The sequence below is a fragment of the Hyperoodon ampullatus genome (assembly GCF_949752795.1).
Source record: "Hyperoodon ampullatus genome assembly, chromosome: 14".
NCBI lineage: Eukaryota > Metazoa > Chordata > Mammalia > Artiodactyla > Ziphiidae > Hyperoodon > Hyperoodon ampullatus.
The window spans coordinates 43,658,352-43,797,401 of NC_136927.1; the positions used below are offsets into that span (position 1 = coordinate 43,658,352).

At 50.9% G+C, this 139,050-nt stretch overlaps 10 protein-coding genes and 1 pseudogene across 25 annotated transcripts; 3 read left to right on the top strand and 8 right to left on the bottom strand.

The window, feature by feature from the left end:
• Nucleotides 1–1,156: 1,156 nt before the first annotated feature.
• KCTD13 (potassium channel tetramerization domain containing 13) lies at nt 1,157–13,665 on the top strand (the record flags this gene model as incomplete). Its single annotated transcript, XM_079720035.1, has 6 exons — nt 1,157–1,641; nt 3,060–3,229; nt 10,493–10,582; nt 10,672–10,724; nt 11,403–11,598; nt 13,429–13,665. The coding sequence occupies exons 1-6, from the start codon at nt 1,398–1,400 to the stop codon at nt 13,663–13,665; spliced, it is 990 nt and encodes a 329-aa protein (XP_079576161.1). The 5' UTR covers nt 1,157–1,397.
• A 774-nt stretch (nt 13,666–14,439) lies between these two features.
• Nucleotides 14,440–17,864, bottom strand: ASPHD1 (aspartate beta-hydroxylase domain containing 1; the record flags this gene model as incomplete). The annotated part of the gene is given in 4 exon segments (XM_079720034.1): nt 14,440–14,627; nt 15,385–15,498; nt 16,912–17,794; nt 17,796–17,864. Coding segments are annotated over 4 exon segments (1,176 nt in total). The 3' UTR covers nt 14,440–14,517.
• Nucleotides 17,865–19,870: 2,006 nt separating this feature from the next.
• Nucleotides 19,871–37,700, top strand: SEZ6L2 (seizure related 6 homolog like 2; the record flags this gene model as incomplete). 10 transcript variants are annotated; one of them, XM_079720136.1, is made up of 18 exons in its annotated part: nt 19,871–19,949; nt 20,866–20,997; nt 21,673–21,972; nt 22,317–22,456; nt 22,740–22,941; nt 27,346–27,531; nt 28,332–28,500; nt 29,142–29,305; nt 31,030–31,230; nt 31,690–31,828; nt 32,666–32,862; nt 32,982–33,176; nt 35,513–35,704; nt 35,789–35,980; nt 36,463–36,501; nt 36,684–36,801; nt 36,928–37,024; nt 37,496–37,700. In XM_079720136.1, 18 exons carry the CDS (start codon nt 19,871–19,873, stop codon nt 37,523–37,525), a joined length of 2,772 nt encoding a protein of 923 aa, XP_079576262.1. In that variant the 3' UTR covers nt 37,526–37,700. The 10 variants fall into 10 exon arrangements, with proteins under 10 accessions (XP_079576262.1, XP_079576266.1, XP_079576269.1 ...); XM_079720140.1 differs by having other exon boundaries at nt 21,844–21,972; XM_079720143.1 differs by having other exon boundaries at nt 21,883–21,972.
• A 6,234-nt stretch (nt 37,701–43,934) lies between these two features.
• On the top strand, nt 43,935–46,557 carry CDIPT (CDP-diacylglycerol--inositol 3-phosphatidyltransferase; the record flags this gene model as incomplete). 2 transcript variants are annotated; one of them, XM_079718378.1, is made up of 6 exons in its annotated part: nt 43,935–43,977; nt 44,077–44,211; nt 44,951–45,104; nt 45,543–45,624; nt 46,211–46,292; nt 46,412–46,557. In XM_079718378.1, the coding sequence occupies 6 exons, from the start codon at nt 43,935–43,937 to the stop codon at nt 46,555–46,557; spliced, it is 642 nt and encodes a 213-aa protein (XP_079574504.1). The 2 variants fall into 2 exon arrangements, with proteins under 2 accessions (XP_079574504.1, XP_079574505.1); XM_079718379.1 differs by lacking the exon at nt 44,077–44,211.
• Nucleotides 46,558–54,067: 7,510 nt separating this feature from the next.
• Nucleotides 54,068–69,652, bottom strand: MVP (major vault protein; the record flags this gene model as incomplete). Of its 3 annotated transcripts, none has more annotated exons than XM_079719183.1 (14): nt 54,068–54,315; nt 55,014–55,067; nt 55,774–55,855; nt 56,038–56,154; nt 56,922–57,308; nt 58,280–58,477; nt 58,577–58,821; nt 59,678–59,959; nt 61,903–62,139; nt 62,382–62,476; nt 63,379–63,510; nt 63,617–63,740; nt 69,136–69,331; nt 69,528–69,652. In XM_079719183.1, 14 exons carry the CDS (start codon nt 69,650–69,652, stop codon nt 54,097–54,099), a joined length of 2,493 nt encoding a protein of 830 aa, XP_079575309.1. In that variant the 3' UTR covers nt 54,068–54,096. The 3 variants fall into 3 exon arrangements, with proteins under 3 accessions (XP_079575309.1, XP_079575307.1, XP_079575308.1); XM_079719181.1 differs by having other exon boundaries at nt 55,014–55,202; nt 55,729–55,855; XM_079719182.1 differs by lacking the exon at nt 58,280–58,477 and having other exon boundaries at nt 55,014–55,202; nt 55,729–55,855.
• Nucleotides 69,653–71,860: 2,208 nt separating this feature from the next.
• Nucleotides 71,861–74,395, bottom strand: LOC307063054 (cytochrome c oxidase subunit 5A, mitochondrial-like; annotated as a pseudogene). Its single transcript has 2 exons — nt 74,371–74,395; nt 71,861–72,343 (listed from the first exon to the last, which is right to left on the bottom strand). The product of its transcript is annotated as a cytochrome c oxidase subunit 5A, mitochondrial-like (transcript).
• Nucleotides 74,396–78,125: 3,730 nt separating this feature from the next.
• PAGR1 (PAXIP1 associated glutamate rich protein 1) lies at nt 78,126–80,458 on the bottom strand (the record flags this gene model as incomplete). The annotated part of the gene is made up of 3 exons (XM_079719798.1): nt 78,126–78,325; nt 79,694–79,776; nt 79,977–80,458. The coding sequence occupies 3 exons, from the start codon at nt 80,456–80,458 to the stop codon at nt 78,126–78,128; spliced, it is 765 nt and encodes a 254-aa protein (XP_079575924.1).
• A 1,935-nt stretch (nt 80,459–82,393) lies between these two features.
• PRRT2 (proline rich transmembrane protein 2) lies at nt 82,394–83,853 on the bottom strand (the record flags this gene model as incomplete). Its single annotated transcript, XM_079719922.1, has 2 exons — nt 82,394–82,588; nt 82,945–83,853. 2 exons carry the CDS (start codon nt 83,851–83,853, stop codon nt 82,394–82,396), a joined length of 1,104 nt encoding a protein of 367 aa, XP_079576048.1.
• A 1,569-nt stretch (nt 83,854–85,422) lies between these two features.
• MAZ (MYC associated zinc finger protein) lies at nt 85,423–90,326 on the bottom strand (the record flags this gene model as incomplete). 3 transcript variants are annotated; one of them, XM_079720037.1, is made up of 6 exons in its annotated part: nt 85,423–85,523; nt 86,808–86,946; nt 88,275–88,446; nt 88,722–88,785; nt 89,195–90,051; nt 90,135–90,326. In XM_079720037.1, coding segments are annotated over 6 exons (1,425 nt in total). In that variant the 3' UTR covers nt 85,423–85,522. The 3 variants fall into 3 exon arrangements, with proteins under 3 accessions (XP_079576163.1, XP_079576162.1, XP_079576164.1); XM_079720036.1 differs by lacking the exon at nt 85,423–85,523 and having other exon boundaries at nt 85,862–86,946; XM_079720038.1 differs by lacking the exons at nt 85,423–85,523; nt 86,808–86,946 and adding an exon at nt 87,265–87,476.
• A 1,338-nt stretch (nt 90,327–91,664) lies between these two features.
• KIF22 (kinesin family member 22) lies at nt 91,665–106,452 on the bottom strand. Its single transcript, XM_079720146.1, has 14 exons — nt 106,376–106,452; nt 99,315–99,510; nt 97,867–97,994; nt 97,622–97,776; nt 97,186–97,395; nt 96,875–97,105; nt 96,591–96,744; nt 96,329–96,464; nt 94,192–94,360; nt 93,507–93,675; nt 93,055–93,122; nt 92,046–92,258; nt 91,893–91,952; nt 91,665–91,802 (listed from the first exon to the last, which is right to left on the bottom strand). The coding sequence occupies exons 1-14, from the start codon at nt 106,428–106,430 to the stop codon at nt 91,755–91,757; spliced, it is 1,992 nt and encodes a 663-aa protein (XP_079576272.1). The 5' UTR covers nt 106,431–106,452; the 3' UTR covers nt 91,665–91,754.
• A 9,316-nt stretch (nt 106,453–115,768) lies between these two features.
• On the bottom strand, nt 115,769–117,165 carry ZG16 (zymogen granule protein 16; the record flags this gene model as incomplete). The annotated part of the gene is made up of 3 exons (XM_079720260.1): nt 115,769–116,087; nt 116,795–116,927; nt 117,111–117,165. The coding sequence occupies 3 exons, from the start codon at nt 117,163–117,165 to the stop codon at nt 115,769–115,771; spliced, it is 507 nt and encodes a 168-aa protein (XP_079576386.1).
• Nucleotides 117,166–139,050: the final 21,885 nt, after the last annotated feature.

Below are 139,050 nucleotides of genomic sequence, written 5' to 3' on the forward strand. Positions count from 1 at the left end.
GTGTTCTGTAAAATTGTTTATGCTCAACAAGGCAACACCACAGCCTAGCTAATAGTGCCAGGCCCCCTACTGGCAACACTGAGGCTTCTGAAGGAAGAGTGCAAACTAGCTCCCAGTTGTCATGAGCTGCTTTTCTCTTTTTCACCAGCTACATTTGAAAAATCAGAATTGGCAATCCTTTTGGTAAAACATGGGCTCTTCCAGTCACCACAGGACTCATGACTCCCCAGTACCTTGTAACTGGTCTGCCCCACTCATTTACACTCCTGCCTTGTCTCCTGGCATTTAAATTTGCACCCCTCACTAGCAGAAAAGGAACCAAGCAAGCCCAGAGAGAAGTGACTTGCCTGATCATCCAGTGAACTGATGGCAAGGCGGAAACTACAACTTTGTGTTTAGTTTTCCCTCCAGAGGATCCATCTGCTAGACATTCAGGTCGATTGTTAAATCTCTGAGGTATCAGCCTCTCAACTGAATGTGGATGGGATCGGATAAAAACACTTCTCACCACACTTTATCAACAACGTGTTCCCAGCTTACTTCTCCTTTCTTTAGGGATTGGGTGTCTCACGACATCGGCTGGGATTCTAAGGCCTTTGCTCAGCTGCTCCAGCCACCCCTGACCTTCTTTCTGCTTCTCAAATATGCCAAGTGTGTTCCGGCCTGAGGGTCTTTGTATTTGCCCTTGGCTCTGCCAGTAACTCTCCACCCTCACACCTCCACGGGGCCGCTTCTTCTGAGCTTCAGCTCAGTATCACCTCCTCAGGGAAGCCTTCCATGACGACCTTACCTGCTCACACCCTGCATGCCCTAGCACTACCGCCATCTCCTCTGCGAGGCCACATCCCTCTAGCCTCCTTTAAGTGCGTCCCTTGGTGCTTCGTTCGCAGCTCCCCTCAGTCTGTCAAATGCGCGGGGATGGGAGGCGGGAAACTGTGCCCAATCCCCTGCTTCTCTGGGCCAGTTTTCCCTTTACGCCCACGAAGCGCTCTGAGAGCAGAGACACGCGGCGGAGACACCGGTTTCCACAACAGGCTGGTGGCCAAGCGCCTACTACATCGGCTCTCCAGGACTGGCGCCTGGACCGCACTTCCCGCGGCGCCCTGCCCCGCGGCAGCCGGCGCTCAGCCCCTCCACCAGCCCAAGGCCACTACGCATGCTCCGCACTTCCGGCCCCGCGAGGTCGGGGGCGGGAGCTTGACGCGCCTGCGCAGCTGCTCACCCGGCTTCCGGGCGGTGGAGGCGCTATGGGTTTGAGGGCTAGTGTCTTCGCGTAGCGGCGGTGTAGAGGCGTGCGGGCCCAGAGGTCCGGCCCGAGGGCTCAGGACCGGGGTCTTTGGGAGAGGCCGGGGGTCGCAGAGAGAACCTAGGATCGCTGCCCACCGCCACCACCAGGCATGTCGGCCGAGGCCTCGGGCCCGGAGGCGGCCGAGGCCCCGTCCCTGGAAGTCCCTAAGCCCTCAGGTCTCGAGCCTGGCTCCGCCGCCTACGGTCTCAAGCCACTGACCACGAACAGCAAGTACGTGAAGCTGAACGTGGGCGGCTCGCTGCACTACACGACGCTGCGCACCCTCACGGGACAGGACACCATGCTCAAGGCCATGTTCAGCGGCCGCGCGGAGGTGCTCACTGACGCCGGAGGTACGCGAACTGCCCTTGCTTACTGTCCTGCGTCCTCCAGATCCACGTCTCCCTTTCCCGTGGTCTTTCCTAGCCCAGTCTCCTCATGCCTGTTCTCTGCCACCGTCCAGTCAATTCATTCTCACCCCCTCCAGCCCCCACATCCCGTCTCATCTCGCCTGGCTCGGTCATGATCGCCCTCCTCCCCCGGTCTTTACCCCCAGCAGTAGTAACCAACATTCATGGACATCCCTCCCCCCGCACCATCCCCCCGCCCCTCCAGCTACTCTGCCGGGCGCTGTGGTAAGTGATTCAACATGTCAGCTCCCAGTTTTCATGACTGCTTCCCACTGACTCTCCCACCCTTCACGCCTCAGCTCAAAAGACTTGGGAACCAGCCCAGCTGCCAACATCCTTCCAGGCACCCTTCATCAGTTTCTTCCACCTGCCCAGCCTTTTGTTCCCCTCTCTACCTCAGCGCTGCCAACAGCCATCCCCGAGAGTTGGAGGATCTTGTCGGTCTCCGTTCCCCTAACGCAGGTTCCTGTACACTCTAGGACTCCATCTGTAAATACAGACTGTAGAAGGAGAGGGCAGCTTTGGGTTTGCCAGGGACGCCAGAGCGGAGAGTGGACAGTTCTGTTTGGCAGGCGAGCCCCTTACCTTCCCGAAGTGTTGCATTCAGGTCTGGGCCCCATATGCCCAAGTGGAACCTTAAAGTTTGGTGGCAAGGTTGAGGGTGGTGGAGGTGGAGTGGATTCAGAAGGGGTTAACGAGGGTTGTGAGAGCAGGAAAGTAAAATTTGGGGAGGTAGAGCTCAGCCTTCAAATACCTGAAGGTGAAGAATTTATTTATTCAATAAGTATTTGTAAAATGCCAGTGCGGGAGATAGTTTGGTACACAAATCTGATAAGCTAAGCCTTATGGAGTTTTCTTTTTTTGTGGGGGCAGGGGGAGAATAAGCAAGTAAACATGCTAAAACAAAAGCGAAATATGTAATTTCAGATAGCAGTAAGTATATTATGAAGAATAGAAGGAAGAATATATATCTTTATATTCTATGAAGAATATAAAGGTTAAAATGGTAGTAAACTGGACGGTGGGGTGGACATTCTAATTAAATAGGATGGTCAGAATTAGCACAAGAGGTTAGAGGTTTATTGATAAGGTAATCTGTACGAACTCTCTGATGGTGAGAACCTTCTCAGTGTAGCACAGACTTGGGAGGGAATTAATTCTCTGTGGCTGGCTGTGTTAAAAAGGGGCTTATGGGAGAACTCACTGGAGATGTTTTAAAGGGATTTTCTTAGCTATGGCACAGGCTTGAGACAGATCAGTATTAAGACTTGTGGCTTTTGAATCCTTCTTTCATAAAAATTCAGTAGCTCCACAGCCTTTAGCAAAGCCATCCTTCCTCCTGCCTCTCCCCACTGCACCAGGTTGGGTGCTGATTGACCGGAGCGGCCGCCACTTTGGTACAATCCTCAACTACCTGCGGGACGGGTCCGTGCCACTTCCTGAGAGTACCAGAGAACTGGGGGAGCTTCTGGGCGAAGCACGCTACTACCTGGTACAGGGATTGATTGAGGACTGCCAGCTGGCACTGCAGGTGAGGGTCCCTTCCCCCCCTCCTGAGTCCCACCCCTATGCTCATGTCCCTGGGAGAGCTGCCCAAGCAGTTAGCTATTAAGATATTAAAGAAAAACAAAAGGAAGTCTGGGGCACTGCCTGGAGGAGTTGCCGACACCAGAGAATTTGGGGGTACTGTCCTCTGCATTTCTGCTGTCTCAGGCAGGGCCCCCCTTACCACCTCATGCCAAGACTACTGCAGTGGTTAAATGACTACTGTGTCTGTTTCTTGCTGTTTCTACCCAGCCAATCCAGCTGTTACACTAGCACCTGAATAATGATCCTTAAACACAGTCCCAATTTATTCTCTCCCTTGCTCAGAAATCCCAAATAATGCCCTTGTCCCACTAAGGGAAAAAAAAAAAAAATCTGAATTTAAATTGGAATATAATGACCTCCATGATCAGGTCCTATCCTGGGAGGCAGCATTCCATCCCTCCCAGGGCTTTAAATAATTCTTTTTTTTCTAGCAGTGAAATACTATAGAAGCAGTCACACCCAATAAAACAGGGTTGGGGGTTCCAGGGCCCCACCTGCTGGGCTTCTTTTCTGGGGCTCTCTTAGGATTCTGAGGAGAAGAGTTTGGAAAGCACAGCCAGGAGATATGGGTTAAGTGTCACCTCCACCACAGCTGACTGAGTGACCTTGAGTGAGTCAGTTCCTACCTCTGACATTCTGTTCTCATGTTCCAAAAGATAGGGAACTGAGAAAAATATGTGCAGTGTAGTGAGTTTCACATAAAGCCTTTTATTCTGTTCTATTTTTACAATGTTAAAAGTGTCCTTTTATGATACAATATTAATAGGAGATTGTAAGAATTTCTTTTTTGATGCCCTTTATATTCAATATATTAAAAAGTGGCAACTATGAACAATTTTCTGTTATCTTGGGGAATACTTATTGGACCTTGAAATCCAAAAGTATAGAATTCCTTTGGGCAATATCCATGTTTTTCAAGCTTTTTGACTGCATCTCATAGAGAAAAATGCATTTTATACTTGCATATGTATGACTGAAATAAGTTTTATAAAATGATACTTTCAGTGAAATACACTCTTGAGATATTCTGTTTTCTTTCTTTCTAATGCCGTTTGGGACCCATTAAATTTATTTCATGACCCATTAGTGGGTTACCACTTGCAGTTTAAAAAACATCAAACTAGATGATTTTGGAGGTGCATTCCTGTTCTGTAACTTTACATTTATCTAATGTTATCTCACATCCACTGTGTGTTAGGATTGGTTCTGTTACCTTCTTGTACCCCTGTTTGACATAAAAAGAAACATGAGGGAAGCTGGGGATATATTCAAGGTGAAAGAGCCGGTAAGCAGCAAAGCTCAGAGTCAGCCCCAGGTGCCTGACTCCCAAGTGCAGTGCTTTTTCTTCTGTGCTCAGCTGCCTCCTTCCCAAGCTTCCCCGAGACCATTCTCATTCCCCACTCCACTCAGCTAGAATATGCTTGTTTGTTTGGAGGTTTTGGGTTTGGAGGTTTTTGTTTGCTTGTTTCTTTCTTTCTTTTTGGCCGCCCCGCGTACCATGCGGGATCTTAGTTCCCCGACCAGGGATTGAACCCGTGCCCCCTGCAGTGGAAGCTGGGAGTCTTAACCAGTGGACCACCAGGGAAATCCCGTTGTTTTTTAAGATTCTGGTACAGAGAATTGAGTTCACCATACTTCTCAGTGTGTGGCACTTAAACATCATTAGTCTATGCAGATCTTTTCTCTTTTTATTTTTTCCTTCACTCCCAGTCCCCTGCCCACTTCCCTTTTCCCCATAGGTACCCTTCCAGTTCTAATGTTTTAATACATTTCCTTGGATTATGTTTGTACCGTTAAAAAACTAAAACATTGTTTTGTATACATATGTATTTTAAATTTCCATAAATGTCATTGAGCTATGGATTGTGTGTTCTGTTTCTTAATTCAACACTTTTTCCAAGTTCTATTCATGCTGCTGTATGTACATTTAGTTCTTTGCTTCTGACCGCTGCACAGGAATCTATGGTGTGCATTCAACCATATTTTATTTATACATTCCCCTGAGGTTGGAAACCTAGATTGCCTCCCGCTTCCTGCCCCCACAAACGATGCCACCATGAGCATCTTTGTACGTGTGCCCTTGTGGGTCCTGGGTCAGTGTTTCTCATGATTGTAGCTGGGAGTGGAATTGCTGGGCCGCAGGACACATGCAAACGAATTTCAGCAAGTATCATCAGATTACTCTCCCAAATGGCTGTAGCACCTTGTACTCTTGATGAGCAGTGCATAAGGAATCCTGTTTCTGCATATCCTCAGCAACTCATGGCATCACCCAGCATTCTAATTTTGCCAATCTGATGGTATAGAGTGACTTCATTTTAATTTGCATGCTTCTGATTACTAATTAGATTGAGCATTTTTTCACATACTCACTAGCTTTTTTGGTTTCCCCTTCAGTGAATTGCCAATTCATATTCTTTACCAAATTTTCTACTGAGTTTCCTATCTTTTTCTTGTTGTTTTGCAGGAGATTCTTACATATTTTAGCTTAGTTCCTAGGGAGAATTAAGCCCTATTACTCTAAGGCATGTATTTTACATAATAAATTAACTTCTCCTGTGCATCTAGAATGGTACTATTTATCTGACATTCTCAGAAGAGTTGAGAAAATAGTTACTCAAATTATTCGCTGGGTTTTGATACTCAGTGAGGGAGCCCAGTTGAGAAAGTCTGTTTTAGATAATAATTTCTAGTCAGTTTTAGATGTTGCCAATAATTTCTCTTAGAATGTCACCTGTCTGTGGCATCTGTTGTTGAATAGAAATTATTTTTTTAAATTATAAATAAATGTTTATTATTTTTAAAGCAGTCTATAAGTATTGTGGAAATTTAGAAACCACAGATCGTCAAAAAAATAAAAGCACCAAATATCCTTCCAGGTCTTTTCCTGTGTGTGTGTTTGCCAAAATATGATTATGCTGTATGTGCTGTTTTGTAGTATGCTTTTTTTTTGTTTGTTAATAATTGCCATCTTTCCATGTCAGTGAAATTTTATGTAACATCAGGGGCATATACCAATTTCTCCATTTGTTCCAGAAATGTCTTTTATAGACGGTTCATCTAAACCAGGACCCGATCTAGATCCTTGCATTGCATCTGGTTTTATGTTCTTTTTCCAACCCAAGCAGTCCCTTTTTTCTCAAGATACTGACTTTCTCATAATACTGACCATCAGTTGTCCTTCACAGTGACCTACTTTCCAAATTCGCCTGATGTGGTTTGTTACCCTACCCTATCCTGAGTTTTCTCTAAATCAGATGGTAGATTTTAAAGCTTGATATTAAACATTTTGGTTGGAAAACATGTTAAGTAATGTCACATATATCATACTGTGTTATATCGAGACCTACAGTGTTGTTAATATGACCCATCATTAGTGATGCTCAGTATTGGCCCCTAGATTCAGATGATGATGGTTTGATCCCTCCATTGTGGTTACATTTCCTTGTTGCTAACTATAAAGTAATTTAGGCATTTTATGAATGGCAGTTACCTATCAACCACACATCCATTTATAATTCTCACCTGAATCAATAATTTCATTAGGGTTATAGAATAATTATAATTCCTTCAACATTATTACATGAAATTATTTATAAAGTCATGCTTTTCAGTGTCAACTGGAGAGATTCTTGATTTTAATAGAGTCACATTCCTCTTTTTTTTTTTCTAATGGTGTATCCTCTTAGGATCTTGTTTAAGAAGTTTATTCTACATTTTTTATTAGCTTTATAGTTTTACCTTTTGTATATGGAATTCACTGTTGTAAATGCGAATTATGAAGAGATTCAACTGTTTTTTGTCCTCTGTGGAGTGAGCTAGTTTTCTCAATGCCATCTACTGCACAATCTGTGGTAGCCAGCATCCAAGATGGCCACCGGCAATTCTTGCCTCTTGCTTATTCAGGCTCTTGCTTAGTCCCCTCCCACACTGAATAGGGCTGACCTATGTAACCAGTAGGAGATTGCAGAGATGATAGTGTGTGACTTCTAAAGCTAGGTCATAAAAGACCAATAGCAGTTTCTGCCTCTCTTGGATCACTCACTCTGGGGAAGCCAGCTGCCATGTGAGCATATTCAAGCAGCCCTAAGGGAGAGGTCCACTTGGTGAGGAACTGAAGCCTCCTGCCAACGGCCAGCACAGACTTCCAGCCAAATTGGTGAACTATCCCAGAATTGGATCCTCTAGGCCCAATCAAGTCTTCAGATAACTACAGCCCTGGTCAACATTTGGACTCCAACTTCATGAGAGACCCTCGGCCAGGACCACCTAACTAAGCCAGTCTCAAGCTCCCAACCCACAGAAACTGTGTGAGATAATAAATGTTTATTGTTGTTTTAAGCTGCTAAGTTTGTACTAATTTGTTACCCAGTAACGGATAACAGATTTTGGTATCTGGAGTGGGGTTCTGCCATAACAAAAACCTAAAATGTGGGAGCGGCTTTAGAACTGGGAAGAGGGCAGAAGCTGGAAGCACTTGAGAACAGTGTTAATAAAAGCCTATAGAGCTTTAAAGAGTATTCATAGAAGTCTGATGACCTTTGAGGAGGCTGCAGTGTGGAACATGTTTACTGGAAGGGGGTGGAAAGGGGATCCTTGTTATATAGTGGCAGAAGTAGCAACACTGTCTCCTACAGTAATGTAGAAAGTAGAAAACATACTAATGATCTGGGTGATCTAGCTAAAGAGATTTCCAGATAGAATGTTGAAGTGCCACAGGTTTCTTGTTGCTTATAGTGAAACAGAAGAGGAGAGGGTAAGCTAAAGGAAAAATAATTGAACAAAAAGGAGCCAGGAATTTTGGGGGCTTGAAAATTCCCAGTCTTTCAGATAACAACTGATGTTAAAATTAGCAAATGGCTTCCAGGCAAAGATCAAACACAGGGCATTCTCAGTAAAACATGGTCTAAAGATGAAGCTGAGGATGTGATTGTAAAATCCTTTAAGACCTCAGAAATATCCAAGAAGATGCCTCAGAGAACCATTCAATCAAATACTAGCACTTCTAAGAAGCTTAAGGCTACTGTCAGGCAGCAGTCTCAGCATAAGCCTAAAGTAGAGAAGAGCTTATCTCACAAAGATGTGTGGGTGAGGCTTTTGTCTAAATGAACTGAACCCCAGGACTCACAAGACACCCATTAAGTTTTTAAGAGAATTATATTGGCAGAAACACTGCCAGCTTAGACTGGAAGGGACAGAGACAGTACAAGAGGAGAAGAAGCCTTTGGACCCTCGAAGTTCTACAGGCAGAAAGCAGGCTAAGGAAACTATGGAGCTGCAAACACGGACTGTCTTTCATGGAAATGGAAGGATGACTCAGGTCAGAGCCAAGAGCCATAGAGAATCATTCCTGGACAGGAGTAGACATCAGAGAGCTCCCAATATTTGTCCAACTGGATTACAGAATTTCTGTGAAGCAGTGACTTCTCTGTGCCTCCTGCACCCCTCCTCACCTTTTGAACAAGAGTGTTTATCCTAATGCCTGTTGCACATGTTGCATGTGGAGTGTGTGGAAGAGATAACTAGTCTCTAGTTCACAGGTCATCAGATCCAGAGAAAATGTACCTAAGGAGCTATAGTTAAGGAACACCTCCCAAGGAGCATTGTCCCCACCTGAACCTGATTTAGATGACCAGATTCTGTACTTCAGTGCTGTAATAGGATGGGACTTTGGGGGATCTTGGGAGGGGGTGAGTGTGTTTTGTGTATGGGAGGGATTTGAATCAATGGGAGCCAGATGGTGGACTGTGGAGCCAGCCTCCAAGGCAGTCCCCAATGATTCTTGTTCCCTAGTACTCATTGCCTTGCGTTGTTCCCTCCCACACTGAATAGGGCTAACAAAACTAGGTCATAAAAGACAGTGAGGCCTCCACCTTGCTCTCTCTTGGATTATTTGCTCTGGAGAAGCCAGCTGCCATATTGTGAGGACACTCAAGCAACCCAACGGAGAGGTCTAAATGACAGGGATCAGATATTTCCTGCCAATAGCCAGCCTGAACTTGCCAGCCATTTGAATAAGCCTTCTCAGAGACAAATCTTCCAAACCCAGACATGCCTTCAGATTACTGCAGCCCCAGCTGACTTGACTATCACCTTGTGAGAGACCCCATGCCAAAAACATTCAGCTAAGCCACTCCTGAATTCCTGAATATCCATTCTGACCCACAGAAATGGGTAATAAGTATTTGTTGTTGGTTTAAGCTGTTCAGTTTGGGGACAGTTTGTTATATAGCGATAACTAATACACACTTGCCCCACTGATTTGTGATGTTCTCTCTATAAATATCAGTTCTCCTATATACACCAGTCTGTTTCCAAGTTCTCTATTGTGTTTCATTGTTTTTGTTTGTTTCTGCAGCAGAACTACATTGTTTTCATTATTATGGCTTTGTAAGATATTTTAATATCTGGGAGGGTCAATCTCTTCTCTTGCTTGACTCTTTTCAAAAATTGACCTAAGTAATAGTAGACTTATTCTTCCAAATTAATTTTAGAAAAAGTCTTAGGAGTTTCTCAAAAAAAAAAATCTTCTGGAATTTGTATTAGAATTGCACATCTAGTTTTTAGGTTGGGAGAGGTGAGAGGGGTTTTGGCATGAAGATTCTAGAAAGCAGAGAAGAGGAAAGAAACCTATGTGTCTGGTTCTGATTCTCCCTCCAACCTTCCACCTAGCCCAGTTCATTCGTTCACCAGATATTTATTGAGCATCTACTGTAAATTGGTACTTATTGTCTAGGAAGAGACCATGAGCAAATATACCAAAAAATGAGAAAATGTGAGGAACTGAGTGCCATGAAGAAAGTGAACTGATAGTGTGAAAAGGAAGAAGTAGAGGAGGCTGCTTAGCCAGGGAGCTTAGGGTGGAGGACCAGCACCCTCCTAGGGGCACTGTTTGGGTTGAGATCTGAATGGCATGAAGGGGCCAGCCATGCAACCGAGTGCAGGCTGTTGCCGGCAGTAGCAGCTGCAAAGGGCCTGGTGGGCACGAGCTGGATGCGCGAAGGAACAGGTGGGGCTGAAGTCCAGCAGGCAGGGGAGAGTGGTAGAGACGAGATCAGAGAGTTTGCGTCCTGCAGAGTCTTGTGTGGACTACTAAGGAGTCTGGATTTTTTCCCCAAAGGCAACAGCAGTTTTTGAAGGCTTTTAGGTTGGGGAGTGAGTGACCTCTGGTTGTGCTGTTAATCACCTTCCGCTTCTTCTCCAGCAAAAAAGGGAGAACCTGTCCCCGCTGTGCCTCATCCCCACGGTGACATCTCCCCGGGAGGAGCAGCAGCTCCTGGCCAGCACCTCCAAGGTGAGGCCCCTGAGCCCTGTAGGGTGGAGGCTGGGGGCCTATCCCGGCAGCCTGACCCCCACCCTTCTCCATCCTTTCTCCCCCAACAGCCCGTGGTGAAGCTCCTGCACAACCGCAGTAACAACAAGTACTCCTACACCAGGTGACCCCCTCAGGGGCGGGGAGGTGCAGTGGGTGGAATCCTGGGCTCAAGCACAGCTCTGCTCCTGGCCCAAGGGGAGGATTATGGCCGCATGGGGGTGGGTGGGGTGGGGGGGCAAAAAGAATCCTGCCTGGATGCAAATTCTAGCTCTGCCACTTACCCACTGGGTACTTTGGACAGGTCATTTTCACTTCTGAGCTTCAGTTTTATCATCAGTAAACTGGGGTCCAGGTGAGGATTAGATGATAATTACTAGCATTTCTTATAAGAGGCATGGCTCTAAGTGCTTTACATATATTTACTCACATAATCTTCACAATTGTTTGAAGTAGGTATTGTTGTGATCTCCAGTTTACAGATGAGGCAACTGAGGCACCGAGAGGTGAAGTAACTTGCTTAGTGTCACTCAGTTAAAAAGTGGTGGAGCTAGGATGCCAGGTGAGGTAGCTTGGCTCCAGAACCTGCATGGGGTAGCCACTCTGCTGTGCTGGGATTTGCTGAGCAAATGCTGCTTCCATTCTGAGGCCTCCTTAGCCTGGCCCCAGGGGTGGAGGAAGCTCCATTCTGGGCACCAAACTCCTAGGTAGGACTAGAGTGCTAGATATCTGGGCCCCCAAGCTTGGGGGAACAGAGGGAGGAATCCAGTTGTGCTGAGCCTCTTGGCCCCCTGGTCCTCAGCACTTCAGACGACAACCTACTTAAGAACATCGAGCTGTTTGACAAACTGGCCCTGCGCTTCCATGGGCGGCTGCTTTTCCTCAAGGATGTTCTGGGGGATGAGATCTGCTGCTGGTCTTTCTACGGGCAGGGCCGCAAAATCGCCGAGGTGTGCTGCACCTCCATTGTCTATGCCACGGAGAAGAAGCAGACCAAGGTCAGAAGGGGTTCAGGGCCTGGTCAGGGAGGGCTGTGGTGGTGGGCAGGACGAGCACCCTGGACAAAGGCAGCTCAGCAGATCAGGCAGGGGAAATCCATCACCGGAGTTCTAAGTTCTGGGGTCTTAGTTCTGTAACCTTGGGCAAGTCATCTGGCTTCTGTGGGTCTCTGCTTCTCTACCTGTGAAAGGAGGGTGTTGGATTAGAGTGGGGTTCTTAATCTAGGCCAGTTGGGTTTCAAGGCTATCTTGAAAGAGTGTGCAGTTTGGGGAGTGGGTATGCATTTTTCTATATAGAAGAACCATAGTTGTCATTAGAATTTCAGAAGGCTCCATGACCCAGAGTAGGTTCTTAAAAGTTCAGGTGCTTAGAACACACTGAGATTGTAGGGCCTGAGTCATTAACATGGCAATCATCAGCAGATACTTCCTGAGCACTGCAAGAGGCTTGAAATCAAGGTGAATAAGATGCTGAGTAAAGTACAAGCCCTCTGTCATGACGTCTGGCCCCTGAAGATCTTATCAGCCTGGTCCCTTCTGACCTTGACGTGAAGGATGTGCCTCAGATACAGTGGAGATCTTGAAAGTCTCTAAGCACCCAGTGCTATTCCACACCCCCCTACCTTTGCACACACTATTCCCTCTTCTTAGAATTATTTTTCCTCATTCCTGTCTGCCTAATGGACTTGTGCTTAATCTTTAAGACCTAAGCCAAGCATCACTTTCTTTGGGACACCACTCATGAACTTTCAACCCAACAACCCCAGACAAAGTTGGTCATACCCCCCTGTCAGCTAAACACAATGTTGATTGTAGTCTGCTGGGGATGGGGGAGTAGGAGTGTTTACTTCAGCAGCAAGGAGTTAGCTTCTTGAGAGTAGAGCTGAATCTTTTTTTTTTTTCCCATCTCTGTAGCACTAGCCAGGCCTTTATCACGCCGCAGAAGCTAGGAAACATTTATTGAAGGCATGAATGAGTGAATAATCCAGTTTCCAAGTAGCTTCCTCTGTAATTGGGAAGACAGGAAGATAAACCAGTAATGGGAATGCAGCTTGTTAAAGTTTTTTTGTTTATATTCCTCCAAGCCACACAAGGGGAACCCCTAACTACCTCTTCATCCCTTACTACTCTCCTTCACTCTGCCTTGTTGCTTTGGCCTTGCGCTGATCTTCAAATACACTAAGCGAATTCCTGACCCCAGAGCTGTTCCCTTCCCAGACTGATCTTTCTCTAGTTCTCCATCTGGTTCCTTCCCTCCTTTCCTTTGGCTATTGGTCGGATGTCACCTTCTCAGTGAGGCCTTCTCTGAGCTCCCTCTTTAAAGTTGTAACATTCCTGGCCCTGGCTATCCCCACACCCTTTTCCTGCTATAATTCTTCTGTAACATTTATCGTCATCTGGCACTTTGTATCTTATTACATGTATGTCTGGGTCCTCGCCCTAGAATGTAAACTTCCTGCGGACAGGAACTTTGCCTGTCTTGTTCACTGCTATATTCCCAATGCCCAGAACAACACCTGGTACAGTGCAGTCACTCAGTAAATATTTGTCAAATGAAAAGATATACCAAGAGACTTGGCAACAAAGGACAGAAAACAAATAACTCTCTGCCTGACTTCAGAGCTGGACCTTGAAGTATAAGTGTGACTTAGCTGAGCAAAGAAGTTGCAAAGAGGACAGTCCAGGCTAAAGGAAACTGTGACTGCAGAGGCTAGGAGGCTGCAGAGGCTGTAAGAGTGGAGAGACAGTGCAGGAGCAGCCTGGGGGAGGGGATGGCTGCGTAGTAGTCAAGCCAGAGGGAGGGAGCTGGGGGTTGCTGGCCTTTTGCAGGTGGAATTCCCAGAGGCCCGGATCTTTGAGGAGACCCTGAACATCCTGATCTACGAGACTCCCCGAGGCCCAGATCCAGCCCTCCTGGAGGCCACAGGGGGTGCAGCTGGAGGTGGCGGGGCAGGCCGAGGGGAGGACGAGGAGAACCGAGAGCACCGTGTCCGCAGAATCCATGTCCGGCGCCACATCACCCACGACGAGCGTCCTCACGGCCAACAGATTGTCTTCAAGGACTGAGCTTTGCCCCGAGTCTTCCTCTGGCCGCTGGGACCCAGTCCTTCTCTCTCTTCCTCCCCTTCCCAGACCTTTGCCCCGGCTTTGCTGGCCAAGTCGTGGGTCCTTCTTCCATCCCTTCATTGCATGGTACAGTCCACTTTGGCCCTTTTCCATCCATTCCCACCTCATTGCTAACCACAGAGTACATTCCAGCCCCTCCCCTCAGAGGCCTTCAGAAGGCCTACATTGGTTCCCTCCTCCCCATCCTTGTCCTGCCCTCTTCCCTCACCAGCTGGTTTAGAAGGATTTAGAATTCCCTTTGTCTTTTTTTAGTACATTGTACACACCAAAGTGTCAAGCCAGCCCTTAAGAACACCCACCACATTCTGAGCCACCTCCTCACCATTGTGCAGGGCAGTTTGCCTCCCTTCTGCTTCCCCACCATCCTCCCTACCTCCTTAACTTTGTACTAGGTGGGCCTGGGCCTGCACCAGGTCAGCATCTTTTCAATTTTTTTCATATTATTTATTATTATAATTTTCTATTAAATTATTGAAATAAAGTTGAGTTGAGGGTCTGGTGCTGGCTCCCAGGGAGAGGGCCAGGTATATGGCTTGTTAGGGAGGTACCTGGCTAGTTGGATGGGAGAAGACACAGACCCCTGCCCCAGCCTTTCCCTGGGCTGGTAGCTGGGAAGAAAGTAGTCAGGAGTTAGGAGAGGATTTAAAAATCTGTATTTCGGTGTTCACTGGCCGGTTCCCACCCTCAGCCCCACCCCACCCCCTGCAATGGAGAGGTGGTCCTGGCTACCACTCAGGCCATCCCCAAGTGCAGCATCTCTCCAGCCCAGATGTCTGAAGGGAACACCTTCCTTCAAGGGTCTGGTGCGAAGACAAAGTCGAGGGCCTGGCGTTCGGCCCCAGCCACGTTGGGATGCCAAAGGTCCACGATGAAGACCACTCGAGGCCCATCTTCGGGAGAGCCTAGGGCACATGCGGATGGAGACAGCAGAGCAGCTGACATTAAGTACTTACATGCCAGAGCGCTCACCAAATACTCATAAATGCAAACACTTTGTAAATAAGTGCCAGACAGTGTTCTAATCCTTTACGTGTATTAACTCTTAATCATCAAAACAAACTGTGAGGTAATACCATAAGTATTCTCATTTTATGCAAAGTAACTGAGGCACAAAGAGGTTAAATAACTTGCCCAAGGTCACCCTGCTAATGCCAGAGGTAGGACAGGAACCCAGGTGGTCCAGGCCCAGGGTCTTGTGCTATGAACCACTGTGCTGTGCACTTACATTAACTTATTTAATCCTTGCAGTCACTTGGTAAAAGAAGGCGATTGCCCTATTTCATGGGTGATTGGAGAAATCATGTGACTTGTTCAAGGTCATGCAATTAGAAAATGGTGGTGTAGGACAGGAAGCCAGTTGGGCCCGATTCTGCAGCCTCTAGTCTATTCCCCTTCACTCTTTTTTTTTTTTTTGCGGTACACGGGCCTCTCACTGTTGTAGCCTCTCCCGTTGCGGAGCACAGGCTCCGGACGCGCAGGCTCAGCGGCCATGGCTCACGGGCCCAGCCGCTCGGCGGCATGTGGGATCTTCCCGGACCGGGGCACGAACCCGTGTCCCCTGCATCGGCAGGCAGACTCTCAACCACTGCGCCACCAGGGAAGCCCTCCCCTTCACTCTTTAGTCACTCATCCCTCCTAGCAGAATGGGAGCCCCATTACCATTATGAGCCATGGTATGCAGGAAGGAGTCATCCACCAGTAGACAGTGTCCCTCAGCCCAGCACTGGGGCTCACCGCCGACCACCAGCTCACAGCCAGGGGGGATCTTCAGGCCTGTAAGAGATCCGGGCCTCCAACATTCCTGCCTCCATCGAAGGGGCCCACCCCATTCAGTCAAAAAGCAGATCTGAGAGTCTTAAATGCCAGGTTCTATGGTGGTCCCTCCTCGTTCTCTGGAAGGTGACCCACGTAAAATTACAATACAGTACTGGATGAAAGAAATGCTAGGAGACAGAAAATGCAGTGCAAAGCACAATCTGTTCTGTTTCAGAGAAGAGGGAAAGCTTCCTAAAGGAAGCAGCATCTCCTCTTGGGCTTCTGACAGTTTAACTCAAGAACCTACTGTGTTAGGCCCTCTCTCCCCAAAAGGTATAAAACATGGCTCCATCCTGCCAAGGACCACACAGTGGGGTACAGAAAACTGAGGAGCCAACTTAAATGATGGGGAAGAGGAAGACATTCCAGAGGAGGTGAGGCATTTGAAAGTGTGAGTCCTGAAGGCTACGTAGGAGTTTTCCATGAGGTGATAAGGGGGAAAGACATTCTAGGTTAAGAGCGTGTGTGTGGCATCTGCCAGGATCAGCCAGAAGGCATTCATGATTTAGGGCATGGTGGGAGGGAAGGGGAAGAAGGGAACAGGTTGGAGATAAGGAGAAAAGATCTGGCCTTGCTCCAGATCTCTTCAAAGCCAGGGTGCTTTGAAGTGTAGAACACATTCAACTGGTAGCACAAGAGATGATTGTAGGCAAAACAAAGTCATGGCATTAAACAACAATCAGAAAACAAGTCTTTTTCTCTCCCCATTTTCTTTCAATCTCTAAAACATTGAAAAGAAAATCTCAGTTTGTTGCTACCATAACTTTAACATCCCCCCTAACATTGCCCTTTTTATGTTTATTTTTTCTTTGGGGCCACGCCCTGCGGCTTGTGGGATCTTAGTTCCCCCACCAGGGATCGAACCCAGGCCCTCAGCAGGGAAAGCACAGAGTCCTAACCACTGGACCACCAGGCAATTCCCAACATTGCTCCTTTTTAAAGGAGGAGAGTGGAGGCTTCAGCCTCAGACTAGGATACTTTGCTAGAATTTTTAAAGCTTTCTTTTTTTAAGTTTAAACTTATTTTTATGAATAATTCCTATTTAGTAGTCCCCGGACAGCAGTATTCCAAGTAATACTGATTGTCATTTTTCTATAAAGATTCCTTTTAAATAAGTAAAACAAAACATTGGGGGGAGTCAATATGAAGAAACAGTACAGGTGGTAAATGACTATGGAAAAGCTTATGAAGATGGTTTGCAGATCATTGAAGCTCAGGAAATGCTGCTGTGGGCGACAGGGAGTCAAGGAAGATTTCCGAGAAGAAAGGCATGATCAGAGTCACAGTGTAGAAAGCTATGATGGCAGAGAAGAGAGTCTGGAGGGGGAATTGTGGAGGCGAGGAAGCTGTCTGTAAGCAGCATGCACTTACCCAGGTGGCATCTGACTCGGGCATTGGTGGGCCCACAGCGGCCCTCGAGCCGGGCCCCAGGCAGGAGGACGGAAAAGCCAGCATTGCCGAAGGTGTTGGCACTCATAAAGCTTCGCAGCCCCCTCAGTGCCCGATAGGCCCCCGGGCACCGGCGGCAGTTGCTGGGTTGGCACCGGCCTGCTTGGTATAGCAGGAGCTGGTAGCACCCAGGGGCCAGTGGTGGGGACCAGCCCCGAGGCAGAGGGGTAGTCCCTGAGAAGTCCCAGCTCACAGCCCCAAAGTCCCTCAAAATGGCAGGGAAGCTGCTCTCCAGGAGCTCCACATCATGCCGCTGGGCATCCCGTGGCACGAAGGGGGCTGAGGGCAGGTCTGGCAGGAAAAGCAGGCCTGGGCGCTGAATGCCCAGGACCCCTGGCCCTCCCCCAGGGCCTGGGCTACCCTGAGCCGCCCGCCTCACCCTACCCATCCCTGCCCAAGAGTAGCGCCTGGCGTAGGCCCGAAGGCGACGGCTCACTACGCCTTCTGTCCTAGGTCCTTCCACAGACTCCCCAGAGCTCCGTGGGCTTGGTCTGCCAGCCTCAGAGCACCCTCCAGGCCTACCACTGACAGCCCCAGCCCGACTCCCAGCCCCTAGGGCCTGCATATCTTGGGAGCCCAGGCGGTAGCAGTACCAGAGGAAGAGGGAAGTGAGAGCTCCAAGGAGCAGGGTAAGGGCAGATGAGGCCAGAGGCAATGGCCATGCAGGCATGATGGGCAGGGAGGCCCTGGCCAAGAGGCCTGGGGCATCTTCCAGACCCCAGTTCCCTTGTCCCCCCAGTTCTCCACTGGTTCCTTCCATGGCTGCTCCCTGGTTACACCCTGGGCTGTTTCCCTTCCACATTCCTACTCTTGGTTCTCTCTCCTTCTGAGGTCCTCTCTCCACCTTGTACCTCCTGCTTTCTCGCTTCCTTCATGCACCTCTAACTCTCCTTTCCTTCCTCTCCTTCTGCCTCTCTCTCCTCTCTCCTCTACTTCTTCTTTCTCCTTCCAACTCTCTCCTCCTCCTCTTTCGCCTCTTTCCTCCTCTTCTTTCTCCTTAGAGCAATTTCCTCTCTCTCCAGTTTCCTGCCTCTCCCGTCAGTCTCTCCTTTCCCCACCCTCTGTCTCCCCGTCTCCTTTCTTCTCTCCTCCCTCCACCACCGCACCCCCCCTCCCCTCTTTTCGCTCTCTCTTTCCCTCCCCGCTCTGCCTTTCCTTCTAGCTTCCCCGGACAGCAGTTCCTACCCCACCTGGACCCGCAGCCCTGGGAACCGCAACCAGCAGTCCTCTGCAGCGACTTCTCTCTTCTTCCTCCCCCTCTCTCCTTCCTGCCCTCGCTTCTCTCTCGACCCGACCCACGGGTTCTCTCTCTCTCTCTCTCCCCCTTCCCCCACTCGCTCCTTCCTTGTCCCCCACTCACCCTGACGTCACCCTCCCCACAGTCCTCTCAGCTTAGCTACCCCCGCCCTCGCCCAGTGGCCACCGCAACTCAGCCGGGTTGGGGGTGTCGTCTCCGGATTTGCCTCCCCCGGCCCCGACGGGGCGCCACGTGGGGCTCAGGGGGCACAGCGCCAACTTCCAGCGCCCCGCAATGCGAAAAGAAAGGGCGGGGCCTGAGAGGGGCGTGGCAAGTAAGGGGCGGGGCGAGCGCGCGAACTGATGGACAAGACCGGCGCTCGCAGACTGCGGACAGGGACGCTGCGGCCTGTCCGTGGGTCAGCCGATCCTTCGACCAGTCGACCTGTGACTCCACCTCCCCCTTCGCCTTCACAAGAGCCAACCCCCGGCGGGAGCCCGATTGATAATGAAGGCGGCTTCAGCCAATCGCCTGCAGCGCCGCGGGCCGGGCCATCTCAGGCGGGGCCGAGAAGAGCTGTCCTTTCTGGTGGTGCTGAAAAGGGTTCTCCAGCGGTCTTGCGAGATGAGGCCAGGAGAAAAAAAATCAAAGTTGAAGCCGCCAGGCAGCTGGCTGGGGTCATGTTGTACGTAAGAGGAGGGATCTCCCCTCCCCAGATCCTGGCCTGTCACCCCTTAGACTTCTCACAAACATAGGAACGTGTCATTCTTCTGGAGGAGGAGGTAGCGCATTCCACATGAGCTTCTCTGAAAGGGTCTGGAAGAGGGCCGGGGGCATATTGGGGGCGCTGAGCAAGCGCAAACCCAGCTATGCTGCCCCTCAACACCCTGGGAAGAGAACATTCAGTTTCCAAATGTTCTGGAATGGTTGCGGGAGGGGGCATAATTACTGCTAGGACCAGAGTTGCCTTCGTTTCCCCTAGGGGCCGTGGGAGTGAGGATTACGACCCTGGCTCATGTGGTCCCTCCTTCCTCCATCTGCACTTCCTCCTCCTCCCTCCCCCCACAGCCCCCAAATAAATCCCAAGCCCCTCCCTTCGCCCGTCCCCAGGATCTGACGTGGGCTCGACACCTTTCTCAGCTCTCCCTCCCGCAGCTCCAGTGCCCGAGCCTCGGCTCTCCAGGTTCTGCAATCCCCTCCTCTCCCCGCCAAGCCCCACTAGAGCACAGTAGGGACCCTCCCTATCCTCGACCCCACCCTAGGTCCCCGGAAGCTGTTTTGCCTCTACCCACTCCCCCAGCTTAGAATCCAGCCAGCCTGGCGGACCCTGGTGCCTGAACCAGAGGGTAACCCAGGCGACCCAGCTCCTTCGCCCTTCTTGGCCCCACCCGCTGCAGCCGGAGCCGCGCCCCCTCTCCCGCAGACAGGAGAGCAGAGGACAGAGGAGACTGGCCAAAGAGGGGTGGGCTCCAGGCGACCCCCAGCCCAGTTCTGCCCCTCCGTCCCAAAGGCAGAGACATTGTCTCCCTTGCTAACTGCCAGTAGGAAAAAAAAAATTATAGGAAAGATAAAAGAAGACGGAGGAAAGGTGACAGCTAGATTATTTAGGAGAGGCGCAGAGGAGAGAAATTGGTGTGAGTCGCCATGGGGACTCCCAGGGCCCAGCATCCGCCGCCTCCCCAGCTGCTGTTCCTAATTCTGCTGAGCTGTCCCTGGATTCAGGGTAAGGACTTGGGTGCGTGGGGTTGGGCCCCCGGGAAGGCCCCCAGCGGGGTCCTATACCTTCCTTTCTCCGAACACCCTGCGCCTTCTGAGCTCCTGGGGGAAGGGAGGGGCACAGCTGACGGAGAAGGGGCAAGCCAGGGCTTTCCAGCTTGCACCTGGAGCCCCTAACCCCATATATTGAGGAGTTGGGGAAATTAATGAAGGGAGCTTTTAGCAGCGTCTCAGGGATTAAATCCAGGAAGAAGGGCTGGGGACGTTGTGGCGGGGCGGGGTGGGGGGGATGTCTGCGGAGGCGGCAGAAGCAGGCCGGGTACCAGGGTGGGAGATGGAGGTGCCGGGAGAGATGCCAGGCGCAGCACACACAAATATTCTTGGACGTATGGACAAAGACAGATGAACAGAGGCAGTGCTCAGAGGCCAGATATTCAATCCCCAACTCTGACCCCCCAGCGAGACTCCAGGGAAGGGGGCAGAGACTGCAGAGAAAGAGAGGGAGGGAGGGAGGGAGGGAGGACCACACTGCAGAGACAGAAACCTAGAGAGAAAGCTGGACACTGCAGAAGCAAGGGCTGGGAGGTGCTGCCAGACCCTCCGCAGAGCCCCGGGGTTGGGGGGAGAGCATCACTGAGGGGAAAATGAAGGTAGTGCCCTTCCTCTTCTCTGCCTGCTGGCTCTGTCCGAGGTGCTCACCGAAGGCCCACACAGCCTGGGGGAAAAGGGAGAGAGGAAGGGGTAGGAGTGTGATGGGCAGCTGGGAGCCCCTCCTCCAATCTTGGCTCTCAGCCCAGCCTGGGACCCTCTGAGCTCCTGCTGGCCCAGCTGACTGAGGAGAGAATAAGAGCTCTGGAAAAGATCTTTCTGGAGAAGGAAGGAGTGTGGGGCAGTGGAAGAGCTCGCACAACTTCATCTCCCAGGTCTGCCCCTGAAGGAGGAGGAGGCACTGCCGGAGCCTGGAAATGAGACCCCCACTGTAGCCTCTGAGGCCTTGGCGGAGCTGCTCCATGGGGCCCTGCTGAGGAGAGGCCCGGAAATGGGCTACCTGCCGGGTGAGGCCCCCAGAGTGGCAGGAGCAACATAGAGGCAGAGGGAGGGACATTAATTCAGGGAGATGGGGAGCCAGGCCAGTGAAATTCAGAGAGACAGAGAGAGATGGTTCGAGAGAGTCAAAACTGGACATAGACAGTCAGAGAGCCAGAGAAATTGAGGTAGAATGATCAAGAAACAGCACAGAAAAACAGACAGAGAGAAAGACAGATGGAAACTCAGAGAGCCAGAATCAGAGATAGAGTGGAAAAGAGACACAGAAAGAGAGAGAAATGCAGAGATTAGTAGATCTAGAATCATAAAATCAGAGAGGGATAAGAATACTAAACATAGACCAAGAGTTCTAGAGAGTGCAAAAGAAAAAGAGGAAAGAGAAAGGGGTAACCAGGACAGGGAGCCAGATCTGAATGGGGAGACAGAGAGAGAAGCTCAAGGAGGCTGTCAGAGGGGAAGGGCCTGGACAGAGAGTAGAAAAGAAGGGGGTGGGGGGCAGGCTGTGGAAGCCTTGGGAGGAGGGGGGCAGTTTGGGTGGGGAAGGGAGAGGTGGGGGGCCTGCGCCTCGTGGGGGAGGTCTTTTGGGTTCAGTGGGGAACTCGCAGTGTCTCTCAGCCCTGCTCCCCAACCAAGGCCCATCAATGTGCTCCTCCTGTTCCCTGACTTCCCTCGCACTGTCCCAGGATCTGATCCAGACCCCACACTAGCCACCCCTCCAGCCGGCCAGACTCTTGCAGCACCCTCCCTGCCACGGGCCACCGAGCCGGGCACAGGGCCTCTGACAACAGCCGTAACCCCTAAGGAGGGCAGGGGGGCAGGCCCCACCGCGCCGGAGCTGCTGACCCCGCCCCCAGGAACTACGGCCCCGCCCCTTCCCGGTCCCGCCTCCCCAGGCCCGCCCCTCGGGCCTGAGGGAGGAGAGGAGGAAACCACGACCACCATCATCACCACGACAACTGTCACCACGACAGTGACCAGCCCAGGTGAGGTGATTGAAAGGGGATGTGGGAGAAGAGGAAGGTGTGGATGGGGGACAGGCTTCCGGGAACATGTGGAAGAAGAAGGGGTCTAGATGGGAGAGGGGCTTCTGCTTAATTATAACAAAGGCTAGCGTTGATACACCCTTACTATGTGCCAGCACTGTTCTATGTGTTTTATCTCTTATGACAGTTGAGGAAGGGAGTTCTGGGCACAGATGGGAGAGTGAGCATTGGATAAAGATGGTGAGGGGTGCTGGGGAGAAGACAGATGAGGACCCCCAGGATTACTTGGCTGGGAGGGCAAGAACACAGAGATTCTCTCAACCCCAGCACTTATATCTCTTTAGTTCTGTGTAATAACAACATCTCCGAAGGAGAAGGGCATGTGGAGTCTCCAGATTTAGGGAGCGCGGCCAGCCGCACCTTGGGGCTCCTGGACTGCACGTACAGCATCCATGTCTACCCTGGCTACGGCATTGAGATCCAGGTAACTGGACTTAAGCATATGATTGTGAAACCTCCCAGCCCTTCCCTCCAGGCCCAGGGGTGTGCACGGGTTTGGCCTAGGAGCCAGAGAACTTGTTTTCTGACTCAGATGGACCTATTTTCTGAGGATCTCACAGACTCTCCTAAAGTTCTACAACTTGGCCAGTGTTACCGTGGTTCTTGGTCTGCTACATACAGGGGAAAGGAAGGCAAGGGGCGGGGGAGCTTAGGGGGTCACACACCCTGGCTGACTTCCCTGGCGGGTCTGGGTCTGGCTTCTTTAGGTGCAGACGCTGAACCTGTCTCGGGAGGAGGAACTCCTGGTGCTGGCTGGTGGGGGGTCCCCAGGACTGGCCCCCCGACTCCTGGCTAATTCCTCCATGCTGGGAGAAGGACAGGTCCTTCGGAGTCCAACCAACAGGCTGCTCCTGCACTTCCAGAGCCCACGGGTCCCAAGGGGTGGTGGCTTCAGGATCCACTATCAGGGTGAGGAGTTTGGAGTGCTGGTGGGAGGGCAGGGGCCACACTGGGCACAGGGAACATCTTTAGGAACCTTCTAAGCACAGGGTAATGTTGGGGCCTTTTCCTCCTGACTAGGACCATGGGGGGTAGAATCCTCGGAGGAAACCTATACACACTTATCTCACACACTCACAGACCTGTGCCTGGGTGTGCACACATCCAAGTGACAATTCATCCATTCACTCAGCAAATGTTTATTGAGTGCCCACTTCATACTGGCCCTGTGTTATCCTTGGGGAGAGGAATAAACAAGCCAGATGTAAAGGGAACTCAGAATCTAGGTAGGGAGATGGACAAATAATCAGGATGATTATAATTCAGTGAGATAAGGACCCCCATCCCTATGATGGAGGAACCACTGTCAGAGAGAACAAATGTCAAAGGGACCTAAATTTCCCCTATAAGGAATATGGGGACACCTCCTTGGAGGAGGTGATGACTAAGCTGACACCTAAGATGAGTTAGCTAGGGGAAGGGTGGGAGGGAGAGAAAGAGGAAGGCAGATGTCTAGATGGATGGAAAAACACATTCCAAGACCCAGAGAGGAGAAAAAAATGTGACCCCCTTGAGGAGTTGAGATAATTCAGCATGGAAGATAGAATTGTCTTAGCTGTGTGACCTGGGGTGAGTTACTTAACCTTTCTGTGCTGCATTGTCTTATCTGAAAAATGGGGATCATAATACTTACTTTGTGGTATTATTAGGAAGATCAAATGAATCAATACACGTCAAGCGCTTAAAATAGTGTCTGGTACACAGTGAGGGCTCGAAAATGTCAGTCATTGCTATTACAGTAAAGCACAGAAAGTGCTGGGGAAGTAGGCTAAGAGGCTAGACTGGGAGGTAGGTTGGATTTGGATGACAAAGGGCCTTACCAGCTTCAGTGAGGAGTCCTCGGACTACTTTATCCTGCAGGGGAGGAGGAGACACTTTGAAATGTTTTAAGCAAGATAGTGACAGCCTCAGATTTGTGACCTAAAAAGATCCTGCTGACTTCTGGGGGTAGGAAAGAGGGGATGTATCTGCGCATGCTTGCATTTGCAAGCACCCACCCACAGACAGCCTACACACACGTGTACTTGCCTGTGTGTATGGAAACCTTCCCACGATGCAATGTACATTCTAGCATACACGTGTGCATGAGGCAAGGGGCCCAGCCCAAGGTCCCATTCCAGACACTGCTGCCATCTCCAAAGTCCCTTCCTTTGCTCAGAAACAGAGAGGGAACTGTGTGTTGGGCCAGTGTCCCCTTCACTTCACCTCATGGCCTTGCTGCCCGCTTGTGAGCTCTGCTGACACCATATCCCTTGTGACTTTATCCAGGACACAGACAACCCGTATCCCTTCCTCACACACTCTCCAGCCTCTCCTGAGGCCTCTGCTCTAGACTTGCCCCAGGAGGTAAGGCATGCACGGTGGAGGTGCCCAGCAGCAGACCTACTCCTGGAGAGACCAGTGAGCTGGGGGACATGTAGTTAGTGGTCAGGGCCCGGTTGTTGGGGAGCAAGGGCATGCCTTGAAGGCCCAGGGCTGAGGGCTGGGCTTCAGGTATTATAGGATGGCTTCCTGCTGGCTCCTTTAAGCAGCCACTTCCCTAGGGCATTGAAAATAGGACTCTTTAGACGAACTGGAACATTTGAGGAAGCAGGGCTATTGCATAAATGGGCCTTCATTACCTGTCTTGGTCTTCCCTGCTCTGCGGCTTCTGCAGGCACCTTTGGGACGGAGGCCCTGTTTAAGCCCTTCCCAATTTGCACTAGCTGGGCCCTCCAGTCCACAGCGGCCTCATTAGCTTCTCTGGAAGGTCAAAGGCTCCATCACCCCTCACCCCAAGTCCAGCAAACTTTCCCATTTACAAAACTCTTTCATCAACTCTTGTTTTGGTTGCTTCTCACAGCAGCCCTGGGGGTGGCCATTGTCAACTCCATCTCTGAGAGGAAGACAAAGTCTCAAAGCTTATATGGATTGCTCAGCCACCAGCAAATTCATTGCAGAGTCAGAAGTCAGATCCCCAAGTCCCTGACCCCTGGTCATTTATTAATTGAAGCTGAGGCGTGGGCGATTAACATTTTCTGAGTACTTTCTATGTTCCAGGTGCTTGATTCCAGGTTTCTTTTATTTAAGGCCGATCCTCAATGATAGGAATTGTTATTGCCATTTACAGATGAAAGGTGAAGTCACCTGCTCAAGGCCATACAGCTAATAAGTTGTGAAACTAGAACTGGAACTTAGGTCTGCCCATCTCCAAATCCAGTGCTCTTTGCACTGTTCCACATTGCCTCTTGGCGGCATCAATTGATCAGCTAGTCTAGGTTTTTAGGAGACAAAAGAAAAAACATTTGATTCAGTCTCACAGTGGCAATAGGCGGGTGTTAATGTGATGATAAAATTATGCATGTGGATTGTGTATAGGCAAAAAGAAAAAAAAAACTAACTCTGTGGGAAAGGGGAGGGGTCAGGAAGACTTCCTGGAGGAGGTGGTACTTAAGTTACTCCTTGAAAGATGAGAAAAAGCGAGAAGAGAGCCTTTCAGGTAGGGGAAATTGTGTGGAAAAATATGGAAGTGGGACTGTAAGGAGTCACAGAACTGTATCGTGTAAGATATATGGGCCGTGGGTGCTGAGACCTGAAGCTGGATGGGATGGGCTGGAACCAGTTGTGGAAGGGGCTTGAATGTCAATCTAAAGCATTCAGACTTGATTCTGTTGGTCGTGGAGAGCCATCACAGAGGCTAAAGTTTATTCAAATCACTGTGGGGTTTTTTGGTTTGCTTTTTGTTTATTTGTTTGTTTTGTCCACTGCTCGGCTTGCAGGATCTTAATTCCCTGACCAAGGATTGAACCCCTGCCCAGCAGTGAAATCGCCAAGTCCCAACCACTGGACCGCCAGGGAATTCCCAAATCCCTGTGTTCTAAAAGGCTGTTTTTATGTCTATCTTAGTAGACCATGAACTCCTGAAGGCAAGGCCTCAGTCTTTTTCACCTCTGACCCTAGGACCCAACCAAGGAAATGCTTGTTGAATTTTGAAACAGGGAGAGACCAGGTCTCTTACAGAGTCACTCAGGACTGGAGAGTCAGAAAAAGCAAAGGCCCAGGCAAGCTGGACCCTCTGCTAACCAGAGCCTGCCCCTCGTACAAGACCCAACTTTGATGTACTTCCTCCAGGAAGCCCTTCTTAATGAACTCTGCCTAGTCTTAAACAGACACACACACACACACACACACACACACACACACACACACACAAAACAGACACACAGAGCTCTGTCAGGATCAAGTTCAGAGTCTATCACTGATTACCAAGTCACTTTCTATTTGTTTGTTTTATCTCATATGTTTCCGCAAGAATTTCAGGAGGCTTTCAAAAAAGAATGCAAACAATAAGATTAAATAGAATAAGTAAGAGGGAGTTCCCTGGCAGTCCAGTGGTTAGGACTCAACGCTCCCACTGCCAAGGGCCGGGGTTCGATCCCTGGTTGGGGAATTAAAATCCCACAAACCGTGTGGCGCAGCCAAAAAAAAGAATAAGAGAAAAATTGGCACCAGATAATGCTTATTAAATTTGAAAAAAATAGAATGTGGATAGACAAGCCATTGTTACTAGGGACAAGCCTCAACCTGGTTCTGGGCTTCCTAGAAGCCAGTATGAAAAGACAGATTACACAGTTCTCATTGCAGGAAAAAAGACAAACCAGTTCCTTAAGGAAAGCAAAGCTTTCCCTAGCACTTCACTTTCACTGGGGGATTCATTTAGGGGACACTGGGTATTAAGGTCTTTAATGACAGAATAGTCTGTTTCTAAAGGAGTTTCTTGTGACTCCTCTGGATGAAAGCTGAGGTTATAATACCACAGTGACACCTCAGTGGAAGAAAGTCTGTGTGTGTGGAGGGGAGAAAATGATCTGAGGCACTTAATAACTTGGAGCCTCAATTTCCACACCTGGAAAGTGGGTCACAGCCTTTCTCTGACTACCTCAAAAGCGCTGCGTGAACTCATTTTGGAAGCTGAACAAGCTCTGCAAATACTATTTGCTATTATTAGAGCTGAATGGGGTTCAGAGTGGTCAATTGATTTGCCTGAGTTCACACAGTAAATGGGTGCTAGGGTCCAAAACTTCTTTGAGTCTCAGGTTTCTCATCTATAAAATGGGGGCCAAAGTAGGTAGATTACAAAGGTTAGGGGAGATAAGGGATGTTGACATTACCTCTTCATGAGACAGTGTGTCCATGTAAGGACTCCAGTATGGAGCCAGTTTGTGCCCTGGAGGGTAAGGGGGACCTGGAAAGAGGGGAGGAAATGCTGGGGAACCAGTGAGAGAGGATGGCCTGGGAGAGTGAAACCTCCTTCTCCTGCCCTGCCTGATCCAGCCTACCTCTTGAGCTGCGGCTTCCCTCCCCGGCCAGCCCATGGGGATGTGAGTGTGACAGACCTTCACCCTGGAGGCACTGCCACCTTCCACTGTGATTCGGGCTACCAGCTGCAGGGTGAGGAGACCCTTATCTGCCTCAATGGTACCCGGCCAGCCTGGAGCAGTGAACCCCCCAGCTGCATGGGTGAGTCTCTACCACAATAGGTGTGGTTTTCTGTCCTGGGAGCCCCACTGGAGGGTCCTACCTTGGGGGTCTCTATCTTTGGGAACACCCATCTTGAAGGGGTTTTTACCCTGAAGAGTCCGTATCCTGGGGTCTCCATTTGGACCTCTTCACCCTGAGGGTCTCAATCCTTGGAGTCTCCATCCTTGGGGGGGGGCTCTCCATCTGGGGCAGTGCCACCTCGGTGGGGGGGGGTTCCTTTTTTTTTTTTTTGGCCGTGCTGCATGGCTTGTGGGATTTTAGTTCCCCGACCAGGGATCAAACCTGTGCCCCCTGCAGTGGAAGCGCAGAGTCCTAACCAATAGACCACCAGGGAATTCCTGGAGGGTTCCCATTTGGGGAGTCACCATTCTGGAGGTCCCTGCTTTTGGAGACTCCTCATCCTAGAGGAAACCAGTCTTGGCGTCTATATCTGGGGGTGTCTATCCTGGAGAGTCTTCATCCTGGGATCCTATCCTGAGTATTTTCCACCTGAGAGCTTCAGTTTGGGGGACTTCCCCATAACTCCCCACCCCAGGGTGTTCACGTCTGGGGAGTCTTCATTTTGATGGAATCTCCATCCTGGGGGGTGGTTCCATCCTAGGGTTTTTCTATTCCAGGGCTGGTTCCTCACCTGGTAGTGGCCTGAAAAAAGCCCTGGGGTGAGCCTGTAGGGCAGAGGTCATCCCAAGGCCAGGTCCCAAGCAAAGGTGTGGGTGCAGTAGCTCTGCAGATGGGAAAAGGACAAGTCACCTTAACCTGCCCCCCCGCACCGTCCACAGCATCCTGTGGTGGCACCATCCACAATGCTACACTTGGCCGCATCGTGTCCCCTGAGCCTGGGGGAGCTGCAGGGCCCAACCTCACCTGCCGTTGGGTCATCGAAGCAGCTGAGGGACGCCGGCTGCACCTACACTTTGAGAGAGTCTCCCTGGATGAGGACAATGACCGGTGAGGGTCTGGGCCTCGCGTCAGAGGTCCTCACTTCAAGGAAATAGGGAGGCTGCAATAGACAGTCAGACAGACGGGGGCGGGGAATCCCAGTTGGGATCTATGTCAAATGCAAGTTAGTCCTTCCCCTTTCTTAGGCAGTATAGCTGTGCAAACTGAGACAAATCACTTAACCTCTCTGTGCTTCAGTTTTCTCATCTGTAGAATGGAGATAATAGTACCTCCCTCTTAAGGTTTCTGTGAGGACAAATGCATTAAGATATGTAAAGTGCTTGGAATGGTGCCTAGCACACAGTAAGAACTATAAATGTGTTTGCCATCGTCATCATCATTATTCTCACTCTTTATCTAACAAACTGGTATCCCAGCTCTGACATTAGTTGCTATGTGTAGCTGGACAGGTTACTTACTCTTTCTGTGCCTCAATTTTCTCATCTATAAAATGAGGGATAATAATAGTATCTAACTCAAGGGTACTTGTGAGAATTAAGTGAGATAAAATGTGTAAAAGCTTAGAAGAGTACATGGCATATAGTTAATGTTTGAAAATAATAGCTATGAAATTAAGTTAGGAGAGCAGGCAAGAGGTGAGGCAGCTTCTGAGGGGAAGCTGAGCTCCTGGCCACCTCTGTCCATCCCAGGCTGATGGTGCGCTCAGGGGGCAGTCCCCTATCCCCGGTGATCTATGACTCGGACATGGATGATGTCCCAGAGCGGGGTCTCATCAGTGATGCCCAGTCCCTCTATGTGGAGCTGCTTTCAGAGACACCTGCCAATCCCCTGCTGCTAAGCCTCCGATTTGAAGGTAACTGCCCTTCCCCTGGGGCCCCAACTGCCGCACCTTCCCCTCTTCCTACGCCCAGGCACGGTCACAAGCACATAATCCATCTCTGCTTATCTCCACGTTTGGATTCCTGAAAACTGACTTGTCTCCCCATCCCAAATCGACAAGGACACATTCTAATTCCCTGAGGTGGTCTTTTCTGCTTAAGCTTCAGGTGTGGCTGGATCCAGGTACACAGCCAAGAGACCATTTACTTAAATCTCTCCATTCTTTCCTCTTGGTTGGCTTCATTCTCAGGCAGACTCGCAGTCTGTTGTGTACCTAGCAGTTACAGATTTACATACCAACAACTTTGGTAACTCCATCAGAGAGAAAGCATACCACTTTCCTAAGAGCTTTAAAAAAAATGCCAGGAAAGGCTTTCATTGCCCTGGCTTAGGTCATCTATCTATGCTTGAGCCAATCACTGTAGCTAGGGGCAGGTGGTGTTATGATTGGCAGATCCACATCACATGGCCATCCCTGGTTGGCTCCAACTGAATCTCATGGACTGGAAGTGGGGAGGACATGTGACCCAAAATGAAAATGGGAGTGCTGTTAACAGACAAAGGGGACTGGATGCTGGACAGGTAGGAAGGAAGGAAGTCAGTGATCACGGGAGGAGGCATTTGAACTGGGACTTAACAGGATAGAGAGAATTTTAAAAGAGGAAGATTGGGAATGAGCATCTCAGGTGAAAGGAACAGTGTGAGCAACAGTAAAGAGGTAGAGAAAAGCCTGTTATGTTTGGGAAACAGAGTTTCACTGTGGCTGGAGCAGAGGATTTGTGTAAACAGTAGCAGGAAAGAGACAAAGAAAGTAAAATGCTCAGAGATGGGAGGGGCTAGTTTCTGGTATGAATCAAGGGAGAAAGGGAATTGGCACTTGGCCCTGATGGATGCATAGGATTTGGACATGACACCTTACCAGGTTAAGTAATGGTGAAACAGAACAGTGGATCTGAAAAATAAATTGCATTTTAGATTCTGAGAGTGCAAAAAGAATTTCTAGGTTTGAGGCCTGCCTCCATAGTTGTGGGCCACTGCTGCTCCATGGGCTTCAGACTCTTTCTGTATCATAGGCACCTGAGCCTTACCTGAGCCTAAGATATGATCAGATGGGCAAAAACTAAAACACTCTACAAATGTTAATTTTTTTGCTGACTGAGACCAAAGTTAAAACTGAGTAGCTTTTGTGTTTGCCTCACTTTTGGATTCTAGCCACAGTATGGTTAATCAGGGTTGATCAGAAACCAACGGTTGTATTTGAGGAGCGAACACACCTACATGAGCCAGGTCTCCAAAGGCACCGTTTCCCCCCACCCCATTGCAGCTTCCAGAGCCAAGTGTCTCTGGCTGGGAATCAAGTAATCTGGGCCTGAGGTCTGGTTCTGCCACTGCCCTACTGTGTGACATGGAGCACATGGCTTTTTGTCTGTGGACCTAGTGTCCTCATCTGTAGAATAGTGGCTGGGACTTGACTGACCTTGGGGTTTCTGTCCAGAGGCCAGGGAGCTAACATAAATATGTGAATGAGGAATGTTAGGGTTTGGGGGAAACTGGAGAGTGAAAGCTAAGCTCAAGGACATTCCATTTTAAACAGCCCACTGCGGGACCAAACCACACTGGAATTCAGCCTGGTTCCCCAGTCTGAGATCCCTGGAGGCCTGTCCTAATGCTTAATTCCTGTGACTGACTCCTCTCTAGCCTTTGAGGAAGATCGCTGCTTTGCCCCCTTCCTGGCACATGGCAATGTCACCACCACGGACCCTGAGTACCGCCCAGGGGCACTGGCCACCTTCTCGTGCCTCCCAGGATATGCCCTGGAGCCCCCTGGCCCCCCCAATGCCATCGAATGTGTGGATCCCACAGAACCCCACTGGAACGACACAGAGCCAGCCTGCAAGGGTGAGCCCGCCGCCTCCCCGCCTCCCCAGGACATCCTTCAGTTCACAGACTACCCCCTGAGCTGGGGATCCTAGGAAGGCCGTTCAGGAAGGAGACCCTAGTAAACTCAGGATCAATCCCTGTCCCTTTCAGAGGCTTAGTTTTCTTAGCTGAGTAGTTGATGGGCTTGTTACAGAATTCAGGGGTCATAACCCAAATATCTTCAAGAGCTAGAACTGGAGTTGGGCTAAGTCATGGATTGGGTGGTGATGCATAGGCTGGAGACGGGGCAGGGTTAGTTAAGAGTGGGGCTGGGGATTGGACACAACAGGACTAGACGTGGCAAGAATCAGGTGGGTAATAGATAATAGGAAACCGGGGAGGCGGTCTGGTGCACACAGTTGGGAGTGGTGAGGATCGTAGCGAAATAGAGACTGCATGCCCACCTGGGTCCTGAATCTGACACCCTTTCTATCCTAGCCATGTGTGGAGGGGAGCTGTCAGAGCCAGCTGGTGTGGTCCTCTCTCCGGATTGGCCCCAGAGCTATAGCCCCGGCCAAGATTGCGTGTGGGGTCTGCATGTCCAGGAAGAGAAGCGCATCTTGCTCCAAGTTGAGATGTATGTTTGAGTACCACAGAGGGTGCAATGGGTGTGGGCTCAGCCAAGTGTGGTATGACAATGCACTGGCCTGCATTATGAGCCTGGCTGGCTCGAGCGTCTACACGAGATTCAGTGAATATATGTTCGGATGAAAGAAGTGGCTAAGGATTCAGGATGGGGGTGTGGGACATCAAGTAGACCCAGGTACAAATCACTTATTGGTCAGGCAACCTTGGACAAGTAAATGGGGTAATGCAGCCTTCCTCGGGGACTATTGTGAAAAAGGGGCTCTGGCCTGAAGTCACTCTTTGGCTGTTTCTGAGGCCCCCCTGGAGTGATTTCCAGGGACCCAGGCCCAAGCTGTTGCATCAGCAGCATCACACAAGGTGGGCATGGGCGTGGGGGAAATCCAGTGAGCTACTTTGGTGTGAGGTGGTCATGTGCCTGGACAGAACCAGAAGTGGGCGTGGCTCAAAAAGCTTGTACTCGGTTGGGGCCTAGAGTTGGGCTGGGTGGTAATGAGCATGGTCTGTGATTGGTCAGAGCTGGAGTTGAGCCTGGCTGTGTGTCACCTGGTGATGGAGGAGGGACTGGGAAGTGGGAGGCGTCAACAATGATCAGGGTTGGGGATTGGGAAGCAGGAACCGGGAGGAGCCACAGACCAAATGGAACCTGGAGCGACTAGCGTGGAGGAGAAGCCCATAACTGATCCAAACTGAGGGCTGGGACAGGAGAATGTAGGGCGGGACTGGAGAGTAGGTAAGGTTGCTAATGAGCTGAGTTAGTGATTGGGCAGAACCAGATGGGAGGGGCCGATCGTAACCCAGCCCCCATATCTGGTCCCACTCCCTCCAGCTTGAATGTGCGCGAAGGGGATATGCTGACACTGTTCGATGGGGACGGTCCCAGCGCCCGAGTCCTGGCCCAGCTGCGAGGGCCTCAACCGCGCCGCCGCCTCCTCTCCTCTGGGCCCGACCTCACGCTGCAGTTCCAGGCACCGCCCGGGCCTCCAAACCCGGGCCTGGGCCAGGGTTTCGTGTTGCACTTCAAAGGTACAGAGGCCTAGGGCCCCGAGATGGGAAGGGGTCCCGCAGGTCAGAGAGGCTCCCGAGGCTGGAAGGGCGCCCTGGGTCGCAGGACAGCCTCCAAACACGCCGTCTCTCCCCTGCAGAGGTCCCGAGGAACGACACGTGCCCCGAGCTACCGCCCCCGGAATGGGGCTGGAGGACGGCTTCCCACGGGGACCTGATCCGGGGCACTGTGCTTACTTATCAGTGCGAGCCTGGCTATGAGCTGCTTGGGTCGGACATTCTCACCTGCCAGTGGGACCTGTCCTGGAGCGCAGCGCCGCCCGCCTGCCGAAAGAGTGAGCCCGGGCCCCGCCCTAATCCTCTCGTGGCTCCGCCCCTGCCCACCTGGGTTTCTCGGCTCTGCTTGGGCCGTGAGGGTGCAATGGGTGTGGGCTCTGCTATGCGCCGCGCCTCCGTATCTTCTTGTTCCCGCCCCTGTTCTGTCTGGACCCATCCCTTCGCTCAAGGTCCTGCCTAGATCTTCCTCAGGCCCCAACCATATGTCCAGTGGGTTCCACTCCTGTTCCTCGGTGTCCCGAAACTTTACCCTCTGGTCCCCACTCTCATCTTCCCAGGGCTGCATCCCTCTCTCTTGCACTGTTCTGGGTCCTGAACCTGGTTCTTCTGGGTTCCTCCCCCATCGTCTCCTGGCCCTGCCTCGGCCCAGTCTGAGTCCCGCCCCCCTGCCCTCCTGCCCCCCGCCTGCCCCGTCATCTCTTTTCTTGTTCCAGGGCTTGCTCCAGTCTCTCAGTCCCCAACCCTTGACATTATGGGGAGTCACTTTGCAGGGGCCTAGGCTTGTTAGAGAACTCGGTTTATTTTATTTTATTTACTTTTATTTTTAAAATAAATTTATTTATTCATTTATTTATTTATTTTTTGCTGAGTTGGGTCTTTGTTGCTGCACGAGGGCTTTCTCTAGTTGTGGTGAGCGGGGGATGCTCTTTGTTATCCTGCGGTGCGCAGTCTTGTCATTGCGGTGGCTTCTCTTGATGCGGAGCATGGACTCTAGGCGTGTGGGCTTCCGTAGTTGTGGCTCATGGGCTCTAGAGCGCAGACTCAGTAGTTGTGGCGCACGGGCTTAGTTGCTCTGTGGCATGTGGGATCTTCCCGGACCAGGGCTCGAACCCGTGTCCCCTGCACTGGCGGGCAGATTCTTAACCCCTGCACCACCAGGGAAGCCCGTCGGTTTATTTTAATTCAGTTATTAAAGTCCCATGATGTGTTGGGGCTGGAGTTATGCAGAGGTGTTGGGGACTCTCCCTACCCTGACAGAGCTCACAGTCTGGGACAGGGACAGATACTTAACTCAGGATATTAGAGTGGTAACCGCTGGGTGACTTCAGGCAAGGTACTTAACATCTCTGAGGCTTTGGCTTCTTCCTCAGTGAAGTAGGAATAGAGGATTGTGAAAAGCAAATGAAAAGCTTTTCACGTTAGTGCCTGGTGCAGGTAAACAATGAGTAAGTAGTAGTTGCTATAAGTATGAAGAAGGGCTGTAGGAAGAGGGGTGGGTTAGTTGTCCCAGGGATAGGGCAGGAGATTTCACAGAGGAGGTGACATTCAAAGGAGCTGGGAGAATGTATCTTTTAGAAGAGCAGAAAGGGGTGGCATCTTGTCATTTCCTCCAAATTTTTGGAAGCCTGTCACCAGGATATGGGATTGTAGGTCTTTCACCTGGCCCCTAGGAGCAACGGTGGGACCAATGAGGATAAGTTTCAGGAAGCCAGATTTGGACTGGACACAAGGAAAACTTTCTAGTTGACACAGCTCCCCATCCCTGGAGGGAGTCACAGGATGTCCAATCTGGAACCCAGACAGCATGGGGCAGGGACAGGAAGGGATGGAAGCGGGGCCCAGAGGGGATAGGGCGTCGCCCAGCTGCCCAAGACTCAGTAGGGAACCTGCCTAAGGCAGCACATGGAGCCTTCAGCTGAGCTGAGTCCTAAGTCTCTGAATCTCAGCCCAGTGCTCCCTGGCTGTGACCCTGAACAGTTCCAACTTTGCCACTCCCTGGCTGAGTGACCATAGACCAGTCATTTGACTGCCCTGAGCCCTGAGCCCCAAGGGAGGTGATAGTGACGCTGACCTCTCAAGATCATCAGGGTATATGATATCATGTTTGTAAAACATTTTAGCGAGGTGCCTTGCGAGAAATGGCTTTGACTGGGATTCTTCCACAGGAAGGTTGTAAACAAATGCCCGCAGAGGCCAGGCAGGCAATACAAGTGAGCAGAATGGGCTGGGGATGATGGGAATGAGGAGAGCAGGAGGGCTGGGCCCCTCTAAAGAGGGCAGCTGCTCTTCTGCTGATGATTTGCCATGCAGGGCTGACACGGTTGGGATTTAGCTGGTTTGCTCTGGTTGAGTGGTTCAATATTTCAAGTTTCACCCTAGGATAGGGGCCCAGGTTGCCCCAAACATTCTGTTTTCTGGAAGAAACCTGATATGTAAAATGCATTGAATTTTAAGTTTTCCAACTCCTGCTCGTTCATTCTGAGGAAGGAGTGGGAGGTGTGTGCAGAGTGTTGCCCAGAGGAGATGGCCCACGACTCAGGCGTCTCCCAGCTCTAAGCTTCTGGCAGATCTTTTAAGGCCCTGGCTCCCCCTGACTTTGCCCTCCTGCCAACAGTCATGACTTGTGCCGATCCTGGTGAGATCACCAACGGGCACCGCACCACCTCAGATGCCGGCTTTCCTGTTGGCTCCCATGTCCAGTACCGCTGTCTGCCGGGGTACAGCCTGGAGGGGGCGGCCGTGCTCACCTGCTACAGCCGGGACACGGGCACGCCCAAGTGGAGCGACCGGGTCCCCAAGTGCGCCTGTAAGTCTGGGGACACCCTAGGATGGGTGGCTGGGTGGCCTGCTCAACAGTGCAGCTGGCCCATGACTGACCTCTTCCCTGCAGTGAAGTACGAGCCGTGCCTGAACCCCGGGGTGCCAGAGAATGGCTATCAGACATTGTACAAGCATCACTACCAAGCGGGCGAGTCTCTGCGCTTCTTCTGCTATGAGGGCTTTGAGCTCATTGGCGAGGTCACCATCACCTGTGTGCCCGGCCACCCCTCACAGTGGACCAGCCAGCCCCCACTCTGCAAAGGTGCCTGGGCAGGCAGGGCAGGAGGGGGCACAGCAGTGTCCAGGACGTGACAGGGCTGGGAAAGTCAGGTAGCAAATTCGAGACCCTGCCGAGCTCCCCATTCACCTCCTATGGGCTCTCATCATCAGAGGTATAGCCAAAAGCCCTGGAGAAGTTCAAGGTCATGGAATTATCCGAAGGGAAGTAGTAGAGGGGGCTTTGGCTTGGCAGTCCCTTGCCCTCTGGATAAGTCTCAGTTTCCGTATTTTTGACAAATCCTACAGACCTGGTTGGCTTAGACTGCCCAGGAGTCTGGAGGAGGAGGACCGAGGCCCTGCTCTGACTGTTCCTCCCCTGTCCCCAAGGGAAGGATCGAGTGTAGGTTGAGCAGAGGGCAGCGAATCCAGGCTGTCCAGCCCAGCCCCACTGGGCTCCCGGCCCTCTACCCAGCCTCCTTCCCTCCCTGGCTCAGACCCCGTCCCCTCCTCCTCCTCTCCCTGCAGTGGCCTATGAGGAGCTCCTGGACAACCGAAAACTGGAAGGTCAGTGAGGGCACAGGTGGAGACCCAGGCCTGGCCAAGTTGGGAGGGCAAGGCAGAGGCCGGGGGCAGGAGGCCAGGCCCCCGGTGGGGTGAGGCCCAGGGTTCAGGGCCCAGGGCAGGAGGCTGGGAGAGCCCAGGGCTGGGCCCAGCCCCAGATCACTGGCCTCTCCTCCTCCTTCCAGTGAGCCAGACCACCGACCCGTCACGGCAGCTAGAGGGTGGGAACCTCGCCTTGGCCATTCTGCTGCCCCTAGGCTTGGTCATTGTCCTCGGCAGTGGCGTTTACATATACTATACCAAGTAAGTAGCTAACTCAGGGAGCTGCTGGCCAGGGCAGACGGCCTGCCTGCCTGGCACAGAAGCCCGGGTGAGGGGGGGTTGGGGGCTCACTTCTCGATAAGCCCCTCTATCTCCTTCCTTTCCCAGGCTACAGGGAAAATCCCTCTTCGGCTTCTCGGGCTCCCATTCCTACAGCCCCATCACGGTGGAGTCAGACTTCAGCAATCCACTGTATGAAGCTGGGGTGAGCCATTCCCCTAACCCTGGAGTGCCACATCCCTCAGCTCCCCTGGGACTCCATAACCTTCTCTCAAGGTCTTTGTAATATCTGTCTTGGGAATTGCAAACTCAGCTGCCTACAAAGGCCACGTCAATGAACAAAGCCAAGTCAGGTGGGCCAATCGGGAGTGGTGAGGACTGTGACCAACTGGAAAGCTTGTGCCCCATCCAGTCCATGGAGGAAACCTAGGCCCAACTGCCAGATCTTCCAACTGTTCAAGACAGTCCAGAAATTTAGATTTTTATGTGACTTTAAGATACTGTAGGATGAACCAAATACATCCATTGGCCAGATTCAGCCCCATTCCCACCCCATGGTCCCCAAACTCCCAGTGATCAATGTTATTTTAAAAACACAGAGTCTTTCCCCTTCCTTGTGGATGCCTCCTCCACCTCCATCCCATTCTAGTGACTGATGCCATCTCTCTGTTTCCAGGATACACGAGAGTATGAAGTTTCCATCTGAACACCAAGACTAAGGCTACAGGACCCAGGACGCCCCTCCTCTCCTCATTCTGGGCAGGAAGGAGTACAGGACCTGGCCTCTGGCTCCCTTCCTCCCTGCTGTGTAAATAATCTCCTGGTCCCACGAGGGGGCTTTGATGGCCCTGGGGACCCTACAGTAAATAAACCAGCATCCTGTGCCCAAAGCCTCCTCTTCTCAGTTGCCAAACAAGGGGTCTGCCCCCCACTCACTCTACCCGCTTTTGGACCCTAGGAGGGGATCTCAGCCCCTGATGCAACTCCTGGGGCCCCTCCAGCCCAGGGCATCCCACAAGGACTACCCAAGAGCTCTGCTGTTCCCTTGGTCATGAAGGCTCTGCCCTTCCCAGATGCTCTGTCCCCGGGCCTAACCTCTGACCCTTGGAGGGTCAGAAGAAGAGGGATGAAGGGGAGAGCTGAGACAAGGCCCCTACCCCCTTCCTGCCATGTCCCCTACCCACAGTCTCCCCACCTTTGCTTCTGGATTTTTGTTTTTGAGCAATAAACAGAAAATCTCCGTTTGTAACTGGGCTGGTGGGGTGTGGGAAGGTGGGTCACAGAGCACTGGAGACGGTGATGGTGGCCTCTCTGGAAAGAGGGCTGGGGAGAGGGGAACACTTGGGGAAAAAGATGGAAATTTAAGATTGCAGACAGGGCAGTGTTGAAGGGGCTGGCCTGGGGTCAAAAAGCCTGACTTTGGGCTCAGCCTCTGGAGGACCAGCTGGGCCCACTCCTGGCCTCAGCAGTCTCTCCACAGGGCTTGGCGTTTCCAGGCTCTTCTACCTGGGTGATAAATGACAGTAGCTGCCTCTCCTCCTTCACTGTTTGGCAGGTGACAAACAGCGCTCAATTTGTTTCATGACCAGTTGACCTAAAAGTCAACCCCCTTTTGAGAAATCTTGTACCCATCCAAGTGTACCATTTTTTCCCCCAATCTTTTTGGCATTTATTTATTTTTGGCTGCGTTGGGTCTTCGTTGCTACGCGTGGGCTTTTCTCTAGTTGTGGCGAGCAGTGGCTACTCTTTGTTTGGTGCGCAGGCTTCTCATTGCGGTGGCTTCTCTTGTTGTGGAGCACGGGCTCTAGAGTGCGGGCTTCTGTAGTTGTGGCGCACGGGCTTAGTTGCTCTGCGGCACGTGGAATCTTCCCAGACCAGGGCTCAAACCCATGTCCTCTGCATTGGCAGGCAGATTCTTAACCACTGCACCATCAGGGAAGTCCTTTTTGGCATTTTAAGCATATCTGCCGTTATGTGTCTACCAAGTATTAGATTTGCAGCTTTTCATAAACAATGAGCTTGTTTGGTTTCCCACGGGTGTCCTTTTCTACTTTACTTTTGAACGTTATAGGGAATTTACAGCCTGTTTGTCTTTTTTTCTTTCTTTTCTTTTTTCTGCATTGGGTCCTCGTTGCTGCGTGCAGGCTCTCTCTAGTTGTGGCAAGCGGGGGCTACTCTTCGTTGAGGTGCTTGGGCCTCTCATTGCAGTGGCTTCTCTTGTTGCGGAGCATGGGCTCTAGGAGCGCAGGCTTCAGTAATTGTGGCACGCGGACTCAGTAGTTGTGGCTCGAGGGCTCTAGAGTGCAGGCTCAGTAGTTGTAGCGCACGGGCTTAGTTGCTCTGCAGCATGTGGGATCTTCCCAGACCAGGGCTCGAACCCGTGTCCCCTGCATTGGCAGGCGGATTCTTAACCACTGTACCACCAGGGAAGCCTCAGCCTGTTTGTCTTAAAGTCTTTCTCCAAATCAACTGAATTTTCCTTAATTAAAATTTTATAATTAAATATAATGAAACATTTTTAGGACACTCAAAAGAGGATTGGATTTTAGAACACGAGGCAAACTGACCTTGATAATAGCCTAAGTTTTTTTGGCATTTATTCTGTGCCAGGCATTGTGATGAGCACTTTGTATGCATTATGTTTTTAACTCTCACAAGGTCCTTGTGAGACAGGGACAATTATTCCCATTTTTCAGATAAGGAAAGAGAGGCTGGGAGATGTGAACTGACTTCCTTAGGAGGCTCCAATAAGTGGCCAGACTGGGATTTAAATGCAAACGTCACAAAGCCTACTGCACTGCCTTCTGGTTAGTAACAGGCATGATGTGTTCCATAGCCATGCGGCTCCAAAACGTGGAGGGGAGACCTCAACACTGACACTGGTGGCCGGAGGGGCTCCTCAGAGGCAAAGGTGGACCTTCTCAGATGCCACAGGCACCTTAAGGTGCTGGAGTTTGGCTGGGAGGCTGGGTCTGGACCCATGAACTCATCTCTGCCAACAGGTTGATGGATAATAGGTTGATATCTGCCTGAATTAAAGCCATTCCACAGGCTTCCCCGGTGGCACAGTGGTTAAGAATCCACCTGCCAATGCAGGGGACATGGGTTCGAGCCCTGGTCCAGGAAGATCCCATATGCCGTTGAACAATAAGCCCGTGCGCTACAACTACTGAGCCTGTGCTCTAGAGCCTGCGTGCCACAACTACTGAAGCCCGTGCGCCTAGAGCCCGTGCTCCACAACAAGAGAAGCCACCGCAATGCGAAGCCTGCACACCACAACGAAGAGTAGCCCCCGCTCTCCACAACTAGAGAAAGCCAGCGCGCAGCAATGAAGACCCAACGCAGCCATAAGTAGATAAATTAATTAATTAATTAATTAATTAAAAAAAAAAAAAGCCATTCCAGGGGAATTCCCTGATGGTCCAGTGTTTAAGACTCCACGTTTCCACTGCAGGGGGTGCCGGTTTGATCCCTGGTCTGGGAAGTAAGATCCCACATGCCACGTGGTGCTGCGAAAAAAAAAAAAATTAAAAAAGAAAAATCACTCAAAAAGAAAAAAAAGCCATTCCAATAATATGCCCAAGAAACTAACACACCATTGTAAAGCAATTATACTCCAATAGATGTTAAAAAAAAAAGGAATAGGAACATTGTAAAACAATTGTACTCCAATAAAGATGATTTTTTTAAAAAAAGGAATAGGAAATAAATAAATAAAATAATATGCCCACATATCTGGCAAAAAGGGGGAGGGGCACTCCTCCCACATCACCCCACAGAGAGCACTGCCCAGCCTGAGAGGAGGGAAGGATCTCTGTCACTTTATTAAAGTTTTTGATTTCTGGTGGTGTCCTTGCTAGCTGAGGGTGGAGAGGTGTGTGATGGTTCCAGAGCCCTTTGGAGGCTTCAGGGGTGATGTTGCTCATGACCAGGAATCACCCCAAAACCAAACTGTTGAATGAGTTGTGAAAGAGGAGCTTTGATGCATGTTCTAGAGGAACAGAGCAGGGGGAGGGCACGAGAGGCCAAGAGCAGCACCAGAGTTGGGATCATCCTCCAGATGTCAAGTTGCTAGGCAGAGCTCCCTAGAAAAGAATAAGAGTCTCTTGACTTTAGATTCAAGGTTCATGTCTTTTTATCTTTCCATCCTTCACCTATCCATCCAACCCCTATCCCCCATCCATCTATTTATCCATCCACCATTCCCTACCTATCCATCTATCCATCCACCCACCATTCTCTTTCCATCCATCCATCCATCCACAAATCTACCCATCATTCCCTATTCATAACAGACACCTAATAAACATTTGCTGAGACTTCCCTGGTGGTGCACTGGTTGAGAAACCGCCTGTCAGTGCAGGGGACACAGGTTTGAGGCCTGGTCCGGGAAGATCCCACATGCCGCGGAGCAACTAAGCCTGTGCGCCACAACTACTGAGCCTGCACTCTAGAGCCTGCGAGCTGCAACTACTGAGCCCGCGTGCCACAACTACTGAAGCCCGCGCGCCTAGAGCCCGTGCTCCGCAACAAGAGAAGCCACCGTAATGAGAAGTCCACACACCACAATGAAGAGTAGCCCCCGCTCGCCGCAACTAGAGAAAGCCCGCGTGCAGCAACGAACACCCAACACAGCCAAAAATAAATAAATAAATAAATAAATTTTAAAAAATATAAAATAAACATTGCTGTCAGTTCCTTCTCTACCTTCTTCATGAACCCCTCTCTCCTCCTCTGCCAACCCCTTACTTGGAGAGGTTCTCCAAGGCTCCATCCTCAGCGCCCCTTATCTTTCTCACTCTGCACAACGCTCCATCCCCCCACCCCACCCCCCACCAGGGCAACTGCACACCCTTCAACTGCCAGCTTCCTCCTAGATCAGATCTCTATCACCAGCCCAGACCTTGTCACTGAGTTCTGAAGCCATATTTCCAACTGTCTACAGAGCATTTCCACCTGGAATTCCCAGGGGCCCCTCACACATCATCTGTCCAAAGGCAGGAGTGTGCCTGCCATGCCCCAGGAAGAATGAGAAGGCTGGCATGACTGGCAGCAGGGACTGGAACTAGGGGTATCGGAGGGTCTCTGGACACAAGGGTCCTGGCGTGGGCTTCACCGTGTTGGGATATCTGAGTCCCTTGGTCTTGTGTCTGTTTTTCCTTGATGGGCACAGGATTCATGTGGTAGGCAGCGACAAGCAAGGCCTCGTCAGTGAGTTCTGTGCTGATCTGTGTCAGGAATTCCTCAGAATGGGAAACCTTCTGGAAAAGGGAAAGTCAGAGGGGTTCAGCCTGGGAGTTCCTACATGGGAGTCCTGGGTCTGGAGGCTCCCAGGCTGCAGGCTCTGGGTCTAAGGAGTCTGGTATTGGACGGCTGGGTCTTGCAATTTGGCCTGGAAGGTCCTGGAAGAGGAGGGCAGCCTTTGGGGACCTCAGGGGCCTAGTGCTGGGGGCTCTGGGCTCAGGGCTGAGGCTAGAGTTTCCAGGCTGGCGGTCTCAGTGCCCTAAGCCTAGGAGCTCTCCACTTCACTTCACCCCCACCCCAAGAACTCCTCTCCAATGCTCACCGGACCTTCACCCAAGGAGGCTGCAGAGGCTGTAGCTTGGGATTGCCCGCTGCCCCTTTTCTCCACATTCCTGGTAGCAGTGGATGCCATCCCCCTGGGGACAGTGGAAGCTCAGGTTAGGCTGCGAAACCAGCCCACTTCTCCCAAATCCAACACACCACCATTCCCCGCGGCCTTGGAGAAATGTGTCAGTTCTCTCTCTGAAAAAAAGAAAAAAAAGAAAAGAAAAGAAATCGTTGCCTTAAATCTTCCTGGGGAAGGGAGGAGGTGGGACTCCCACAACACCCGCCTCCCGCCCCCCTCACTTCGCCCAGCAGGGTCCTCTCTTCCCTTCTCCCCACCCAAGACCCTTCCCAAGACAAGGCAGCCCACTTGCCGCCCCCGACCTGGCAAATGGGTCGAAATCTTGGGCTACTCGGCAGGAGGGGAGGCGGGGAGGTCTAAGCAGCCCTTTTATGGGCCGGGGGCCGGGGGATTTGGGAGCTGGGGAGGAAGGTTGGAAAGAGGGGAACCCGGAGCGGCGCCGCTACCCGTTGCTATAAAAACCTTGGCGTCTGCGGAGGTTCAGCAGCACTGTTGCCAGGAGACTAGGGATTCTAGAACCAAAGCTGGGAGGGCATTTTCCCAGCTTGTCGCATTCGCTCCTCCGGCCTCTCCTCCACCCCCTTTAGGTCCCTCCTTGGGGGCAGTGACCCCCGCGCCAGTGGCCTTGAGAAACTTGGGAAGATCACGTAGGGTGGAGCCTGGCACCTAACCCTCCCACCACTAGGGGCACGCGAGAAGCAACCCCACCCGAGGCCGCCCTGCAACCTCTCTGGCTGTCATCTCTTGGCGTGGAGCCTGCGAGAGAAAATGGGGGCGGAGAAAGGGGGTGGGGAAGAAAAAGTGTGGGCTGTGCCAAATAACCTGGCCTCTCGGGGGTGCAAAGAATCGGGAGGGCGGGATCTTTTTTCCTTATCTTTGTCTTCAGGAGTCATATCCTCCGCAGAAAGGAAAGTAGAGACATTTTACCTAGGCCTCCTTCTCTTTTGACCTCTCCTTTTAAGTTCCTTCCTTTGCTCAGTGTTGATGGCTCTTTGCCCCCCTCTCCTCCCTCTGTACTTTGGTACGAACCGATGGAAAGGGGCGGAAGGAAGAAAAGGAAAAGGAAGAGGGCAGGTCTTAAAGGGAACGCAGCCATTTCTTAAGCGTCTTCTTCCTTTCTCCAATTTTTCAAGGACGAACGCTGAAGAGTAGGTTCCGGAAGCTAAGCACAGCTGGAGGAACAGGGGCCGCAGCTGGAGGCACGAGCGCCGGCGGGGCAGGCGGAGGCCAGCGTCTGCCCAGAGGAAGGGCGTGGTGTGCGCGCCCTCTGTGCCCCACGCACAGCTGTGTCGGCCCATGTTACGGCAGGCAAAGAGCTTTAACATCTGGGACCCGGCTGGGGCAGCGGGGACCTGCGCGCAGTGGGCGCGGCCGATGAGCCGGGCTGGAGGGTGAGCCTTCCGCCGGGGCTGGGAGAGAGCTGGCACCTCCAGATAAGGCCCAGGGCGGCCAGGGGACCTCCGCGATGCCAGGCGAAAATATCTTCCTGTTTGTGCCTAACCTCATCGGTGAGTGCTACCCGCGGCTCCGGGCCGAACGGGAGGGCTAGGGACCTTGGGCAGGCTCCCTGATCCTGCCCTGTCTCCCCCCGCCGTCTCAATCCCAAGGTTATGCCCGGATTGTCTTCGCCATCATTTCTTTCTACTTCATGCCCTGCTGCCCTCTCACGGCCTCCTCCTTCTACCTGCTCAGCGGACTTCTGGACGCTTTCGATGGACACGCTGCTCGAGTCCTTAATCAAGGTGACAGACACCTTTTCTCAGCCAGCCTTGAGACCCAACAACCCTCAGCCCCCTTTTCCTGCTTCCTCAGGACCTCGGGGTGGGCGGGTACTCGGGAATCAGAAGGCTCTGTCATTCCCATCTCTGTAGAAAGCAGAATAGAATGGCTGATTTTGTAGCAGAAGGGATTTAAGCTCGCTGTGGAGAAGAACTCATTGATAGCGAGGGGTGTGAGATACCAAGACCCGGCATGGCAGTGCAAGTGCTGGAGGCCTCTCTGAATAAAAATCCATTCAACAGGTGTTTTGGGGGCATCTACTGTATGCCAGGCACAAGCCATAAGGATTCCAGAAAGCATGTTTAGAGGGAGGATGGAGAGGGAAGGGAGATGGTTTCTGGAGAGATGATTAATTTTTTAATCTGTTCTTCAGACCCACCTCTAAGACTTCCCTAAGACTTCAGGTCTCTTTGTCTTGAGACCTGGGTCCTTGGTTCTGGGATTGATGAGTTGTAGTGCTTCCTCACTCCCTTCTACACTGTTTTCTCTACACTGCCATGCTTCCTTGTTTTATGGTATGGTGACCCTTGACGTTTGACCTTCGTATTCCAATGATAGCAGTCTGCTTTCCTCCCCAGGCAGTGGATTGTGGGCCTTTTCTCTCTTAGACTCTGCATCAGAGTGATACGCTAAATACGGCCTCTGTCACAGATCCGTTGCCCCCTTACAGCCCCCGTCCACCTAATAGTTGCCATTTTTCAGGAACCCGATTTGGGGCCATGCTGGACATGCTGACAGACCGGTGCTCCACAATGTGTCTGCTGGTCAACCTGGCCCTGCTCTACCCTCGCGCCACCCTTCTTTTCCAGCTCAGCATGAGCTTGGATGTTGCCAGCCACTGGCTGCACCTCCACAGGTCAGTGATTCTGGGGGTGTTGACTGGTTGAAGAAGACACTACGGTGGGGAGGGGTGAGACCATATGGGAGGTGTCTTCAGGCTTCTTGGGAGGTCTCCTTTTTAGCTTTGCTTTGTTGAAGGACCCTGGGCAAATCTCTGAATTAGCGACAGTCCTGTTTTACAGTTGGATTAAGTAATCCCTAAAACCCTTCTGAGGATTCCAAAGAGTTAACATCCCTTGGGAAGGGGCATGGGGCTTTTGAATCCTGATTCTTCCCCCAGCTACCCAGCTAGGTAGTGTGACTTCGGGCAAGACAGTGGTCCTCAGCTGTGCCCCAGTCCCTCCTCTGTTCAACAGAGGCAATCCCGGTACCTACTTTGTGTGGGTTGAAATGTGGATTAGGTGGGCATTCGTAGTAATGAAAGCTCATGGATTCCGCCTACTTTCTCCCCAAGTTCTGTGGTCCGAGGCAGTGAAAGTCACAAGATGATTGACCTGTCTGGAAATCCAGTGCTTCGCATCTACTACACCTCCAGAGTGAGCATTTGCTGCCCCTCCCTGTTCACTTAGCTTACGGGCAAGTCCTGGGCTGAGCCCTGGGCCCGGGGTGGGATTGGTGGGAAGGGCTCCTGGGCTGAGCCCTGTGAATTGCTGGAGAAAGCAAGTGGGCCTGAGGCCCAGGTGCACCCAGGGAGAAGGAACTGAGTGGCTTGAGGGGAGAGGGAGGGAGGAAGAAGCCAGAGAGGTGTGCAGAACCAGCTCTCAAAAGGCCTTAGGCCGTGAGAAGGAGTGTAGTCTTTACCCCGGGTGGGCTCGAGGGTGTAACACCTCCAGGTAAGGCCCAGGGCTTCAAGGGGGCAGCCCTGTAAAAATATCTTCCTGTTGGTTTGTAACCTTGTGGTGTGGTGAGTGCTGCCCACAGCTCCGTGCGGAAGGGGAAGGTGATGGGCCTTGGGTAGGTTCCCTGATCTGCCCTGTTCCCCCTATGCCCACCCACATCCTACCCGTACCGCCCTGCACCCCTCTTTCTGCAGTACAGTTCCTGGCCCCCCGGCCCCTAGTTGGGGGATCGGGGGCACTACCCTACCCTCTTGCTTAAGCAGCCTTTTTGCTGTCTGTGCAGCCCGCTCTGTTTACCCTGTGTGCTGGAAATGAGCTCTTCTACTGCCTCCTCTACCTGTTCAGTTTCTCCGAGGGACCTTTAGGTAGGAGATGAGGGGCTGGGCAGGAGGATGGGAGGGGGTTGGGCCTGCCCGGGGAGTCAAAGGCCCCTCCCTCACCCACATCCTGTTTTCTCTGTATCGCCCTTGCTCCCTTCCCACAGTTGGCTCTGTAGGTCTTTTCCGAATGGGCCTCTGGATCACAGCCCCTATCGCCTTGCTCAAGTCCCTCATCAGTGTCATCCACCTGATCACAGCCGCCCGCAATATGGCTGCCCTGGACGCAGCAGATCGTGCCAAGAAGAAGTGATCCTGGAACCTCCAGCCCCTGGCTACCCACCTGCCCTGGGAGTCTCACTGTGCCACGCGGCACCCCTGTCCCTCCTAGGAGGTCCCAGGCTCACGTCTTCCCAATGTGTCGTCCAACCTGCTGGGAAGGGGGACCAGCCTCTTTGGTGATGTCATGTTCTCCGTAATCCTGGGGACGAGTCCCACCCCTGTGATCTCCAGGGACCTGGACTTCAAATCAGGAAGGATGCTCAGGAGGCCCCACCCACACGGGCAGTGCTCCCGGGGCCCCAAGAGAGCTGTCTGAGGATCGGGCATAGTCACACCTGCTGGCTCAGCCCTGGGATCTGGCTTGGCTGAGACCTTAGGGACACTTGAGTAAGGGAGGTGGGGTGGGGGCCAGGTTTCCCAAAAGGCAGGGGTTAAGACCTCTGCCCCTGGCTAGATAGAGGAAGCCTGTGGGTACCATGGCCCAGAGAGAAGGTGCTGTCGAGATCCCCATTGCAATCTCTGTCCTGGCTCCGAAAGCCTTGATCATAAAGGCGGGAACATCACTGTTCTGGACTTGGTTTCCTTTGAGATAGTCTTGGACCAGGGCCTGGGTCGAGGGGAGCTTGGGGGAAAATGATGATCCATCTGGATACTTTGCCCGCAGTAGTTTACTGGCTGGCTCCTTCCTGTCATTCCTCAGTGACCTCAGAGAGATCCCCTCCCTGCCACCCAAGCGCATTCCATGTCCTCTGCCCACCTGCTTTATTTTCTTTACAACACCGTCACTGGCTATCTACCTTTACTTGTGTACCCGATATTTTCTACCCTCACTAAAATGTAAACTCCACGAGGGCACAGACTCTTCTTGTTCTTTCTCTATCCCTACAAAGAAGATTAGCCTTGACCTGACATATCGTAGCGGCTTAAATACTCACAAATAGATCGGTTGGTTTCTCAGAGTGTGGTCCTTAGACCACCTGTGGGATATTTCTTGAAAATTCAGCTTCTTGGACCCTGTGCCAGACCTTCAGAGTTGGAAATTCTAGGGATGGGCCTAGAAGTCTGAAGTTTTAATAAACTCCAGCTGATTGATTATTCTTCCCAGTTACACTGAGAATCACTGTTCCCTCTTAAACAGTTTTTGGGGTACTTATCATAGGAGACATTGTCCCAGGCATCTGTCCCTGGCAGCTATCCCTGCTATCTGAGCAGAAAGCTGTCTGGCACCAGCTTTCTTTTTAAGACTGCATTGAGCCTACCATATATGCCAGACCCTGTGCTGGGGCTTCTTTGCAGATATTACTTATTTTGTCCTTGTAATCATTTAGCCAAGAGGGCCTCATGCCTGAGAGGGCTGAAATTTATCAGATGTGTATTGAGGGACTTCCCTGGCAGTCCATTGGTTAGGGCTCCACGCTTCCACTGCAGGGGGCACAGGTTTGATCCCTGCTCAGGGAACTAAAATCCCACAAGCTGAAAAAAGATGTGTATTGAGCCTCAACTGCTCTAGGCCCAGGGGATTCAGTGGAAAGGAGGCCACAGTATAGCCAGAAAGGAGATGATGCAGTTAGGGAGGTGCTTGTTGGGGGATAGGGTTAGAATGTGCTGTAGTGCTTTGGGTGTCTTAAGTAGAAAACTGGTAGTAGTAATTGGGGCGGGAAGGGTTAATGCAGAGGAGAGGATTGATTCTCAGCTGAGGGAGCCGGGAGGCCAGAGAGCGCCCTGAGCAGTTGCCAAATGGAAGCGATTGATGTGCTGGAACACCGAGCACTGGGGGTTGGTGGCTGGAGAGCTGAAGAGAGGTGGGGTGGAAGCCTGCGGCAGTCTGAGGAACCCAGGAGGGCTTTTGGACTTCACCCTGAGGGCCACACGGAGGTGCTGAAGGAATCTTTCAAAATAATAGGTAAATTATTCACATGTCAAAATAGTAAATTGCACACATTACAAAAGGATGACGAAGTCTCCTGCCACTTTAAGCTCCCAGTTCTCCCCAGAGGCAACCACTGCTACTCACTGATTCTGTGTCTAAATAAATTCTTCACGTCTACACGTATTCTGTATTTTAAAATTCATTTTATATATTGGCTGGTCCGCTAATGAAACCCAGCAGGACCCTGTGGGGCTCCCAGGTACAAATCCTTTCCGTGTCTCCTGTTTCTTGTTTGTAGGAAATAGGCTTCATTCAGCCTCCCTGACCTTCCCTGAGTTCCAAAGGGCAGGTTCTAACAGTTGCTAATCAGAGAAGGGAGGGAATGGGGAAACAAGGGAGGAGATGTCAAGAGACAATAGTGCAGCCTTGGGGCAGGGTCCTGGTTCCTCCTCAAGGAATATAGGTAACAATATCTTTTGTTTTTTAATTAATTATTTTACTGCACGCGGGCTTTTCTCTAGTTGCAGCGAGCTGGGGGCTACTCTTTGTTGCAGTGCGTGGGTTTCTCATTGCCGTGGCTTCTCTTGTTGCGGAGCATGGGCTCTAGGCGCGCGGGCTCAGTAGTTGTGGCTTGTGGGCTGTAGAGCACAAACTCAGTAGTTGTGGCGCACGGGCTTAGTTGCTCCACGGCATGTGGGATCTTCCGGGACCAGGGCTCAAACCCGTGTCCCCTGCATTGCCAGGCGGATTCTTAACCACTGTGCCACCAGGGAAGTCCCAAGATAGGTTATTTTTAACTCATGTTAAGGCCTAATCAAGAGCTCCTGACTGGGAGCTCCTGAAGCAGAGATTCAGGGACTCAGGCTCCTCCTGACTTACAGTTCTGTGATTTTCAACACAAAGCTTCCAAGAGCACCCTGCTTGCCTTCATCTCATGCAGGCAGAGGTGCACCTGGAGGACTGCACGAGGCTGGTTTATGGGAAGGCAGGGAATTGGCACGTGCTACCGCCACTCCCGTTCCATTGGCTGCAACTCAAGTCACGTGGCCACATCTACATGCAGGGGAGGTTGGGAAAGAGATTAGTTGTGGGACTAGGAGGAAGAGCAGATAGATTTGGTAGGCAGCGTCTTACCATACAGAGTGTGGTTTTGCTGTTTAAAGACAAATTTTTCTTATACAAGGCGTACTTCAACAAATCAATTTATTTGGTATTCAACCAAAGAAAAGCCATTTGCTCCAGTGCTGGAGGAAAACAGTCTGTGTTGATCTTCATCACAGATCACACCATTCTGTATTTAATGGGCAATTTAAGGGAACTTCAAGGATAAATGTGGTACCAAGGGACTGACTGAGAATTGGGCTCCGGTGTGAGCTGGAACTCCACTGTATTTCCAGCAAGGCCTGTTTTCCAACCACAGAGGTATATCTTGTCTCCCCCACTCTACAATAAGTGCTGGGGAGACAGTGAAAACCTGTCTTCATGCAAAAAGCTTCTATTACCTTATTGGATTTCACAACTTTATGAGGTACATGTAGTCAGGATAGGCTAGATTATGCTGTGGTAACACCCCCCCTCCGCTCCCCTGCCAAATCTATTACTTAATACAGTAAACATTTCTCCCACCTGCTGCATGTCTATTGCGGGTCAACTGTGGCTCTGCTTGGACATTTTTCTCTGGGACCCAGGCCAATATTGGAATATTGCTGGTTAACATGGACAAGGAAGAAGGATGGTGATGTCACTCCCTCTTAGATTTCATTGGCCTGCATAGGTCATATATGTGGCCAAGCCCAATGGCCATTGGAGATCTATGTGGAGACATCAAGTCATCAATTGGAAATGAGCTTAGAGCTCAGGGGTGAGATCAGGGATGGAGAAATGGATTTTTGAATATAAAGCCATGAGACTGGCCAAGAATGTAGCTAAGAGAACAAGGCTCTGGGAATTCCCCGGCAGTCCAGTGGTTAGGACTCTGCACTTTCACTGCTGAGGGCCTGAGTTCAATCCCTGGTCAAGGAACTAAGATCTCACAAGCCGCACGGCATGGCCAAAAAAAACCAAGGCTCAGAGTGACTCATATTTAGCGGCTGAGCAGAGAAAGTAGAGCTGGCCAAGGAAACTGAGACACAGCCAGGGAGGTGGATAGAAAAGTGCAGCAGGCTAGGTCACGGGAGCCTAGGGTGGAAGAGGGGTGGCCAACTGTGCTGAATGATGGGAGAGGCTGAACGAGAGGACCTAACTGCTGGGTTTAGCAACAAGGACATCACTGGTGATGCCGAACAGAGCCATTTCCATGAAGCAAGGGGTGGAGCCAGAAGCTAATTGGAGTGGTTTGAGGAGATAATGAGAGGTGAGGCATGGAAACTGAGGACTTTGGCCGTGAAGGAGGACATGTGGCAGCTGGAGGGAATGTAGGGCTGAGAGAGGCGGTTCTCCATGGGAGGGAGCAGAGCATGTTTATATACTGGCGACACCGATCCAGGAGACGGAGAAGCAGATGGTGCAGGAGAGAAAGGAGGTGGGGACGGAGGAGTGGACTCTGAGGACCTGAGGAAAAGGGGGCGAGCCGGGGTCAGCGGGACACGGCCTCAGTGGGAAGAGGAGGGAGGACAGAGTCCAGATGGGGTCGTTTGTTACATGTGATGCTGGAAAGGGCCTTCCTGCCCCATGTGCTTCTACTTTCTCAGAGGTGAGAGAAAGTGGGCAGGGGTGTGGGAGGTGGAGAGGAGAGGGGGTGTGAACAGCTGTTCTGAAGGGGATCTCACGCAAGCTAGACAAGCAGAGTCAGAAGCCGTTAGGTCTCTCGAGATTTGTTGCCGTGAGTTTCAAATGAGATCAGTCAGTAGGTGGGGTGTTCTTCCTCCAGGAACACGCAGCTGGTCAGGGAGGGCGGAGGGGGCAGTAGCTGGTTCAAGTCGGGATGGGGCTTTTTCCACTGAGTATCGTGGGGTGGGGAAGAGGCGAGGAGGGAGGGAGGGTTTTTTTTTTAATTGAAGTATAGTTGATTCATTTTTATTTTTTTAGCTCTCATTACTTAGGATCACTTCTCATACATAATCTTAGGCAATCAGTCATGGAATATAATTTTTTAAACCTTTACCCTATTGCCCCCCTACATCTAATCCAGCTTCCCCTCTGGCCACCCCAGGGTGAGAGAAAGAAAGGAGATTGCCATCCAAAGACATCTGGTTTGGAATACAGGGAGACAATCAAACATCCTCAGTGGGATGTCAGCGGGGATCTGCCACCACTCAAAACTCAGCCCTTATGTGGTCTTAAATTATTCCTGGCTGCTCCATGTAGGGGCAGATCTAGGCAAAATTGTGTAGTCTGTGAAGTCTGGTTTCTGCACTTCTTCTGTGGCCCCCAGAGCTGCGCTGCTGTTCCCTGCAGCTGAGTCCTCCCCTGTGGCTTGTGCTTCACAGGCAGCTCTGAATCGATATGATGTTAATTTCTGCTGTACAGCAAAGTGATTGTTATACATATATATGCATTCTTTTAAAATTATTCTCCATTATGGTTTATCATAGGATATTGAGTATAGTTCTCTGTGCTATACAGCAGGACCTTGTTGTTTATACATCCTGTATATAAAAGCTTACATCTGCTACCCCCAACCTCACACACCATCCCTTCCCCAACCCCCTCCCCCTTGGCAACCACAAGTCTGTTCTGTGTCCATGAGTCTGTTTCTGTTTCATAGGTTCATTTGTGTCATTTTAGATTCCACATATAAGTGATATCATATGGTATTTGTCTTTCTCTTACTGACTTCACTTATGATCATCTCTAGTTGCATCCATGGTGCTGCAAATGGCATTTCATTCTTTTTTATAGCTGAGTAGTATTCCATTGTGTATATGTACCACACCTTTTTATCCAATCATCTGTCGATGGACATTCAGGTTGCTTCCATGTCTTGGCTATTGTGCATAGTGCTGCTAGGGACATAGGGGTGCATGTAGCTTTTTGAATTATAGTTTTGTCTCGATATATGCCCAGGAGTGGGATTGCTGGACCATAGGTTAATTCTGTTTTTAGTTTCTGAGGAACCTCCAAACTGTTTTCCATAGTGGCTTCACCAACTTACTTTCCCACCAACAGCATAGGAGGGTTCCCTCTTCTGAGGGAGGTTTTGACTGAGAATGAGTGAATTACACAACAGACGACAAAATCTAAGCTGGGCAAGATTGAAACGAAAGGGTTGTGGGGTTCAACGTTGAGAAAGTGGTTGAGAACAAGGTCACTGAAGCCTGGAGTCGGAGGAATGTTTGTTGAAAGGCGAGGATGAGGCGGCACGAGTTGATTTCAGAGGTGCTGTGGTTATTAGTAATGACAAGGTCAAAGGATGGCCGTGGTTATTAGTAATGACAAGGTCAAAGGATGGCCACGGGAGCTGTGGCTGAGACAGGAAGGAACCTACCCTCCATGGGCAACCTTACCTGCTGTCACTTATCCCCAGAGGCCCTTGGCTATAAACAGTGCTAACACAGCACTTAGCACATGCCAGGTACCAGATGAAGAGCTTTAAATCAGTTACCTCTCCTAAGGGAAGATGTAGGGGATTTGCAGGAAGCAGGGGTGGATGAGATGACCCCTTTGCCTATTCTATCCACACTGAGATGACACCACCAAGTGCTGTGGGCTAAAGACAGCCCCCGGCCCCAACCAGCTCAGACTTGAGTGGAGCTACTGGTCACCAATGCAACTCGAGCTGGAAGGAGACAAGAGCTCATGGGGCCAGGGCCCAGTGGGGGAAAAGGAATAAGACCCTAAAAAAGCTTCAACCCTGCTCAGGAGGGGAACTGCTGGCCCATTTCACAGCTGAGGAAAAGATCAGGGAGGTTGCATTCTCGTTGCACAGCTAGTACACCCAAGCTTCTCTCTCTACCTCGAGACTTTTTTGCTTCCTCAGCAGAGACCAGTCAGGCCTGGCACCTACAGCTGTACCTGGGTGGGAGTGCTGGTGCACCTTGCAGCCTCCATTTTTGTGCCCAGACTGATTGTACCTGGATCCGTCCCCCAAATAAGGGCTCCTCACTGGTCATGGGGGAGGCGGAGAAGGGGGCACCCCTTCCTCAATGCTCCGAAGAGCCCAAATCAGAAGCCCAGGGAGGTGCTCCAGTTCCTATGGACCTGGTGCAGTAACTTCCTCTCAGATCTGACACCCCCATCTGAGAAGGGACGCATGCACAGACGCCACGTGCAGGTGTGCGATTCAACCAGCAGGTGGCGCCAGAGAAAGCCTCCCAAGTGCCAGAGGTGGGGAAGCCAGGATGGATACACCCACAGCCAGAGGGTTAAGACTCCAGAACTCCCAGGCCAAGCTGGGGTCTGGGAGGAAAGGGCAGTGAGAAGAGATGGCACAGGAACCATCCCAAGGGGTACAGGCCCATCCTCTCACCTGTGGCATCATCTCCCCCAGCTAGTGTCTCGGAAAGCTGACTGCCAAAAGGATAGTCTGGCTGTTGAGCCAGATTTTGGGCCCACACTCCCATCAGCCTGACTGGGTTAGTCTTCTTCCTGCCTCAGTTTCCTCTCCACTTTACAGATGAGGGTAGCCTCTAGTAATTATCAAGATTTCAGGGGTATCTCTTCCCCACCACCATTAAACTCCCTTGTGATGTGGACTTATGGCAACAGAAGAGGCTTTAAATGCCCAGAAGTGTCCGTTTTATTTGTCAGTGCAGTAGGGAGCTAAGGCATGACCTGGTTGCTTCCAAGAGTTAGAGGGCCAGCGGTGGAGGGGAGAAGCAAGCCCTCGTGGGCACTGGGCCCCGAAGCTGCCTTCTTGGCTGTGGGCTGGGCCTCAGACCCGAGCCCCAGCAGACCCAAAGCTGTGTTGAAGAGGTTGATGGGGGCAGAGCCATCGGTGATGAGGGTTGATTTTAGGCCCAGGCTCTGGAGCAGTTTTACCTGGAAGGAGCAAGAGGCGGGCGAAAAGATAGTCAGACCCTGGTCCCTTCTATCATCCCCTGGGCCGCCTCTCCAGGGTGGGCTGCCCCCCTCTCTGGTCTGACATTGTAGCCCAAGCCATCCTCATAGGATTAGTCAGTGACAAGCAAGGAACATAAGGGGAGCCTGAGGGTTTCATCCCCTCCCAGGCCTCGTGGGCCTGAAAGCTCTGGGAGCTTTCAGCCAGGTTGCAGCCGTCCAGTCCTTCCTGTTCCTTAAATGCACCAGGTTTCATTCTTTGCACTTGGACCCTCTCCTGGGAAGCTCTCGTCGACTCTACAGAGCACTTAAGTATCCCCTCTTCAGAGGGGCCCTCCTTCCCCAGCTAACTTGACATGTCACCTCTCCCTTCACCATATCACCCTGTTGACTTCTTTCGAAGGGCTTGTCACAGACTGATGTCCCATCAGTTTCCTGCTCTCACAGGAGCGTCTGCTCACTGCTGAGTCTAGCACTGTGCCTGATAGGACACCCTGCTCGAATGACATGGGATACAGAGTCCAAGTTACCACCTCCCCTCGCCCGTCTGTCCCCGACATCTTTCTAGGTGTTGTGTTTGCCTCCCCGGCTCTGCCTTCTTGGTTCCAAATATGGTCCCAAGACATACACACAAAGACATATACACACACACCCATGCCTGCACTCTCCCCCCACCTCACCTGCATCTCCGGTCCTGCCACAGCGAGGTCCCTGATGGTGCTGGGACCCAGGGCCTCTGTCATCTGCTTGAACTTCTTCACCTCTACCTCAGCCAGCTGCTGGGCCTTGCTCACCTCCAGCTCCAGCTGGGCCCGGGCATAGACCAGTTCGAGCTCTCGCACTTTCTTTACTCGCTGGAGCTCAGCCTCCTGGAAGGGGAAAACCCAGCATTCTTTTGATCGTGTGGCCCCTGGACATGTCCAGCAAGTCCCCCAGCCAGCAAACCTGAGGGAATTCAGATGGAGGGGATGGAATGGTAAACTTACCACCATCAGTTAGGGGTGAACCCTGGCTATGCCACCTTTTAGCTAGTGACCCTGGGAGCCCCTTAATTCAAGCCTCGGTGCCCTCCTCTGTAAGATGGAGGGAACTCCTACCCTTAATGGGATTTCAAGCATTAAATAAGATCTTGTATGTAAAACACAGGCAATACCTAGCATAAAGTGGGCCAGTGTTGGAGCACATGTCTGTAAGACGGGTGTAATCATCATCCTTACCTTCAAAGCAGGTATTAAGTAAATTGAAATAGGGCAAAAGACTTCGTAAACCACCAAGTATTTGGACAGGGCTTTCTGTTAGGGTACTTGGTTTCCCACATGGCTTCAGGGACTGCAGCCATCTGGCTTCTTCCAGACCCCAAGGCCACACCCTTCCACGGGCATCTCCCCCACTCACCGTCTCAATGGCCAAGGCCTCTGCCTTGAGCTTGGCCTGGATCACGGAGCCTTCTCCCTCAATGCGCGCCGCCTCTGCTCGGGACTCGGCCTCTGCCTTGGCGGTCCCAGTGCTCTCCACCGCGGTGCTGGAGACGGCGCAGAGTCAGGGAGACCCAGGAGGAAGCCCAGCCCTGCCCTCCTCCGCCCTTGACTTATGCTGTAGCAGCACGAGGATGCCTGCGCGCTCACGCACGCACGCACACACACCCCTCGCATCAGCTGCTCTTCCAAGAACCCCTGCCATCTTTTCTTCTAGTTCTCCACCCACCTCAGAGCCTCCAGCTCCAAGAGCTCCCTGCGAGCTTTTTCAGCTTCTGATTGGTCTAAGATCTTCTGTCTCTCAAGCCGGCCGCGGGCTTCTTGTTCTAGTCTCTGAGCCTCGTGCCTGGGTGGGAGAGGGGATAGGTAAGACGCTGGCATGGGGCCAGAGCTGCAACAGGAGCTCCAAGGGCAGGGACCACTGGCCCATGGGAGGCCCTTGACGTGCAAATGAAAGCACAGCGTGTGCGCTGTGCAAGCCAAGTGCGATTCTAGGTGCAGGGGCCCGTGGCTGTGACCGTGACTCCTGCTTTTACACGAGTTACTTTCCAGTGGGGGAAAAAAGGACAAGTAAACAGGGATGATTTCAGACAGTGACAATCTCCTTGGAAAATGGGTGCTACAATAACATGACTGGGCAAAGAGGGTGCTGCTTCAGTTGGGGTAAAAAAGGGCTCTATGACGACATGACCTTTGGAGGCCAGAAGGAGCCTGCCCTGAAGCGCAGGGAGAACGTTCTGGCCAGAGGGAACAGCCAGTGCTGAGTTCCCACCTTGAAGAGCAGAAAGGAGCTGGTGGGCCTGGAGCATGTGAGCCTGCGGAGAAGGCTGGAAGGTGAGGAGGGGGAGGCAAGGCTGGACCCCAGAGTGCCTGGAGGGCCACAGATACGAATCTGGGTTCCAGCACAAGCAAGGTGAGAAGCCACAGAAGCAGGGGTGGCATCTATTCCCACCTTAAGTAGCCCAGGCTCTCTGCTGGGTAAGGAGGACAGCAGGCTGACCACCAGGGTGCCGTGTTACCCAGGTCCTGGCAGCAGGCTAGAGACAGGGACCCTGGAAAGGTCGGGGCCCACAGTGGGCATCGTGGAGAGCCAGGCCCCCAGGCCTCACTCACTTGGCAGCTGCTTCCTGGGAGTTGGTGGTGATCTCAATGGCCAGCTGGACGCTGCGCTGCAGGGCGTCCCGGGTCCTCTGGTCCACGGGCTCCACCGACTGCACATCCACACTGCTGACCACCAGCCCATTTTGGGGGAAGACAGCCCGGTCCCGGGGCTGGGGCAGGGCCATGCTGTCAGACCCCTTGGTTTCTGGGGGCTCAAAGCCAAAGACAGCAGTGCGAATGATGTGGGCTGAGTTCTTATGGAAGTCATCAAAGGTGACAGAGGCCACGGCCCCTCGCACCCGGGATGCAATGGCCTTGCAGGCGTCACCCACGAAGTCGGGCACTGAGAAGAGCTTGGCCGTCTCTTGGGGGTCCTTCCGGTCACTCAGCTCAAAGTGCCTGTGAGCAAAGACAACTCTCTCATCTTCCAAAAGGACACTGACACCCACCTTCTGTGGTTGGGAAGGGTCTCACGACAGAGAACGCTAATTAGCATCTGCTATGTGTTAGGTGAAGTCCTAAGAAACTTACATGTTCCCATTTTATTTGCTCAGCCACACTATGAGGTGGGAATGAGCATTACCCCCATCATAGACAAGGAAATAGAGGTCCAGAGAGGTTAAGCGACAGACCCTAAGTCACACAACAGGTGCCAAGCCAGAAAGTTGAACCCAGGCAGTGTGGCTCCAGGGTCTGTGCCCCCCAACGATATCAGTGCCCAGCTGCCTTTGTCACAGTCCTGGCCACTCAGTCAAGAGGTGAGAAACGCGCTTGGGAGTTGTTGAGTACTGCTTCTGCATCTGACTTATCTCCCCCAATTCTCATCACTGCCATTTGAGCTCTAACTATGGACCGGTCACAGTTCTAATTCTCACAGCATCCTTTCCACAGCCCCATTAAGTTGATGGTCATGTCCTTAACGTCATTTTACAGACTGGGAAACTGAGGAAAGCACCCAATACTTGCCCAGGCCCACAGCTAGCAAACGGCAGGGCTGGGATGCACACCCATCAGCCTCAGAGTACTTGCTCTTGACCACCCGGCCACTCTCACCAGTTGGGTCTGATTAATCTTTTTAAAACCTTGTAGTTACATGTTTGGCTGAAGTCACGCTAGGAGTTTAGCTGAGGAGTATCCTCCTGCCGTTTCCCCCCAAATTCTACCCCCAGGTGAGCCCTCATCTTTCCTGTCGTTCCTCTTGGGCGTCAGACTGGATTTGCATGAACCCCTGGGTTTCCTCCTTGACCGTGGCTTGGAGTCAGGAGTTCTGCCCTGATTGTGAGCTCAGCACTCGAGGTGGCATCTCTTCTCTTCAGGGTGCCCCCGGGGCTGCACCAGCAGGGGCCCTGGCCCTCCCCTCTGCCCCTCACCAGTTGTAGGCAAGCTGCAGCTGGAGCCTGGCGTGGTCTGCGGTTTCGATGGTGATGATGTCCGTGAAGAAGTCAGGCCCCAGCAGCAGGCAGAGCACGCGGCGGGCATGGGGACGCTTGGGTCGCCCAGCTGAGAGGGACAACACTGTGAACTGCTCCTCGGGACCCAGCGACACCAGCTCTGGCCCAAAGACCACGCTGCAGAGGGAGCCGGGAGTCAGAGGCCCGGAGAGGCCGTCCCGCCGCAGCCCCACACGGCGCAGCCCCACACGGCGCAGCCCCCAGGCCACCGCTCACCGGGCTCTCTTATCCCGGTAGTCGTACACCTGCACCGTGGCATTGTGGGGCACACGGTAGCTGACCACGTGGGTCTTGTTCCGGGGGGCGGAGGGCCTAGGAGTCTTGCATGTCTCTTTCTCACCCCTGTCCGCCAGAGGGTCCTGCCCCTTGTTTAGCAGCTCCTCCACCCCCAGAGGCAGCTCCTTCTCCCAAAGGACTTCATCCTGGGTCAGCATGTAGGTGCTCCCGATCACAGCACGCACCTCAAGAGAGGAAGACGAGGAGGAATGTCACCGGCAAAAGGAGGAAGGAAAGAGCCCTACCCAGCATCCCTAAAGCGGAACTGGTCCAGGAGGTAGGACAGCATCGTGGTTAAATGTGGTCTCTGGAAGGAGGCTGCGTTCAAGTTCGCTCTCTGCAAGTTCTGTCACCTTCGGCAGCTCTCTCACCCGTGTGCAAAATGGACATGATAGTGGCAACCTCATAGGGTAGAGGAATGAATGACATCTCACATGTCTAGTGTCAAGAATTTGGCATATAGTAAGTTCCCGATATTATTTCTTCTGGAATCTTCCTTCATGGGGCAGCCTGGAGGGCATCCCAGGGACAGATGCAATCCTAGGAAATAGGTAGCACACACTAACATTTCCTAGGATTCTGAGCTCTGCTTGTAGGTTGGATTCTTAAAGAGGTTGGAGATGTGGTCCTAGGTCTAACCAAGATCAAGGTTTAGGTGAGAGGCAGAGAGGAGGGATTCCACCAGGAAAAGGGTATGGGAGGGAGGTCAGGTCTTACTGTTCCTAGGCCACATCCCAGTCAGACCTTTATGCCGGAGGCCAGATCTGCAATGGGGACTAAGTTTCCATCTTAAAATCTGGTTCATCTTCTTGCTTGAGAGCTCTAACATTTGAAATTAGATATTTAAGACAAAGGGAAGGCAAAAACTCCAGAGAATGCCCTCATATTTAGCAGCCGGCTGGCTTGGATGCTACTGGCAACACTGCTGAATCCCTTCTGTCACCTCCACCATGCATCTCTCCATCAGCATCACCCACTTGCCCAGACCAAGCCACCACCAGGGCCACATGGCAGCGATGGCACCCATCCCTCAGTTCTTACCCTTCCGGTTTTGACATCCTGCACGTAGATGCCCTCGTTCTCATCCAGCGGGATGGCCTGACGCTCCTCTACCACCTCCACCTTGGCAGGTGGTACGTACTCCAGGGGTCCACGGATGAGCCAGCGGTCCCCCGCCTGGTGGGAGACCTTCTCCTCGCCCTCCCCCTCTTCCAGGGGCCGCAGGGCCCTCAATAGCAGCCCCTGCTGTTCCGACAGCACATATACGTTCTGGATGCCTCGTTCCAGCTTCTCCCCGGGCTGGAGGAAGAAAGACTTCTCCCCCTAGTGGGGAGAAGCGGGTCAGGAGCAGTCGCCACCCAGGGCTGTGGGTGCCTCTGATGGTACCTCCTTCAGCTCCATGTGACCATGGGCTTGTGCTGAGGACAGGAGCCCCCAAAAGCACCCTCCCCACACTTACATCATACAATGAATCATTATCTAGACTGTGAGGGACTCTACAAATGCCTGTAGATCTGGTCAAACCTGCCCTGGGACTTCCCTGGTGGCGCAGTGGTTAAGAATCTGCCTGCCAATGCAGGGGACACAGGTTCAAGCCCTGGCCCAGGAAGATTCCACATGCCACGGAGCAACTAAGCCTGTGTGCCACAACTACTGAGCCCACGTGCCACAACTACTGAAGCCGGTGTGCCTAGAGCCCGTGCTCCACAACCAAGAGAAGCCACCGCAATGAGAAGCCCGCGTGCAGCAACAAAGACCCAATGCAGCCATAAATAAATACATTAATAAATTTTTTTTTTAAACTTTTATTTATTTATTTATTTGTGGTACGCGGGCCTCTCACTGTTGTGGTCTCTCCCGTTGCGGAGCACAGGCTCCGGACACACAGGCTCAGCGGCCATGGCTCACGGGCCCAGCCGCTCCGCGGCATGTGGGATCCTCTCAGACCGGGGCACGAACCCGCGTCCCCTGCACCGGCAGGCAGACTCTCAACCACTGCGCCACCAGGGAAGCCCCATTAATAAATTTTAAAACCTGCCCTGAAAATTCTGTAAACTGTCAAGGTCTGGGTTCTCACAAGCTCAATAGTTAAGAATTAATCTATTATTGCTTTATTTCTCCCATACTTTGTTGCCTTGGGATGGTGTAGTCCAGAGTTGGTAATCTCTGATCTTTGGGCCAAATCTGGCCTGCTGCCTATTTTTAATATATAATATAAATACATATATGTGTATATATATATTTGAGAAATAACCCACATATTAGAAAATACACCTATTTAAAGTATACAATTCAGTTGTTTTGGTATATCCAGAGCTGCCCAACATCACTACTGCCTAACCCCAGGACATTATAGTCCTGAAAAGAAACCCTATACACAGTAGTAGTTACTGCCCAGCCCCACCCCACACACTATGCATGGATTTACCTATTCTGGACATTTCATGTAAACGGAATCATACAATATGTAGTCTTTCACGTCTGGCTTCTATTGCCTAGCATGATGCTTTCAAGTTTGTCCATGTTGTAGCACATATTAGAACTTCATTTTTGATTTTTACCTTTTTGAATCATTTCAAGAACATGAATGCCCTCAACCCCAGAAAGATTATCTATCATCCTTTTGACTGATATTCCATTGTAGGGATATACCATATTTTTCATCCATTCATCAGTTGATAGACATCTGGGTTGTTCCTATTTATTCTACCTCCTGTTTTTGCAAATAAAATGTTACAGGAACACAGCAGCACTGGTTCGTTTACAAGCCGTCTACGCTGCTTTCACGGCACAACAGCAGAGTTGAGTAGTTGCAACAGAGACCATATGGCTCACAGAGCCTAAAATATCTACGATCTTCACAGGAAAGGTGTGCCCAGCCCTGCTAGTCCCACATATAGTTCAGAGAGGGGATGAGGTAGAGGATGCAGAGAAGGGTAAACCAAGAGATTTGTTTGATGCAGGATGACAAAGTTTCCAGAACAGAGGGATGTGGAATATTAGAGAGAGTTTCCAGGTTTACAGACACAGTGCAGGGCCAGGGAGGCACTCACAAGAGAGGCCATGTGTGACCTCAGGTCAGGGATGCCAGAAAGATCAATGAGACAGTGTCTCAAGGGATAGAGACAAGTGTGCACAGAGGGAGCCAAAACAAGCTTGGTGTTTCGAGAACATGTACCGAGGGGGGGAGGAGGGCAGGGACTGGGGTCCAAGGGCCTTAGGCCACTCCAAAGGCATTCACCTCTGGGTGAGGTGGAGACACTGACCTTGACCACACGCTTTTGCCCCAGCTGGTTCTTGCCATCTGGTCCCACCGGGTCGAGAATCACACAGTAGTTGTGGGGACCCAAGGTGGTGATGGACACGACCCCCATCACCTCCTCATAGACATCTGGTACGTGGGCGTCTGTGTCCTGCGTGGTCACCAGCCACTCCTCCCCAGTGCGGTGGGTCACTCCCCTGAAGTCTCGGAAGTTCTGCCGAGCCCGGAGGTGCAGGGCTGTCTGTAGAGCAAGATGTCGGGGGGTTTGAATAAACCCACCTCTAACTTCCTCGGGGGATCTGGGAACCCTACTGGCCACTAAATGATCCAGGTCTAAGTGACAGTGTCTACCAATCCAGGAGGACTTCTTAAACCCTTTCAGGTGACCCAGGACACTCCTCAGGTGATCTTATTTTCACATTCTCTGACACCATTCTCTGCCACTCTGAGAGTCTCCCACCCAGGGTCCTCCAGAGCACAAACCTTTTCCGTAAGGATCACAGCATCCACCACATCGAGAACCTCCTCAAACACTGCAGGAAGGTACGCACCCACGGAACGGACCAGCCATTCTTCTCCTGGGCCAGGGGCAGAGAGGCGAGGGTCAAAGGTCACACAGCCTGTTCCCCAGCTGCCCCTTCCTGCAGCCTAGACAACAGGACACCCGCAGAACTTTGTGGGCCACTTTGAGATGCCACTGCCCCTATGCTCAAGGGTCTGACAGGAGTCATTGTTTTCCTTTTTTGAGGCCAGAGGAAAACCAATCCCTACCCAAGAAAGATTTAAAAAAAAAAAAAAAAAAAGCCCTTCCAAGTGCCCAAGTTGCTACATTCCAATACTCTGCTAGGCCTTCTCTAAGCTCCAAAGACCGACTTTTTTCCTTCCCCTAAAATGGGCAGAACTGCCTCTATTATAGCTGCAGAGGTCATTGAGCCTACTGGAGAAGCAAGAGTGCTGGGGGAAAAGTTCCAGTCTGGCCCTTCCTGGCCATAAACCCAGGCCTCAGTGATGTCATATGGAAAATGGGAGTCGTGGTACCTCAAGGTTGTTGGAGGACTAAAGAAGTTACCGTTTGTAAGGCATTTGAACCACACCTGGCTCAGTAAGCACGGCCTTTGTGAAGACCTTATTTAATACATCACATTTGTCAAACACAATTACTAGTTGTATATGAACACCTGCTTTGTTGACCTAGGAACAGACATGGCCGCTGCCCCCAGCTCATGATAAAGGGTTGGGGGGAAGAAAAATCCATGTCAGCATGATCGTGATCACAGGATCCGGGTAGAGCCTCCTGAAGGGGGTGGGGGGAAGCAGCAGGGGGCAGCCCAGAACAGCTGGCAAGAGATACCAGGGAAGCATTTCCTCCAGGCTACAAGTGGCTACCCCCAAACTTCCCCACTTCCCCTGTGGTTGAGGCACGGCCTGCCCCCCCAACCGCACCCACCCACCCACCGTCAGCATCCCTTCAAGACCCCACCTGTCACTCTCTCCTTCCCCTCCCGGTCCCAGCATTCCTTGCGGGCCCTCAGCCGCAGGGCCTGGTTCTGCTTGATGATTGTTGCCTGAATGATCTCCACAACCTCCACCTCCTTCCGGGGGATATACGTGCCTGGGAAGGGAAGATGAGATGGGTGTTGAAGGTCAGAAGATATCAGGGCTAGAATGCGAGGGCAGGAAAACTCTGACCCTGACCCGGCTGGAGAGGAAATACTTACCAGGTCCTTCAAATAGCCACTCATCTCCTGCCACCACCTTGTCTCCATTCTTATCCTCAAAATCCAGCAGCGCCTTAAGATGGAGGGCGGTGTTGGGCAGAACCACCTGCAGTGGGGTGATGTCCTAATAGGGGAAGAAGGGGGGTCACGGGGTATTCAGAGCTGGGACCCCTGGAGTCAAACCTGACACCGTGAAGGTCAGAGTCCACAGCATCAATCTCTCCATGTCCCAAAATAAGACTCCGAGTGTAATGTACAAGGTAGGTGTGCCCCCCAAGCCATCTGGTCTGAAGAGCTAAGATGGAGTTGAGAGCAAGAGGCTGCCACTGCTGATGGGCCAAGGACACACCTTCCTCTGCAGAAGTGCTCAGATCTTGTTATGAACTAGAAATCCAGGTGGGAAACTGGGTAGAGGGCTTGATGGGAGATGTGGGAGAAACATCTGAGAAGCTGAGTAAGTGAATATCTCATGGCCCAGTGTGCACTGGGGCTCTCAGGAAGTATAAGGTGGTGGGAAAGTATAAACTTCTATAACAGGCACATTTGAAGCACGAGGCTTTGTTTTCAAGGTTGCCTCATGGTCACAAGACAGCCATTGTGCTCCAGCCATCACATCTCCTTCCATCAGGAAGGGGGACCCAGCCACAAGCTGCCAAACCTTTTTAGAGGTTTGTACAAATATTTTCTACAAATAGGATTTCACTTGATCTTTGATCCGAGGGAGGCAGGAAGGCAAGGAAAGAGGCTCATAGAGGCTAAGGGACATGATCAAGGTCACACAACGAGTAAGAAACAGAATCAGGATTTGAACCTCAGCCTTATCGAAGCCTACCTGCCACTCCTTACTCCAACTAGAGTAGCCCCCTGGGAGGAGAAGCTCACATAACTCTACTTCACCCACCGACCACACTCTGGGTTGGAGAGGCAAAGCTGGAGGTTTACTGCCCAGGCAAGCCTTTGCCTGGACACCTTCTATGTGCACGGCGCTCAGCTGGTTGTGGTGGAGTCAAGACATACCCCCATCTTCGTGGAGTTGAGGTTCCAGTGGGTGATAAGACAAACACAGACCAATGCCTCCAAGCAGACTGTGGACCGGGTCAAGGGGAAGAGGTTGCAGAAATCCAGGTGAAGAAGTTAGGAAAGGCCCTCAGAGAGTAGCATTTGAACTGGGGCTCAAAGGAAGAGCTGGCTTTTGATATAAAGGTGTAGAAAGAGGAGGAGGAAGGTGTGAGCATTCTGGGAAGAGCGTGTAGTCCAGTACGGTTTTCATTTCTCACATATACTCCATCGTCACTTCCTGTCTGTCCATTGCAAATCCAGGTCCACCTTTATCTATCCCTGCCACACCCTCACCTAAGCTGCCAACATCTCTCGCCTGGATGATGGAAATATCTTCCTAACTGGTCTCCTGGCTGCCTCCTTTGTCTCCTTTCAGTTTGTCCCGCACGCTGTTACAGGCTTTCAGCTTGAGTGACTAGGTCCAGTAGTTATCACTAAGTGAGACTGGGAATATGGGACAAGAACAGATTTGGGGGTAAGGGGAAGTGTTAGGTTTGGATAGCCAGTATGAGGCGGCTGTGGGACATCTAGGAGAGGGCTTCCTATAGGCAGCTAGGGGACTCACAGCCTGTAGTTCCCAGATGAGGTATAGAGTCGGGAGTCGGGTGTCTTCAACACAGATGAAGTGATCAAGGCCATGAAAAAAAAAAAAAGAAGGCACACAGGATATTCAGGACAGAACCTGAAGGCAGAGGGGATGGGGAGAAGATGGGGAAAAAAAGATGTCCACAGAGTAAAACACAGACAAGTTTTAGTAAGAGGGCAGATCAACAATGGACGTGGCCAAGAGGGTCTGTGAGACACAGAATGACAGTCCACTGGGCCTACACTTAGGATGTCTTGGGGTTTTGCCAAAGTGGGGTCAGCGGAGGTGGGGGGCCAGATGCAGGGGCTTGTGAGGCAACAGGGCAGAGAACATCAAGTTGTCAAAGTAAATAGGAAAGATTGTAAAGCAACTATACCCCAATTAAAAAAAAAACTAAATAGGAAAGAGAAAGCAGATAGCTAAAAATTAGATTGACAGGGCCATTTATAAAAGCCCATACAAATTTAGTGTGCATATCCTGGGACCCAGAAATTCTTATTAGTTTCTACTCTTAAAACAAAAAAGAAACTAGGGCTTCCCCGGTGGCGCAGTGGTTAAGAATCCGCCTGCCAATGCAGGGGACATGGATTCGAGCCCTGGCCCAGGAAGATCCCACATGCCGCGGAGCAACTAAGCCCGTGTGCCACAACTACTGAGCCTGCGCTCTAGAGCCTGCGAGCCACAACTACTGAGCCCATGTGCCACAACTACTGAAGCCTGCATGCATACAGTCCATGCTCTGCAACAGGAGAAGCCACCACAATGAGAAGCCCGAGCACCGCAATGAAGAGTAGTCCCCGCTCGCCGCAACTAGAGAAAGCCTGAGCACAGCAATGAAGACCCAACACAGCCAAAAATAAAAAACAAACAAATAAATAAATTTATAAAAAAAGAAGAAAAAGAAACTAGCATGCACAAGGGCACACACACACAAGGATATTCACCACAGCACTGTTTTTCCGTATAAATTGGACACATCCTAAATGGTAACTCAGGAGAAGGGCTGAACCTCTATCTATCACATGGAATTACAAACAATTAAACAAGAAATGACTTATGCACCAAGATGAGAAGTTCATTCAAAATACACTGGCAAGTGACAATGTGCTAGCCCTTATGCAAATAAGTTATAACCAATACTTTTTCGGATACATACTTACATGGATGCACAGATGTATCTGGAAGTGTATACCCTGAATGGATGACAGTAGATACCTCTGGGGATGGAGAGCAGATACTGGTGGTGGAAGTCAGAGAGGACTTTACAGTCTTACGAATGCATTCTTTAGATGAAAAATGTGCACAAGTAAGCCTTCAAGGCCAGAAAAGGATGGAAGAGGCAGAGCACGTTTATTGGCCAAGAGAAAGGCGCCAGTAACGGAGAAGTTAAAGAAAGGAGAGAGAAGCTCTAGGTGGGGATAAGATCAAGAAATAGAAGGATGCGTCTTCCTGGGTCCACGGATGCAGGGGAACCTCCTAGAGGCTCCAACAGGTAGAAAGGAGACACAGGGAAGGAAAGGGGACACAGACCCAGATCCTTCCAGATGGTCTCAATTTCTAAGGAGGTGACCAAGCTGCTTGAGAGTGAGAGGGCAGAAAACAGGAAGAGAGTCGAGAATGATCAGTATTTAGAGACATGCAGTGGGGAAAAGAAAGGAGAGAAAGCTGGTTGGGAAGGAAACATTAATGAGCAGGCTTGGGTTGGAATGAACCACTTACCCCACTAGCTACTTATAATACTGCTGGGGTGGATCTACCTGAGTGAAAGACAGAAAGATCGGGGTGGGGGGGTAACACCGATCGAGGACAGGGTTTGGGCGCAGGTCTAGCACACGAAGAGCGTGTGTTAAAACGACAGGGTTCCGCTGGGGTAGGGAGAGACCAGGAAGAGAATCTGAAGGATAGAAGTGGGATTCAAAAGCCTGGAGGCAACATGGCAGCAGAGGAGGACTAGGAAGGGGAGACTGATGGTTAAGGAGGAGCTGGGTTTAATTTCAGAGGTGGGGCAACAAGGCCCTACTGTACAGCACAGGGAACTATACTCAACATTTCGTAATAACCTACAAGGGAGAAGAATCTGTGAAACAGATATATATGTATGTATAACTGAATCACTGTGCTGTACACCTGAAACTAACACGACACTGTAGATCAACTTTACTTCAATAAAAAATATAAATATTTTAGCTAAAAAAAACCTTCAGAGTTGGGGCAGGTGCGGGAATAAACCACCCAGTCCAGAGTGGACATGGCACTGGGCAGGACTGAAGCAGAAGATGTGAGGGTCAGACTTGAGGTCAAGAAGGCCAAGATGTTGACAGGGTTATCGCATGGACGTTAGTGAGGCTCCCAGGAGGGCCGGGGAAGGGAGGCCCGAGCCAGGTGGCGGCTCAGTGAAGGGAAAGAAAGTGGTGTGGGTAGGGGCCAGTGCCTCCAAGGAGGGCGAGTGCCGACTCTCTGGTAGAAAAGGAACATCTTGGTGGCACTGGGCTCAGAGGAAGGGAAGGCCCTGCCTTCCTGGCCTGGAGCACGTGGGGTCTGAGAATAAGCCGCTGTGAGCTGGGGCCGCCGGGGGAAGCACAGGTTAAAGAGGCAGCGATGAGGAAAGCTCTCTCCACCCTAGGGAGCTTTTTTTTTTTTTTTTTTGTGGTACGCGGGCCTCTCACTGTTGTGGCCTCTCCCGTTGCGGAGCACAGGCTCCGGACGCGCAGGCTCAGCGGCCATGGCTCATGGGCCCAGCCGTTCCGCGGCATGTGGGATCTTCCCGGACCGGGGCACGAACCCGCATCCCCTGCATTGGCAGGCGGACTCTCAACCACTGCGCCACCAGGGAAGCCCCCCTAGGGAGCTTTTAAATGCTGGTGCCCACCCCTCCAAAAAAGGGGGAGTGCTTTCCCTGGCGGTCCAGTGGTTAAGACTCCATGCTTCCACTGCAGGGGGCACCGGTTCCATCCCTGGTCAGGGAAATAAGATCCCACATGCCACGTGGCCGGAAAAAAAAAATTCTGGTGTCAGACCACCCCCCACAGCTCCCTCCAAGAGAGGGATTTAGTTTGTCTAAGGCAGAACCTGGATATGGCTGATTTAATTTGTGACAGGTTGAGACTTCATAAGAGTTGCAAGAATACTACAAAGAATTCCCTTACACCCTTCATCCAGATTCCTTAAGGGTTAACATCTGAATCATTCTTCATCACTTAGTATCTCCACACACATTTTCCCCAAAGTGCCTGCAGCTAAGTGGACAGGAATGCCTCAAAGCTCCGGGGTCATGCTCTTATGCTTCCAGGATCAAGAAGCACTGCTTAGTAGAGAAGCCCAGAGTAAACAGTGTAAAACGGCAAGGAGGTGAAGGTAAAGAAATGTTACAGAAATGAAGGTGGGGTGCCCTCTCACTCCGGCCCAGGGCCTTAGGGCAACATGGACGAGGGCCTGGCTGGCACTACAGGTCTGTGATGACTTCCCATGGAGCAGCCACAGGCGTCCCGAGCCTGGGCCTCACCTGGTCCACCACTGCTGTCACTGCCCACCGGCATCTGGCACTGTGTGAGAGAATGAAATGCTTACTCTTGGCACAAGTCATTTAGTGTCAGACTGGCCAGGAGCTTCAGGCAGGCTCTGGAGCCTGGAAGATTAGGTCCGGAGATGGGCCGACAGCTCTCAAAGGTCTGAGCTGGGCATGTGAAGAGGAAGGGGATGTTGGGGAAGGTGAGTGGAGGGGCAACAAGTCAATTCTGTCCCAGTGAGAACCAGCAAATGTCACCTCCCACCCCCTCCCATGGCCCCAATTTGTTTTCCCTCCAGAAAGCAGTGCTGAGCCCTAGGTCAAGGTAGCAGGACAGGTAGAGTGGGTACGGGAAAGGTGAGCAGGTACCTTTTCCAGCACCTCCCCTGGATACAGGGGGAAGGGGTCCTGGGCCAGCCGGATCTCTAGGTCAGCGTGGCGGAGCCGTACTTGTCCTGTGACGTCGAACAGCACGGCGTTCTGGGCGTCCCGGGCCACCGGGTTGGTTACTGTGCAGTAGTGGCGTGGGGGTATCGTCACCATGTGCTTGGGGGCAAACAGGACCCTGTTGGAGGGTGAGAAGCAGTGTGAGGACCCAGGGGACCCCCCGTTCCTATCCCCGAAGGAGGCGGCGAATGAGAAAGAAAGCTTCCTGTCACCCAAGCCAGGGAACAGGAAGGAGGAGATGGACGATCATGCCAGCCAGGCTACCAGGCCCTCCTTGGCCCCAGGTGCCCACATAGCCCATTCCCAACACCAACCTCTCATTGTCCTGCCGGATGTAAGTCTTTGGCCCGACCTCCACGCGGGACACGTTGCTGTTCTGGTCCAGCACATGGATGTAGTGGTATGGTGGGATGCGGATGATGGACTCTTCAGCTGCCATGGTGACTCCTGAGCCCAAGGTAGCACAGAGTGTGAAAGACAGATGGGGAGAAGACAAAAGATGAGTCCAGGGGGCTCGGGATGAGGTGGGCATGAAGACTGGCTGGCACTGGGGGAATGGGCCCTTCCTCCTCCGGCTCAGATTATGCCATCCTTCACTGTCCCCACACCCATCTGTTCCTTTCTTCCCACCCAGGGCAGCCCATCCAGACCCCATCCCTGCCAAGAGATGCTTGATGCAGTTAACCACAGAAGCCCAGGGTTCTCCGCCAACTCCTTTCCCTCATTCCCATCTACTTTACCTCCCCCAAGCTTCCTGAAGTACTGGGAGGGGCTTAAGATCAAAACTTCCCCAATCTCTAACCCCCATAGTGTAGGAGGCGGAAGCACACCAAGCTGGGAGAGGTGGTCAGCCTCTGGCGGTGCTGTGGGTCTTCCCCAGCACGGTGGGGGGCAGAGGCTCTGAAGAGCTCCCTGGCTCCTCCAGGGGCAGGCTCCTTTATTTCAAGGGATCCCAAGGGCCCCAGCTGTATGCAAACATTAGCCCATAGCCCAAGAATGTTTGCATGATCTTTGCAGCCCTCCCCCCTTGCGCTTTAAGCAATCCTGGGATGAACTGTTTAGACATGGGCCGCCTCTCAAGGAAGGGGTCCCTGATGGAACTGACGCTCCCATAGAATCAGCTGGATTAGAAACATCACAAAGGGGACTTCCCTGGTGGTGCAGTGGTTAAGAATCTGCCTGCCAATGCAGGGGACACGGGTTCAAGCCCTGGTCCAGGATGATTCCACAAGCCATGGAGCAACTAAGACCATGAGCCACAACTACTGAGCCTGCGCTCTACTGCCCGCGAGCCACAACTACTGAGGCCCACGCGCCTAGAGCCCGTGCTCTGCAACTAGAGAAGCCACCACAATGAGAAGCCCATGCACCACAACGAAGAGTAGCCCCCACTCGCCACAACTAGAGAAAGCCCACGTGCAGCAAAGAAGACCCAGTGCAGCCAAAAATAAATTTTTAAAAATTAAAAAAAAAAGAAACACCAGAGTATTCTAGTCCTTTCCTCCCCAGTTCTCTGTGGTCTGTTGCCACCTGTGACTTCCTGCCATCATGGGTAGGGGTGGGTGGGAAGGAGAAAGCGAGTAAATGAGTACTGCATTCTGTCCACCCCCACCCTAACTGCTTCTGAATCCTGGGTGGTTACCTCCAGTGCTTGGCCTGTTCAGGAATGTCACACCACCTACTTAAACCCCATGCCTGCCTCCAGCATGCCTTGGACTTTGGACATGTCCCCTGGAGTCACACAAAGGGAACCAAGTTTACTAAGTGATTCAAAGCCTTGCCCTCCGAGACTTTGGTCCAACTTTTTTTTTTTTTTTTTTAATTTTTTGGCCATGCCTGCATTGGAAGTGCAGAGTCTTAACCACTGGACTGCCAGGGAAGTCCCGGTCCAACACTTTTGAAGCCACCACCAAAAAGGAGTGGTACCCCATCTAGTCCACCATCCATCCAGCTTCCAAACTGGGTGACAAATGTGAAGTGAGAAGGAGGAAGAGGGAGTGGCTTGGCACAGGAAAAAGAGGCCGGAGCCACAAAATTACAGAATCAAGGCCCAAGAGTTTTACTTGATCCACACAATCTGTAAAATTTCTTTTGTTTAGAAATTGTGAGTTACCACAAACTTCCAATTCCTGCTTCTCTTGAAGAATGAGGAGCCAGGCCCTACATTCCCACATGGCAAACTGATGAGAGCCACATAGCAGCTGAGCCCTTTAGACAGGCCACAAGCTTTCCTGCTTAACCATAGTCCCCACCACTCCCAGTTGTCTTACCCCTGGTGCTGATGCACTCACATCACCTGTGTGGCTCCTCTCTAAAACCTTCCAACTCAGCATCATCCAAAAGGACTTTCTACAATGATGGAAATATTCTTAATCTGTGCTGTCTTTGGACTGACCACATGCAGCTATCAAACTCCTGAAATGTGGACAGTGTCACTGAGGAACTAAAATTTTAATTAATTAGTTAATTTTTTTTCAGTTCAAACTCATTTCCTTTTTATTAAAGTCCAAGTTATGTTACATGGTTTGGTACTCAACAAAGGAAAACTTGTTCAAATAAGGTAATATGTTATCATCAATATTTCCAGGTGATTGTTTACAATCAAGTAGCACTATCAATAAATTCTCGGGAATCCCATCCATGGGGTTTACACTTTGTCAAGGCCCAGTTCCTCTGGAGTGGAGATTTTCAGTTCTTTTAAAGTTGGTCTAAGTTCCTGGATGACATAGGGGTAGATTTCCTTATGAGGTTCTGCTTTGTCCTTAACAACCTCTAGGATGCGAACTGCACTAGCAAAATCATTTAAGCGTCTGCATGCCTGCAAAGCAACATCAGTGATTTGGGGTTCTGGAACCAGATCATAGCCAACAATCGTGTTCATCCCTTTACACAATTCCCAAGCATCAATATCTGGCTTATTGAAGTATGTCACCCAGCGAGCAGCAAACTCCACCATCTGTCTCATGTGACCCATGGGAGTAGCAGCGAATTGACTGGGTAACAGCGGCGGGACCCGGGGGGCTGGTCCGGGAGACTGACTGCTGCTACCGAGCAGCGCAGCGGCAGGCAGCAGTGCCTAGCATAACAGTGATGGCGGCACGCAGGTTAAGGCTGAGAAGCCGGGTGTGAGCTCAAGACCGCTTGGGAGCTCGTGTTTAATTTTAATTTAAGTAGTCAAATGTGGCTGGTTGATCCCATATTAGACAGTGTGGCTCTAATTAGTTGAGTCCCAGGTAGGGACAATGAGTCATTCAAGGCCACACAGCAAGTTGGTGGTACCATCAGGATGAGAATCCCGATGCAATGCCTGGTCCTGTTTCTCTCCAGTGGCAGTGCAGTACAATGGTTAGGGGCATGGATTCAGCCAGACTACCTGGGCTTATTTACAATTCTGATTTGCTGCTTTGCCTGGTACTGTTTCCTAATGTCTTACCTCATTTTCAAAGAGGTTACAGTTTTGATCTGTTTTCTTGGTACACTTTCTACATCAGGGGGATATTATTCTGCTCCTCATTCTTTTTCTTGCAACTTTGTATGGGATTTGACCTTGATACTTTTCTGTTGCCTGTTTGTCAAGTTAATTTCCCTTAACTTTTCTAACATCAGAGCTCCCTCTTCTGTTGATTTCAGGGAGTGTTTGAAAATCCAGGTGCTAGTTTTCTGCTTTCTGTTCTCCCCACTGGTACCTGGACCTTCACTTTCCTTCCTCTCTACTGCCCATCCTGCTCAGCTGTGCTTCCATTCCCCAGGAGAGGGCCCCACAAGAGCACCCCACCCGCACCCTGGGGCTAGGACTGCCTGGATCTTGGTTCTAACCCTTACTGGATGGGTGATCTCAGACAAGTCCCTTGCCCTCCCTATACCTGTTTCCTGGCCTGTGAACTGGGGATAGATAGGTCATCAACCCAACGTATGTGGACTGAGTTAATCATAAAGCACTTGGAACAGAGACTGGCTCTTAGCAGCACTATGTGTGTGGCTTACAGCTGAGGGCCAGCTTCCCTATCCAGTTGGAGGATGTGACCTAGCACCAGAGGCTCCCTACCCCATCTGGCATCTCGGCCTTAACCCTCACTTGTTTACTGATCAGGAAGGTGGCAGGTTTTTGTGTCACCCCAGCTGTGGGCCTAGAATAGCAAAGGAGCATCTGACAGCCCAGTGAAGCCTCTTCCTGGTTCTCTGCAGGGCGGAAGCCTGGCCAGGAAGCCAGATGGGGGAGAGGAAGGGCTAGGGCTGCAAGAGGAGGGTCTGTGCGGCCCCACAGGGAAGATTTAAACTCTAGAAGGCCACACAAGGCTGGGAAGCAGCCTCCAATGGCTCCTTTGGACGATCCCTCACCCCCTACGGCTGAGGCCTCTCTACCATCTGTCACCCCAGCTGGGCCCAGTCAGGGGGGCCGAGAGCTTCGTTCGCCCAGCTCACTGACTCAGCTGAGAGTCATCCTTAAAGCTAATCAGGCTGGGCTCCTGCCTTATTCCGAGGCCATGCCCTTGCCAACTACCCTTGTTTCAGTACCAGGACCCTGTCTCACCTCCCTGATCACCCACCTACCCAGCCCTAAAGCTGTGCCTTCCATGTAAATTCACCTGCTAAGTTCACCCAAGAACAGGTTTTGCCTTTTCAATCTTGCCATCCCCAGAAGTGAGCCTCACTAGAGGTCTCTCAGAGATCCAGGGAGACCACCCGACTCAGGCAGCATGTTTGTGCCTCAGATTTAGACTTCCGTGGTTTACCAGATAACGTGTACAGTTAGAGCATTTCACTTCCAACATACCAGGGTCCTCAAAAGACAACGGCTGGGGCTTCCCTGGTGGCGCAGTGGTTGAGAGTCCGCCTGCTGATGCAGGGGACATGGGTTCGTGCCCTGGTCCGGGAAGATCCCACATGCCGCAGAGCGGCTGGGCCCGTGAGCCATGGCCGCTGAGCCTGCGCGTCGGGAGCCTGTGCTCCGCAACGGGAGAGGCCACAACAGTGAGAGGCCCGCGTACCGCAAAAAAAAAAAAAAAAAAAAAGACAACAGCTAAGGATCATGTTGACCTTTGGAAGGTCCTGCCCAGCCCCGAGTTTGGCCCCAACTCCCTAAATTCACCGAGGCCTCCCTTCAGTGTCTGCTTCCAAGATCTGCCCCCTAGTCTGCTCTCTGGGTACCTGTCCTACCTTGCCTGATTACATTGATCCTCATGTGTCACGAGGCTCCTGCCAGAACCAATCAACTTTTACCCAAAGTCTCAGAGACCAGTGGCTCCCCCACTGCACCCCACACACCAAGAAAGGAGGGGTAACGGCTGGATGAGCAGAGAACAAAACAGCCTGTAAGAAGAAGCTGGCTTCATCCTCTAGTGAAGAGGCAATTCTTGCCGTTTTGGCTCAAGAGTAAACTTGCTAGAGCAAAATTTAATTAATGAATGAGTCATATCATTACGCATCAGATTTTCAGTGTCAACTGTGAGTGGCTGACAGTGAATCTTAAACAGCAGATGCCCAGGCGACCAGCCACACTGGGTATCGGTCTGCAGCATCAGCATCACCTGGAAGCCTGTTAATAATGCAGAATCTTGGGTTCCCCCGACCCGAGAGCTGCTGAATTAGTCAGCATTTTAACTAGATCCCCAGTGATTTGGGCATACATTAAACTATGAGCAGCTCTGGTCTATAACAGCCTCTCAACCCTGCCTGGCTGTACATCAGAATCACCTGGAGATCTTTTAAAACCACCCATCTCTGGGGATTGATTTAACTGGTCTGGAGTGGGGTCCTAGCATTGCTATATAGAAAAGTTCTTCCACTGACTCTAATATATAGCAAAGATTGAGCTCTGTCACTGCCGATACGACCTCAGGCCACGTGCTAGCCTCCAAGCCTTACTCTCTTAGACTGGAGTGGGAATAAAAGTGACTGTTTCCTGGGGTTAAAGGGGTTAGAGACTGGAGCATGTCGAATACACAGTAGGAGCGCGACAAAGGATAGCCTGGAGGAGGAAGACCAAAGATGAACCCAGATGGCAAACTGTTCCTCAAAAGCAGGGAATGTCATGTATTTTCCCCCAGTTCCTCACCCTCAGGTCCAAGTAGACCCCCAGCCAGCACAAGTCCCCTTGTCCCAAGGCCTGGGCAGGCCTGAAGTTGGAGGAAAGGTTGGAGACAGCCTTGCCACCATCATGTCTATCAAGCTTAGGTTTAGGAAAATGCACAGGAAATTCAGCACAGACAGGGAACTCATCTTTGCAGTTTCCCTTCGCTGATTTTAAACATTCTAGTCTTTGTTTAGAGAATGCAAGAGTCACATTTCTCAGGGACTGCAGAGAGGCTGTTTTTACCAGACAGTTTCCCAATTTAGGGAAATGATTTCCTGCTTTGGAGGACTATAGTGGAAATTCTTGAGACTTTGTTTCACATAAATCACTTCTTTAGTAGCAGCAAAGTTTTAGGACCTTTTCTTCCTAGGAAAATCTTATCTGAGCTCTAGCCCAACTGGGCCACTTTTCGGGAGCAGCAGCTTTTTCTGTGGACAGAACAGCTCTGCCAGCTCAGGATGATGCTTGTCCTATTTCTTTTTTTTTTTTTTGCAGTACGCAGGCCTCTCACTGTTGTGGCCTATCCCGTTGCGGAGCACAGGCTCTGGACGCGCAGGCTCAGCGGCCATGGCTCACGGGCCCAGCCGCTCCGCGGCATGTGGGATCTTCCCGGACCGGGGCACGAACCCGTGTCCCCTGCATCGGCAGGCGGACTCTCAACCACTGCGCCACCAGGGAAGCCCTGCTTGTCCTATTTCTATCCTACCTCCAGATGCTGCCAATTAATGCCAGTCATTGAAGGCGAAGATTGGCTAGATTGGAAGTGACCCAGGAACCAGGTTTCAGAACCCCTGTTTTCTAAAATCGCCCAATCATAGGACTCAGCTGGTCGTATTGATGCCCAGGCCTCACCCCAGACGCACTAGGCTAAGGTTTCCAGGAACGAGACTCTGGAATTTCTATCTTTGGCAAGTGCCCCCCTCCATTACAGCTCCCACTTATTAAGAACTTAATCTGTGCCAGGTATTGTGTTAAATGCTTTTAATTAACTCATTTCATCCCCATAAGAACCTACAAATTAAGGAATTTGCTCAGGATCACACAACGATCAAAGGACGGAGCCAGAATTCCCCCTCAGTATCGTGACTGCAGAGCCCACAAACCAAGAAGTAGTGTGGTCCCCGGCAAAAATGGCAGTAAGATTCTAAACTAGAACAAGGACTTAAGGACCTGGGAGGGGCTGGGTACTCTCCAGGAGACAGTGCCAGTGCAGTTCAAAGGTATCTTCGGTAACCTAGGAGAGCAGCACCCAACAAGGAGGCCAGAGTAACCTTGAAGCTCTCTGGCTTTCCCTGGGCCAGCCATTCAAGGTGGCTGCCCCTAGGTTCCCATGGCTTTAGAGAGCTGCCCTGTCCAGAAAGCCTCACCCTCAGGGGAGGCTGAGTATACTGTGTGCCAAGGGTGGAAACAGGCAGAAGTTTCTGGCAGTTGGCACCCGTGACAGCCAGCCTTTCTCCCCATAATATCTAGGGGCCCACCCAGACAGGAAGCAGAGAAAACAGGGCACACCTGCCTCTACTACTATCCCCCAACCCTCCATGCTGCTAAGATCCCCAGAATCTTAGAAGCATGGCGGGTCCAAGAGAGCTTCCTGTTTTCACTTCCCAGTCCCAAAAAGAAAAAAAAAGAAAAAGAGCCTTGTTCACCAAACTCCATGCCTTCTGGAAATCAAGCCTACCTTAAGATTACTCTGCCAATGATTTCTCAAATGATCTGCAAGTCCCACAGCTGGCATAGCCCTCAGTGGGGTAATAGGAAAGCTTCGATGTCTGCAGAGTTGAGGAATCTCAACGGGGACAAGTCACATTCTAAAAGCTCAAAGGGACAGGCCAGAGCTCAGGTCCCCAGGCAGAGTCTAGCAGGGACCAATCTCACTTCAGGAGGGAGTCTAAATGAACTCCCTAAGTTTCCTCTGCCCCTACTGCTGATGGGGTAGCTTAAGGTCAGAGAGGCCTGAGATTTGGAGGGGTGAGGGTGTTGGCAAGATGACACGTTGATCTACCTTTACTTCAGAAGCCAGAAAAAACTCCAAGGAAAGCAAAGCCTCCCAAGCCTAAGCTTTCACCCATCTTCTCCCGTTTCTGGTTCAGAGACCACCTGCCCCGGATGAAGCAAGCCCTAGAAGGCAGGACAGAGCTAGAGAGGGTCTTGAAGGACACAAGGTCCCACCAACTGGTTTGGGGCTTTGAGGCCTGTACGAAGTACTCACATCCAGAAGTGTGGCTGGCTGCAACAGAGTCCTCAGATCAGGAAACTCCTTCACCCAGCCCTAGAGATGACTTCCCAGTAGGGCAGGGCAGACTTGGGGGTGGGGCTTGGGCATTTAAAGGGCCCTTGCAGCTGGTTCTCATTTGTTTGGTTTTTTTTTTTCTCCTCTGGGCTGCTTCTACTGCAGCTGAAGGCACTGCAGCTCATTCAGTGCTCAGGAATTCCCACCTCAGAGCCAGCTGGCAGCACTGGCATGGCACTGGGAAGGGTCCTCGGCCCGAGGCAGGGGGCAGGTGCTGACTGAGTTCACTTCTACCCCATCTGGCTTTAATTTCCCAATCTGGGTGCGTACAATTTTGCCTCTCCACAGCTGTTTCGGTTCCAGCTGCAGTCCCTCCTCTAAGAGAAGATAACTTGGTATTTTTTATTTTAGATTCAGAAAATTCAGCCCAGGTCTCCAAAGAGATGTTCAATAGAAAACATAAACACATACACGTATGTCCTCTTTCTGGCAAGGGGCTGTGTTGGGAGCTTGGAGTGTCTCTCCTCTTCCCAAGTTTCCCAGCGGCCTGGGTTAGGGAAGAAGGGCCAAGGCCCCAGCAGGTAGACTGCACCCTAAGGGCAGCAGCACTCAGTATTTCCGCTGCCGGGGGAAGAGACTACTTCCTGAGGACCGGAGCGGGGGGCTGGTGGGGCTGGCATCCTCTGAGTCTAGGCTGAAGAGGTCCCTGCCAGTACGAAGGATCTGCTCCTCCAGCTTCTTGTGTCGCTTCATGTCTGAGAGGACCTTGTCCAGGCGCGCTTCCCGTTTCTGGCTCCGGGCTGAGCTTCCTGGAGAAGGGGAATGAGAGAAATGTGGAAGCGAGTGAGGCAGCGTGCACCAGACCTGCCTGGATCTTACTAATCACTTGGGGAGCTCACTGAACAGAGATTTCCAGGCCTGTCCTGGAGGTTCTGAGGTTTAGGGAAGGGGCCTCAGATGGGGTGGGCAATGAAGATCTGAATTATGAGAAGGGGCTAGAAATATGAAGACTGCGGAGGAGCATCCCAGGTAGGGGACGAGCAAGTGCAAAAGCCCCAGGGCAAGAACAGGGAGGTCTGTTCAATGAGAAATGTAGAGCTGGGGGAGACAGGAAAGATAAGGCCAAAGATATGACCTACAGGCCACGATAAGGGGTTTGGATCTTTTAGTTTACATGGAATCCCTGGGGGGGGGGTTGGATTCTCAATTGACACACTCATACACCACCATCCCCCCACCCCCCAGAAATGGAATCCTTTGGAGAATTTAAAACAGAGAAGTGACACAATTTATGTTTTGAAACATAAACCCGTCTCTGGCTGCTGAGGCTGGCGACAGGAAGACCAGTTAGGAGCTACCACAACTATCTAGGCAAAAGAGATGGTGGCTTGGATAAGGGTGCAGGCAGAGCTAACAAGACTTGCTGCTGGCTTGAATGCTGGGGTAAAAGAAAGACAAATCAACACTGGCCCCGAGGGGGCACTGCCCCGGTGGCACAGTGGTTAAGAATCCGCCTGACAATGCAGGGGACATGGGTTTGAGCCTTGGTCCAGGAAGATCCCACATGCCGCGGAGCAATTAAGCCCGTGTGCCACAACTACTGAGCGTATGCTCTACAGCCCGCGTGCCACAACTACTGAAGCCCGTGTGCCTAGAGCCCGTGCTCCGCAACAAGAGAAGCCACCGCAATGAGAAGCCCGCGCACCGCAACAGAGTAGCCCCCGCTCGCCGCAACTAGAGAAAGCCCATGTACAGCAACAAAGACACAAAACAGCCAAAAATAAATAAATAAATAAATTTATTTAAAAAACAAGCAAACAAAAAAAGAGTGGCTCTGAGGGTAAATTCTAGGAAGGCACATGGGATGGGAAACTGGGTCAGATTAGGAGATGTACACAGTAGTGTAGGGATGTGGATCTAGATAATAATGATAATGACTTGGCCTTCTGGGGGGACTGAGATCAAAGGAATGGGAAGCATGATGGAATTATCTGCAGAAGATAGGGGACCACCAAAGCTGGAAGGATGGCACCACTGGGTGCATGCTCTCTCCTGAAACAAGTTCTGTAGATATCAAGGCACTAAGCAAAGGCATCTTTCAGGGAGTCACTTTCTGAGTAAGTGGGAGCAGAGGCCCTTCACCGCCCCCCCCCCCATTTCTCCCCTCTTGTCTGTACCTGGGGTGCGTCTCCGGTCAATCAGGGAGTCCTTTGGTGTCACTGGCTCATCATCAAAGTCAAATTCTGTGGGCATGTGCGGTCTGGGACAGGGGGATAGAGAGTGAAAGGTGAGGGTGGTCCCCCGCAAACACTCACACTTCTCCACAGCCTGCTGGCTCTTCCTCTCCGGCTCTCTCCCCTCCCTCCACTTCCCATGCTCCTGGGTCCCACCTCCCCTCCCTACTTCCTCCCGGCATCAGGGGAGCAGCCTCAAGGACAAGGTGTAAGGGTATGCCCTCACTTTTCCTCTTCCTCCTCTTTGGCCTCTGGCTCCTCATCGGATCTCTCCTCTTCACTCTGGGCCTCAGGTGTGGGTGGCCGGCGGGGTAGGATCTCAGCCTGTAGCTCCAGGGTACCGTGGGCAGCCAGCAGTTCATAGAGCCTTTGGATTTCCGAGGGGGGTGGCATCCAGGACTGCCCATCCGCGGGCAGCTCCACCTCTTCATCGCTGCAGGGCACGCACCAGTCCTCGGATTCTCCCTTGGCATGCTCTTCCCCCTCAGTGCTGGGGGCTTCTCCCTGCACCTCCTCGGCCCCGGACCCCTCATGCTGAGCCTCCTCCCGGCCTCCTTCCCCCTCTTCCTCGGCTTGATCGGCCGAAGCAGAGGGGCCTCCGGTATCCTCCACGGCCAGAGCCTGGAGGCCGGAGGTCACTTCCCCTTCTTCAGACAGAGGCGCCGCCGTGGTGACTGCAATGTCTCCATGGCCCCGGACAAGGGACATATGTCACTAGGGAAGGGGCCCTGCGATGATAGGAGATGCAGGAGTACTGAGCTGGGGATCCCCCAACCCCAAGGGTTGGGCTCCCCAGGGGTTTAGGGAATGTCTCTCTAACCAATCAGGCTCCAACAGCAGTCCCTGCGGATAGACCGCCTGTTCCCAAGAGGGGGCGCTCCGTCCCCTCCAAGGACCCCGCCCCCACGGATCGAGATCCGGTACTCCGGTGTTCCCAGGGACCGGCAGAAACCACTTTCCAGGCGGGAGGGGGCGGACCCGCTCTTCTCGCCTTGATACCGCCCCTCTCTACACCTGGATCCGGCACCCTCTCCCCAGAACTCGAAGTTTCGCCACCTCAGCTGCCATACGCACCTAGGAGCTAAGACCCGCCTCCCGGGCTGCGCAGGGTCACCGTACGCAGGCGCACAGAGATCGCGCGGGAGGCTCAGTTTTAGTCAAAGCTACTTGGAAGAGGAAAGCAAGGGAAGGCTTGCACATGCGCAGATAGGCGCTCCGGAATGATAGGCTTCGGCCCATAGTAAAGATGGCCACCGGGGCGGCGCATGCGCAAACCACCCAATAGGTTCTGCCGAAAGGAGGCAGTACCTCGGGCCCCAGCGGCGCACGCACGTACGGACCAACGGAAGCTGGAGGCGAGTCTCATGCAGTCTCCGTTTATTGGTGTTTCAGACTCATGCAGCATCCGGCATACAAAAAGGGAGAATCTGTTTGGTGTATCCTTTTGTTTTGTTTTGCTTTTAGACTTTTAGGTTTTTTCCCTACACTTTTCTTTTTCTAGGGGGAAAAAAAACCCCGCCAACTCGGAACCGCGTTGTGGTTCGGTCCCCGCCCCTCAAACCTCTCTCGTCCTCTTAAAAAATAATCATAGACCTCTCCGCCCCTCCCTTGCTCCCTGCAGCTGGGAGCTTTGGTCCTATTTTTTGGGTTCTTTCGTTACAAAGCACGTGAATGACCCCAGCCCCAACGAGTTCTCTGACTGGGTTAAAAAGCCCAGGTCGGGTAGGTCAACTCAGGCTGACCGGGGAGGGTCAACAGCCGCGCCCCTCCCTTCTCCCAGGTGCGTGTTCGGAACAGTACTGGCCACCCCTGCACAAGTCTCCAAACGAGGCCTGGCTTGCCAGCGCTGCGACCCCGAGGCACCATGGGGGCGTCCGGACCTGGGTGGTCCCAGCTGAGAACAGTCGGAGCCCGGGCTAGGGAGCCCTCTCCTGACACTGCTCCCCTCCCCCAGCCTGATCTAAGTGCTGGAGTTTTTGCAGAATGAACGGTGGAGGAGGGTGGAGGAGAGGATGCTGAGGGGCGATGAGGAGGCAGGAAGAAGGGGGTGGAGGATGTGGAGAGGTAAGGGAGATGAATAAGGAGAGAAGGAAGAAAGGAATGGGGGAGGATGCTGAGACAATGAAAGTTGGGAAAGGGAGACCAGGGTTGAGGTGCAGGAAATTCTCGGGAGGTTGTGGTGCAGGAAGGTGGGGAGAGATGCTGGGAGGCTGAGAGCAAAGAGAGTTTGGGAGATGTTCAGGGAGGTTTCCAGAAGTGCAGGGATAGGGAAGCCAAGAGGCTGGAGGGGATGCAGGCAGGAGTGCAGGGAAGTTGGAAACAGTGCAGGGAGAAGGGAGGCCTACGGTTGGCAGAGGAGCCTGGCAGGATGCAGGAGCAGGAAAGAAGCTGTAAACAAGGCCGCTCAGGCTCCCTTGGTCCCTATGGGTGCGGGCCTGGGCCATGGATTGGGCTCCCCCCAGGGGAGGATGGGCCCAAGGCAGCTCCCAACAGGAAAAAAAGTCTTGGAATGCAGGGCAGAGCCCCTCACTTATACACTGTGGGAGAGGAGAGGGAGGGACAGACAGAGACAGTTGCGGGGGAGGGGAGACAAGGAGAGACAAAGAAGTAGGGAGGACAGACAGGAGAGATCAGGGGCAGGGGTTAGTAAAGCTGCCCTTGCCAGCCCTTCCATTCCTCCCGGCCTGTCCCAGACCCCCACTCACCGCCTAAGTTGATGACGCAGGAGGCGATGATGATGAGGACCCCCCCTACCAGCGCCACGATGCTTAAGAGCTTGGCCACGCGACCCAGACGCTGGGCCCCATCCACGTCCCCCTGCTGCAGGCTGTTCCGGGACTGGGGTTAGGGTGAGGGGTGGGGGCACCAGCCCAGCCGGGATCAGGTGTGAGAGTCGTCCAGAGGAGACAGGCCAGTTGGTAGCAGTGGTTAAGGGAGGAAGGGGATTGGAGAGGCAGCAGGAGGAGGGCACAGGTCAGTAAGGCTGTGTGAAATGTCTCAACTTCCCTCCCACCTGAAGGGGTAGGGCTCAGAAGGTGAAATCCTAGGAAGAGGCAAGGAAAGGCCCTGTAATTGGGAAGTGAGGTCCATGCAGAGAGGGGAGGGAAGGCAAGGTTACTCCTGGGGCTCTGTCCCAGCACTGGCAGGAAGCTGGGAGCCACAGCAGGCCTGGGCCAGGGTCCCTTGGGGCTCACCATGACGGCATAAGCGAAGGCCACGATGTTGACAGGCCACATGGGGCAGAAGCAGGACAGGATGGCGAGGATGATGTAGTCCCGAGGTTTCTGGGTGCCTTCACCCCCCTCCACCCCAGACCCTGCCAGCTGGGAACTAGGGTGGCGGCTCAGGCTACCTCGGGGAGATCCTGAATGCCCACTGTGAGCCCTTCCTAGTCTATCCTCCTCAACCAGCTGCTGCAGCACACGGGGTGGAGCCCCATTGGCTGGGGAGGTTTTTGTTGAGGGTGGTGAGTGAGGCTGGGGGGCTGGACCCCCTTCCCCATCAACATCACCAGCCTTCAGGGGAACCACTGCCCCATTCTCCTGCTTTTCTCCCACGTTCTCAGTCAGGACCTCAGAGGTGGGGTCCTCCTGGGTAGGGGGCTCTGGCTGAAGGACTGGCTTGGAGGCGGGCTGGGAAGCTGGCTGGGGGTCTGGCTGAGGGTCTGGCTGGGGGTCCAGCTGGGGAGCAGGCTCTGAGGCTGGCTCAAGTGGGGCTGCGGATTCCAGGTTGGACCCCTGGTTTGCAGTGGCCTCTTTGCTCACTTCTGGTTTAGATGCTAGCTCTTGGCATGTTTCTTCGGTGCTGGAGTTGGCCTTTGATTCCTCTCCTGGGCTTGAGCTGAGGTCTCTGGCCTGAGCTGTTTCTGGGGCCACGGTTGGGATCTCTGTGGTTTCTGGAGCCAGCCCAGCCTTGGGCTCTTGGTCCACAGGGGCCCCAGTGATGTCTGGGCCTGGCTGCAGGGTCTCTGGCTCATCTGGGACCCCAGCTGGGATCTGGGGAGGACCAGTTCCGGCTTCAGAATGGCTAGGCCCTTCTCCCTGGGTCTGGGGACCCTCCTCTACCCCCTTCATCTCAGAGACCTCAGAGCTGCTGGCTGCCATCTTGAGATAGGAGAGGGGAGAGGGCCTCTGTGGGAAGGATAGAGCAGCAGAGACAGCAGCAAATCCTGGAATAGGAGGAGACAGGCTTAGTGTGAGGAGGGAAGAGGTAGCGCTCAGCGCTGCAGCCCAAGAGGGCAATGCTCCTATCTCAGGGCCAGCCTTGGGCTGCCTCTGGGGAAAGGAAGAAAAGTTGGGGTTTCCTTGGCGTTGGGGCGGGACACCTCTGGGGAGGAGTGCTCTGCTCAGTCTTCTGGTTAGAGAGCCCTGGGAAGATGAACCCTTTTGTAAACAGGATCCTCCCCATGGTCTCTTCCTGGGTCCACCCAACAAGATCCAGACTCTCAGATCCTAGTAGATACCACAGCACCCCCAAATCAACAAGCTGTTCAGAGACTCATGCACTCCGATAGGCAGACTGGGCAGAGAACCCCGAAACTCGCATTCCACTCCCTCTGCATCCATCCTTCCTCCCTGGGCGCCCAGCGGTGCGGTTTGCTTAATGCGCCTTTGGGGCGTAGACGCCCGCGCCCCTCCCTGGGGGACCTGGGCATCTCCTCTGAGGCCTTTCCCAGCCCCTCTCCCAGGTATTTCCTCGCCCCCGGGGGACCGGCGCCGCTTCCTCCCATTGGCGTGGTGCGCCCAGCACCACCAGCCAGTCCGCCAGGAGCCCGAATTCCCGTACAGCCCTCCCGGCGTCCGCTGTCTGTCCGTACACTCCTACCCGCAGCCTCAGTCCATTCCCGTCTCACCTCGACGCCGGCCTCCAAACTGCTCCCGCTGCTGCCGCCGCCGCCGCCGCCGCCACCGCCGCGGTTGCAGCAGCCGCAGCCCGGGAGGGAGCAAGTCAGCGAGCGAGGGAGGGAGGCGGCGGGTCTCCCTCCCCTCTGCTCATCCCCTCCTCTCAGGTCCCCTCCCCTACGCTCCGCTGCCGCGCACCGCCCCCGCCCCTTGCACGCCTCCCGCCCCTCGCGGCCAGCCGGAGGGAGCCACGCGTGCCAGGCCCCGCGTTACCTGGGCAACCGGCCGGGGGACCACTCGCGCCGCTCCCTGGCCCTTCCCCCGCGCGCCTCCTGGGGGTGCCTCCTTCCCAAGCCCCGGCCCCCTCCCGCCAACGGTCACCGGGGGTCTTGGCAGAGGCAGGGGGTTGGGGGAAACGGAGAAGGGTCTGCGAGAAGACAGGACCAGTGGGACAGGCAGGACCAGGTGGAGGCACCCCTACAAGCAGAAAGAAGGGGAGATGAGGCAAGACTTGGGGAGGCTGCAGAGGATGACCAGGGTGGGGTTTCAAGAGAAGGGAGCCTGCAGAACAGGAAGTCCCTCTACCCCCAAGGAAGCAGCAGCAGAAATGGGTACTGGAAGGCTCAAGAAAAAGTCCTTGGAAGGGTCAGAGCAAGGACTGGGAAGGGAATTGCAAGGGGCAGGGTAGAGGCTGCAAGGGCAGTCTGGAACAGCAGGAGGGGGCTGGGGCAGAGGAGCCCGAGTAAGAGCAGATTGGACCACACCAAGAATGAAGAGGACAAGTGGGGAAAAGTGCAGTTTTTATTCTCAACCTCATTGTTCCCAGTCTTAGGGCTCAGAGTTGCCCAGTCTTTTCGCAGCTACATCATCCACCATCAACTCTCAGGGCCTTAAGGGTGTGCAGGTATTTGGCTGAGCAGCAGGCAATCGGTCTGGATGGGGGAAAGCAGCATTTATGTCCCACAACTGTTTGGGTTTCTGACCCAGGCCTCTTCAAACCTCCAGGGGCTATTCTGGGCCTGTGCAGACTGGGTATTCCCCAGAGACTTCGGTGTCCTGGAACGTGCTCTCCACAGTCACCGGAGCCTCAGCCCCACCCTGAATCTGGACTGCAGCCACTGATACTGCCTCTGGGGAGGAAGGAGCCAGAGCCCCAGAGCTGCACAGGGCACAGCAAGACTGGGACTGACAACAGGCCTAAGAATCCCCTTAGGGGGTGGGGACAGGGAGCTTGGTGAGAGCAATTCATTCATTGAGTCAGAGACAGGTTTTTATTTAAAATTTATTGTAATGGGGTCCGCGCAAAAGGAGGGGGTGAAGGGTGGGGAACATGCAGGGGACACAGGAACACGATGACATGGCCAGGGCCACAGCTTCTGTCGCGGGGGGAGGGATGAAAAGAAAAGGCCAGGGATGGAGCTGGGGTGGAAGAGGGAAGGGGGAGACACTGTGGCTGCATTCCCCCCACCCCCAGGAAGCACCTCTAGTCCCTGGATCCCCCCCATTTACCCTGGCCCCCTAAGATTCCATCTCTTGTCCTGCCTCTGGCCCTAGTGGCTCCTTCTTTTGCTCCCCTTGACTTGTTTTCCCCTGACAGATTCTCAAGCAGGATGATGTTTAGGGCCTGACCCCAAACCACCCCCCACCTTACGAAGGTATAATCTCTGCCTTCCGTTTCTGCCCCTCCTCAAATCTCACCTTTCCCCCCTCTGGGACAGAATCTTTGATTTCCCTCCTTCCTCTCCTCCCTCCCCGTGGGGAAAAAAAAAAAAAAAAAAAAAGCACCAACTCCCCAGGGAGGGGCAGCAGACAGTAGGGGGACACTGGAAGGAGAGCAAGAAGGACCATCGAGGGAAAGGCTCACAAATCCCTGGAAGGGCAGGGCAGGGGATTACAGAGAGGAGAGAGGGTGAGGGCAGTAGCTACTCCTGTCCTCTGCCACCCCTGCCCACTGTCCAGGGGGCCTCAACACAACCGAGGGGACAGGTGTGTGTGGGGTCAGGTCTGATAGGGAGAAGAGAGGAGCAGGAGAAACAAATCATTAAAACCTAGCGAATTCCCCTAAGAAAAACAATTCTTCCTCCTTTCCTTCTGGAGGCTCCTTGGTTGATGGGGGAAATAGTGAGGAATTGGTGGGAAGAGAGAGGGTAAGAGGAGATGGTACCAAGGGACTTTCCTCCACTCTCCCCTCTCCCCCCCACCAACTTGGAGCTCACCAGGGCTGGGAGGGAAGTGGCTGAGAGCTCACAGGCACCCCCTCGGCCCCCGAGAGGGAGCCCACAGCTGTGGGAGGGGCTGCCACTGCCGCTGCCGCCGCCGCCGCTGCCGCCGCCATTGGACAAACCTCACCTGTACCTGCAAGGTGAGAAACACCAGATCACAGTGCAATCTGAATGGCAAGAGCCTTGCCCCTTGCCCCAGACTCTTTCCCAGACAACCTCCCGTGGGACACAGCCGTTGCTCACTTCCTGTTTGGTCCCCAGAGATTTTGGCCCGCATCCTTACCCAGTTCTCCTGAAAGGCCCTCCCTGTCCCCAGAAGTCTCCCTAACTTGGGTAATAGATGGGCATCCCTGGCCTTCCTAAGATCCCCTATTGGGCCCTTTGAGCCCCATCCCACACGCCCCATCCCACCCCCCCCAGCCATGCCCCACGCCTTGCCTGGTGGGTGCGGGGGTCCCCCTCAGCAGGTGGGCTGTGGCTGGGGGGCGTCTCCCGGGACAGGGGGGGCGGCCCCCCCCAGATGGGTCTGCATGTGGCCGGCCAGCTGGGCAGGGGTCTTGCAGTGCACGCTGCACAGCTTGCACAGGATGCGGTCAGCCCGCGGGGCCTGGAGCCCATGGTCCTTCACCGCGTGGATGCGCAGGTATGCTGCCGTGGTGAAGCCTATGGGGGGGGTGGATTGGGGTGGGGGGGTGGGGGTCAGCCAGGTGGAGACCCCAGAGACGGGGTTGTTCTCCTAGGCTGGGGACACCCTCCTCAGATGGCCCTGTCCTCCTCCCACCACATCCTTGGTAGCCTGGGGCCAACTACTCTGCTGGGGCTGGTGGGGCATAGCTCCTCCCTGAGCTTGAGAACTGGTTGAGTGGTGTTGGCTTTTGGGCCTTGGTATCCACAGAACCCATCCTCTGTGGCTGGGGGATCTCTCCTGGGGTGACCGGACACTGATTCCTAGCCACTTGAAGAGTTGACCCTCAGCAGAGACGGCTGTGTCCCCTCCCTCCAGTGCCCCATGTAGTCTCAGACCGGTTACTCAGTGAAGAAGTGAATTTGTTTAAAAGCAGCTTTCTCTACTACTGAGGCAGGGCGAGTACTTGTTAAATCCCTGCCATTGTACTCCACTTGCCCCAGGAGCTGAAGACAAGAACTTGTGGCTGCACAGCTGAAACCTTGCCTTCTGACCCTTGGGAACTGGCTCTTTTGACCACTCCTTCCCCAAAGCAGTTGTGTCCCCCTCCCATCTCCCCACACACACCCAGAGGTGGATTCTTTCTGGTAGGTCATCTCCTCAAGCCATGACCTCTTCGAACTTAGTGATGATGTTTAGTCATCCCAGTGTTGCTTCATTTGCTTTCTAAAGGGCTCTAGATGCCACGAGCTCTTGGCTACAGCACCTTTAACCCACATCTGTGGAAGGGCCTCTGGTTTTGTCCCCCACCCACCCCGGCACCTCTCAGCATGTACCTTTGTTGCAGAGCTCACAGACATGGTGAGGGCCCTGGCTGTGCACCTTCATGTGGTCCGAAATATAAGCCGAGCTCAACATCTTGCCACACACATGACATGGCACCTTCTCCTCGTGTCGTACTGTGTGGGCCCGCAGCCGATCCTTCGTAGCAAAAGCTGCCTCACATTTCTGGGGAGGGGGGAGGGGCGTGGGGGGTGTCAGGAGAGTTAAAGCTTTGGGGAGTAGGGAGAGGGGGGCAAGAGGTTAAAGGAATCAGAGCCTTGGGGATCTTTGATCTGTAGGAAATGGGAGTGAGATGATGAGGCCTTGAAAAAGGGATGAAAAAATGGAGTGAAAAAGCAAAAAGGAGAGAGAGAAAAAGGGGGTCTGAGAGGCTGAACTCAGAAAACTACAATGAGGATCAAAATCATGAAAACCAGGACAGGAGGAGGCGGGCTTCCTACCTCACATTTGAAGGGCCGTTCTGTTGAGTGCACTTGTCTGACGTGACTGTTGAGGTGATCCGGCCTGGGGATACGTTGGGGTTGGGGTTAGGGCCCTGGAGTGTGGAAGTGTCCCCGAGTCTGCCTAACAAAGTACAGCAGGCCTTTCCCTGGGTCCCTACATTTTCTCCCAAGCCCGGGGTTTCAGAGTCCTGGTAAGGCAGGAAATCCCTCCTCTGGCGCAGGGCTGCCTCGGCCTCCTCCCACTCGAGGCTGTTCTACAACCCAAGGACCCACCTCCTTTGCTAAGTACCACCCCCTGCTCCCTGGTAACCAGGAGAGGCTGTCCGCCCTCCTCCCTGGGAGTGGCTCCCTGTCCCCATTCTCAGAAGCCTCCCTCCCTCCCTCCCCACCAGCCAAGGCCAGGCCACCTCCATCGCCGACCGTCCCTCCCTCCCCACCCGCCTAGTGGGCGGCCGAAGCCCCGTGCACACCGGGAGAAGCTCTTGCCACAGTGGGAGCAGTTGTAGGGCTTGTGCACAGCGCCGTCATGTGAGCGCACGTGGTAGCTCATGCGGTCCTTGCGCTTGAAGCGCTGCTGGCACACCGGGCACTGGTAGGGCTTCTCGTCCGAGTGCGACAGCTTGTGTCGGTTCAGGTGGTAGACGTCGCGGAAAGCCTTGCCGCACATCTCGCAGGCGTGGTTCTTCCGGATGCGCTTGCCCGAGGCGGTCGTGGTCACCACGCCACCGGCGGCCACTGCGGCCGCTCCGCCGCCGGCACCCGCTTCTCCCCCTCCCCCGCCGGCTCCGCTCAGCTGGGGCACGCTCAGGAGGCTCAGGGGCACCATGGTGGGCATCTTCATAGCACCCGAAGGGACCCGGCCGGCTTTGGCTCCCGTGTGGATGGCCTCGTGCCTCCGGAGATTGTAGCCGTTCTTGAACTCCTTGGCGCACAGGGCACAGATGTAGGGCCCCTTGCTCTTTGTCTTCTTCTCCAAGGCAGATGCGACCGGGGCCACGGCGACCGTCGAGGTTGGGGCAACGACGGCGGTGGCCGCGGCTGCGGCGATGGTGGCGGCAGAGACAGGGGGCGCGGCCTCAGCGGCGGGCGCCGACACCGGAGGGGGCGGCGGAGGGGGCGCCGGGGGCTGCTTCAGAGCCGCTGTGTCCACAGTGGAGGCGGCGGCCGGGGCCGGGGGCGCAGCAGCAACGGCGGCGGCGGCGGCAGCGGCGGCGGCCGCGGCTGCGGCGGCGGCGGACTCCTGGGCGGCGGCAAGAACCGGGAGCAAGTCCACCTGGAGGGGCTCGGCCGCCGGGGCCTGGGGCGTGGGTGGGGGCGCCGGCGCGGCCTGCGAAAACAAGGCGCCGTGTGGGCCGCGGCCGCGGGTCGGCGCCCTCCCAGCCCGGCCCGCCACGGCCGGCCCCTACTCACCTGGAATGGACTCTGGGCGCAGCCCTGGGAGGCAAAGAAGCGGGACTGGAGCTCAGCCCCGACCTGCAGGGGGTTCTGGGCGTGACCCTGAGGTGGCGGGAAGGAGTTCATGAGGCCGCCCACCCCCCGGGAGTCCAGGCCCAGCACGGGGAAGGGGGGGGCCAGCAGCGTGCAAGGGAACACGGGGAACATGGCCTCGGCCACGGCGGGGCCCCCGGGGCTCAGCGGGGGCCGGGGGCGCGGGCCGCGCGGGGCCCGGGCTCGGGGCACCGCCCCCGGCCGGCCGGGCTGGGCCGCGCCGAACGCATGGCCCGCGGGCCGCCCCGCCGCCCGCGCACCCCGGCCGGCGGGAGGGAGGGAAGGAGGGCGCCTGGCGGGCCGCGGAGCGCGGCGGAGACGGCGGCGGCGACGCCCCCTGGGTGGGGGCGGGAGGCCCCGCGGGGCCGGGGGCCGGGGGCGGGGGCCCGGGCGGCGGCGGCGGCGGCGGCGGTTGGAGCCTGGCGGGGCGGGGTGGGGGGAGCGAGGGAGCAGCCTCGGCCCCCGCCGCGCGCGCGCCCAGCCGGCGCCTCGGGGAGGGCGGGGGAGGGCGCGAGGGAGGGAGGGGGACAGCTGCGCGCGCACCGGGCGCGCGGAGGGGGGGTGGGACGGGAGGGAGGGCGGGCGGGAGGGGGTGTGGGAAGGGGGGGTGGGGCGGGGGAGGGGGTTGTTACCTGGAAGATGAAGCTGCTCCAGTTGCCTGGATCCATGGCGGAGGGAGGGAGGGAGGTGGCTCGCGCTCACCCTGGGGCGGGAGGAGGAGGAGGAGGCGGCAGTGGGGGAGGGGGAACCCGGGGAGGAGGCGCGCGGGGCGGGCGGGAGGGGGGGGAGGAGGAGGAGGAGGAGGAGGGTGGGGGGGAGCGGAGCACACTGCGCGCGGGGAGGGAGGGAGGGCGGGCGGGGGGCGCGAGGACACACAAGAGGCTGGAGCGGGCGCGAGCGCGAGCGCGCGCGAGGCCAGCGGGAGGGGGGAGGTACGAGAGGGACTCTGGCGGGAGGAGGGACGGGGGAGCCACCCAGCAGCTGGAGTCGCCCTAAGCGCGAGACCCCTGAGACGGCCTCTGATTGGCTGACGATGGCGCAGGTGGTGGGCGCGCGGGAGACGGGGCGGCTTCTCTTTCCCCCCTCAAAGATTCCACCCCCCGCCTCCCTCCACCAGCGGCCGTTATTTCGCGCGCACGCGCACAAGCTCGCTGTCGTTGCCGAGCGGGAGAGTAGGGGAGCGCGCGCCGGGGGTACGGATGGGGCGGGGCTAAGCTCTAAGCGCGCGCCCGCCTAACGGTTGTCGTCCTCGGACTCTCGCGGTAGCTTTTTGTGTCCTCTCGGCCACCGTCCCTTCCCCCTCCCACTCCAGCGGTTTATTTACAATCCTGCGCTGCTTCGTGTTTTCCCGAAGATGGCGCCCAAAGAAGTTATCCCGCAAAGCTTGTGGCCCATCCCAAGAGCAGTTATACCCCGGCCCCGCCCTCGCAGTCCCAAGAATCAGGCTGAAGCAACGGAGTGAAAACTGTATTTACAAGACAAGCAATTACACAAGGATTTAAAAGGAAAAAAAAAAGGCAGAGTGAGGAGGAGAGCCGGCAGTCAGGAGGGCCCACAGCGCTGGCCCGCGGCAAGACCCAGGATGTTCGCCTGCAACACAGGAGGGAAAGGGAGAGCAGCGTTAGGGCCGGGCAGGGCACAGGCTAGAGGGAGGAGGGGGCCCGAGTCTCGTGAGCTCACCTTCAGGAACGACTCCATCTGTTTCCCGGATATGCCCTCCACGCGTTCCAGGTCCTCCACCTGGCAGGACAGCAGCGATGGGGAGGGGGTCTAGGGAGTGCCAGGCTCCCCCCACCCAACTCCATTCCGGGGCTGTCCTTCCTGGGCTGTTACCTGGCTGAAGGGCCCGTGGAGCTCTCTCCAGCCCACGATGAGCTGAGCCTTCTTTTGGCCAATGCGCTGCAGGCTGCGCAGATCCCGGGCTGACCCTTCATTCAGCAGATCTAATATTTTTTGGCGCCCATGGGCCAGTAGCTCCGGGCTGATCTGTAGCTCCCAGCAGTCCTCACCCTTCTCCTCCGGCTCTGAGGCATCCAGGGACTCCAGCTATGAGGCAGGAGGAGGTGAGTGACAGAAACAGCAGTAACAGCAGTGGTTTACTGCCGGGTGCTGTTCAGCGCCCGGCAGTAAACCACTCTGGACTCCTCTGCCAAGGCTAGGAACCTAACAGCACCTACCTCCCCGCCCTCCCCAGCCTCTCTTTCCCTCCTGTCCAGTGTCTGTCCCAAAACCCTTCCCTCTGGTCACTCTCTGGGTTGTCATTTTATCCGACTTGTGAAAGAGTAGAATAGTGTTGCTGTGAAGATCAAATGAGTTAATGAATGTAAAACACATAGTAAACTCTTAAATCTGGTCCCTCATTTCTAAAAGGAAAGAATAAGCTCTTTCACCCCTAGGAAAGCACATAGAAGGTACTCAACAAGTGACACACTCCCGATGTCATCTCAGTTTTTAGGTAGGTCTTTCAGTGTTGCTTCATTTCTTGACTGTTTAGGCTATTTGCCTAAATGCGCTCTGAAGTTTGTAGAGGGCAGGACCCAGGCTGCACACTGTACCTAGTAAGTAGCTACTGACCGAGAGTAAGAGCCATCACGAAGAAAGGAAAGTAACAGGTGATGGACACCCACCCCACTAAGTACATTCATATTACTGCATTTCATCCTAAATGCCCTATGAGACATCACTGCATTCAGAGGGTAAGCAACTTGGAAGAGTTGTAAATAGCTGATAAGTGTTCTGACAGGCCATGTAACTCTTTGGCCAGTACTCTTCTCACCAGAGCTCTCTACCCCTTAAATTCTTCTGGGTTCTAGGTATAGCCTAAGCCTTCGGCTACTCTCACCTTTCTCTTCCGGCCTTTCTTCTTCAAGATATGGATCTCGGCATTTGGGTATGCTGCCTGCTCCTGAACTGAAAGCAAGAATTGTGAGCTGGAATCACAGCAGAGGCCACTTCTCAGCCCCCCTGGTAGCCACTTGGTTCTTCCATTACTGATTCCCCAGTTCCCCTCCAGCCTGAGTTAATCTTCTTTTGTTCTGTTTCCACACAACCTTTCTTATACCTGTATTTTAAACTAATCTCAGTTGGTCTTGCATGATAATCAGTCATGCACTGGTCAGTCTACCCCATGGTACTAAATGCCCGAGAGCAGTGCACCCAGCTCTTATTTCACATCCTCCTCCCCCTTCCCATGGTGGGAGGACATGAATGACATGAGGACAGCTGCTCCAAACACCTCCTTCCTTCTAAGATCTCTGTTATCTGGGCCCTCCTGGCCGCCAGAGCCAAACTTACTCAGTTGTAGGGGCATCACCACAGCCTTTTTGAGGGGCTTAGCCACTGTGACTGTGCGGCGGGCAAGGGGTCGGAGCATTGTGGGAGAATAGTTCTCTTTCTCCTTTGGGTCTGCAGCCTCCTGGGCCAGCACCTTGGCTTCCAGTTCTTTTTGCTTCATCTTAAGCCTCTGTTAGAAAGGATCAGGGAGAGATATGACCCAGAACCAACTTTAGGGCAGTAGATGAGGACAGTGAGTGTGCAGGGCTCTGAGGCTTTAAAAGGGCAGGGCGAGGACCAACAGGAGAAATTACCAGGAGACAACTGGAGCCCAATGTAATTAAGGGCTTTATAATGATCAGGGCTGTCCAGAGGTGGAACAAGCTTCCTTGTGAAATACTGAAGGGAAGTTCAAGCAGAGAGTCCTCACTTAATATGAACTGAGTTTTAGGAAATGGCAATGTCTTGCATTTGTACTTTTACCTGGAATTTTTTTTTCTCTCACCTCCTCACATCTGATCTCAATTATTTTTCAAAGTTCAGCCATGTTAAGGACATTCAAGCAGAAGCTGGAGAACTGAGGGATTCCAGTGTTGGGTGAAAATTGGATGCTGGTCCAGCCTTTCAGTGTCCTTCCCTATCTGAAGATCCTCGGGCTGCTTCTCAAGGCCAGTAGGAATCCCAGCCCCATCCCCCCAACACTTACCTCAATTTCCAGATCCTTCGCCTCCACTGTCTTCATAAGCACCATCCGCTCCCGCCTCGGGGTGCTCAGCAGAGGGGTCCCCTGGCTCCCCTGGGAGCCCAGCAGACGGTCCAAGGTTAGAAGGCGCTCCACCATAGCTGGGTCCATGCTATTTAGCTTCTGTAGGGGGCTGAGCAGACAAAGAAGTTTCTTCCCACTTACATCTTCTCTCATCACCCTCTCCAGCCGCAGATTCCCCTCATCCTGCCTTAACTTGGTGTTTCTGTGGTTCCAGAACCCTGGTGTTAACTTGCTAGGCAACCCTGAACAAATCATCGAGACTCTCTGGGTGCTGTGCCTTCTTCAGGTGAAGGGGGATTGATCACTACCTGCCCAAGTAACTTCTCAGGGATTCCAGGAGATCAGATGAGAAGAAGCATTTAATGAACACCTGAGTGGCAGGTATTCATGGGGTCTAAGACACCGCGCTGCCCTGAAGGCACTCACTGTCTTAACAAAGTAAGAGACCGTGATAAGGTGACAGCAAGGGCCAGGTGCCTGTCCATTTGGAGGGGCAGTCGGTGAAAGATTCACAGAGGAGGTCATCTTCAGCAGGGCTCTGAAAACCACTGAAGACCTCAAATGCCAAGCCTTTCTCCGGTGAGCAGTAGGAAAGGCCCATTCAAACAGTCCTGACTTAATCTGAACATGACAATGCCTAACACTTGTTCCTTCTGTCCGGAATTTTTCCCCTCACACCTGATCTCAATTATCATTCAAAGTCAGTTTGATGTCCCCTTTCCCACGATGCCAGCTTGATTGTATATCTTCTTTCCTACACTGTGAACTAGCTCCTCGAGGACAGAGACTGTCCTGTTCTTTGTGTATAATCCTGCCTAGAAGAGCAGGATCAGAAAATACGGGTGAACACAGAAGTCATTTCTTCCTTCCCGGCTCTCACAGAACAAGAGGGCAGGATCAGAAAATACGGGTGAACACAGAAGTCATTTCTTCCTTCCCGGCTCTCACAGAACAAGAGGATCCTCCTTCCTTATTGTGCTCTGTACTATCAACCTTGCATCATATAATGATGTTCCCATCTTGCTTCCTCTACTGAAACTTGAGCTCCCTGAGGTCAGGGTCTGTCTAGGTCTGATGTGCCCCATTCTCTTGAGATTACCCAAGGTGCCTATCTGACAGAGACCTTGCCTGTTTCACACACAATACAGATGTACGGGTGTGTATGTTTCTCTGAGTCTGTACACATAGGAGAGGGGGCTGCTGGCAAATGGCTTAAGAAGGACAAGATTGAGAGATGGGGTTCCAAGCGAACACAAGCACCAAGCACCTTTTTATGTATGCCATCCTTCCTTAACTACAGTAGTCCCCTGGGGCAGACTGTACACGAATTCTTGGCCGCCTCAGGTCACCTCTAGTCTTAGGACTTACAGAGTTTAGAGAAGCTTTATTTGGGCTAGGGGTAGAAAAAGGACAAAGTTCAAACTGCAGCTGGTTCCTTGAAGGGCTAGGTGGCCAGACACAGAAAGCAAGACCACTAAACAGGTGACTTGAATATTAGTGCATACTGGGCCATGAGGTGGGGCTATCAGAACCAGGGAGGGAGGCCACACACCTCCCTGGTTTAGAGAGGCTTTGTTTGGATTGAGGGTAGAAGCAGGGCAAAGTTAGGACAGCAACTGACTCCATGGAAAGTCACAGAAAGGTTGGACTCTAACATACAGACTGAGTCTCAATGAGACATCTCTCTTCATCTCTTATCTCCTTTGCTTTGCTCTTACCCTTGGGACCTGAAAGACTGGGTCCTCATTACTCCTTGAACCAGAAGCAAAAGTACTCATCCTTGAAACATCGGTGCCAAAATGTGAGACTTTGCTGACTGCCTAAAGGGGTTGGAAAACAGAAAGGCGGGGCTAGGAGCTCAAGGGGGAGCCTCCTTATGGCCCCCAGCTGTAGCGTCAAGGCTGGAGGTTGATCTTAGCACTTCAGTGAATTCAGTAGAGTAGGATTTTGGGTGAATCCAGTGGAAGAACAAGTTTACAGCTCAAGCATCCGACAGGCTAAACCCAATGCTACTCTGCACCCAACCCAGACACAACAGGAAAGGGAATATGCCCAAGACCCCTCCCTCTCTGCTCACCTGAGTTTCTGGGAGGCAGAAGATGGAGCTGCTGGGGGTTCAGGACTCCCAGTCTCCTCTTCCTCAGGGCCTCGGGCTCTCTTTGCTTCTGATGGGCCTAGCAGTTCTTTCTTAGACAGTTTAATAGGTGCCAAGACTAGGGGAAGATGGCAGGGTAGGGGAAAAAGGGGGTGTCAACTTCTATGCTGATGCTTGGTGGACTCAGCAAACTCCCCAGCTGTCCAAACTGGGCCTTTCCACTCCTACCAACCCCGGTCCTCACCATGAAGCTGTAAGCTCTCATTGGTAAAAGGTCGATTGATCACCTCCTTGGACCTGGCTGCAAAGTTGAGTGCAGAGACTGTGTCTAGGTAGAAGCGTCTCTCAGGGGCAATGTTGGCGATCAGGATGCTGTGGGCCGAGCCACCCAGAGAGTCCTGAGGGATGGGGCAGGGTGGGTGGGTCAGAAGCCCCACCTTCCCCTTCCCTGACTGCTGTTCCCCAACACCCCAGCAGGCCTGAGAACCCCCTTCTCCAGCTCCTTTAACCCGAGATGGGAGGCCTGACCTGCAACAGGCGAGTAAGCTTGCTGTCCCGGTAGGGCACCCGAGGGAGGCCCTGGTTCAGCGCATCGACCACCTTGCCCAGTACAAAGAGGGAGGTGTTGATGGCTCCACTCTCCTTCAGCCGCAGGCCCTTGTTGCCTGTGCGCCGGTTGTCCTCTGAGCCAGCCAAGTCAATCAGGTAGAGTTTTCCCTCCCGCTGGCGAAATGGGGCCAGACGTTCCCGCTGATCCACCTGGGGGTAAGAGCAAGGGCTCCAGTTTAGCTTAGGCTCCAGGGGCTTCCCAGGTCCTCACCCCTGTCAGTGGGCCTCACCTTAACCAGGAGCACAGCGTGACTGCGGGAGGAGCGCTGGTTGAGCCGGGTGGCTCCTACTGTCCGATTTCGACTGGCTGGCAGGAAATGCTGCTCAAAATCAGCAAAGCTAGTGATGGGCTTCTGCGTGAGGCCCGGAATCAGGATGTTTCCTCGGCAGTCTTCTCGGATCACCAGGTCTCCTGATGAAGGTTCCAAGAGGTCTAATACCTGTTTGAGCAGTGGGAGGTAGGGCCAATCCTCCAGTTACAGGCTGCTTACTTCCTGGCTATCAGGCTCCTTTTCTCTGCTGATTCTCAGAGTTGTGCCATCCACTACCCCAACCTCTGTCTTTCCAGGTCTTATGTCTTCTTGCTAGAGAAGAGCTTCATGTTCCAGAACTGGGTCTGATTTTGACCCTTTGTCTCTTCCCTCCCCGATCAGAAAGGGGCCTCACCTTTTCCTGGTAGATCTCTAAATAGGACATAGTGACAGAGAGGGCCCATGGTCGGCCCTCAGCGCTCTCCTCCCTTGTGAGCTGTAGGAGGTCCATGAGAGCCCGGGGAATCACCCCAGGTTGCTCTGGGCTGCCCAGCATTGTGTGCGTCTTCCCTGGAAAAGGAGTGGAAAGAGCTGTGAGAATTTCTTCCCCACTCCCGAGCCCTTTCTGACCCGTAGCTGTTCTGTATCTGGCTTCCTCACCTGCTCCTGTGGGCCCATAGGCAAGCACACTGGCATTCTGCCCTTCCAACAGGTGCCTTAGGATGGGCTGCACTGATCCTGCATAGATGTCCTGCTGAGAGCTCCTCTCCCCATAGAAAGCATCAAACCTGCAGGCAGGAAGAAAGGAGGGGATTAGTGGAGGGTTCCATTCTCGCCCAGACCTAGAGGATAAAACTGGTCTCAGATTTAAGAGTCTCTAACCTTTTTCTTGCACAAAGACCTAAGAAAGCACCCACTGAACACCGTTCCATCCCAGTCTCTGTATTGGTGTAGAAACACAGAGATGAATTTGATGTCCCTGCTCTTGGGAGTTCTGCAGCCTGGTGGCATACATAGATACCCATACTTTGCTGCAATTCAGGAAACGAAGATGAGAACGCACTTGGAGTAGCACTCTGCCTGGGGAAGGAGGATTTTGCCAGAGAAGAGAAAGATACTCTAAGTATCAAAAATAGCACACAAACAAGACATGGTATGAAAGGGCAGGGTATATCACAGGATATATAGAAAGTAGTATTTGTACACTGTAATGGAGTAAAGAGAGGATGCTGCTTATGACTAGATGAGACTCAACACACCTGTAGTCCATTCACTGCACTCCAGCGGAGAAGCTGTGGCTAAGGCCACAGCAGGGATTAGTATACGTGGAGTGTAGCATGTGTTAGGGGGAATGAGGCTGGAAAGAAACTGAAGCCAAATTGTCAAGGGCCTAGAACAGGGCTGGCAAACTTCTTCCATAAAAAGCCAGATAGTAAATATTTGGGGCTCTGTGGACCACATGGTTCCTTTCACAACTAGTCAACTCTGCCGCTGCAGTCGGGCAGAAAGCAGCCACAGATAATACGTAAATAAACGAGCGTGGTTATGTTCCAATAAAGCTTTATTTACAAAAAGATTCTCAGCAGATTTGACCTGCAGACTGTAGTTTGCCACCCTCTGGCCTAGATTAACAGGCCAAGGAGGCTGAACTTTAAATCTCCAAAGGAATTTTAAAGTAGCTGCCCTTGCGAGTTCTGTCCCCAAACGTAGGTGGTTGCCTCCAACACCACCCAGCTGTAGCCTGGGTTGGCTAGCTGGTCTGTGCTCCCCCAACCCTTCCCACACCTCCCCAAGACCCGAGGTGGGGCTCCCCTGCTGACCTTTGCTGCTCCTTCCCCACTTTGTGCCTATTTCCCCTGTAAGACCGTGAACAGTAACTTGTGTCTGATTCAGCCCCCAGTCTTCCCCACAGTATCCTACAGAGAACCTATCACAGTGGGCACCTATGAACATTTTCTGAATGAACAAACGAAGGTGTGGCGAACAAAGCTGTGCTAAGGAAGGAGCAAGGATCCTGAGGAGGAAGGTCTGAGAAACTGTTTGGGCAAGTGATAGTGTGAGCAGGCCTAGAAGAGAGAGGATAGGAGGTAGAGTGGCCTGAACCTTACTGGTATTTGAGAGTCTCCTGGTGGTTCCTCCAGTTGGCAATCTCTAGAGAACAGCTGTCCAGGCCTCGTACACAGGGGGTATCATTTTCTCCAGCTGCTCCATCCACAAATGGCCGCAGTCGTACAGCTACCCTTACTCGAGCTGGAGGTGGGCGCCGGCCAGCTCCCACCTTGCTTAGCCGACAGCGACCGGCTCCTGGAAGAAGATACTCTTTAGGTGTGAAGTATGGTGGTAGCTTTGCTGAGAAGTAAGGGTAGCGGTCTTGGAGGAGGAGGTAGTTAACTTAGTTGACCCCTGAAGGATGAGTAGGGTCCCTGCCAAGCATTCCAGGCAGAAAGAAAGGCATGTGCAAAAGCCTGGAGGTGTGAAAGCACGGCCCCCTTGGAGAACTGGTGAGGCAGGAGAACTGTGTGTTCTGTTGGTGAGGGCGAGCACAGAAGGGCAGGATGGAAGAAAAAGATGAATCAAATACATGGTCTCAGGCAGAGTGCAGTGGGGCGGGGTGGGGCGGGTTTGAAGGAGAGAGATTATCTATAGGCTGGGACTCTAAACCAGATCATGTACTTAGCAAACGTTAATATTTATGAAGCACTGACTACATGCTAGGCACACTTTAATCTCCATGGTGTCACTGAGAGGTAGCTTCCGTTAGTCCCATTTTACCAGTGAAGACGCTCGTAGAGGCACAGCAGCTCTTCCAAGCACCTCAGTGTTTTATGCCTGGATCCATGCGGCTATTACTTTATCTTGTACCATAATCTACATTGTGTCTTTTTGCTCTTCAGAGGAATAAGCAGAACAAAACCCCAGCATCTTAGTAGACTAGAGACCCCCGTAACCTTGACAACAGAGGCAGGGAAGGCCGCCTGGAGGCTGGGGTCCTGCGGATACCACTGGGAGGGCTGGGGGCCACAGCTCATTTCAGGGGAAGCTGTTTCCACCCTGGCCATGCTGTGGGTGTCCCCAAGCTTGGCCTCATTTCCTATCCCACTCAGTAAGTAGGTCCAGTGGGGTGTAGACTGTAATGCATACACAAATAACCTGGAAGATCTAGTTAAAATATGAATTTGGCTTCAGTCCCTGGGGAGATGCCTAAGGTTCTGCATTTCTAGCAACTCCCAGGTGATGCTGCTACTGCTGGTGGGACACACTTTGATCAGTCAAGGTGTAGCCGACCAGGACCTCATGGGGTTGTTCTAGGATTAAAAGAGTTGACATATGCCCCTATCTAAAATCAGTCAATGAACTGCCTGACCTTTTTGTGCCTTTGTTTCTTACCTGGAGTTTATTATACATATAAATACATACATACATCATATGCCCCCTGCCAAACTGTTAATGATGGTTTTCTCTCAATGGGGGATTATGTGGGTTTATTTTCTATGTTACCCAGTTCTGTAATGCTGTAATGTTTGCATTAAAAAATAATAATAAGGGCTTCCCTGGTGGCGCAGTGGTTGGGAGTCCGCCTGCCGATGCAGGGGACACGGGTTCGTGGCCTGGTCCGGGAGGGTCCCACATGCCGCGGAGCAGCTGGGCCCGTGAGCCATGGCCGCTGGGCCTGCGTGTCCAGGGCCTGTGCTCCACAGTGGGAGAGGCCGCGGCAGTGAGAGGCCCGCGTACCGCAAAAAAAAAAAAAAAAAAAAAAAAAAAATAATAATAATAATGACACTGTGGACATCTTTGGAAGGGATAAGGTTAAGAGGCAGCCCCCAGTCCCTTTCTGTCCCAGCTCAGTTTGCAAAGGCGCTAACATGCAATCATCTATGGTAAGCTTTCTGTTTAGTTTGCTTCCCACAATTAAATCTAAGTCATTTGGTGGGGGGGCTGGGGGGCGATTATGAATTATTTTTATCATCAGAAAACAGTTAAGATAAAACTAAAAAAAAAGCCTCTATTTCTGTGAGGATTGAATGGGCTGAAAAAAAATCTTACGAGGAGGGTATTTCTCTATTTTATATTGGAGGATACCATACTATAACTCACAGCTAACAGCAGAATTCAAACCTAGATCTCATCTCTAAAAATCTGCTTTTAATGAGGATGTCGTATTGCCTCCCTGTCATGTACCAGCTGGGTACGTGGGAAAGTTCTTGGTAGCTCTGACTCTCTCCTTTTTTTGCTGGTGGTAGCAGCTGATTGTTGGGAACCACAGGCCTCATATAAGGCAAGAGGCTGGCCAGCACAGAAACAGCAGGACAAAAAGGTGGACAGACTAACCCTGGGAAGAACCTTATGCATAAGTAAGGTATACACATAGCAGACAGTCCATTCCAAAAACTGGGCCTCGGACTTCCCTCATGGTCCAGTGGTTAAGAATCCGCCTTCCAATGCAGCAGACGCAGGTTCGATCCCTGGTTGGGGAACTAAGATCCCACATGCTGCAGGGCAACTAAGCCCGCACATCACAACTACTGAGCCCGCGTGCCGCAACTACTGAGCCCGCGTGCTGCAACTACTGAGCCGGTGCACTCTAGAGCCTGCATGCCACAACAGAAGATTCTGCGTGCTGCAAGGAAGATCCCACATGCCGCAATTAAGACCCAACACAGCCAAATAAATAAATAAATAAATATTTTAAAAACCCCAAAAACTGGGCCTCTGTTCCTCCATCTGACAAATGAAGCTAGTAACACCATTTCTCACTTTAAGGTTTACAAAGCACTTGGGCATCTAGTTTTCACTTGACCCTCATGGCAATCCTAAAAGTCAGAAGTAAGTAGAAACCTGCAGATGCACCCGTGCAGATAAGAAAGCTAAGATGCAAAGAGGTTCACTGACTTGTCAAAAATGTGTGCAGGAGCCTCTCCTTTCCTATCTTTCCCAGGGTTTTTTTGGTGAGAACAGAGAAAGATGGCAGATACAGAAGCACTTAAGGAAGTTCAGTGATCAATACAAAGGGAAGGGGAAGTCTGGTGTTGAAGAAAGAGTATAGACTCTGGCTAGACAGAGCTGAATTTAAATTCCAGCTCTAACACTTATTAGCTTGTGACCCTGGGCAAGTGATTTAATATCCATATGCCCCAGTTTCCTTGTCTATAAAATGGGGTGGGGAGGGCCTTGGAAGAGCTTAACAAGGATTGAAAGAAGTAAAATGTCAACAGAGTAACTAGTATATAGTAAGTAGGTTGGTAATAATTCAAGGTTGGAAAAAATTCAAGGTAAGATGGCCTGGGTTCTAATCCCAGCTCTGCCACTTACAACTAACTAAATAAGCTGGGGAAATGATTTTCCACTCCTGTGCCTCAATTTCCACACCTGTAAAAGTGGGAATAAATAAAAATAACTACTCGTTGGGCTGTTAAGGCAATAATAATAAGGTAATTCATGTAAAAGTGCTTAGCACAGCACTGGTACTTGATAAAAGCTCAGTAAGTGTTTTATTATATATTCATCCATTTTCCAAATGAGGAAACGTCAGTATAGAGAGGTTAGCTAGGTTGCCCATAGTCAACAGCTAGCTAGTGACAGTTTCAGATGAAGGTCTGACTCCAAAGTTCATTATGTGATTCCTTGGGCCTTCTCAGCCCCTTCATCTTTGTATCCCCATGAGCCTTAGAGTCGGAGACAAGTTCCATCTACTAGCTGTGTGACCTTGGGAAGGCTTCTTAACCTCTTCAAGCGTTAGTTGTTTTTTTGTCTTTGTTTTTGTATAGTTACCTTTTTTAAAAAATTATTTATTTATTTTTGGTCGTGTTGGGTCTTCGTTGCTGTGCGCGGGCTTTCTCTAGTTGCGGCGAGCTGGAGCTACTCTTCCTTGCGGTGCGCGGGCTCCTCATCGCGGTGGCTTCTCGTTGCGGAGCACAGCCTCTAGGTGCATGGGCTTCAGTAGTTGTGGCACATGGGCTCAGTAGTTGTGGCTCAGGGGGCTTAGTTGCTCTGCGGCATGTGGGATCTTCCGGGACCAGGGCTCGAACCCGTGACCCCTGCATTGGCAGGCGGATTCTTAACCGCTGAGCCACCCGGGAAGCTGAAGCCTTAGTTACTTGTTATAAAAACAACAGTATCTACCCTCATAAGACTGTGAGGAGTCAGAGAAATAATGTACATACAATGTTTAGCACAGTGCTGGCAGTAAGTATTCAGCAATGTAAGCTATTGTTATTGTTATTATTACACTCTTTCTCTTGCTACTCACTCCCCTCAAGGCAGCAACTCACTTCTGCCCTGAGCAGGGTCACCAATGACCTCCTTACTGCTAAATACAATAGGCAAGCTCAGTCCCCATCCTGTTTGACTTCGCAGCAGTATTCAACACCCTTGATCTGCTTTCCTTTGGGAAACGTACTTTTCCCTTAGTTTCCCTGCCACCCACCAGCTCTCTACTCACTCCTTCTCAGTTTCTGCCAGTCTTAAATGTTTTTCCTAAACTCCTTCTATCCTCTCTCCAGATCAGGGTTGCTCAATTTCTGCACTATTGATATTGGGGGCTGGACAATTCTTTGGGGGTGGGGGCCCCCTGTGCACTGTAGGAAGTGTAGCCCCTGCCCCACCAGTGTAACAACCAAAAATGTCTCCAGACATCACAAATGTCCCTACAGGGAACAAAACTGCCCCTAGTTGAGAACCACTACTGACTGACTAATCATGGGCAAGGTCACCTGCTCTCTTGGCTTCAGTTACCACCTCAAAGCTGATGACTCCTAATTGACACCTCCACACCACAGGCTCTCCTGAACTTCGGATCTGCATTCCCAGCTGCTGCCCTGACACCTCTTCTTACATGGTTCTCAGGTATTTCAAACTCCACCCATCCTAAGCTGAATCCTTCCCCATCTCTCTGCAACCCCATCTTCCTTCTATGCTCTCTAATGTAAATAAATGGAACCAACCCCAAAGATGGGAGAGTCTTTCTTAACTCCACCTTCTCTCTCATTTCCCACACCAGTTCTTCATTAACATCTGTCAAGTCTACCTTTTAAAATGAGTCTACTTCTCTCCATCCCCACTGCACAATCTTTGCCAAGGTTGTCTTCATCTCAACAGCCTCCCAACTGGTCTCCTTGCCTCCAGTCTCATTCCCTTCCAATCATTCTCCCTCCACTTCCTTCCTTGTATTGTAAGCTCTCAGTCAAATGAATTTCCTTCAATTCCTACAACACACCAAGTTCTCTCACACCTTTGGGCCTTTGCATATGCTATTCTCTCTCCCTGGAATATCTTCCTTACCACCTCCTGCCGCCTCCCAAGCAATTGAGGTAAATCCTTACACCTTACTTCCTCTAAAAAAAAAAAACCCTTCCCTTGTAAAATTACTGCCCCATTAAGGCTCTGTTAGGTGAGCCCATGGCTCTCCATGGGCTCTCCATCCAAGCACTCATCACACTCCACTGTAACTGCATATTTGTCTGTCTTCTCCAAGTAACTGAACTCTGCTCACCTTTATATTCCCAATGCCAGGCACAGACTAGGCTCTCAGGAAATATTTGCTGAACAAATTAAGATCTGACTGACTAACATAAAACATTGGCTTGTTCATTTCCTGTTTTCTTCATAAAAGTGGCCACTGCCATTCTTGCCTCAAAGCTCACAATCCAGGGGAGGACAGATGGAGAGTCACATGCACACATCTGCCAATGGTAGAAGAGTCTATCCCTTTCATCATAAAAGCAACTTCGAGGTTGGGCAAAGCTAGCACTTCTAATTATTTCTCCTAATTTTCCCCTCTCCCACAGCTCCCAAGCTTCATTCAACTTAACTCTTCTTTTACTGATGAGGAAATTAAGCCAAAGAGAGCATCTTTGGCCTCTTTACATCATAAATAAGAAACCGATCATTTGGTGGTCTTTTCGTCCCACCAAAGCCTGGCAAACTCCTATCCAACCTTTGAAACCCACTTCAAATATCATTTCCTTAATGAAGTCTTCCCAGAATACCCAAGGGTTTACTTCAGCTTCTGTGCTCCCTATAGCAGGTTATACATATCTCTCGTTGCTTTTCATGTTATAGATTTATACGACTATCTACTGAAACAGACTATAAGCTCCTCTAGGGAAGGGACAATGTTCATTCAAGCATTTTTATGATATCTACTATGTACCAGACACAGTGGGTCTTAGAAGGGTGGGGGGGTGTTGTGCTCAGACAGCAGGAATATCATGTGCTTGGGCATAATGGTTAAGGGCAGAGGCTCTGGAATCAGACTGCTTGGGTGTGAATTCAGACCCTAATATTTACTAGCTGTGTTAACTTTGGGCAAGCTTTTTAACCCATCTATGCCTCAGTTTCTTCATCTGTAAAACAGGAACAATAACAGTAAACCACCTCATAGCATTGTGTGGAGATTAAATGATTCATCGTCATAAAGTACTTACAACTGTGCCTGGCACCTAGCAAGGGCTCAACATGTGTTTGACATCCTACTAGATAGCTGTTTCTTCACAGGGGCTGAAAAACACTAAGGTCTCAAATAAATTACTATGGTGCCCATTATAATCACTGATCAGAATTCAGTCTACAGGAACAGAGCAGAACAAGATTCTGAATGTCCTAACAGCCTTTCCAACCCTAAAATAGCGCTGACTGCCAAGGCTAGAGCGTAAGGAAACAAACAGTCCCTTATTTCCCTTTTCTGTGATCTCAGCACATCCTATGCTGTCAACTCACACCCAGCTGCAGCCCGTCTGAAACTCTTACCTCTCTCACGGATCTCCCTGCACCCAAACAACACGTCATACATGAACCCTTCCCCCAGACGCGCATCCAGCTCCCTTTTGTCCCTATGGTTAGAGTATTAGCTACTCTTCGCTCGCTTACTCTTGTAATCTGAGATGGATCATTGTCCCCATTTTACGAAGAAAACTGAAGCTCACAAGGGAAAAGTGCGCTGGGCTCAAAAGTGCGCCGGAACCAGGTCTCAACCCGGGTCTACAGATCTGCGTCGAGAGCAAGAAACAGTGAGGAGGAAGCAGCCTACGACTCCCACACTCCCAGCTCCTCCCTCCACGCCCCCGCCCTATTCCTGGATCTCCTGGACAACTCGCGGAGCCGGGACCGGACTCCGACCTATCGCCCCACAAGTCTCCAGACCACGGCACCCACCCTGCCCGGGCTCGCGTACCCGAGGTCGCCGCCGCCATCTCGCGTCGCCTCCGCGCTGCGACCCCAGCGTCCATTCTACTCCTTCCTTGGGCCCGCCTCTCCATTCGAATTTCCCGCTGCCCCGCCCTCTTTCCCGGGCTCCACCAATCACGGCTACTTGCCGCCGGAAGTCCCAGCTTGTGCCTTGCCCCTATTCCGCCCTCTAGGGCTCGCCTCCGGGTCCTGTAAGAAAAAGTTTCCCCTGGAGTAGAATGCATGCGCGCACGTCGGCTACGCGGCCGTTGACGTCCGGCTGGCGCTCCCGCGCAAACTCCGGAGCCCGACGCGTTGGCGGCAGTGGCCGTCGGGGGAGCTGGTGAGCGCCGCCCGGCACTGGGTTCCTTTTACCTTCTGGGTTTCGAGGCATAGATTTGCTTTAAGTGTAGAGTTTTCGCCTCATTTTTTTACCCCCTCAAATAACTACGAATTTTGGTACAAATCAAGCAGAGGGGGATCGAAGGCACTTCATCGATTTCTCCAAAAATTTCTCTGAACTGAATACAATTTTTGCTATTCTAGTGGCATAATAAGTCACATTATAGGAATAAGGAAGATGTTCGCGGAAACGGGATTATTCTAAACGACTAGTCGTGGTCTTCGGTTTTAAAATTTCTTGCTTCAGAAGTTGTTTCTCGCGCTTGTGAGGCGGGAATTGTTTTGTGGGTTTGGGGACATGCCCTCAGGACAAGTCAACGGTGCTTTAACGTCTGGTCACTAATTTAGGTCAGGACCAGGCTGGCTGGATTGTGGACAATCACGCTGCACTCACCTCTTGCTGAGCCCACAGCCACTCAGGGGTGCAGAGGCCAGGTGACATTTGTGTCCCCTTATGTCGCATGTCTGAGCCGAGGAGACCAGCTCGGATGTTCTTTACTTTGTAACTCAGCACTCAACACGTCGGAGTGAGGGTTAAAGCATTGCTCGGTCTGTTACTTAGTCAACTTCACCCTTGGTCCCATGTCCTGTGGGTTTAGTCGTCTGTTAAGTAGTTCCCTATCCCTTCTGGAAGCTAACCAGGGATGATCATCCCATCTTTGAGCTTCTGGTAGGGCCCTGATTTAGACATTATGTCCAGCCTATCAAAAAACAAATATTAGACCAGTGGTTCTCAAATTTTGGGGCCTTGGAATCCCTTTGAATTCTTAAAAATTGAGGCCCCAGAGATCTTCTGTTTATATGGACTTTATTTACCCATATTTACTGTGTTAGAAATGAATACAAGTTTAAAACGTGTATTAATGCAGTTAAAATTTACAGAAACAAATATGTAGAGACAGAGTTGATTAATGGTTGCCAAGGGATGGTAAGGGGTTGATGAACTGGGACTGTTGCTAATAGGTATGGAATTTCTTTTGGGGGTGATGGAAATGTTCTGGAATTAGACAGTGGTGATAGTTGTACAACATAGTGAATGTACTAAAAACCACTAAAATGTACACTTACAAATAGTAAGTTTTGTGTTATGTGAATTATATCTCCATTAAAAAAATTGCCAAAAATTACAATAACAAACCCATTACATAGAACGTAGAAAACATTTTAATTTTAAAAATGACTATGTTCCAAAGCAAAAAAATAGTAACAAGAGTGGTATTGTTTTACATTTTTACAAATCTAATGTCTGATTCAAGACAAAATACCAGGATTCTCATGTCTGCTTCTGTAGTCAGTCTGTTGTAATACCACACATCATATAACCTCTTGAAAACTCGGCAGTATACCCAAGGAAGAATGCAAGGGAAAATGTCAAATGGCATCTCAGTTTTATTATGAAAATAATTTTGACCTTGGAGACCTCTGAAAGTGTCTCAGGGATCTCCAGAATTTCCAAGACCACACTTCGAGAACTATTAGATGATTAGCAGTTTGGTCTTCCCTGCACTTTACACAGGGGCTCTTCATGTTTTCACATTTGTTGCCAGTTCCCAGATATTTGGTAAGATACCTGCCAGAAATAGTGGAAAGAGCGTAGGTCAGGGAGTCAGGGCTTCTGAGGTTGAAAAAATAGCTTATGTACGGGGCTTTGTTGCCAGGCCGCCTGGGGTAGAGATATTTAGCCTCTTTGTGCCTCCATTTCTTCAGCTCTTGAAAGGGAATAATGGTTGGATCTTTCCTAGGGATCTGCATCTGCCTGGTGGAAATTAGGATTGTTAAACAACTGATATTCAAAGAGAAAGAAACAGTAATTTTTAAAAAAAACTTCCGAACTAGATCCTTAAGTAGCAAAGGAGAGCAGAGGAAAGTTGAATACAAGAGCTTACACCATAAAAATTGGAAAGAGACTAGTGGATGAAGCAGATAATTCTGTCCTTCAAGCCCGGGAAGATTAAATGAGGCTCATCTGGGACAGCAGGCATAGCAACAGTGATGAGGAAGAGAACGCGGGCTGGAAAAGAGAGAACCAGACTTGGGGGGCGAGGTGGAGAAGGAGTCCTCAGATAACAGAGCACCATGGGTGTCCAAGAAGCCATGCCAGTCTCCCCCACATGGACACCCTTTCCTTCATTTCATGTACAATTAATTATATAAGAGCCACGGTGGGTGGGGTGGACACTGCCCAGAGGAGCTCCCAGGGGTCCGGCCGAGCTGTACACAGGCCTTTTCCTAAAGGCACTGAGGTCACCTTTGGTGGCTGCTGTGCATGGGCAAGTTTGCTGTGCTCACTGGAATGATGAGGCTTGCTCTGCAGAGGTTGCCTTGAGAAGACAAAAAAGAATATTAACATTTAAAACAAAACAAAATATTGTAATTGCTAGAGCAGGTATTCTCTGGTCCTGGGGGTCCCTGGTCTCTATAAAGTTAAAACTATTTTCATAACAATACTAAGATGTTGTTTGCTTTTTCACTCTTATTCTCTCATGAGTGCAAAGGCTACATGATATGTAATAACAGATTGAATGCAGAGGAAGCTGAACTGGTCTGTGGTGACAAAGTGAGAAAAGTGATTGCCTCTTGAGAGTTGGGGGCAGGAAGTGGCTGGGAAGGGCCCAGAGGGAATTTTCTGGCGTGATGGTAATGTCCTATATCTTGATAGTAGTTTGGGTTACACAGGCATATGCATTTGTCAAAACTCGTGTGTGGAAGCATGACATGATTTCCCAACTGTGTGATCCTCATATTGGCATTCCTTGTAAGATTTTGTTTCTAAGATATTTGAAAATCAAGGACATGTGAAAAGTGCCCAGGTTTTAACATCAGAAAGACCTGAGTTTAATCCTGACTTTGCTACATACTATGTTTGTGACTTTGAACAAGTATAGTAACAACATTTAGCAGAGTGCCTGGTACATCACAGGCACCTAATAAATACTTGTAATATGACCAAATGAAGTAATGTAATTTTTCTTAGCTCTAATTTTGTACTAAGGATAACAGATCTCATTTACATTTGCTCTACTAAGATTCATAGTGTTTCTGGGTGAATTTCCTTTTGATGGCAAAGTGAAGCAGAGAATTGGAAAAAAAAAAAGTTTCTTTTTGCTTGGATTTGCTCAGTTATTAAATACTAATGGGGAATAAGCAAGGGTGTAAATTTGGGAGGAGGGGACACACAGTGACCTCTGACAGCTGTCCTTGTGACTCTCATCACCTACAAACATATCAACTGCCTTCTGTCTTGGTGACTTCATCTGAAAAATGGGAACAATGCTACTACTTTCCAATAGAATTGTAGTCACAATTAAATGAGGTAATTTTGAAGAGTACCGAACTTATAATGGATGCCCAATAAATGTTAGTTGTCTCTTCCATTTTTCATCTCTCCCTACTGTTTTCCCTGAAATAGATAAACATGTATGACATGTTAAACATGTAAACATATTAATATAGTCTTCCTGCCTGAAGTCATCCTTAATGGTCTCTCATATAGCCTATGTTATTAATTGGTCTGGGCTTCCCTGGTGGCGCAGTGTTTAAGAATCCGCCTGCCAATGCAGGGGACATGGGTTCGAGCCCTGGTCTGGGATGATCCCACGCCGCAGAGCAACTAAGCCCGTGTGCCACGACTACTGACCCTGTTCTCTAGAGCCCATGAGCCACAACTACTGAAGGCCCCGTGCTCCACAACAAGAGAAGCCACCGCAATGAGAAGCCCACGCACCGCAACAAAGAGTAGCCCCCCCTCGCCACAACTAGAGAAAAGCCCGTGCACAGCAACCAAGACCCAACGCGGCCAAAAATAAATAAATAAAAATTTAGGGGAAAAAAATTGGTCTGTATTTGCTGTCTTTCCCCAGCACATACAGGTCCACATTCATGATAACACCAGAACTGCACACTTTCATTAGCTAGACTTGAATTTTTTGGACCAAAAACTTTCTTGAAATCCATGAGCTGTAGCCTAAAAGGGAGTCTTCTGTTACTAGAGAATTGGTTCTGTTGGGATGGTTGTTTAGGGATTTGACCTCAGCTGTCTCCTGGATGACTGCATCAGCTTGTGCAGCTTGAGGCCTCTCTATTCTTGGGGCTGCTCAAGAGGCCTGGCCCTGTGTTCCCTTGACATGGCTCTCCCTGTTGCACTCTGCAGTGGGAGCTTGAGGACTCACTATGTATATCAAATCATCACTTTGTACACTAAATATGTTACAATTTTTATTTTTCAATTATATTTTAATAAAGCGGTAAAATTTTTTTGAAAAATAAAATGAAGTTACTAAAAGTGTAGGTTTTGATAACCTAATAACGTATCCTGAAGGGAAAAAAAGAGAGCCAAATTGAGGTTTCCCTGAGGAAGAAGAAATTCCACCTGTAGACTGCAACATCTCCTCCTGCCTGGAAGTTTCCAGATTGCTGGCCTGCCCTACAGATTTCAGACTTGCCTAACCAGCCTCCACAGCTGCATAAACCAATTATTTGCAATAAATCTCTTTCTGTATGTATATATGTACGTATATCTCTTCATCGTTCTTTCTCTTGTAGAACCTGACTGACACAGCAAGTAACTTTACTTATTTAACTGAACAAGTAAAGGCTAGGTGTTAACTCCTTCAAGTTTCACTCTTTACCTACTCCACATACAAACCAACCTATACCTTCACTCTATTTTCTTCTCTCTTAAAGTTTCCTGCTCCAACACCTACATAAAGCATCCTTGCCAATCTCTTCTGAGACCTTGCTCCATCAATTATCTCCTCTTTCCTGAATCTTCAGCCTCTACTCTAACTCATGCTCACGTCTCCCCTGTCTAGGAAAAAAAACCCCAAAAACCTCCTTCCTTACATTCCCCATAAATATTACTTACATATTTTCTCCCTTTCTAGAGCCAGACTTCTTGAAATATTCAATTCTTGCCGCTGTATTTCCTCACTTCCCATTCATTCCTTAACCAATTGCAGCCTGGCTCCAACTTTCAGGTTCCAGCCAAAACTTTCTTTGTCAAGATTATAAATGACCTTCTGATTGCCAAAGCTAAAGAAACTGAAGTCTGTCCTTTTCTTGACTTCTCAGAGGTATTAACCACTCCTTGAAATTTCTGTCTTGCCTTTGAGTACATCACTCCTCCTTCCCTTCACCTCCGAGACCGCTCCATTCTCTATTTCTTTCTTTCTTTCTTTTTTTTTTTTTTGCGGTACGCGGGCCTCTCACTGTTGTGGCCTCTCCCGTTGCGGAGCACAGGCTCTGGATGCGCAGGCTCAGCGGCCGTGGCTCACGGGCCCAGCCACTCCGCGGCGTGTGGGATCCTCCCGGACCGGGGCACAAACCTGTGTCCCCTGCATCGGCAGGCGGACTCTCAACCACTGCACCACCAGGGAAGCCCTATTCTCTATTTCTTTAACTGATTCTTCTTCTTTGGACCAACTGTCAAACTCTGGTGTCCCCCAGTCCTCTCTGACTTCAGCCTTTTATCATTTTATATGCCTACAGTTTCCCTGGGTGACTTCTTACACACCCATCACTTGAACTTCATTATCTATGTGCTGGTGACTCCTGAATCTAAGCCCTATATCAAACTCATATCAAAGCTTTATTCCCAAATATCCCTCTGCCCAATGTTGGATCCAGATATGTCCCCATTCCAGAATGTGCCACAGATACATCAAAACTCAATGGGGGGGCTTCCCTGGTGGCGCAGTGGTTGAGAGTCCGCCTGCCGATGCAGGGGACACGGGTTCGTGCCCTGGTCCGGGAAGATCCCACATGCCGCGGAGCAGCTGGGCCCGTGAGCCATGGCCGCTGAGCCTGCGCATCCGGAGCCTGTGCTCTGCAATGGAAGAGGCCACAACAGTGAGAGGCCCGCGTACCGCAAAAAAAAAAAAAAAAAAAAAAAAAAAGAATACGCCTGCCATTGCAGGGGACACAGGTTCAAGCCCTGGTCTGGGAAGATCCTACATGCTGCAGAGCAGCTAAGCCCGTGCGCCACAACTACTGAGCCTGCACTCTAGAGCCCGTGTGCTACAACTACTAAGCCCGCGTGCCACAGCTGCTGAAGCCCGCACGCCTAGAGCCTGTGCTCTGCAACAAGAGAAACCACTGCAATGAGAAGCCCGCACACTGCAATGAAGAGTAGCCCCTGCTCGCTGCAACTAGAGAAAGCCTGCTCGCAGCAACAGAGACCCAACGCAGCCAAAAATAAAAATAAATTGATAAGAAAAAAAAAACCCTCAGTGGGTCCAATGAACCTATCTACAAAACAGAAACAGACTCACAGACAGAGAACAGACTTGTGGTTGCCAAGGGGGAGGGTGTGGGGAGGGAAGGACTGGGAGTGTGGGGTTAGCAGATGCAAACTATTATATATAGGATGGATAAACAACAAGGTCCTACTGTATAGCACAGGGAATTATATTCAATATCCTGTGATAAACCATATGGAAAAGAATAAAAGAATGTGTGTAACTGAGTCACTTTGCGGTACAGAAGAGATTGGCACAGCATTGTAAATCAACTATATTTCAAAACTCAATGGGTCCAAAAGCTAATTAATTTTTCTTTTGTATTCCCCATCTCAGAGAGTAACAGTCTTCCCAGTTGCCCAAGCTACTAACATGGTAGTTCTCCTAGATTCTCCTTCACTCACCCTTGTGCATTCAGTTATCAAGTTCTTCTGAGCCTATCTTCCACCTCAAATCTCTCAAATTCTTCCCTTTTCTCTTTTCCTCATATTACTGCCTTTGTATAGACATCATTTCTGATCTAGAACTAATCTCTTAACTATTTTCGTATCTCATCCTGCTTTACCTTTAGTCCATTTTCCCCACTTATACCAGGAAAATTATATATTCTTCTAAATCTTATCAATCCCCTGGGCAAAGTTTTCAGTGGCTCCCCATAACTCATAAGATAAAGTTTAAATAGTTCAGTATGATATTCGCGATTCCTGCCTTTCCATGAGGCTTCATCTTTGGCCCAATTGTGCTTTGCATTTTACCTGTACTGAACCACTTGTAGTTCTCATATCTTCATATTTCTGCATAAGCTGGGCCCAGTACTGTTCCCCTACACCACACACACACACACACACACACACACACACACACACAGAGTCTTCCTTGACCTCCCAGAGAAAGTTAGCCTTCCTTTTGGCTCCTTTAGCATCCTATGAAAAATACCTTTGCTATGGCACCAATAAAACAATTTGACTAGGGGGAACGAACCAGATCCTAGCAGGGGATATTTGGTAAATGTGTGATTAGCTTAATTCAGCAATTTTAAAGGTTAAGTTTTTAAGTAAGGGGATATTTTCTTCAGTCATAATCTCCTGCCAAAACCTAATGTGTAGACTAGATAAGAGCCAGTAATCCCTTCCCTTAGTCCCCTTGTGCCATGCTGCCTCTGAGGTGCCAGTGCCTTAAGTGCGCATAATGTGAAAACAGAGGCTTTCCTACAGTTGACCAGATATCTGATCTGTCAAAAGTCTGTCAGGTTCAGCCATAAAAAGGACTGGAGTACTGATACATGCTATAACATGGATAAAACTTGAAAATATTATGTTAAATGGAAGAAGCTAGATATAAAAGGCCACATTGTTGTATAATTTGATCTGTATGAAATGTCCGGAATAGGCAAATCCATAGAGACAGAAAGTAGATGAGGGTTACCAGGGCCTGGGGGAGAGGAGAATGGAGAGTGACTACTTAATGGGGATGGGGTTTCTTTTGAGGTGGTAAAAGTATTCTGGGATTAGAGAGTGGTGATGGTTGCACAATTTGTGAATATACTAAAAACCTCTGAATGGCACACTCTAAAAGGGTGAATTTTGTATTATGTGATTTATATCTCAATAAAAATATAATTACAGTGGCATAGTATTCCATTCCATGGAATTGAGAGAAATAAAGGAATTTTTATAAAAACAGGCTAGGCATAAGTTTGTGTAATGTTAATATTTCTTTATAAAATTACATGTGCATAACAGTTATCTTCGTCTAATTGTGAAGAAATGTGACTGGGATTCTCTGGGATGTACATAAACTTATGGGGAGCAGTGAGTAAGTTCCCCCACCCCCAGTCAACACCACACACACAAAAAAGAAAACAAACAAACAAAAAACTCAAAAATTTGGGACTGGGAGCTAGAGTCCTAAGAATTATTTCCAAAGCAACTTTGTATCCTTGCTCAATCTATCCAGTCACCCCAATGCTTCCCCTGGACTCTAACCAGCCCCTTCTCTTCATGGAAACCCATGATGGAAATCTCTACCCCCCACACACCCCCACCTTGGGATGCCCTTGTTTTGAGGGTAATACTGGCAGAGTAGAAGCTGTTGAGGAGGTGGTGGCTTCCTGAGGAAAGAACTGCGGTCTGAGAGAGCTGAGGAAGGACACCAGGGCTTATGAGTAAAGGTGGGGAGGAACTAGGCTGGGGTAATAGGCAAAGCCCTTGGCAGGAACTTAGGCTAAATTTTGGGACTCAGGTGGGTTCTGGGAAATAACAAAGGATGATGGCTCAGGCCACCCACGTACAGTGAGTGGGTTAAGGTCAGGAGAGTGAGGTGACAGCCTTTTGGTGGAGAGGCACTATCTCAAGGGGAAGACAAAGGGGAGAAAAGGGCTGCAGAGTGGAACATCTGGGGTTTTCGCAATAAGCCACAACTAGGTCTTACCTTCAGCCTTAGAACTCCAGTTTGGGTAAACACTTGAAAAAAAGAATTGGTGCAGGCCAGAATCTTATCTCCTCCTAATAAATTATGAAGAAAAGCCCAGGATTCTTACTCCTCTCTCCCTTATCCTCCCACTCTTCCCCAGATTGACGTCTGACAAATAGCCAGAAATGAGACTCACACATCCATACCCAGAGTCAAGAGGTGGATCCCAGCTGCAGGCACCCATACACACACTTTAGCCATGCCCTTTTATTATTTTTTTTATTGAGACAGATGGATGGTGGTTAGTGGTGAGGGATTCCCATACCCCCGCTGCAGTGTTGCAGGACAGCTCAGCAGTTCTCGTGTTTACTGGGGTAGACATCCCAGTGGAAGCCAATGGCATTGATAATGGATCGGCCAGATCGGCCACTGATGAATCGTAGCACAGTGTTGGGGTACGAGGGGACAGCTTTGAAACTCTTGCCTCTGTCTTTCCCAAAAGTGAAGAGGCGGGACTTGTCAGTCACAAAGACCAGCTTTCTCAGGTAGTAGTTGTACTTTCCCGACACCTGGACCACTGATTCCCCAGGGTACAGGAGTATCTCCTTCAGCACTCCCAACTTGCCACCCACATAATCGCTCCACACCTTGCCGTAGCGCACCTGGAGACTAGGGGCAGGGGTGAGGAGGGAAGGAAGGGAGACACTGAATAAGGTGATCAGAATTCAGGACCTCTTGGTCTACAGGCTGAGACCTTCAGACTAGTGACGGGGATGACAAACCCCCTGCCAGTCCCACGGAATGTGAGGGTTGGGTAAGCCCTTGGAGATCATACATGGAACTTCACCTCCTCATTTTGCTGACAAACAGGCTCACAGAGGGAAAACAACTTGCCCAGAATCACCCAGACAGTGAGTATCAGAGCTTGAATTTGAAGTCTACACTCCCACCAGGCCCCCATCCCCTACTTGAAACAAGAAAAGGGATTTTTCAAACATCTGAAAGGCTCCGATGAGGGAAGAGACTTGTCCATGCTGTGCTAGGATACAAATCCAGGATCAGAAGGATAAAGTTTTGGGAGAGCCATCAAGCAAAGATGGAGGATGCCAGAGGGGATTTAAACCTTGGGTGGGGGAAAAACTAGACAACTTCCAGGTCCCTCTGAGTTGATGGTATATGATTTACCCAAGATCACAAGTGTGGGAGTGTTAGGGGTTTCGACAGCACAGGTCTCAAATCCAAGTCCTCTAATAATTTTTCCATATCATGTTATCCCTGTGACTTGATTGAAACATGTGACCCAAAGTGACTGAGAAATTCACAATTTAGTAAGATCCTAGAAGGTCCCCAAACCACAGAAACGCAAAGAATCTTACCCTATGATGTAGTAGCTGTTAACTCGGACACGAATGGCAGTGATGGGGCCATCCAGCTGGTTTCCAGAATGGGAGAATCGCTTTCCTCCACGGCCTCCATAATTTCCACTGAAAGAGGAGGACCTGGCCTGAACTGGAGGGAAAGGAGGAGTTGGGGGGAGAAATCCCCTGAGAGCTCAGTTTCTCCCCACCACCCTTATTCCCCCCACAACTCAGTTCCCACCACCCCAAGTCAGCCACTGACAGCCTTGGCCACCAGCAGTACAGGAAGCTGCTTCCCCTGACTCTAGTGCTGGGCTCCTGGTTTCTCACTTACTCTCACTGGCAGAGGCTGATGCACAAAGAAGGGCAAGAAAAGCAACGGTCGACATCCTGGGGCTGGAGTGGGAAGAAAGGAGAAAGTGAACGTTTACCCTTATCCCTCCAGAGATCATTTACCCAGGCACCCTTGATCTCCAGCTCAGGCTCGGGTTTCTTGGTCCTTCAACTCAGACCTCGTCCACCCAGTCTTGGTCTTAGAAAGAATTGTCCACAGTCTCTAGTCCTGTTTGTCACAAATACTATCTTACGTATCCTCAATCCCTCTGCCTCTCTCTGGTCTGGCTACAGCCGATCCTCCTCTTCCCTCCCAAGCCAGAAGATCAATCCTGACCTTCTATCTGGATTAAGCTGTGTCAAGCCCTGTTCCCTCCTGGCACAAAGCAGGAAAGGAGTTTTCTAAAGAAGAAGTGGAGGACATCTCCAAATCCTAGAGATGGTTGAGTTTATCAAACTAGGAGTCGGAGCAAAACCTAACTGAAGTAGGCCTGTGGTAGATTGGCCCAGTCTGTGGGACATCTGGGGCATAGTTTAAATTCCTAGTTTCATCCTAGTCTCAAATCAGAAGGAAAGGAGCATTTTAGAGGTGTGGCTCTGGGTCACTTGGAGAGTGAAGGTGGTGATAGAAGAAACAGCCAACATCACTGTCCAAGCAGTTCTGGTGCAGGTGGGATAGACTGAGAAGTTGGAGAAGAAATCGGAACCAGCTTAAGATAGGAGATCCCAGGCACCTGGTCTATTTGTCATACCTCCTTCTCCACTAACACAAATCTGGCCGTAGGTGTATCCCAGGTGTCCCCAGTCCTTCAGCTGAGATCCAGATATCCTTACACCTAAGACTAGCTCACACCCAGATGCCCCGGTTAGCTGACACACAGGTCTCCCCAGCCATTCAATCCAGGAAGCCTCTTCTTCACCTCAGCTTGAATCCCCTCTAATTCAAATCCAGGCATCCCTGTCACCCCTCAGCCCACGCCTCTGTCACCCCTCACCTGGCAGTTTCAAGTGCAAAGTAACCCCCTGGAAACTTGCAGGTCTTTTATACCTCGTCCAAGCCCTCCCCCTGCTCTTTATTGTGTGAACCTCACCTCCTGAGCAAACATGATCAGACTCTTAGGGTCAGTTGTCAGGCAGGGTCTGGAACATCTTATCCTGCCCCAAGGGTTACAGGTGGCAGGGTGGGGTCAACTCTGGACCAAAGTCCAGATCTCAGGAGAGGCAGAATAAACTTGAGAAAAGATCACCAACCGAAGGGCCAGCTGCTTTGGGTGGGCAAACTTCCTAATCACCTCTGGGTGTGTCCAAGGTTCTCCTTCCCCTATTTGGTTTCTGCTGGTGCCCTCACCTGCAATCTGCCATCTTTCAGGATAAACATTGTCCTCTGCAGGTATTTGAAATATAGATTCTCCTGGAAAGGGATTACACTCCCAACACCTTATACTTAGGAATGCCTACTATTTGCCAGACATTTTTTTTCTCTCCCCTTATATTTTATATGAAAAAATTCAGAGTATAGAAAAGTTGAAAGAATTGTACAGTGAACATCCCTATGCCCACCATGTAGATTCTATATTAATATTTGGCTGTACTTTCTATTTTTTCCATTCATCCATCCTCGATCTGTCAGACTCTTCACAAACTTTTTCTCTCTGAGAATGGTGACTTGAGGCCACAGGACACCTGGAGATCCCCCTCCCTGGAACAGGTAGAGTCAGTCCAGTGGGCAGGTGGGAAGCTGAGGAAGTAAAAGCAGACAGGTCCTCCTCTGGGGGCAGTTCTGGGCCCTCAGGACTCCTGGGCGCCATAGCTGAATCTTCCTGGGGCTGTAGCCCACACAGAGCAACGGCTCCCTCCTGTAGGTCTGAAACTTCCCCAGGGTTGGTGTCATCGATTTCTTCTCTTTGCCAGCCCTTCTCTTCTGGGGCCCCTCTAGAACTGGCCCTCTGACCCACTATGTCAGCAGGGCAGAAAGACAGAGCCCAAGGAGGGGCTGGAACCCTTAGCCTTGGTTAGTAATGATCAGGAGCGTGGCATTCGGAGTACCCCACCCCCTTATAGGCTCACCATCTGGGACTGAGGACTCCTCCTGGAAACACAGGGAGCCCCACCCTGAGGAGCCGGAAGTAGGGTGGGGCTCCTGGCAGGGAGATTCTGGGAGCTAGGAGGGCAGCCAAGGATGCACTGTGTGATCTCCCCTCTCCAACCTTCTGCATGTCCAAAACGAGCACATCCTGGTGACAACTTCTACTTCATTCCAGCCATTTTGTTCTCTTATGGCTTTTGTCCTTTCTTTGTGCTTGCCTTTCTTTCCTGATTCTCTCTCCTTCCTTTAATATCTTGATCTTTCCCTGACATCTCTTGCCCTGAGGTTTTCCCTTTATATTCTCTCTTTCTTGGTGCCTCTTCTCTTCTTTGTCTCTTCATCTCTCCCAAGCTCTCGCTCTAACTCCTCCCCCTCTCTCCTCTCTCATTATCATCCATCTCTTCTTCTTTAATAGGAGCACATCACAGAGTCTGTGACCAAACACAGGGAATCAAAGATGGCAGCTCAGGGAGGTCTGAGGTGAACACCTTGGGAAAACACCCTCACATTTCCATGACTGACACATCTGGGGCCCTCAGAATAGAGGCTCCTACACTTGTCATAGGTTCAGTTTCATGCCGAGATCCAGAGTCTCCTCCATGCCTGCAGACTGGTCCCTGGGTCCCGGGCAAAAGTTCCTGAGTCCCCTTTCCAGGGTGACAGAGATACCCTTCCTCCAGTGGGAAGGGTCTCAGGGTTCATCCTCTGTCGTCCTGGAGACAAGGAAGGCCACTGTGTAGCTAATGCTGGTACATCTTAGAGTTTGCTCTGATGCTGTGCCTGCGGATCCAAAAGGAAGAAGGTGAAGGCCGTGGGACACCAGGCCCCTCTCTGCTTCTACCTCATTAGCTCCTATTTAAACTAGTGCGCATTTAACCCATGTGCCAGCTGGGTGCCTACCTGCCCCAGTCCCTATAAGCAGTGGAAGGTACCCCTGCTCCAGTGCTACAGGCAGGGAAAGTCCAAAACCTTTCCAAGCTTTCTGCTATCACAGGCAACTTACACTCACTGTCTCCTCTGCCCCCTTAGCAAAGCAACTAACTCAGCACATGTTTATGGAGCATCTCTATGTTGGAGGCACCACCTCAGATGCTGGAGAGGTAGTAAGGAGGAAGAGAGTCAAATCCCACCCTCAGGAGCTTTCACTCCAGCAGGGGGAGTCATCAAATGAATGTTACTACATGATATGTGCTATGAAGAAATCATCAAAGCAGAGAGAAAATGTGAAGAGGGATGGGGAGGCTGCTGCTCTGGCTTAAAGGGTCCTCTGCTCAGGTAACATTTGCCAAGAGACCTGATTGAAGTGATGGAGAGAAATACAGATATTTGGGTGAGGAGTGGGCCAGGCAGAGGGAACAATAAGTACCAGAGCCCTGAGCAGGAAGCACGTGGGATGAGTTCAGAAACAGCAGGGAGGGCAGGGTGGCTGGTGGTAAGTGAGGGAAGCCAGTGGGAGGCAAGGTCTGGGCAGCAGCCAGCGGGCGGAGGGCGCAGGTCCTGGGAGGCCATGGTCAGGAGTTTGGATTCCTTCCGAGAGTGAGAGGAGCCATTGAAGTATTTTGCCTTTTAAAAGGGTTCCTCTGGATTTTGATAGAGTGGAGAATGGACTGGGGGTGGGTGAGCCTGGGGAAGGGAGGCCATGGCAAGAGGGGAGTGACCCTCCCCCCATTTTGCTGGGTCCCTCTCGCCTGCCCTCCTGGACTGCCCGAGAGGCCCTCCCTCCCTCAGACAAAGCAGCTCTGTCTTCTCCAAGTCTCGGTGCATGTTCAGACCCCAGGGTGAGAATCTGCCCCTTCCCCCCATCAAGGATTTTTCACAATATAGTTCCAAACAACAGCAGATCTGTTTCCTGTTAAGAAAAAAAACACCCTCCACCTCCTCATTTATACATTGGGCCTCCATGGAGGTTTCATTTGAACAAAGGGTTTTACCATGAAAACAAATGTGAGCTTGCTTTTCTGCTCACCCTTCACTGTTCCAATGGATAAAGTCTAGAGAGCAGAAGTGACCTAAGTTGCAAAAGGGGGTCCTACCCCCCCTGACCCTCGTGCCCCACACGCCAGCCCCTCAGTGGCCTGCAGTTTGGTCTTGCTACTCCAGCTGTTCCCAAAAACCGGCCTCTTCACCGGTGCCAAATAGAAATGCAAAGAGAAAGGAGGAGACAGAGTTTGGGGTGAGGTAGAAAAGAGTAGCTTTTATTGCTTTGCCAGACAAAGGGGGCCACTGTGGGCTAACATCCTCAAGACTGTGTGCCCCACCCCGGAGCGGGTAGTGAGGAGTCTTATAGTGTTCAAGGAGCAGGGCGTGGTCAGCTCGTGGACATTCTTCTGATTGGTTGGTGGTGAGGTAATCGGGAGTCAGCATCATCAACCTTCTGGTTCCAACTGGTCTGGGGTCTACGCGCTTGTGGACAGCATACAGTTAACTTCTTCCACCTGGTGGGAGTTTTAGTATCTGTAAAATAGCTCAAAGGACGTGGCTCAGAATAATATCTATAGTCCTTGAGGAGGAACTAAAGGTCATTGACTTTGATTAATGGCTAAAGTATTATTTTGTCTTGACCGTTTCCCTTTCTTTCTGCATTTTCTTACTTCTCTGATTAAATTTATTCTTTGACTAAAGTTTTTCTACAGACAAAAGGCAGGCGGAGGATATGGGTGGGGGTCTATTCTGGGAAAGTCTCCTAGGGCCCTGCTCGGTTACATGGCTGCCCAAAATGCTCCCCTCCTCTGCCCACCCAGTGCCTTCTACCCTCAAGACATTCGGCCCATACCACCAGCTCGGCCGCCCCCTGCGCCCACCACCAAGCCTGCTCTCCTCAGCTCCCTTCTCTTCCCAGCCCCTCACTTTGAACAGAATTCATGGCTCCTTTCTCTCATGGTTCTGTCCCCCACTCACAGCCTCCAGCTGTGCTTCCTCCATCACTAGTCTGGTTCTAATTACCCTGCACCGTAATTTATCTGTTTACAGGGAAGCCTTCTCCACTGAAACGGGAGGCCATCCTAAGGCAGGAACTGTGTTGCCTCTACCTCTGAATTCCCAGGTCCTGCATCTCATCTGGCCCAGAGCAGGCGTCCCCTAGAAATGACTGTCAAATGCCTCGGCTGGAGCGAGACTCCTATGAAATGTTCCTCTTTTGACTCTTCACACAGCTATGTCTCTCTTCTCACAGGGTTGCATATGGGTTTTCTTCAATTTCTCATTTACACTTCCTCTGAAGAAATTCTGTATTCAGAAGAATACTGGGCATAAACACTGAATTCTGTGTTGAGGTCCTCCATCCAATATTTCTTAGCTGTGTGAATTTAAGGAAGTCACCTCATTCTTTAGAGCCTATATTCCTGCATTTATAAAACAAGAAAAAAATATCTGAAGATCAACCAAAACCCTAAATGACAGTGTTTTTCAAATGGTAGATCTTAGCCCATTGGTGGGCCATGAAATCAGTTTAACAGCTCAAGATCAGCATATTTTAAAAGTGGAATAGAGGACTTCCCTGGTGGCACAGTGGTTGAGAGTCCGCCTGCCGATGGAGGGGACGCGGGTTCGTGCCCCAGTCCGGGAAGATCCCACATGCCGCGGAGTGGCTGGGCCCCGTGAGCCACGGCCGCTGAGCCTGCGAGTCCACAGCCTGTGCTCTGCAATGGAAGAGGCCACAACAGTGAGAGGCCCACGTACCGCAAAAACAAAAAACAACAACAACAACAAAAAGTGGAATAGAAAAGAAAATAAGAGAGCAGTGCATGTAACAAGGTTAAATATTGGGGTTTTTTGTTTGTTTTTTGGGGTTTTTTTTTTTTTTGGTCCTGCGGCTTGTAGAATCTTAGTTCTCTGACCAGGGGTCGAATCTGGGGCCCTGGCAGTGGAAGCACCGAGTCCTAACCACTGGACTGCCAGAGAAGTCCCAATATTGTTTCTTGAAGTAGTACACTTAAACACTCTATCTGTGTGTAGTGGGTCGCAATATGAAATGTTATTTCCTATTACGAATTGCAGTTTTTTAACTCAAAGGGTAAGGTTCAAATACAATTTCTTCATATACCAATGCTATTTGTTCAAAACTGTCAGGCTAGAAGTGGATTGGGACACATCTAGGGCAGTAACTAGAGTGGCTCTGGAGACCCAGATTCGGGTAGATAAGTGTACACTGTTAATAATTATTTTTAATTGAGATATAATTGACATATAACATTATATTAGTTTCAGGTATATAGCATCATGATTTGATATGTGTATGTATTACAAAATGATTATATATTAATCATTTTTGAAGTCAGAAACCTATAGCGATGTACCAAGAATTCGTGGACAGAATGTTGTATTATAAAGAGACATGGGTTAAAGCTTGGGTCCAGTCCTTACTCTCTTCATGACCTACTGAACCTCAGCTTCTTCATCTGTATATTGGAGATAAGGAGATCAACCAATCTCTGTTGACAGACCTGGCACGTGGTAAGTACTGGGTAAATGTTTATTCTCTTCTCTCTTGAGAATTTCACAAAAAGGCCTTCCTTTTTGGTCTCTTTCAGATAAAGATGGTGTAGGCAGCCATATCTTTTTCATCTGCAGTTAGCTTTATCTTATGGTTTAGCTTGAGTTTAGATCCTGGAGATCTTGTCAAATGCATCATAAGACTTGAAAAAGAATTTTGTGTAAGTTGGCTTGAACAACTAAAGTTAAAGTCGCTTGGGAATCTGGTTTTTATTTCCTTTTATTGAGAAATAATTACACGATAACTTTTTTTTTTGTGTGTGTGTGTGTGTGTGTGTGGTACACGGGCCTCTCACTGTTGTGGCCTCTCCCGTTGCGGAGCACAGGCTCCAGACGCGCAGGCTCAGTGGCCATGGCTCACGGGCCCAGCCGTTCCACGGCATGTGGGATCTTCCCGGACCGGGGCACGAACCCGTGTCCCCTGCATCGGCAGGCGGACTCTCAACCACTGCGCCACCAGGGAAGCCCCACGGTAACTTTTTTTAAGCTCTGTTTTTGCTTTTAGTCTCCACACCTGTTACTGAATTATCAACTGCAACTTTTTATTTTTTTCCCTTGTTTAGTTTATTTTTCCTTCATTTCCTTTAATTTGTTTTCCTCCTCCTCACAAAAATAATCACTCTCCAGAACATATGACAATATAATATTCAAAGGGATGAAATCCTTGTCCATCTGAGTTGTAGGATCAGCTATATCCAGTGCTCCTATATGCTGGATAAGCTATCAAAGTGGGAGTCACTCCACCAGGAAGCAGTCATTCTTGCTTTGTGTCAGGAGGAATTCATCTAAAAATAGGAGCAGATTTGGTTTCCTTTACACATCACGTGAAGTTCAAAGTCATCTGCTCTCATGCATGATGTGTTCTGCAAATGCATTAAGACGGAGATAGTGTGATGTGCTGGTGAAGAGCACAGACTGTGTTGGAATCCAGCCACCACTAAACACAGGGCGTGTGCCTGGGGCAAGTTACTTATTTATTTATTTTTAAACAGGAGAAAATCAAAGTTTAATAACATGTGTACATGGGAGAGACCCAGAAAAATTGAGTAACTCGCCAAAATGGGCGAAGCCCTCATTTTAAATGCCACCCTCAGCTAAAGACAGAAGAGGATGTTGAGGGTGGGGAGAGTCCATTCTGGGAGGTGAGCAGGAAAACACACAGTAAACAAGGGTGATTGTGATGCAGAGCTAAGCATTGTCTTCTCCACAGATAAGAATTTGTAGAGAGTTGGTCATAAAAATATGGAATGCTTTGGACTTCTCTGGTGGCGCAGTGGTTAAGAATCCACCTGTCAGTGCAGAGGACACGGGTTCGAGCCCTGGTCCAGGAAGATCCCACATGCCGCGGAGCAACTAAGCCCGTGCACCACAGCTACTGAGCCTGCACTCTAGAGCCCGTGAGCCACAACTGCTGAAGGCCGTGCCTAGAGCCTGTGCTCTGCAACAAGAAAAGCCACCGTAATGAGAAGCCTGCGCACCGCAACGAAGAGTAGCCCCTGCTCGCCGCAACTAGAGAAAGCCCGTGCACAGCAACAAAGACCCAACTCAGCCAAAATAAATAAATAAAATAAATTTTTAAAAAATGGAATGCTTTACAAATTTGTGTGTCATCCTTGCGCAGTGGCCACGCTACTCTTCTCTGTTTCTACAGTTTTAGTATATGTGCTGCTGAATTGAGCACCTGTAGCAAGTTATTTTACTTCTCTCTGCTTTTGTTTTCTCATCTTAAAAAAAAGAAGGGTGGGTGGTAACCGTACCCACCTCTTAGGGTTCACTCCAGAACACGGCCTAGTGCATGGTGAGTGCCAAGGAACTGTTTCTATATGAATCAAGTGTGCACAAGTAAAACAACAGAGTCTCACATTCTAAGGAGTGGCTCCATCCAGTGCAAATGAGAAAATCATAAAATTTCTAATTACCCCTCATGTTTTAGTTATACACTTAAATCATATATTCCTAGCATTCTATACATACGCTTCGATTTTGTTTTTTTCCTTCCCAATTGAATACAGTGCAGACCAACTAAAGCCCATTGCACGTCCAACTGAGGCCGGCGTCATTGATTTCAGCATCTGCAGTTCTTCTCAGCTTTGTCCCTATTGTACCAAGGCCATGAGATCTCACAGCTTTTCTCTAGTATCATCACTTTTTCATGTCCACTCATTTTATGAAAGTGTGAAGGCAAAATGGTCAACTAGCCACAACTAACCTGACACACAGGCCAAGGTAACTTGAACTTGATGCGATCAAAAGCATTTACTGAGGGAACTTGGAAAACAGAAATGAAGTTCCCCACCCTGGAGGGGCTCACAGCCTTATGAGGGGCAAACATAAAGGAATACATCTTCAGAGTGTGGTGAATGAGCACAGCAGGTGGGCATATGGGGATTCAGCCAAGCACAGAGGACGAAATGCAAATCCCACCTGTGGCCAGGGAAGTCTGGTCACTGATGCCAGGATTGCAGAGTGAAAAGAGAGAAGCAGGCTGAGGTCCATCCAGCGTTATCACTTGTCTTGGGCAAATTACTTAAAGTATCTGAACCATCATTGATAAAGGAAGGATAAGATTCTCTTCATAAAAAAAAGATACAAGTGAACTTATTTACAAAACAGAAATAGACTCACAGACATAGAAAACAAACTTATGGTTACCAAAGGGAAAAGTGGGGGAAGGATAACAGGAATTTGAGATTAACAGATACACACTGTCATAGGTAAAATAGATAAACAGCAAGAATCTACTGTATAGCACAGGGAACAATATTCAATATCTTGTAATAACCTATAATGGAAAAGAATTACTTTGTTGTACACCTGAAACATTATAAATCAACAGTACTTCAATATAAATAAATAAATAAATAAATTTAAAAAAAGATCACTTTGGGCTTCCCTGGTGGTGCAGTGGTTGAGAGTCCACCTGCCGATGCAGGGGACGCGGGTTCGCACCCCGGTCCGGGAAAATCCCACATGCCGCGGAGCAGCTGGGCCCGTGAGCCATGGCCGCTAAGCCTGCGCGTCCGGAGCCTGTGCTCCGCAACGGGAGAGTCCACAACAGTGAGAGGCCCGCGTACCGCAAAAAAAATAAAATAAAAAATAAAAAGATCCACTTCAAAGGGTTATTTCAGAGGATTAAATGAGATAGAAAAATGTGTTCAGTAAATTGTGAGGTACATAGAAGACACAATCAGTTATGGCCGGGAGCAGTGACATAGGAGGAATAGAGACATTTTAACAGGGTAGGACGGTCAGTGGAGGGTACAAAGTGGGAAACACCTTCCTTCACTACAGGAGGAAAGTATCAGAGCATATAGGGCTGCAAGAACCGGAGGAAGCCAGTAAGAATCCCCAGGCAAGCCATGTATGAAGCCAAGAGCAGACATGATATTTATGATTACTAATCTATCCTTGCTGGGGTGGGGATAAGGGGTAAGGGGGCCGACCCCATTCTGGGGGGCCGACCCCATTCTGGGGGGCCGAGAATCAACAAGGAAGAGAGCTGGGGCTCCTGCCGAAAACCCCAGCTTTCTTCGTGGGGAGAGAGGAAGAGATTATCAGCTGATAGAGAATTGGTGGCATTGCGCAGGTCTCTTTAGGGAAGCTGTGAAATGTTTGGAAGAGCAACTGTCGGGAGGGGAGCGAGAGTTGTCCAGATCCATGTTACAGGGCGACTAGAGGCACTGACTATCGTGGGTTGTGTGATTTTCTCCAATAGGACAAAGAGAAGGTGGTTGTATTGGCTCAAGGCAGAAGGTTTATGAGGAAGGCTGTAAGGAGAAGGGTTGAAGTGATTCACAATGAAGTCAAGGTTGTAGAGGAAGTGGAGTGAGGTCAAAGAGGGTGGGTAGTCAGTGATGACCTCCAGGATATGGGCTCCAGGAAAAAGAAGTGTCAATAAGATGGGCCAGCAGGTGGAGCAAGAGGAAGGGGAGGCTCAGCGCCTGGGGAATTTGATGGTCAATGTAGAGCAATCCTGAATGGTAAGAAGGTCTAAGGCGGTCCCTAGTGTGGAGGGGCAGATCTTTATGGTCTTGAAAGATGAGATGAGAAGCAATACTAGGTCAAGGTAAACGAAGACCGAAGTGCTAAATGAGGTTCTTTATATAAAGTATTTAATATTATCTCCTCAACAGCCCTTCAAGTTGGGGATTTGGGAAAAATAGAAATTCAGGCACAAATTAAGAAGACTGCCAAGTCCCTTGGAGCTATTAAGATGGGAAGCTCAGCACAGAGTACTCTGCTCAATATTCTTTTTTTACTTTTTTTGGCCACGGTGCATGGCATGTGGGATCTTAGTTCCCCGAACCTGCACCCCCTGCGTTGGAAGTGCGGAGTCTTAACCACTGGACCACCAGGGAAGTCCCTCTGCTCAGTATTCTGTAACAACCTAAATGGGAAAAGAATTTGAAAAAGAATAGATACATGTATATGTATAACTGAACCACTTTGCTGTACACCTGAAACTAACACAACATTGTTAATCAACTATACTCCAAAACAAAATTAAAATTTTTTAAAGTATATATAAAAAAAAAAAGATGGGAAGCTCAGATTAAATCCAGGGCTGACTGGTTCCAAAGCCCAGGTTCTTTCCATTTCCCCAGATTTCCCCAAAGAGGTGGCACTTGGGACCTCTCTAATTCATTCTCATCATTTTTCACAGCTCTCAAGGTTGGAATCTCTGACTCTTGAGACCTTGGGCAGCCCGGTAGGTGAGACCTGGCAGGCCCTGACAGTGATAAAGCTCTCCTGAGCTCAGCGGCCCTGTCCTTATTCCCTGTAGGCATCAGGATGGCCCTGGGTAAGGGATGGAACTCTCAGCTGGTCTGGGCGCCCCTGCAGAGAGGGCAAAAGGGAAAGGAAGAGCGTCAGGAAACACCTGGATCTCTTGTTGCTCTGAATATATTTCACGTGATTGACCTGCTCAGGAAGTCATTCATTCAGCGGGAGGAGGACATGGGAGATGGTGAGGTCTGGGTTCAGATTCAGCTCCAGCACTTGCTAGTTGTGTGACTTTGGAAGACACTAACCAGCTTTCTCAGTTTGCCCAAAATTAAGGGTATTTTGGGACATGGAACTTTCAATGCTAAAACCAGGACAGGCCCGGGCAAAATAGGATCGTTAGTCACCCCAGACAGGCTACTCAACCCCTCTAAGCCTCAGTGTCCAAGTATAAAATGTGCCCGTCTGCTGCCCGCTTCTCTGCTTCTCACACCTGAGGCTGCACTTTACAGAGAACACGAAGAGGGAGTACGGTTTAATTCCGTCTGGTTGGGAGAAGCTCAGGGTTGACTGCGTGTTCCTTCATCCGCAGAAGCTGAAATTCTGAAGTGCAAAGCAATTTTTCACCAACATTCTGCTTGGAGCCCTTAGCTGTGCTGATGTGTGGTCTGGAGCACGAATCAGGAACCTCCCCCACTGATCATGTCCCTGCCATTCCTGGTTGCTGCCTCTTGACCCCAGGTGGGCGTGGCAAGATCCAAACACACCTTGCTCAGTAGGCAGTGGTGAGATGTGGGTTGTGGATTGTGGATGAAGGCCACTTGAAGCATGAAACCCAGAACTCTGGTTGCAGTAACATTGCTTTAGAAGGAGTCTTTAGGCTTCAGCCAGGATGAGTGGTGTAAGCATGGCAGGAAGACAGCACAGTCTTCCGAAGGGTTGTCTCCCCTGGTGCCTGCTGCTGCTGCTCTTCTAGCCTGAGGTTGGTGTCCTCCACATTTTGCTCAGGAGCCAGGTTCATTGAGGTCCTCAACAATGTGGAAGGGGAAGGTGTGGAGCTGTCGTTGCTGGAGGAACGTGAGTTCTGAGCAGAAAGTAAGAAGTGGATGAACTTAACGGTTATAAATTTGGCCACCCACAGTTCCTCAAAAAGTTACATATAGAATTACCATATGACTGAGAAATTCTACTCCTAGGTATGTACGGAAAAGGAACTGAAATCATATGTCCACCCAAAAACCTGGACCTGAATGTTCCTAGCAGCATTACTTGTAATAGGCAAAGAGTGGAAACAACCCACATGTCCATCAACCGAGGAAAGGATAAACAAAATGTGGTACAGGTACCCCTCACTTTTCTTCCTTTCTTTCTTTCTTTTTTCCTTCTTTCTTTCTTTCTTTCACTTTATTTTTGGCTGCATTGGGTCTTCGTTGCTGCACACGGGCTTTCTCTAGTTGCGGGGAGCGGGGGCTACTCTTGTTGCGGAGCATGGGCTCTAGGCACACGGGCTTCAGTAGTTGTGGTGCACAGGCTCAGTAGTTGTGGCGCACAGGCTTAGTTGCTCAGCGGCATGTGGGATCTTCCTGGACCAGGGCTCGAACTTTGTTCGTGTCCCCTGATTTGGCAGGCGGATTCTTAACCACTGTGCCACCAGGGAAGCCCCTCTTTCTCTCCTTTCTTTCTTTCTTCTTTCTTTCTTTCTTTCTTTCTTTCTTTCTTTCTTTCTTTCTTTCTCTCTCTTTCTGGCCACACTATGCAGCTTGCAGGACCTTAGTTCCCCAACCAGGGATCAAACCCATGCCCCCTGCAGTGGAAGTGCAGAGTCTTAACCACTGGACCGCTAGGGAAGTCCCTTCCCCACTTTTCTTGAAAGTTCACTTTATGCCACTTTGCTTTTAGGAAAACCTACATTAGTACCTGTTTTTGCTAGCCAAAAGAAATCTGAAGAGGATTTTCACTTTTACAATGTAAAAGCCAAAAGGTGAGAGTAGTATTCAGTGTCTGTTTTGCAGCTAGTGGTTATAGAGGCAGCACATACCCCAAGCAAGGGAGTGGCACAGCCAAGCTCTTTCCCAGAAACTACACTCAGCATCTCAGCATCCAGCCACCATAGTTTTCAACTGTGTCTATGGGCATCTGTGCTTTATCTCGGTTTATTTTGTGCATCCATTAGCAAGATGTGTCCTAAGATAATTACTTCTTCACTTTGTCATTTCAGTTTATGGAAGGCTTCATAGGAATGCTGTACTTTCAGATAGTGGGAAAGACAAATATTCATATGATGAAATATTATTTATTCAGTGATTTAAAAAAAGGAGTGAAGCACTGATTCATGCTATAGCATGGATGAACCTTGAAAACATTATGCAATGTGAAAGACACAAGACACAAAAGGCCACAAATTGTATGATTGCCTTTATACGAAATGTCCAGAATAGGCAAATTCATAGAGAAAGCAGATAGTGGTTGCCAGAGACTGGGGGGGAGGAGGGAATGGGAGTGAGTACTAGTGGGTAATCAGTTTCCTTTTGGGGAGATGAAAATGTTCTGAAATTGGACAGTGGTGGTGGTTGCACAGTCTTGTGAATACACTAAAAACCACTGAATGGAACACCTGAAAAAGGTGAAATTTATAGTATGTGAATAATGGCTCAATAGAAACAATAATAAATAAATAAAGTTTGGCCACCCAGTGTTGCTACATGTAGAAAGTGCAGCAATGGAGTGATGTATTCAGGATCCAGTTGATACCCCTTGGCATTGGGATGGGAGAGCTAGAGGATGGATGAATTTGGATAGACGAGTTTTCTGGAACCAGAATACAAGTGAGTCCTCCAGCTGGATCTCAGGTGACTAATGACCCATAGAGGTAGTAATCCTTTCTGATCAATGAGACAGTGATAGTCAGGTATGTGGTAAAGGACATGAAGTTTGATGTTTTCTTTCTTTCTTTTTTTTTTTGGCTGCGTTGGGTCTTCGTTGCTGCATGCGGGCTTTCTCTAGCTGCAGTGAGTGGGGGCTACTCTTCGTTGTGGTGCGCAGGCTTCTCATTGCGGTGGCTTCTCTTGTTGCGGAGCACGGGCTCTAGGCGCGCGGGCTTCAGTAGTTGTAGCATGTGGGCTCAATAGTTGTGGCTCACAGGCACTAGAGCGCAGGCTCAGTAGTTGTGGTGCACGGGCTTAGTTGCTCCGCAGCTTGTGGGATCTTCCCGGACCAGGGCTCAGAACCCGTGTCCCCTGCATTGGCAGGCGGATTCTTAACCACTGTGCCACCAGGGAAGTCCCTTGATGTTTTCTTGAGAGCATCCACCTCCGCCAGAATCAGGCTAAGAACCTGAGTATGGTCAGGCTCAGTACACATAGGAGTTGGGGAAAGTTGTGGTAGCCCCTTGGGCCCTCCTTTCTCCTGGAAACATCTGGTGGGCAGCGATGCATCATAGAGTGTAGGTGTTGGCCACTGAGAGCCTCAGTCTGGAATATACCTCATTAACTTTTCAAGTAGCATCATGGGAGAAAAAAAGGACCCACAAAAGCCACCTTGTGGGCAGGGCCCCCACCTCGACATACTCAGTTCAAATGATCATTTCCTCAAGATCCATCAGGTCCAGTTATCTCCAGATGGGGCTTCAGTTCAGGGCTACAGAGAACTATTAAGGTGTAGGCATGGCCAGATTAGGCAGGTGGGATCCAAGCAGAAGTGAAGCGGGTACCAGGCAGTCAGTTAGCCATTCCTTTAGCAAGTCTAAAAGTGAGCAGAACCCCAGCGGGTAGCTCACCAAGTCCCCAAATCTCTATTCCTTTGAGGTCCACATACACTGGGCCTGGCATCATCTGGAACTTCTGACTGGAGAAGACATGCCCCAGAACTCCAGTTTTGCAAACAGATGTTTCCTCAGAGAGGCTGCACTGCTGGGAAAGCCTGCTTCTTCCCCTCCCCTGTCTGCCTGCTGCCCAAATAAATCAGGCAGTTTTACACAGGAAGCCTTCTTAATATTATGAAATATTACACAATATAGAAAAGTACAAAAAAAGAAATGTTCTGTACAATAATAATAAAGCAGTTTTTTACTTAGTAACTTTGAGTTATGTGTGGGATCTAGTTGGTTCCAGGAGTTCCTTGGCGATCCAGTGGTTAGGACTCTTTCACTGCCATGGGCCCGGGTTTAATCCCTGGTCGGGGAACTAAGATCCTGCAAGCCATGGGACCAAAATTTAAAAAAAAAGAAATTCCGTTCTGGAACATAGTTAACAGGCCTAGGATTATATTAAATAAGCATTTGCAGGTTGCAGGTCACAGAAACCCAACCCAAACTATTAAGCACAAAGGGAAATGTATTATAAGGACGCATGAGTCCAAGGACAAGACTATAGCTGGGCATCTGGAGGGAAATGGAACCAGAGACTCAGAAATCTCTCTCTTTCTCTCCAGTGCTCCTCTCTCTGGTCTGCATGATGGGAGAGGGAAGCACTGAGAGTTCCCAACCCTCACATCTAACAGATTCAGTCACCCAGAGACATTCAGTTTCGGTTCCAAAATTCCAAGGGAAAGAATTCATTGGTCCAGCCTACCTGAGTCATTCAATCAACTCACGGTTAAGTGTGTGTGCGTGTGGGGGTGACAGTATAGGAATGTGACAGCTCTTACTGCAACCATTCAGAAAAGACACTTCCTCAAATAGTGGCGTCAGTCTAACAATCCAACAGGTGTCCACTGCAGGGCAGAAGCTGTTGGACCCCCTGAGGATATAGACCATAGAAGTGGGTCTCAACCTTGGCCGCCCATTGAAATCACCTGGAAAACCTTAAAGACTGATGCCTGGGTCCCTCCCCAGAGATTCTGATTTACTTGGTCTGAGGTGTGGCTTCAGCCTCAGGCTTTTTTTTTTTTTTTTTTTTTTTGGCTGTGCCGCACAGCACGCAGGATCTTAGTTCCCTGACCAGGGATTGAACCTGTGCACCCGGCAGTGGAAGTGTGAAGTCTTAACCACTGAACCGCCAGGGAAGTCCAAGCCTCAATCTTTTTAAAAAGCACTCCCTGGGTGCTTCTAACATACGGCCAAGGTTGAGAACTGGCTAGTGCCGTGCTTTTCAGACATTCATGTGCCCACACATCACTTGGGTATCCTGATAAGATACAGCTTCTGATCCAGTAGGTCTGGGCGGGGCCTGAGAGTGTGCATTCTGATGCTCTCCCTGGGTGCTGCTGGCCTTCTGGGAAGCCAGGTTCTAAAGCAGCACTGCCCAATAGTGCTTTCTGTGATGGCGGGAATGTTCTGTAGCTGCACTGTCCATACAGTGGCCACTAGCTGCAATGTAATTAGTGGATTAATTAAATGAAATGTAATTAGTGAGACTGAAGAGCTGAATATTTTACTTGACATAATTTGAATTTGAAGAACCACACCTGGCTAATGGCTACCGTATTGGACAGAGCAGGTCTAGCGGATTTCATCCACAGGGAGGGCGTATCTGAATCACCTGTGGGATTTCTCAACCAACTCAGTGCTCTTGTGGCTGCCATGTTCCTCCTCACCCTCCCCATTTCAGGCCCTAAAACAGTAATAGAATGGCGGGGGGGAAGAATAGGGATAAAGAGTGAACCCTGGAGAAGGCCCCGCAGGTTATTCTGAAGTACTGTCCTTACTCACTTGGTGAGAAACACTGATGTAGAATGTTCCAGATTATCTATTTCTCTGCTACAAACCACCCTCGAACTTAGTGGCCTAAGACAGCAATATGAATCTGCATGTTGGCCAGGGCTGAGTGGGGATAACTCGGCGTCTGCTGACGTGGCTGGAAACCTGGGACTGGAGTCATCTGGAAAGGAGCTTGCTTACGGGTCAGAGAGTTGATGTTGGCTGTCAGTTGGGACCCTTGCTGGGACTTTAACCAGGGCACCTACTTGTGTCTTAGGCTTCCTCACACATGGTGACTGGGTTTCAAGGATGAGTAGAGAGTGAGAATGAGCCCAAGCCAGGTGGGAACAGCACTCTCCCTATTTTTTAACCTAGCCATGGCAGCCATACTGTCACTTCTGCTGAATTCTAGTCATTAGAAGTGAGTCATGGGACTTCCCTGGTGGCGCAGTGGTTAAGAATCCACCTGCCAATGCAAGGGACGTGTGTTCCATCTCTGGTCCGGGAAGATCCCACATGCTGTGGAGCAACTAAGCCCGTGCACCACAACTAGAGTCTGCGAGCCACAACTATTGAAGCCCTCGTGCCTAGAACCCGTGCTCTGCAACAAGAGAAGCCACTGCAGTGAGAAGCCCGGGCACTGCAATGATGACCCAATGCAGCCAAAAAATAAATACATAAAAGTAAAAAAAAAAAAAAAGAAGTGAGTCACAACGGCCAGCCCATATTCACGAGGCAGGGGATGAGATTCTCCCTTTGACAGGAGGAGTGAAAAGGAATTTGGAGACATGTTTTAAAACCACCACATAAGGACTTCCCTGGTGGTCCAGTGGGTAAGATCCTGCGCTCCCAATGCAGGGGCCCGGGTTTGATCCCTGGTCGGGGAACTAGATCCCAAATGCTGCAACTAAGACCCAGCGCAGCCTAAATAAATAAATAAATATTAAAAAACCACCACATACACTTAGGAGTGAAGAGCACCAAGGGCAGAACTCTGCACACAGCAGCCCATGGGCCAGCTGCACAGTGTATGAGAAATAGAGTTTTACAACACAGCATTGTAAACCAACTGTATTTCAATTAAAAAATAAAAATAAGACTTCCCTGGCGGTCCAATGGTTAAGACTCCGTGCTGCCACTGCAGGGGTTACAGGTTTGATTCCTGGTTGGGGAACTAAAGATCCCGCATGTCGCGTGAGGTGGGCCAAAAAAGAAAATAAAGGGTGGGGGGAAATAAAATGCATATGGAGTTCAAAGAAAATCCTAAAGGAGATTAAAGTGGAAGAGCTTTAAGGAAAAAAAAAAAAAGTTTAACTGGTTCCAAGCACAGCCAGGCTCATTCCAGAACACTTGGATCCAGGAGCACCCCGTCAACCAGAAGACACCCACACAAAGGCCTGTCCTCCAGACTTCTGACCAGAGACTTCCCTTTTACACACACTCCTTGAGTAACTTCCTGATTCCTTTTTTCAGAAATCTTGCATGGTGGAGGGGGAGGAAGCTAGGGGTCAGAATACCTGGGTTTTGCTCCCTACCCTGCAGAAGCCTATAAAAAAAAATGCAGGTTTATTTGGGAGTGAAGAAATTCTAAGGAATCATTTTCCTCTTTATGTTTCAATTTTCTATACTATGATTTAAACTTTTCATGGTGGTAAAATATATATACCATAAAATTTACCATTTTAACAATTTTTATTTTATTACCTATTTATTTTTCAATTTTTTGACCATACTGCACAGCTTATGGGATCTTAGTTCCCTGACCAGGAATTGAACCTGTGCCCCCTGCAGTGGAAGCACCAAGTCCTAACCACTGGACCCCCAGGGAATCCCCCCATTTTAACAATTTTTAAGTATACAGTGCAGTAGCATTAAGTGCATTCACATTGTTGTGCAACTATCACCATCCTCCATCTCCAGAACTTTTTCATCTCCTCAAACTGAAATTATATATATATATATATATATATATATATATTTTTTTTTTTTTTTTTTTTTTTTTTTGGTGGCACCATGTGGCATGCAGGATCTTAGTTCCCCGACCGGGGATTGAACCCGTGCCCCATGCATTGGGAGTGAGGAGCCTTAACTTCTGGGCCGCCAGGGAAGTCCTCAAACTGAAATTCTAGACCCATTAAACACGAACTCTCCATTCCCCTCCCCCCAGCTCCTGGCAACCACCATTCTACTTTCTGTTTCTCGGAGCCTGACCACTCCAGGGACCTCATATGAGTGGAATCCTACAGTATTTGTCCTTTTGTGTCTGGCTTATTTCACTTGACATAACGTTTTCAAGGTTCATCCATGTTGTAGCGTGTTTCAGAAGTTCCTTCCTTTTTAGGCCTGAATAATTATGATATAAACAATATTTTATATATAATATAAACATTTTGTTTATCCATTCATCCATCAATGGACGTTTGAGCTCATTTGAGTTGTTTCCACCTTTTGGCTTTTGTGAATAACTCTGCTATAAACATTAGTGTGAAAATATCTGTTTGTGTCTCTGCTTTCAATTCTTTTGCACATATGTAGACATATAATTGCTGGACATATGGTAATTCTATGTTTAATTTCTTGAGGAACCAGTTAAAAATTTTTAAGCCTTTTTGTAAGTGATGAAAAACAGTTAAGAATCAAAACAGCCAGTTCGATACCTTAGGAACAACAACAAAAAATCATACCTGGTCTTTCTGGTTTGTTTGTTTTTGGTGTTTTTTTTTTAGTTTATTTAATTTACTTATTTTTGGCTGCATGGGTCTTTGTTGCTATGCGCAGGCTTCCTCTAGTTGTGGCAAGCGGGGGCTTCTCTTTGTCATTGCGGTGGCTTCTCTTGTTGCGGAGCACAGGCTCTAGGTGCGCAGGCTCAGTAGCTGTGGAACGCGGGCTCAGTAGTTGTAGCACACGGGCTCTAGAGCGCAGGCTCAGCAGTTGTGGTGCACGGGCTTCGTTGCTCCGCGGCATGTGGTATCTTCCCGGACCAGGGCTGGAACCTGTGTCCCCTGCATTGGCAGGTGGATTCTTACCACTGTGCCACCAGGGAAGCCCTGTGGTTTTGAATAATGTTTACTGTTCTAGAGCTTTAATTTTTTTTAAAGAAAGACTAATTACAAGAGAACATACATAACAATTTTCAGGTTTTATTTATTTGGAATTTCTTTTAAAAAGAAAACTTTTTATTGTCATGAATACATATCACACAAAAATTACCATCTTAACCACTCGTACATATCCAGTTCAGTGGTATTAAGCTCAGATTTTATTATTTTTTTTTCTTTTATTTATTTTTTTTTTTGTGGTACGCGGGCTTCTCACTGTTGTGGCCTCTCCCATTGCGGAGCACAGGCTCCGGACGCGCAGGCTCAGTGGCCATGGCTCACGGGCCTAGCCGCTCCACGGCATGTGGGATCTTCCCGGACCCGGGCACGAACCCGTGTCCCCTGCATCAGCAGGCAGACTCTCAACCACTTGCGCCACCAGGGAAGCCCTCAGGTTTTATTTTAAGGCTTATAATCTCATCAAATTCTAATCTCGGTGGGTGATGCATATTAAGGCCAGAGCCTTGGGACTCTCCTTTCCACCTACTCCTACCCCTGCCACACTTTGTACTCCTTCTGGCCCTTCCCTCCAAACCACAAGGACAGAGCAATCTGAGTCAGGCTGCCTTTGTGACCTTCTTTGGTAAGACACTAACATTTCAACATATTTTTTGTAGCCTTTCACATTAAATGGCTGTCATTTTGCAAAACAAAATCTGAATACGTAGGAAGAGTTCTGTTGTGTACACGTTGTTTGCCAGAGAAGGAATTTATATCTGTGCTCCCCCCATCCTCCTATATACATGAGGTGTGTGACTTAGAACACAACACCTCCCTTATTTAGGGCTTACCTGCCATCTGTCAGTGAGTGAGTCGATTCTAGACAGTCTCTGAAAGGCTCCCAGTCCAGGAGCTGGTGATGCTCTCCTCAACACTAAGCACCAGGAGAAAGGAGCCGAGATGACAAATGTTCGTGGTCTTGGAGAGAGGCCTCAGCATATTTTTTAGCCTGGATCCTTCCCAGAGGCCTGACATTTTTGCTACCTGAGCCTCACCTCACAGATAGCTTCCAACCAAAATTGGGGCTAAATGGTCTGAGGACAAGAAGATATATGTTTGTGAAGTGCATGGAGAATGTGGGCAAGCAGGAGGGTGTGTGGGGACAGATAGCAGGAGTGGGTTTGGCGGGGCCCAGTGGGCAGGGCAGGGACACAGCAGCCACCTGCGAGCAGGTAGAGCGAGCCACCTTGGTGGTCTGGATGGGCTCTGTCTCTCTCTCTTGGCTTCCAGGTAATTGTTCTGGGGCCTGGGGCCTGACTGTGGGCTGACACTGAGTTCAACAGAACCACTGCCCATTCCGGCCCCACCTCTCACCAGGAAACGCCTCCCCACCGCAGTGACCACATCCCCCCAGGTTGCCTTGGAAACACTCTGCGGGGGGCTGGGAGATCCAGGGCACAGTTGCCCAGCAACAGGTGGTGCCCTCCCTTCCGCCCTCATCTGAGGCAGCTGCCCTGCACCCTTGGCTCGCACAGGGAAGAGCGGCTCTGAGGGCGAGCCAGGAGCCCAGAGACTGACTGAGGTGAGGTGAGGAATGCAGGAGGCCCCTGCAGGTGGGGGACCTGGGGGATAGCCAGAGTCAGGCAGAGACTGGGCAAAGCCAGAGAGGCGGGGACAGGTGCAGAGGTGGCACCTGAGACCTGGCACAACAGCAAACTCAGGGGAGACTGCAGAGAACAAGACCAACTCCAAGGAGAGTTGTGAGGGCAAAGGAGCCCTCAGGGCGCCACGGAGGTGGCCGGGAGCGGGGCCCACACGCAGGGGCAGAGCTGGGACAGAGGCTTTCATTTCCTCACCCAGCATTTCTTCCAAGCAAGACATGAGCGGGCTGAGACAGGAGGAAAGAAGTCCTTGGGTTCTTTGAGTTTGAGTTCAGTTTTGTCTGAGGCACCCTGGAGTCTGGGAGGAA

Coding starts and splice junctions, on each gene's coding strand:
- KIF22 (XM_079720146.1), bottom strand. CDS start 106,430: ATGGACGCTGGGGTCGCAGCGCGGAGGCGACGCGAGATGGCGGCGGCG. Junction 96,745..96,874: donor AGCTTACTCGCCTGTTGCAG/GTCAGGCCTCCC, acceptor CCCATCCCTCAG/GACTCTCTGGGTGGCTCGGC. Junction 91,953..92,045: donor TCCACGGGCCCTTCAGCCAG/GTAACAGCCCAG, acceptor CTGTCCTGCCAG/GTGGAGGACCTGGAACGCGT.